Raw genomic sequence first — 143533 nt, forward strand, 5'->3', positions numbered from 1 at the left:
TCTGTGAGAGCCAGAAATCTTGCTTGTTTGTAGGTGACCAAATACTTATTTTCCACCATAATTTGCAAATAAATTCATTAAAAATCCTACATTGTGATTTTCTGGATTTTTTTTCCTCAGTTTGTCTGTCATAGTTGAAGTGTACCTATGATGAAAATGACAGGCCTCTCTCATCTTTTTAAGTGGGAGAACTTGCACAATTGGTGGCTGACTAAATACTTTTTTGCCCCACTGTATATGTAGGCAATCACACACCATTACACTCATAGAGGTTTTTGCTGTCTTAAATAATGGCTGTCAAAACTGACTTGACTGGTCAAAGACTTACACAGTACTTGTAGTTGATACATCTGCCACATTGACCTGTCCATTTTCAGTGCCAATGAGGCAAACTAAACACGTGTTAATCTGGGATTCACTCCTAGGTGTTGAATGTATGTCAAGCAATCAGTTCTCTGACATTGATTTTTTTCTCTGATTTCATCATGTGAAAACTCCCATGTGACATGCCCAATAGTAGCAATCTGCAGCAGTTCAAACCAATTAAGGAAGTGAAGACCGGCAATGTGATTGATCTCTATTAAACAAAGTACACAAACAGGACCATCATGCCCTGATTAGAACACGAATAACAGAGATTTAATTACATCAGCAAATATGAATGACAATAAATAGTATCTATCAGACGGGCAAAAGGGGTCAGTCTGAATGTGAAGCGGGCGGTTGACATCACTGGCGTAGGTTCTGTGAAGGGGTCAATAACTTCCAGGGCTACATAAGGCGACCACACAGAGGGACCCTACATTCTCTCTGAGGTGACGGTCACTCTTCTGCTTCATGCTACTCCAGACCAAGGTCAGTACTTTCCTTGTTCCTCTCTATTAGATCTGAGGAGCAATTGAAGGGGCTTCTAAGGCTGCATTCAGACAGGCAGCCCAGTTCTGGTATTATTTCCACTAATTTGTCTTTTGAAAAATCACATCAGACCTTTTCACATCAAGTCTTTTTCAGAGCTGATGTGATTGGTCAAGAAAGACCAATTAGTGGAAAACATATAGTATTTGGGCTGCCTGTCTAAACACAACCTAAGTGGTTGAGTCGCTGCTACTGCTAGGATTGTTAGTATATCACTGTTGTGTTTGTGCTCAGATCTGGAAAAATGTATCATGTACAGTATTATTGTTTAAATTATATTTTTTGGGTGGTCAGATTATGTGACTTGAAGACTAGACCTACTGTAGAACATTTGTCTTGTTAGTTCCAAACGATTGAAGTATTTTTCCAGGGTAACATCATGGCCTTTCTCATCAGTATGGGACAGATGCTACTGCTCACAACCATTCTCTTCCACCATACAGCATCCCTTCCTCTGTGGGAGAGGTAAGATTTTCTTGTCCACTCATTTATAGCTCACCTTGCCTGATCTGGATTTCAATACCTTTGGTCCCCTGCAAATACGTAATTTCATACATGTGTATATGTGCAGCCAGTGTTACTAGCTGGTGTGTGTTATTCCACAACTTAATATCATATCATGTCATTACCACAGTAACCAGGGGGATCTGGAGGGGATCATCAGGAGTGAGATCAGTCATTTAAACACCCAGTCCCTGTTCGCCAGGAACTATGTGGATGCCCTAGTTGAGGCAAGACTGAGGTAGGTTACACATCCATGCTCCTCTTAAAAAACTATTTATCTCACTATGGCGGCTTCATGTGTGACATATATAGTGACTTGCAAAAGTATTCATCCCCCTGTGCGTTTTTCCTATTGTTGTTGCATTACAACCTGTAATTTAAATGGATTTTAATTTTGATTTAATGTAATGGACATACACAAAATAGCCCAAATTGGTGAAGTGAAATGCAAAAAATGACTTCTTTCAAAAAATTTACAAAAATAAACAACTGAAAAGTGGTGCGTGCACATGTATTCAGCATTTCGATATGAAGCCCCTAAATAAGATCTGGTGCAACCAGTTACCTTCAGAAGTCACATAATTAGTTAAATATAGTCCACCTGTGTGCAATCTAAGTGTCTCATGATCTGTCACATGATCTCAGTATATAGACACCTGTTCTGAAAGGCCCAAGAGTCTTCAACGCCACTATGCAAGGGGCACACACCAAGCAAGCGGCACCATGAAGACCAAGGAGCTCTCCAAACAGGTCAGGGACAAAGTTGTGGAGAAGTACAGATCAGGGTAGGGTTATAAAAAAAATATCAAAAACTTTGAACATCCCACGGAGCACCATTAAATCCATTATTAAAAAATGTAAAAAGCATCACACCAAACCTGCCAAGAGACAGCCACCCACCAAAACTCACAGACCAGGCAATGAGGGCATTAAATAGAGAGGCAACAAAGACACCAAAGATAACCCTGAAGGAGCTGCAAAGCTCCATAGCGGAGATTGGAGTATCTGTCCATAGGACCAATTTAAGCCGTAAACTCAACAGAGCTGGGCTTTATGGAAGAGTGGGCGGGAAAAAAAGCCATTGCTTAAAGAAAACAATGAGCAAACACGTTTGGTGTTAGCCAAAAGGCATGTGGGAGACTCCCCAAACATATGGAAGAAGGAACTCTGGTCAGATGAGACATAAATGTTGCTTTTTGGCCATCAAGGAAAATGCTATGTCTGGCGCAAACCCAACACCTCTCATCACCCCGAGAATACCTTGTTTTTCATCGGCAGGGACTGGGAAACTGGTCAGAATTGAAGGAATGATGGATGGCGCTAAATATAGAGAAATTCTTGAGAGAAACCTGTTGTTTCAGTCTTCCAGAGAATTGAGACCACTTTCCAGCAGGACAATGACCCTAAGCATACTGCTAAAGCAACACACGAGGGGTTTAAGGGGAAACATTTAAATATCTTGGAATGGCCTAGTCAAAGCCCAGACCACAATCCAATTGAGAATCTGTGGTATAATATTGCTGTAAACCAGCGGAACCCATCCAACTTGAAGGCAGTTTTGCCTTGAAAAATGGGTGAAAATCCCAGTGGCTAGATTTACCAAACTTATAGCGATACCCCAAGAGACTTGCAGCTGTAATTGCTGCAAAAGGTGGCTCTACAAAGTATTGACTTAGGAGGTGAATAGTTATGTTTTTTTGTATTATTTCTTGTTTGTTTCACAATAAATCATATTTTGCATCTTCAAAGTGGTAGGCATGTTGTGTAAATCAAATGATACAAACCCCCCAAACAATCTATTTTAATTCCAGGTTGTAAGGCAACAAAATAGGAAAAATGTCAAGGGGGTGAATACTTTTACAAGCCACTGTAACTGCATTGGTTAAATATTCTAATGAGACCATATCGGCATGAGAAGCACTAGTACTAATGTTTCTACCACTTCATTGATCTGCCTACTATTCCAGTCAATCTAGAAGATCAGGCCCACAGACGAGACAGTTGGGGGACATTGAGTTCTCCAGCCGATACGCTGAGTACCTGAGGTCCAAAGCAAAGCACAGCTCAATCTGCGCCTTCCTCCAACGCATGCAGAGTGTTAAGAAAAGGTAATGTCACTCATAGAAATATAATTACTATCACGTAACATTGACTTGAATGTGGATGTCTGTTTTATACAGCTCTATTTTTTTTATGACATCACCAGGGTCATATCTCTCTTTCTCTCTCTCTCTCATTTTTACCTTTCTCTCGCTTGCTTTCTCATTTCTATTTATCTCGTTCTTTTTCTTTCTTTCTTTCTTTCTTCCTTTCTCTCTCTCTCGCTCTCTCTCGCTCTCTCTCTCTCTCTCTCTCTCTCTCTCTCTCTCTCTCTCTCTGTGTAACAGAACATGAACAGAGTAAACAAACATATTAATTTCCATATGTGTTGGTGTTTCCTGCTGTCCGTGTCAAAACTCATTGTAATTTCATATACTGTATCAATGTATCACACGCATGCTTGTCCACAGTGGGTTAGGAGCAGATACAGAGGTCAACCTGCTGTTAAAGCAGTACATGTGTCCCAATGTCTACCACTGAGCAGACTGAGTTATAACTGAGTTGTAACTGGAGGACAACAGGGATGGAAATGCGGGAAGCGACTGGCGTCTCTCCAACTGGACTACCATGGAAGACTGACTACCTAATGTTACAGTAGTAAACAATGGATTGTTTAGACATTTTAAGATACTATTCTATTAGATGTGATGTTTAATCAATCATGCAACTATATGCTATTTAGAGGTCTCAGGGTGTAATAAATATATTTTGTGAGTATGAATTAGGCTAATCTGTAGTTATTTATAAGTTGTCATAGTGATTTAGATATCTAGTTTCCCACCTGTATCACCAGTGTCTGTACCACTTTACAATAGCACAGTAACTTTCATGATTAAGCATTAACAAACTATTTATCAATATATATATATTTAAAAACATTTAGGAACATTACAAGTAATGAGCATTTATAAAATCTCAAGTAATGGCTAGTTTATTAACGTTATTATAAAGTGTTACCCAAGTATCTGCAGTGGTGTAAAGTACTTAAGTAAAAATACTTTCAAGTACTACTTAAGTCGTTTTTTGGGGTATCTGTACTTTACATTACTATTCATTTACTTTTTACTCCATACATTTTCCCTGACACCCAAAAGTACTTGTTACATTTTGAATGCTTAGCAGGACAGAAAAGGGTCCAATTCGCACACTCATCAAGAGAACATCCCTGGTCATCTACTGCCTCTGATCTGGCGGACTCACTAAACACAAATGCTTTTTTGGCTATCCGTAAACAAAACAAACAAGAAAATTGTGCTGTCTGGTTTGCTTGATGTAAGGAATTTTAAGTTATTCATACTTTTATTTTTTTTACTTTTGATACTTTAGTATATTTTAGCAATTACATTTTCTTTTGATACTTAAGTGTATTTAAAACCAAATACTTTTAGACTTTTACTCAAGTTGTATTTCACTGGGTGACTTTCACTTTTACTTGAGTCCTTTTCTATTAAGGTATCTTTACTTTTACTTAAGTTTGAGAATTGAGTACTTTTTCCACCACTGAGTATCTGTAGACTGGGTGTGTAAAATTATGCCTGATACTATATAAAGACTGTGATGGACTGATACCTCATACCATATAAAGACTGTCATGGAGTGATACCTGATACCAAAAAGACTGTCATGGACTGATACCTGATACTATATAAAGACTGTCATGGACTGATACCTGATACTATATAAAGACTGTCATGGACTAATACCTGATACTATATAAAGACTGTCATGGACTAACCCCTTTTCTTTGCACATTGATCTGATAACAAGTTCCCTGTAGTTTATCTATCTACAGCTATCCCGAGTTTTAACCAAGTTTTAACCCATCCAGAGTTGTAACCATGCCCGGCTTAGCTTTGATATTTGTCACTGACGACAACAGCACTCTGCATCATGGTGATGCAACACAACACTGGAACTCTTCCAAGTCAACAGCTAGCTTCCATTCTCCTCTGAGTACATTGACTTCAATACAAAACCTAGGAGGCTCATGGTTCTCAACCCCTTTCATAGACTTACACAGTAATTATGACAACTTCTAGAGGATGTCCTCCAACCTATCAGAGCTCTTGCAGCATGAACTGACATGTTGTCCATCCAATCAGAGGATCAGAGAATGAATCTAGTACTGAAAGCAAAAGCTTCAGTTAGCTAGCACTGCAGTGCATAAAATGTGGTGAGTAGTTGACTCGAAGAGAGAGAAAGACAATTTTATTTTTTATTTTATTTATTTCACCTTTATTTAACCAGGTAGGCAAGTTGAGAACAAGTTCTCATTTACAATTGCGACCTGGCCAAGATAAAGCAAAGCAGTTCGACAGATACAACGACACAGAGTTACACATGGAGTAAAACAAACATACAGTCAATAATACAGTATAAACAAGTCTATATACGATGTGAGCAAATGAGGTGAGAAGGGAGGTAAAGGCAAAATAAAGGCCATGGTGGCAAAGTAAATACAATATAGCAAGTAAAACACTGGAATGGTAGATTTGCAATGGAAGAATGTGCAAAGTAGAAATGAAAATAATGGGGTGCAAAGGAGCAAAATAAATAAATAAATTAAAATACAGTAGGGAAAGAGGTAGTTGTTTGGGCTAAATTATAGGTGGGCTATGTACAGGTGCAGTAATCTGTGAGCTGCTCTGACAGTTGGTGCTTAAAGCTAGTGAGGGAGATAAGTGTTTCCAGTTTCAGAGATTTTTGTAGTTCGTTCCAGTCATTGGCAGCAGAGAACTGGAAGGAGAGGCGGCCAAAGAAAGAATTGGTTTTGGGGGTGACTAGAGAGATATACCTGCTGGAGCGTGTGCTACAGGTGGGAGATGCTATGGTGACCAGCGAGCTGAGATAAGGGGGGACTTTACCTAGCAGGGTCTTGTAGGTGACATGGAGCCAGTGGGTTTGGCGAGTATGAAGCGAGGGCCAGCCAACGAGAGCGTACAGGTCGCAATGGTGGGTAGTATATGGGGCTTTGGTGACAAAACGGATTGCACTGTGATAGACTGCATCCAATTTGTTGAGTAGGGTATTGGAGGCTATTTTGTAAATGACATCGCCAAAGTCGAGGATTGGTAGGATGGTCAGTTTTACAAGGGTATGTTTGGCAGCATGAGTGAAGGATGCTTTGTTGCGAAATAGGAAGCCAATTCTAGATTTAACTTTGGATTGGAGATGTTTGATATGGGTCTGGAAGGAGAGTTTACAGTCTAACCAGACACCTAAGTATTTGTAGTTGTCCACGTATTCTAAGTCAGAGCCGTCCAGAGTAGTGATGTTGGACAGACGGGTAGGTGCAGGTAGAGATCGGTTGAAGAGCATGCATTTAGGTTTACTTGTATTTAGGAGCAATTGGAGGCCACGGAAGGAGAGTTGTATGGCATTGAAGCTTGCCTGGAGGGTTGTTAACGCAGTGTCCAAAGAAGGGCCAGAAGTATACAGAATGGTGTCGTCTGCGTAGAGGTGGATCAGAGACTCACCAGCAGCAAGAGCGACCTCATTGATGTATACAGAGAAGAGAGTCGGTCCAAGAATTGAACCCTGTGGCACCCCCATAGAGACTGCCAGAGGTCCGGACAGCAGACCCTCCGATTTGACACACTGAACTCTATCAGAGAAGTAGTTGGCGAACCAGGCGAGGCAATCATTTGAGAAACCAAGGCTGTCGAGTCTGCCGATGAGGATGTGGTGATTGACAGAGTCGAAAGCCTTGGCCAGATCAATGAATACGGCTGCACAGTAATGTTTCTTATCGATGGCGGTTAAGATATCGTTTAGGACCTTGTTGAAGAGTTTTGAACAAATTAATTTCTTCAAAAATTAAGGAGAAGCAAGAGAGAGATAGCTGCATTTGCTAGATAAGTGAAAGAAAACTATCTAGTTTTGCCTACTCAAACACCTGGCTCAAACAGAGGGATGCTATGTTAGCTAGCTGGCTATGATTATCCAACACAACACTGGAACTTTTCTAAGTACAGGGAAGCTTTTTACCTAGTATTGTGCGATGTAGGCTGTGTGTAGCAGTTATGATATGGTTTGGCATGGAAAGATTTTTTGGACCTGGTCACATACAGCTGATGTGTTGTGCATTGAACTCCACAAGTGAAAGGAAAAGGTAAGAGAGAGCATGTAGATGCAAGAAGGAATACAACGTAGCTGCTATGAACGTGAACTGTGTTTACGTATGATCAGGGGTGAATTTATTACGCCGATTCAATTGAAAAAGAAATGGAGATAAACATACTTGAATTTGTCCAATAGAAACTCTGGTTTGCAACTGTTGGACTAATTATTACACCCTAGATCAGCTAGATGCAGACAAGAGTGAGCAAGGCAGGATTGAATGTGTCACTGTCTGACCATGTGTTACTGTCCATCACCTGAAATGTATCTCTCGAGCTGTGTGCACCTACTGTGTAAACTTTCATTTATAGGCTGTAGCAACCTCATGATGGGTATTGGGAAAATTTGAGTATCATGTAGTAGCCTAAACCTGTCGCTGTTACATTGAAACAGGCGAATGGAATATTAATGACATCCAAAATGCTGTAATAGAAAAAAGGCCATGCTCTTGAGAAGAAAACAAATTGTCCTTCCTCATCTTAAACAGCACCGACCACCGCTGGTATAGGCATACAGGGTTTCTTTTTGCCACTATCTGGTCAGAGTCAGCCCACACACCTGGCCTACATAGCTACATAAAAGTACATAAAAACAAATCATGAAAATCATCATAGTATGACAGTGGCACTTGGTGGGTGGAGTTGAATAGTCTTGTGGTGTAGTCACAGATGAAACTAGGTTATATCCTATAGTATACGCCCTTGTGTTCCACCCATTCAAAGGTCCTCCAGCCTCTCTCATCGAAACGATGAAACAATCTTCTCCTAATCATTTCCTTATTAATGTCATGCCCTGATATGTTTCACCTGTCCTTGTGCTTGCCTCCACCCCCCTCCAGGTGTTGCAGATCTTCCCCACTTATCCCCTGGGTATTTATACCTGTGTTTTCAGTCAGTCTGTGCCAGTTCGTCTTGTTTGTTTAAGTCAACCAGCGGTTTTCTCAGCTCCTGGTTTTCCCCAGTCTCTATTTTTCCTCGTCCTCCTGGTTTTGACCTTTGCCTGTCCTGACTCTGAGCCCGCCTGCTTGACCACTCTGCCTGCCCCTGAGCCTGCCTGCCGTCCTGTACCTTTTCCGCTACTCTGGATTATCGACCCCTGCCTGCCTTCACCTGTCGTTTGCCTGCCCCTGTTGAAACCTGATAATGAATCTGATGTCGTTTTGAATTCTGCCTTACGGTGTTTGGCCCAAGTCTTAAATACATTTATGGATGTCATATGGATCTAATTCTCCCCAAATCATTAAAGTAGTGTCTGCAGTAGTTAACATTTATATTTGGATAGTCAGTAATATAGGCCTTTGTAACTCCTGATATTTGTTGTCCTCATGTGGATGGTTGTTGTACATTTACAGCATACAGTCATGAAGTTTGTTGCTACTGACCAAAGGCCACCACACATTCCTGTTTTCATTGTCATTCAGACCCGGTGGACTAGTAGTTCCATATTAGAAAATATGACAAATATATCAAATCATTTTTATATGGGATTAATCCTCCAAGTTTAGGGAGGTCATCATGCCTCACATGATTTCTTCTTACAGGTTATTCACTATACTTTACAACAGTTGTGTTCTATTCTCTGGACACTATAGCTTATAGGACAAAAAGGTCCATCCCTTTCCCCCATGCTGCCCTCAAAACAGATAATGTGCAATTTCTCATATAATGATCCGACAACCTCAAAAACAGATCCGCTTTCATGTAGGAGTGGCTCTTATTATTGTATGATTTCTCCACAACAGATTTGTATCTTTATGAGGGGGGAAAGTCCACCAGAGACATGCTCCTCTCCTCTGATCATAAAACAGCAGATAAGCCTTATAGTCACAAAGGTGGAGACTAAAGTCAGTCCTCTCTCCTCAGGCCATATAATCACTGCTTTATGCGGACAAGTACAAGTCGGTACAAAAGCCCTGCTATTCCTACCTTATTTCATTAGGATCGATCGGACAATTGAACAGGGCAATGGAGAAGAAATATCCACACTTTACTTTGAGGACCTTGTTGAGCTTTCTGCTTGTGTTTTTGCTTCACAGATCAACTGAAGCGCAACAGAGTAAGTATTTCTAAACTGAAATGATTATTGGACATTGACAGGGACACAGCTTCAGGGTCTGCAGCTTTTGGAATATGTTTCAGATTGGTTGTCCAATGACTTTTTTTACACTTCGAATTTGGAATTCTAATTCTGGAGTTGGAATGTGTCCCAAATAAAATATATCATTTTCTCAGTCCTTTAAATCACCAATGAAACTAAGGCTATGTATGTATTACCTGTATTTTCTTGTTATTTAATTACACAAACCGTAAGGCTATCTATCCACCTGGCACAAACTGGTTGTTTCAATGTAATTTGCCAGCTTATAGTGACGTGGAATCTACGTGGGAAATACATTGGATTTGAAAAAAGTTATCAACGTAAACTGTTGTTTTGAGGGTAAAATTTCAACCACAGGATTATGTCATCCCGGTAACAAATTTTCAACATAGACAAACCTTGTATAAAATATGTTGAATTTGTACATTTGAAACAACATCTGCTCTTCAATGTAATATCCACTGTAGTTGATATTACACTGACTACAACCAAAGTGGTATCATGAGAATGATTGTTGAGAAATCTTAACTTAATAGATTCACTGTTGCTATCAAAGTCATTCCAAAGGCTAGACTCAACAGAGGGACCGAGCTCCCTGCCATCCAGGACCTCTATACCAGGTGGTGTCAGAGGAAGGCCCAAGAAATGGTCAATTATAGTGGATTTATCAGTGGTGACAGTGTTTCCTAGCCACAGTGCAGTGGGCAGCTGGGAGGAGGTGCTCTTATTCTCCATGGACTTTACAGTGTCCCAGAACTTTTTTGAGTTTGTGCTACAGGATGCAGATTTCTGCTTGAAAAGCTAGCCTTAGCTTTCCTAACTGCCTGTGTATATTTGTTCCTAACTTCCCTGAAAAGTTGCATATCATGGGGGCTATTCGATGCTAATGCTTATTTAAGATGATGAGGAAGGCACTTTTAAAGAATAACCAGGCATCCTCTACTGACAGGATGAGGTCAATATCCTTCCAGGATACCCGGGCCAGGTCGAAGTGTTTTAGGGAGCATTTGACAGTGATGAGGGGTGGTTGTTTGACCGCAGACCCATTACGGATGCAGGCAATGAGGCAGTGATCGCTGAGATCTTGGTTGAAAACAGCAGAGGTGTATTTGGTGGGCGAGTTGGTTATTATGATATCTATGAGGGTGCCTGTGTTTACGAATTTGCGGTTGTACCTGGTGGGTTCATTGATAATTTGTGTGAGATTGAGGGCATCAAGCTTAGATTGTAGGATGGCCGGGGTGTTAAGCATGTCACAGTTGAGGTCACCTAGCAGCACGAGCTCTGAAGATAGATGGGGGCAATAAATTCATATATGGTGTCTAGGGCACAGCTGGGGGCAGTGGGTGGTCTATAGCAAGCGGCAACGGTGAGAGACTTGTTTCTGGAAAGATGGATTTTTAAAAGTAGAAGTCTGAATTGTGTGGTCACATACCTGGATAGTAAGACAGAACTATGCAGGCTTTCTCTGCAGTAGATTGCAACACCGCCCCCTTTGGCAGTTCTATCTATGTTATAGTTAGGGATGGAGATTTCAGAGTTTTTGGTGGACTTCCTAAGCCAGGATTCAGACACGGCTAGTACATCCGGGTTGGCAGAGTGTGCTAATGCAGTGAATAAAACAAACTTAGGGAGGAGGCTTCTAATGTTAACATGCATGAAACCAAGGCTTTTACGGTTACAGAAGTCAACAAATGAGAGCACCTGGTGAGTAGGAGTGGAGCTAGGCACTGCAAGGCCTGGATTAACCTCTACATCACCAGAGGAACAGAGGAGGAGTAGGATGAGGGTACGGCTAAAGGCTATCAGGACTGGTCGTCTAGTGCGTTCAGAGCAGGGAGTAAAAGGAGCAGGTTTCTGGGCGTGAGAGAGTAGATTCAAGGCATAATGTACAGACAGAGGTATGGTAGGATGTGAGTACATTGGAGGTAAACTTAGGCATTGAGTAATGATGAGAGAGATATTGTCTCTAGAGATGTTCAAACCAGGTGATGGCACCGCAAATGTGGGAGGTGGAACTAAATGGTAGGTTAAGGCATATTGAGCAGGGCTAGAGGCTCTACAGTGAAATAAAGCAATAATCACTAACCAGGACAGTAATGGACAAGGCATATTGATATTAGGGAAAGGCATGCGTAGCCGGGTGATCAATAGGGGTCCAGTGAGTGGTTGGGCTGGCTAGAGACACGGCGATTCAGACAGCTAGCAGGCCGGGGCTAGCAAGCTAGCAGAAGGGCCTTAGAGGGACGTCTTGACGGGGGAAAGTCTTTTTTAGCCTCCACGTGCGGTGACGTCGATAGACCAGTTATGGTGGATTAGTAGGGTTCCGAGTAGCAGAGGGGTCCAAGTCCAATTGGCAAAATAGGTATAATGGCCCAAGAAATTGGCCGATGGATCTATACAGCTAACAGTCCAATATGCTCTAGACAGCCAGAGGGCCGTGGCTAGGGGACGACGCGATGTAGAGGCCAGATGAGTACCCCCTCGAGCATACTACGTCATAGTCCAGTCGTGAAGGATCGGCAGGGTTCCGTGCCCCGTGCCGGCAGTAGAAGGTGTCCGGGTATTTTGGCCCACTAGTGGCTGATGGGCCTCTTTAGCTAGCCGGGAGAAAGGGCCTAGCATTGGCTAGCTCCAGGCTAATTGGTTCTTGTTCCGGGACCAACGTTAGCCAGTAGTCACTGAGATAGCAGCTAGCTAGCTGCGATGATCCAGGTGAAAATGTTCAGAGCTTGCGGTAGGATTCCGGGGATGTGGAGAGAAAATAGGTCCAGTATGCTCTGGTTTGAGTCACGTTGTACAAACTGGCGAGAGCTTTCCGAGCTAAAGGTTAGCTGATGACCGCTAGCAGTGGTTAGCTGACTACTAGCTAGTGAGCTGGCTAGCTTCGTTTGGGGGATTTCGGATTCGAGGTGAATAATACTTTAGATAAAAACAGATCCGCACCACATTGGGTGAGGCGGGTTGCAGGAGAGTGTTTTGAAGTTGAGGTTTAGAAAAAATATATAAAAAAGATATGCGAAGAAAAATATATAAAGGGATATATACACGGGACAGGACAAGACGAGGACAAAAGATGTCTGACTGCTACGCCATCTTGGATTCAGGATTTTTGCAATACATTAAATAGCCTTTTAACTTTTCTACAGGTTAACAAATTATATGTTGGATTCATGTCTCCATCTCAACCGTAATATAAGTTAAATACATAAAATAATAGGATTAAGCTAGTGGCCCAGATCTAACTATCCAAGCAATAGATAAATCTCCTTTAAATGTTGATTTTTGGTTGCGTTGTCAACCAAACACAATTCAATATTACTTTTGTTAGGCAGTAAATAGCCTAATGTTAAGGATATCTTGAAAACGAATGTAACAATATTTATTCAACCTTAAAATGAGTAACACATCCATGACCACATGTTGAGGTTACCCTAATGTAAGTATAAATGTCTTCCTATGTAATCATAGAAAGCATGCTTGTTCAGGGTCGCAGGTCTGTGGAAATCTTCACAATTGCTGTAATAATCTGCACAGAATCTCAAACAGCATTGATCACTTAAAGTATGTACTTTAATGTAACACATTAAGTTGTTTTATGAATAGAAAAGATCTGACATTGTACTACCATTTGGACTTTGTTGTGCTTTTAAATGGTTGAAAGTGCTGTGATAACACATTTAGAAGTCAACAAACTTCTGACTGTCTTTTTGAGTTGGTGAAAATAGGTTGGAATCTCATTCATCAACGTACTGTATCTACCAAATGACCCAATTCTCCATGTTTAAATGACGTGGTGTGCCCAGTGGGATAATATCCATAGAGTTCAAACACATTTAGCTTGAATGATACTTTCATTGAAAACAGACAATTATTTTACTTTATGTTACATAATTTGGGTATTGTTCAGTCATTGTTATACGTCTTTTCTCTCTTCCATTGCAGTATGCTCCATGCCTGGGGCAACGCCTCCCACTATTAGAGAGAACAACGTTGTTGGTGCTGTTGTGACCACAATCACCACAGAGGAAGGAGTGACCCTAACTATTGTCAGTAATCCTGCAGACTCTTTTGGTCTGAATGGCAATGATCTTACAGCGATAAAAGTTTTGGACTATGAGGTATGTTATCACTTTTTTAGCATTAATAGGTTTTCATCTTGGATCTAGATTAAGCTACGAAAGGCACATGTGTTGTTGGGTACACTTAATTCCCTTGGCTCTGCTGGTGCCTTTTCCACATTAATTAGCCCTTTTCTTGCAGTTGATTATGAATATAGTCAATTGTATAATGCAGATGAGAAGTTGGTGTAATTTTGTTTATTTCACAGACTAAAACATCTTTCACCATTGACCTTCTTTGTGAAAAAGGTGACCAATTTGTAAGTGCACTTTCTTATACTTTTAATGATCGATATGTTATGGGAGTGGCTAACCTATGGGCAAGCTGGACCAATAAATACATTATTTAGAAAAGTAATTACAATAAAAAGTAATGTCCATAATACATTGATTGACATTATAATCAAAATCATTTGGATTTGAGATTCATTCAGTCATAACTGGGGGTTTTGGCTACACACTTGTGTATGGTAATTTTATGGAATAGACATACAGACTGTACACTGTACATTTAGTTTACTATCAAAGTGTAAATGGAGAAATATTCCAAACTGCATTCCATGACATTTTCACGTGTAAATAGCACTTGATTTCTATTATACAGTATACCTGTAGGGCTCAAGGGACAACACTCCTTTAGAGCAAAATTACTTATAAAATATATATTCAAAGCTACTGTGACCCTTTTTGAGGTAAATCCCTTAAATATTGTTAGATTTATAACATATGGCATGCAATATTAAACTTAAGTTAAACCTAATTTTACTCATATACCTCTATGGAGTCAGTAATTCAGATGTGATCTTCATTCCAGCTCACTCTAATAGTAGTGGTACTTATTGAGAATGTGAATGACAACCCGCCAGTATTTGCAGAAAGCCAGTACACTCTCAATGTCGATGAGGTGAGTGCATATTTCTTTCTCGGTTAGTGTACTTCATTATCAGTCATAGGGAAGTTAAATCACGTTTTTAGCTAATCAGTCAAACAGTTAAGATAAACAGTTAAGCAGATAAACAGTTTAGCAGATAAACAGTTTAGCAGATAAACAGTTTAGCAGTTGGTATACTAGCCATGAGTACTTTACCATATTTCTAGAATCCTGTTAAGGTTTCATGTTAGAATGTCTGATTTAATTTACTCTATTCTATATATAAAACATATTTAAATGTTCTTTGGACCAGTTGTCACCTGTAGGCAAAAGTGTCGGTGCATTTGTAGCAACAGATGCAGATAAGGATCGACTCTATTACAGCCTAGTGCCAGATACAGTAAGTCCCCATCCTCATCCTGTCTAAATATGAGAGTGAATACTAAAATAAAATGCTCCTCCCAGCCATGCATAACTTATCGAAAAATAAAATAACATCTTATTAAATTCTCACAGGAGGGTTTTAAACTGCAAGAAAACAGCCCAAATATACTAGTGCAACATGTTCTTGACTATGACGCAGTGACAAGTGTGACACTTATATTATCTGCTCAGGTGAGTGCTTGTTCTGTTTTTATAGTTCTTGTAATGAAAGTGATTGATTGTTTGGGGCCGTGGAATAATAAACTGTATTGGTTGAAACCATCATCTATTTGACGGCATCCAAGCTTTAGATCTTCACCGAGTCCTTTTGTTGTGGTTTTTTTTAGGATACCCCCACATCCACACCACCTTCATTCACTGCCACAGCCACTATCCATGTCAACATCATGGACATTGACAACCGTCCACCATGGTTTCAGCCCTGCACAGAAACCATAGTTGACATGTCCAAAATCTGCCTCAGCTCTGGATATACAGGAACAGTCAACTTAACAGAGCAAGAGGTGCGTCCACCATCCTCTCCCCTCAAAAACAACAACGTTGTTATAATCTTATAATACATCTGACTAATATTCACAATCTACTCAGTACAGCTAGCCATCATTGTGTGTTTAGCTTAGCCCATGACATTATTGGATTTAAATAGTAGTGACAGTAGCCACATTAAGTAATGCAAAGTCTCATTTACGTCCCAGGTTGGTGCATTGCCATTGCTGCCAGGTCCGGTGCATGCCATTGATGGTGACAAAGGCTTAAATGTGCCGATAATGTACACATTTCCAACCGGTAAGCATCATGAATATTCAACATTTTACATGTAAATACTCTCAGAAATATCACGATCATTGATACTGACAGACTCGGCTATAATTCACAGAGCAACTATCTCACCTATAGGCCTGGCCAACAACACATTTCTTCTCCAATGAAAATACAACTACTAACAGGGCTCTCACGTTTCTTTTTTTCTCTTTTTAAGGGTCTGAATCTGACATTTTCCAGATCAATCAGATCACTGGGGACATCACCATGTTGAAGGCGGCAGATATAGCGGGTCCACTGACCTTAACAGTTTTGGTAATTCAAAGTTTCTCTGAATGAATCCATAATGTCCATATAGACCTCTGCCAACCATATAGTCTATACACACTTAGAAAAAAAGGTGACATCTAGAATTGAAAAGGGTTTTTCCGTTGTCGCCATAGGAGAACCTTTTGAAGAACTCCTTTTGGTTCCAGGTGGAACCCTTTTGGATTCCCTGTAGAACCCATTTCACAGAGGGTTCTACATGGAACCCAAAATAGTTTTACCTCAAACCAAAAAGGGCTCTCCTATGGGGACAGAAGCAGAACCCTTTTGGAACCCTTTTTTCCTAAGAGTGTGTAGTTAATAACCTCTTATTGCAATTAATATAATTATGCAGTTGACATCACAGGATTATGTTTTTGCGGCACAGATACAATCATTGATAGAAAATGTTAACGCGGTTTTTATTCTCAGGCTTTACAGACATCCAACGGTGACCAGTTCGCGACCACAACGGTCACTATCGTTGTTGTGAAAAAGAGTGTGAACCCACCGCAGTTTGAGAAGATGGAGTATGAGGGCTTCATCTCTGCAGACGCGGGCGTAGACAGCATGGTTCTGGAGAGCAAAGCCTCCAACAGGCCACTCAAGGTCCAGGCCAAGGACACAGACTATGCTGATGTAAGGTCTATGGGTCTATTCCCTTGTGTCGGTAGCAGTGAAAACATATCGCACATGTAAAGTACAGATCTCAGACAAAAGGTTGCAATTAATGTGTGACTTCGATATTTATTGGAGATATTTAATTTTTATAGAGACCTCAAATATGCTACAGATGATATTGATATTGATATTGATCACACTAACTCTAAATATGATCTTTAGTTAGCTTACATTTCCCATTTCAGGGACCTTATTTCATGGTACCCCTATCTAACATTATGGCTAACCAATCCTTCTCTACAGGGCATCAACCCTGATGTGAGATATGAGGTTCAGGGAAGCACTGAATTCTCCATTACCCCGCAAGGCTTCATCCTCATGACTAAAAACGTTATGCCAGGCACTGTTTCCATGAATGTGAGTGTGTTCTGTTCCCTTTAATCCAAAACAACAACCTACAAATAAACTAGAGTAAAGTCAACTGAAGGTGTTTGAGTAAGATGTTAGAAAAAACGATCTTGTACTTAGACTTTCAATGTTTAACTTTTTTATTGTTTGCTCAGTTGCATGCCATCGACTCATCCAATGCAGAATCAACTACAGCATCTCTCAAGGTGGAGGTCATGCCAGGTAAAACCCATTAATGTAGCTAATATACTTACATAGTTATAAATAACACTAGTTGCCTATCACCCTCCCTGCTCTCCATTAATTACACGCAAATCACGTGCTATTGCGCGCCCTATGTCATTCTCCATGCTATGGAGGGACAGAGATGGGGAGGGGATCCATGCTGAACAGCTGCTGACACTGCTCTCCTCCCAGGGATTACAACCATGGCCCCAACCACCACTGACATGGCCACCACTGTTATGGCCACCACTGACATGGCCACCACTGACATGGCCACCACTGTTATGGCCACCACTGACATGGCCACCACTGACATGGCTACTGCCACCCATGCCGCCATCAACTCCACAACAGGTACCCACATGGAAAAATACTACAGTTTACTATAGAATATTATAGTATTTACTATAGAATTCTCTAGTAAACTGTAGTAAATGATAGTATACTGTAGAATACTATACTCCACACTGTAGTATCCCTCGATCATGTCTAGTACTTACTTTAGTATCTTGTAGTATACTGTAGAATATTATACTACACATTGTAGTATCCCCCTTGATTGTGTAGCGCTTACTTTATAATTTAGTAGTATATTGGAGAATACGATAGTAAATGCTACAGTATTATCCAAATTTAAACACTGTAGTACTAAAGTGAAGTAAATAATGCAAAAACACTACAGTGTCTGCTAAAACACTATAGTTTTTAACTATAGTAATACTACAGCATTTAAATTGCATACACCCCACCCATTCCTATCCACCATATCCCAATTTCTGCTACCCATGAGTGATAGAGTATAGACCACACATTGTGTTCCCTACAGGTTACACTGAAACACCTCTGTCCATCATGCTCCAGATGTCAGACTGATATAAACTCAACCTCACATTCCACACAACATCAACATACCTCACTTATAAACACAACGTAACCCTGATTAACATGTGCCCTATCCCCAACCCTTACCCTAATCTGGGTTCGGATCCTCCCCCTCCCCTCCCACTTACTAAACATAACACTACTATTGGCATCTACAAACAGTTCTTTACACTTTTACCTTTCTAAACTTTGCTACTATTTTAACTCTTCTCCCACAAACTACTTTTAACTCATCTAGTTGGCACTCTTCTTTCCTTTATTAACAAAAATAAAGAAATATATAAAATATAAATACAATAGAAAATGTTTGAATTTAGATATGAATTCAAATGTTTTTTTTGCTAAAGGATATGCATTCAGTGGTCAGTTTAGTAGGTACACCTCCCTGTTCATTAAAATGGTTCACTCCTACAGACAGCGAGTCACATGGCAGACAGGCATCGAGGCATTCAGTTACTGATTGAAAGTTAGAATGGGAAAAACGAGTGACCTAAGCGACTTTGAGCTTGGAATAATCGTCAGTGCCAAGCACGCCAGTTCCAGTATCTAAGAAACGGCCGGCCTCCTGGGCTTTTCACACACAACAGTGTCTAGGGTTTACCGAGAATGGTGCGACAAACAAAAAACATCCAGTCAGCAGCAGTCCTGTGGGCGAAAAAACAGCTTGTTGATGAGAGGTCAAAGGAGAATGGCAAAAATTGTACAAGCTAACAGGCGGGTCACAAACTAGCAAATAGCGTCTCAGTACAACAGGGGTGTGCAGAACGGCATCTCGGGAATGCACAACTCGTCGGTCCTTGTCACTGATGGGCTATTGCAGCAGACAACCACACCGGGTTTCACTTCCATTAGCTAAAAACAAGAAGAAACGGCTCCAGTGGACACGCGATCACCAACACTGGACAACTGAAGAGCGGAAAAACTTTGCCTGGTCTGACAAATCCTGGTTCCTGTTGTGGCATGATTATGGCAGAGTCATAAGCCTATTCCTGATTGAAAATATTTGGCATTGGTCCTCAAAACCTCAAAAAGTTATACAGCTGTACCATCGAGAGCACTGGTTGCATCACCGCCTGGTATGGTAACTGCTTAACAGCTTCTACCACCAAGCCACAAGGCTGCTGAACAGCTAATCAAATGGCTACCCGGACGATTTGCATTGACCCCCCCTTTTTTTTTACACTGCTGCTACTCGTTCTTTATTATCTCTTATCTATGCATAGTCATTTTACTCCTACCTATATGTATATATTACCTTAATTACCTCGACTAACCTGTACCCCCGCACATTGACTCGTACTTGTACCCCCTGTATGCAGCCTCGCTAACCTTTATTTAACTAAGCAAGTCAGTTAAGAACAAATTCTTATTTACAATGACGTACTACACCGGCCAAACCCGGAAGACGCTGGGCCAATTGTGCATCGCCCTGTGGGACTGCCTGGAATCATACCAGGGTGTCTGTAATGACGCCTAGCTTTAGACCGCTGCGCCACTCGGGAGCCCTATTTATTGTTGCTCTTTTATTTTTTACTTCAGTTTATTTAGTAAATATTTTTCTTAACTCGTATTTTTCTTAAAACTGCATTGTTGGTTAACGGCTTGTAAGTAAGCATTTTATGGTAAGGTATTCGGCGCATGTGACAAAGAAAATGCTATTTTATTTTGATAGTCAGGATTTAACGTAAGAAGCATGAGTCCACGGCCCCACCCTGCCTGGTGTCAACGGTACAGGCTGGTGGCGGTGTTGTAATGGTGTGGGGAACATTTTCCTGGCACACGTTAGGTCCCTTGATACCATTTGAGTAACGATTCCATTTCAAGCTGTTCTGGAGGCAAAGGTGGGTCTGACCCAGAACTAAATTGGTGTACCTAATAAACTCCCCTCTACCCATGCAATGCACCCTTAATAACAAGCCTTGAGTTAAACACATCCTCCCTCCTTGCCCTCTGACTGTCTTGCCTCCCCCTCTCATCCCATGAAATGACATGGATAGAAAAGACTAAAATCTCTGAACTATCCAATCAGGCTCCAGTCCTTCTACCTACCTACAGGTTATAGAAAAGAGCAGAAGCTCTGAACTATCCGTTCAGACTCCTCCAGTCCTTCCTACCTACAGGTAATGGAAAATTGCTCTTTTTGTATTTGTCCAGTAGGTTTCCTCAAGGAGAAAGCCCCCACTTCTATGTCAAAGATAATCAAATAAAAACGCTGTAGTAAATACTCCAGAAATGTCCTCAAGAACACTACAGTAATTATTACAGTATACTACAATCATGTCTGCAAAAACACTACAGTAATTACTACAGTGAATACTATAGTATATAAATATAGCAATACTACAGTATTTATACCATAGTATACTATAGTATTTTTTCATGTGGGTATCCCCTAACCACCCTTCTTTTTCTCTCAGGAGACCAAACACAACCTCACTCTAATGCCTATTGCTGCTGCCTATGCTTCTTACACAAGGTCACACACAGTCCTTTCGCTTGGCTTGTCAACAAAATCCCAAAATCCATTCACTGATTGTAAAACCAATGTCTGAAGGTTGCAAACCTGCGCTTACCCAAGCTTGCTGAAATTGTACTCACACATAACGTTAGAGGTATTTCTTTGGACATTCCTGTGGTTATTGTTAAACCCCTTCCCTAATTCACCTTTTGTAAGTGTTTTAGGGGGGAGTGGGCCATAGAGATGCATATATACAATATTATACAATATTTTACCATATTTGATTAGTCTCTAGAAATAACGTTTTCCCCGACCAAGATGGCTGTCCTGTAGACATATTAGCTGGATGCCAATGTCCATTCTTGTGTTGTATTTATTTCTGTGAGGGGCGGCATGTTTTAAACATTGTGTTTGACCTTGGACCTGCAGAAGGGGTTCTTGGGGCCCCAGGTGGATATGGTCCTGGGGACATGGCTGCCCTGGGGGCAAGCCTGGCTGTGTTACTGGTGATCTCTATGGTCGTCATCGGCCTGCTCGTCTTCCGCATCCAGAAGGGCAAGACAGATTGGAGGAAGCTGTCAGAGGCCAACATCTTCCGTAGCTCTGTGAGTTCATTCTACACTGCAAGAAGAAATAGCAATGCAAAGCTTCTAAAAGCAACACTCAGGAAAAAAAATGCTATCTTGAACCTTAAAGGGTTATTCTACTGGCCCCATATGATAACCCTTTGGAGAACCCTTTTTGGGTCCAGGTAGAACCCTTTTGAGTTCCATGTAGAACCCTTACCACAGAGGGTTCTACATGGAAACTAAAAGGGTTCTATCTGGAAACAAAAATGATTCTACCTGGAAACAAAAAGGGCTATCCTATGTGGACAGCTTAAAACCATTTTGAAGTGTAGTAATCAATTGATGGCAAAAAAATATATATTTGTGTTAAAGATTTTTGTTCTGCCTCCCTAAATGCAGTCTGTTCTGACTGGTACATTGCTTGTTTACAGCTTGGGAAAGGTCCCGGCGAACTCAAGAATGGGGTGCAGTACACCAACGAGGGCTTCCAGAATGACGGAGACACTAGCAGTGTGGGATCCAAAGGCCCAGAGGAGATGGATGGGAAGCGGTCCATCGGGAATGGAGTGACCTCCAGAGCTGTGGAGGAGACTGTCATGAAGGTCTCGGCTCCCCTGTACTCCAACCTTCTGCTTGACACCAGCAGCCTGGCAGGGTCTGATAAGGCCGACAGCGAGAAGGAGGTGAAGCCCATTCTGACCAAGGAGAGGCGTGTGGAGGAGGGCTACAAGTCAGTCTGGTTCAAAGAGGACATCGACCCCAATGCCAAGGAGGAAGTGGTCATCATACCTGACAATGGGGAGCGGGAAGGTGACGACGATGATGATGATGATGATGAGGAAGAGGAGGGGTTTAGAGAGGAGGAAGAAGAATATGACAACTCGTCACCAAAGACCCCAAAGGTGTTGTTCTCTGATGCTGATATGGATGATGGCCGTGGAGTGAAGTTTGAGGATTCTGAGAAAGAAAAGATCCAGACGTCTGACCTGTGAGGAGTAGAGGGGTAGGCCTGCGCTGGATTTAGCTTGCCTTGTCTGTTTGGGTGGGTGAGCTTGTCTTTTTTCGTTCAGTTGTGCCGGGTAAGCTAAATATTGCGCAATTGGGGCCCCATCTATGATTGTTGTGTAAATTCCACACTAAATATCTGTGTGCGCCATTTCTGAAAATAATACGTACGTCTAAACCATATTGAGATTTCTAAACTTGGCACATGCCCTACAAACACATTTTTATCATTATAATTCAGACCTGTCGTTAAACTGTGCACACATGGACTAGCATTCTAACTCTGTCAGAAAAAGTCCTTTCATTCACCTTTTATAGTGACAATAACGCCCTTTATTTGCTGTATAATTTGGAACTATTGGAATTAGGCCACGTAGGTTTCTGAAAGAAAGAGTAATGGCAAATTTGATTACATTTTGTAGAGGTGTGTGCAGAGTGTTTTAGTTTTTTACAGTGACTTTTTCAAACTCAACATTCATGCTGCCTATAGTGAGTGCCAAGCACTTTATTGATTGTATATTCAAAACAATTTTACTTTGACAGTATGGGTATAGGCTACAGTATTGCTGTGCAATAGGAGCGTGACATCATAGCCTGTTTAAGCCTATACCAAGACAGGAGATAGAAACACAATCATCGATTGGTACACTAAATATTGAACAACAATTTGTCTTTTGTGTAAAACTGTGGGCTGTAGCATTTTACTTAAAACTACTGGCCTATTTACTGTGTTGGCAGACTGTTTTAATCTTTTGCAGTAACATTCTGTATTTAGCAAAGGACTGTGACAACTTCTGAACGAGAAATGATGGTAAATTGTTGTGGACCTGTCAGCAGAATGTCTGACCTCAACAATGTTTTACGTTGACTCTCCCCTCAACCTAATATGCTGGGCTGCCCGGGAAGGTGCAATGGTTATGAAAATAAAATAAATAGGAATAGATTCCTATGTCTAATCATTACTGGCCTGCTTGCAATGCAATACTTCAACCACTAGACAATGTGTGTGCGCGTGGTGTAAAGTTTGCATGGAGGGACATTCTCAAGTTAAATTTGGATATATGCCCAAAAACTGTTTCGGGGTATATTTTGTATGTACGCAACATTTATAAATGAGGCCTCTGAAGTGCTGTACTGTATGTGAAAGAAAGAAAGAAATGCTATTTTCTGCACCAGGATCCCACCTGTCTGAAGCATCACATCAACCTTTTACTGCAGTGGGCTAAATCAGGGTCACACAGAGTGTTTCTTGGTAGTCTTAAACAAATCTACTTTGAAACAAAGTATACACTTCACACACATGGTTATGGGCTTAAAAAAAGAAGACACCTTCATCATGTCAGATATTGAGTTAAAATGTATTCAATTTTGAGCATCCCAATATTACACTTTATATACATCACAGCAGATTGAAATATAACAAAACCGGTTGATGTAGAAACACTGGATTTTCAACAGGTTTTTTTAAATGATGTTTATTAATTATGACATTTTGAAAAATATTAAGAACATTTCACCCATGAGGCCACTAGAGGGCGATTTGGTCATTTGACTGCAGGAATGAGGTTTTAGACTACTATTTTATTGGACAACATGTTAGAACTTCTGCTGCTTTTTCATCAAACCTGGAAACATTTAATCCTGCCATACTTGCTCTCCATTATTAATCATGTGGAACTTTGACCCTAGTACACATCGGAGTCATGCTTCCTTGTTGCTTACCGAAACTCTGCTGTTCACTAATCAGTAACTCGCTTTATTGCTTGATACAGTACTATTAGAAAATGTGTTATCATACACAAAAACAAACAGAAAAAAAAACATTAAGTGCAATGTTTACTCATTTTGTTGTCCCGTTGTTCGGGTAAGATCATTCATGGCTTGAACTTAAGCTTCAATTTTCTTGTATCTTTGTAAATAATGGATGTTAAAAATAAAATTATTTATGTAATAATAAAGAACTCAAGTATGATTTGACAAACCAAATATCGAATGATCATGTCTCACATGAGTTTGATAATACAGACACCTGAATGTAAAAACGTGGCAGTACAGATGCTGATAGCAACAAGTCCACCATTGTTAGTGCTTGTTTATGATAAGGCCCTGGTTACCAGCAGTCTGGGGCTGTAAAGAGCAATAGACTGATGCAAACAAGTGCACTTTGTACTCTAATAAAATAATCATCCATGTACAATAATCCTAGATGTTCTATATTTATGAGAATGAGTACTTCTTAACCCATGACATACCAGGGGAGAACAGGTCCACTTGTCAATCCAATCCATCACAGGGACTGAATGAAAATGTTAGCTATTTGTCACTGCAGTATTTGTGTGGAATTACCAAAATAATGTTGTGCCTAACGACCCCACACGTGTTCATATATCAGCAATATCACTATTATCTAATGTCAAATTCCAAATCTGAATAGGAAGCAATATCCTCATAACATTGAATAATACACATGTATAAATGTACGCAGGAAGAAAAGCATGTAGACGGCATGCTGAGTCCATATAGATGGGGATGCGCTGAAGTGATTCCAAAGTCTAAGGAAAGCACATTCATTTCCTCATGGCAACAGCAAAGCTGTGATAAACATCGCTGTTGGTGCAACTTCACAACTACACCCAATCTGCTGCAAGTACTCTGAAATAACACCACATACACACAAATGCCAAATAACTGGGAGTTAAGAATTTATTTGATTCATTCATCTCTTTACACACAAAAATATCAAATAGAGGTCATGATTAAATAGGGAGATTAACCAGGGAAATGAACACAGGAAAATGCACCCACTTACTCATAAAACAAACAAGACTGAATGCTGTGAAAATTAGTTATGATACTTGTCTGCTTATCCTCCTTTTCAAGGACAAGTATAATTTTTACCAAGTTTGTTATTCTAAAATAATCATTTTAAATCTATGAACGCACGAGAGACTGAAAAATAGCTTCTATCTCAAGGGCATCCGACTGTTAAACAGCCATCACTAACACAGAGAGGCTGCTGCCAACATACAGACTTGAAATCATGTGTCACTCGTCACATTAATGATGACACTTTAATGATGTTTACCTATCTTGCATTACTCATCCCATTTGTATATACTGTATTTTATACCATCAGGTGTTTTAGCATTACACTCTTTTCAACATTATTTCACGATCTAGAAGGTTTGGATTAAATGCGGATGCAGAAGACACATTTCGGTTGAATGTATTCAGTTGTGCAACTGAAGAGGTATCCACTTTCCCTTCCTCTTATATTGCTTTGGCAAATCCCACCCTATCGTTGTCCCGGTCAAAGACTGTGTAGTAAGCTCCAATGAAGATATCTCCCAGGGTCCAGCCAGGGAAGCCTGAGGGGAAAAATCCTAAAAGGCAGACTTTCTTTCCCTTCGTAGTCCACTGTGCACACACACACACACACACACACACACACACACACACACACACACACACACACACACACACACACACAGGTAAGAAGGAGCACCAGTGACATCTACAGATACTGTATACTAACAAGGTTTCTATTCTAACAGCCTGGATAATGATGCTACATTATAACACTGTATACTGACAAGGTTTCTATTCTAACAGCCTGTATAATGATGCTACATTATTACACTGTATACTAACAAGGTTTCTATTCTAACAGCCTGTATAATGATGCTACATTTTACACTGTATATTTCCATGTGCCTTTTACTTTCCTAGACTCTGACTATGCTAACATTACATTGCAGTATCATATAATATACATGATATATATACAGTAAATATATAGTGCATTTAGTTCTTTACAAACTGCCTGATACGCTATATACTGTACATACCCTGAGAATATACTGTTCTCCGTTCAGAGGGTAGACCTTTCCACTGACAGTGAAGGAGACACTGGGGAGGGAGGACACTTTCTCACAGTCAACCGTGTACTGTGAAACAAGTAACAGATAGCGTTCATCAACAGTAAAACCACCATCTTACAGCTAACATGCTTTAATGTCAACAGAATCCCTAGAGAGTTGTGAAATGGCTATTCTAGGACCTATTTAGCTCCATGATTACAAATATATTCACCCTCTTTGGTTTGGTAGATACCAGGATATACTCGTCGGTTGGTATGCATTTTCTAAAGAAAAGGATTAGGGAGATATTGTAGAGAGAAGAGATAGAAAATAATAGGTGATTCTAGTTTCTGTCATCTGTCATGTTCTACCTTTCCACGGTTCCAGGGCACAGCTCCTACAGCCTTCTGCAGAGCACTGATCTCATCATAGGGACCTAGGATCAGGGAGGTGCCAGTGTCCACCATGGCCTCACAGCCACCTTTACACAGCTTGACATCCTCTCCAACGCTCAAACTGCCAAAGACACCCAAATATTTAGTTATAGAAATATACTGAACAAAAATATAAACCCAACATGCAACAATTTCAACAATTTTACTGAGTTACAATTCATAAAAGGAAATCAGTCAATTGAAATAAATGAATTAGGCCTTAATCTATGGATTTCACATGAAAGGGCATAGGCTCACCCACAGGAGAGCCAGGCGACATTATGAGGGAACATGGCTGGCAAGGAAGCCTGAGAGGCAGCCCCCCCAAAATGTTTGGGGCACACGGGGAGTGTGGCTGAGTCAGGTTGGAGACCTGAGCCAACTCCCCGTACTTACCGTGGCGAGCATGTGACTGGTCGGGCCCCGTGCAATGGGGTGATGCGCACTGTGTCGCCGGTACTATCACGCCCTGACCTTAGAGATCCTTTTTATGTCTTTATTTTGATTTGGTCAGGGCGAGAGTTGGGGTGGGCATTCTATGTTTTGTGTTTCTATGATTTTCTATGTTTTGGCAGGGTATGGTTCTCAATCAGGGACAGCTGTCTATCGTTGTCTCTGATTGGGAACCATACTTAGGTACCCTTTTTCCCACCTGTGTTTGTGGGAAGTTAACTTTGTTTGATGGCACATAGCCTGAAGCTTCACGGTTTGTTTTGTATTGTTTTGTCAGCGTCATTTCAAATTAAAGAGAAAACGTTGACTTACCACGCTGCACCTTGGTCCAGTTCCTTCAACAGCCGTGACAAATTGTGTATATAAACCTCATGTCTCTATCATAATACGTTGGATTTCTATTGGAGTTTTTACTCTTGTAGGATGGTCAAAATTAGGGAGTGTCACGGATCCCCCCGGTACTGATGCTCATTCTGTTCACCAGTTCCGGTGGTCTACATCACCGGCTTTCTAGGCTTCAAAATCTTTTCTCCAAAATCCTTTATATCAGCATGACAGGGAGACTAAATCTATGGAGGCCAGAGGAAAAAAAGGGTCAAAAATCTGGTAATAGCATCCAGCCTAGCTGACGCGATGCTATCTGAGAATGAAGGTTACCTGACAGGCTTTCCATTGAACTCGCCATCTTTCTTCTCATATCCGGAGAACATAAAACAATATAGAGGAGAAGATAGATATACATTTTGAGACATGACATGTAGTATTTTAATATTAGTATGTGCTGTTCATATTAATGAAAAGTTTCTTCTTTTTCGAAGACTTCTCACAAAAACAAGCGTACAGTGGTTCCTCCTTTAAAAGTTGCGTCATACTGCGGCACACCTTGCGGGCTGCCGCAGCATTCTGTGGCACGTCATTTAATTGTCAGCCATTTTTTTCTGTTAATGCAAGTTAGTGCTAGTTTGACCACTAGAGGGCATTTTTGAGAAGCATTCAATAGTCTTCCATATTGCAGGTACGTGGGACACCGGGGTTCAATTCCCCACCGTGAGGAAGGAGTAGGCTGTCCTTGTAAATAATCATTTGTTCTTAACTGATTTCATATGTTATTTTAAAGTTGTGATGTCTTCACTATTATTCTACAACGTAGAATAAATCAAATCAAATCAAATCTAATCAAATTTTATTTGTCACATACACATGGTTAGCAGATGTTAATGCGAGTGTAGCGATTCCAAAACTACTGTCTTATACACAGTGTAAGGGGATAAAGAATATGTACATAAGGATATATGAATGAGTGATGGTACAGAGCAGCATAGGCAGGATACAGTAGATGGTATCGAGTACAGTATATACATGAGGTGAGTATGTAAACAAAGTGGCATAGTTAAAGTGGCTAGTGATACATGTATTACATAAGGATGCAGTCGATGATATAGAGTACAGTATATACGTATGCATATGAGATGAATAATGTAGGGTAAGTAACATTATATAATGTAGCATTGTTTAAAGTGGCTAGTGATATATTTACATAATTTCCCATCAATTCCCATTATTAAAGTGGCTGGAGTTGAGTCAGTGTCAGTGTGTTGGCAGCAGCCACTCAATGTTAGTGGTGGCTGTTTAACAGTCTGATGGCTTTGAGATAGAAGCTGTTTTTCAGTCTCTCGGTCCCAGCTTTGATGCACCTGTACTGACCTCGCCTTCTGGATGATAGCGGGGTGAACAGGCAGTGGCTCGGGTGGTTGTTGTCCTTGATGATCTTTATGGCCTTCCTGTGACATCGGGTGGTGTAGGTGTCCTGGAGGGCAGGTAGTTTGCCCCCGGTGATGCGTTGTGCAGACCTCACTACCCTCTGGAGAGCCTTACGGTTTTGGGCGGAGCAGTTGCCGTACCAGGCGGTGATACAGCCCGCCAGGATGCTCTCGATTGTGCATCTGTAGAAGTTTGTGAGTGCTTTTGGTGACAAACCAAATTTCTTCAGCCTCCTGAGGTTGAAGAGGCGCTGCTGCGCCTTCTTCACGATGCTGTCTGTGTGAGTGGACCAATTCAGTTTGTCTGTGATGTGTATGCCGAGGAACTTAAAACTTGCTACCCTCTCCACTACTGTTCCATCGATGTGGATAGGGGGGTGTTCCCTCTGCTGTTTCCTGAAGTCCACAATCATCTCCTTAGTTTTGTTGACGTTGAGTGTGAGGTTATTTTCCTGACACGACACTCCGAGGGCCCTCACCTCCTCCCTGTAGGCCGTCTCGTCGTTGTTGGTAATCAAGCCTACCACTGTTGTGTCGTCCGCAAACTTGATGATTGAGTTGGAGGCGTGCGTGGCCACGCAGTCGTGGGTGAACAGGGAGTACAGGAGAGGGCTCCAACTAGCTAGCTACTTCCAGACACAAATGAGACCACTCTGACCATTTTACTCGCCCTAGCAGAGCTGGTTAGGCAGTTTTCGTGTTAACCAGAGCTTTGGTGACTGTAACTGTGTTGCTGGAAACAATTTAATTACGCTTTTTTTTGCCAACGTTTACTGACACCGGCCATATTCAATGGGTGTTGAGCACTAGTAAATTCATTATTCTGCGCTCTGGTACACTCAGACTAGAGTGCTCTGAAATTGGAGTAGATAGCCAGAGCGAATTTACGAAAGCACCCGAATGTCCATTGAGAACACACAACGACTATACCATTTAGCTAAGCTAAGAATGACAAGAATAATCAAGTCAATAAATGTTGGGTAGTTAGCCTATAGTTAATATACTGTCAAGTTTGATGTATAACTACTAACGTTAGGTAGATAGCTAACATACCGACTCAGCGGCTTGGGCATGCTTTTGGTGCACAGTCGGTAGCGCGCTGGACTTCGGGCAAGAAGGTTGAGGGTTCGAAACCTGCTCCCTGCTTGTTTCATTTGAAGTCGTACACAATTATCAGTTTATTATTTGGTTTATATTGCCCATTCATTGTCAGTTAGAGACACAGTAGTGCATTGGGACCCAAAGCATAATCAGTGCTTTAACTCCCCCTGGGTCGTTAGAGCAAATCTGGTCTGTGATAGGACGGGTGTTTTTCACACCTAGCTCGGATATTAGATTATTATTTAGTAAACGCTGAATAGTCTATTGTTCAGCTATTAGCCCCCCTCCCCACCTTGCAACAAACGGATGTCTTTGTCAAAAGCATAACTTTTATTTTCAATAAAAAAAATATTGTTCTGAAAGCAAAAACGAGGCTTCAAAGTTACAAAAAAATATATTTATGATTATTCTATATATATTTATATTAATATTTTGTAATGGAGCAAAACTTTATTCATTTTATTCCCCTAAAATATTTAGAGAACAAAAAATGCATTTGAAAACAAAACTCCAATTTAATTTAGCTATCAACCACCCTCCATTTTGACAATTGTTTTAGTGTCAGTTTGGCTACAACCAATACTGTTCAGCCTTTCTTTCCGACACAAAGGAAGTCATAGCGGACACCTACAAAGGACTGTGTGATGATGGCATCTCAGGTAAGCAGCACTGGGCGTTCTTCCGTGCAACTTTTACATAGCTAGTAGTTAGCTCCTACGATTCAGTGTCGGTTCATAACATTCTACTATATTACATGCATACCGTAGAATGATAAATCATGCAATTATTATTCTCAAGCTAACCAAAAGCATTTAGCTCCGAACACCTGTTCTCGCCATTTTCAGTTGAATTAATCTAACTTTCTTTCATGGCAACTCATAAGCAGGCCATGTCCTATTTGTTTCATAGTCGATATAGGAGGAGGATGTGCTCAAGTTCCTGGCAGCCGGGACCCACCTGGGAGGTACCAACATGGACTTCCAGATGGAGCACTACACGTACAAGAGAAAGAGTGATGGTGTGTACATCATCAACCTGAAGAAGACATGGGAGAACATATTTCATGACAGTGTAACGGTTAGCTTTTTTTTACAGAAGGATGAAAGAACACAATATGTCTGTCAGGGAATGCTATTCTGATATGTCAGATGAAGAGTTAGACCAGAAAGTCAGCGCCATTAAGAGAAGGATGCCCCATGCGGGCTTTAGAATGGTCAAAGGAATTCTCAGAGCAATGGGCCATCGTGTACAATGGAGAAGAGTTAGGGAGTCTCTGCAGAGTGTAGATGGTGCATGTATCATTGCCAGAATGACCAAGCTTCGTAATATTGCTCAGCAAAAATACTCTGTTTCTGCTCCCTTGTCTCTCGTCCACATTGATAAACATCATAAATTGATAAGGTACTAAGATGTATAATGTCTCCATCATTTCATTCTTACTTATTTGTAGACACATTTTCGCTGATGTATGAAATTGGAGTTCTTCATCAACTGGTAATACGTTAATAATGAAGCAAGTTAATGGGTTAAACATTTCACTTTAATTCCAATGCTTTTCTCAAGATACAACATTGTCATCTTTGGCGGTATAATGAACAACCACAATACCAGTCTGGTGTTCAGCTTTCTGTGCTGTATTGACGTATCCTGAAAATGACATCTGCTCCTTTAGATTGGACAGTCATATCTCAGTTATTGTTTTTGTATCTGAAAAAAATAAGCTGTTTTCTTTACTTTCAGAGTGCGAGTTGATCAAGGGGTCGAAAATGTAGACATTGCCAGATGTTCACTGTCCGAGGAACAGGCCGTGGAAGCTGTATTGCTGGCAAGTGTCCATAACCAGAGGTAATTAAACTGTTCCGTGTTCTTTTTCTCTCTTCCTCTCTGCCTGTCTTGTTGTACATAGAACCTGTCTCACATGCACAGTTTGGAGGAAGAAGGATACCTTGACCTGTCAAATTCTATCCACCTCTTCTGTGTGGGATATGTGTTCCTACCTCGTCTGCGGGCAGATCTGCAGTATTTCACAGAGTTGGAATAATCACCCTTTAAGTACAGAGGCGAACTTGACACCTCACAGGTGTGGCATATCGGAATGCTCCAAAGACGTGCACATTTTTGTTTTTGCCTTAGCACTACACAACTGATTCAAATGATCAAGTCATCATCAAGCTTCAAGTGGTATTTGTCTAATAATGACTATATTCTATTGTTTGTCCTCGTGTGTCTGTTTTTCAGCAAGTACTGTAGCCACTTAGTGTGGACACCAGGTACAATAACAGTCGCTCTCCTTCACTTCATCCCTCTCCCCCTTCTCCTAAATCCTCTAGGTTATATCAGCTGTTGGTAAACCCCTCCCGCATCTGAACTGGCTGACAGAGGGCATAGCGTGGTCATAGGTGAGAGGTTTCCTGGTCGGGTCAACAGGAAGTATTATTAAAGAGATGCTTTACATCGAAATACAGATAGAGATGTAGTAGTCCCAGAGTTGATCCAAGGTCAGTTTTGCATTTCACCTCCTGATGATTATGATGACTGACCGTGTTAGAATAAAAAAAACAAGCTTAATCATGCTCTCTCTCTATCCACCTCTCTCATCTGCAAGTATGTTTTGATGTGAGAGAGGAAGCCAGTCCCGTCATCACCACCTCAACTATTATTAAGATAACCTTCGGGCCGACTGGAAATCCAAGGCTGGTTAGGAGACACCACTAGAGACACTGTAATTGTGATGAACTGAGAGAATATTAGGGTAGCACTGTAATTGTGATGAACTGAGAGAATGTTAGGGTAGCACTGTAATTGTGATGAACTGAGAGAATGTTAGGGTAGCACTGTAATTGTGATGAACTGAGAGAATGTTAGGGTAGCACTGTAATTGTCATGAACTGAGAGAATATTAGGGTAGCAATGTAATTGTGATGAACTGAGAGAATATTAGGGTAGCACTGTAATTGTGATGAACTGAGAGAATATTAGGGTAGCACTGTAATTGTGATGAACTGAGAGAATATTAGGGTAGCACTGTAATTGTGATGAACTGAGAGAATATTAGGGTAGCACTGTAATTCATGAATCATACGCTGTCTGCCTCTGTTCTTACAGCTTTCCCTTTCTGTCTTCTACACCTCTCTCCCCACCTCGTCTTTCTTCCTCATTTTATAATGCACACCCATATGTGCATTGAAGTACAAATTGAACTTGTATTTCTAATATACTATTAGAATTATCATCATTATAATGCATGTATTATGTATTTATAACACCTGGATAATTGACTTCTTTCAATAAAGCGTTTCACATTCTCAACTGGTTGAAATTAGTATCTCATATCCTGTGACATCAGATGAAGGGAGTTAGATAGGCATGTTTTATTTTCTGTATATATGAATTACTAATCAGCCTTTACTTCAATCATGATTCTAGTCTATTGCATAGTTACAATGTGTAATCATTGATGTCCCAGGAGTAGGCGTGGTAAATACTCTTGAAGTTTATTAATTGTAATACATAGATACAGACACAACATCATTCAAAGAACGGCACACTGAGCGTACTGCAAGCTTTTATTTTCAAAGCCTTTTAGTTCTATTTAATTCAGCTCGTGTCATGCTAATTCACCCATTTGCTTCCCGCGGAAGCAATTTGGAAGACGACGACCACAAAATGTGGAATGTAAAGTTTCATGAGATTATTATTGGATGTATTAGTTTTACGAAATCTGACTTTAGGATATGATGTTAATGATAAACTCAGCAAAGTCCTCACTGTCAACTGTGTTTATATTCAACAAACTTAACATGTGTACATATTTGTATGAACATAAGATTCAACAACTGAGACATAAACTGAACAAGTGTCGCAGGCATGTGACTAACAGAAACACACGAGCAGCATGGCACCAGCCATACTGCACACCAGCAGTATGGCTGGTGTCATGCTGGAGGGTCATGTCAGGATGAGCCTGCAGGAAGGGTACCACATGAGGGAGAACGATGTCTTCCCTGTAATGCACAGCGTTGAGATTGCCTGCAATGACAAGCTCAGTCCGATGATGTTGTGACACACCACCCCAGACCATGACGGGCCCTCCACCTCCAAATCGATCCCGCTCCAGAGTACAGGCCTCGTTGTAACACTTCCTTCGATGATAAACGCAAATCCGACCATCACCCCTGGTGAGACAAAACCGCGACTCGTATGACAAAAGAGCACTTTTGCCAGTCCTGTCTGGTGCAGCGACGGTGGGTTTGTGCCCATAGGCGACGTTGTTGCTGGTGATATCTGGTGAGGACCTGCCTTACAACAGGCCTACGAGCCCTCAGTCCAGCCTCTCTCAGCCTATTGCGTACAGTCTGAGCACTGATGGAGGGATTGTGCGATCCTGGTGTAACTCGGGCAGTTGGTGCCATTCTGTACATGTCCCGCAAGTGTGATGTTTGGATGTACCGATCCTGTGCAGGTGTTGTTACACGTGGTCTGCCACTGTGAGGACAATCAGCTGTCCGTCCTGTCTCACTGTAGCGCTGTCTTAGGCATCTGACAGTACAGACATGGAAATGTATTGCCCTGGCCACATCTGCAGTCCTCATGCCATCTTGTAGCATGCCTAAGGCACGTTCACGCAGATGAACTGGGACCCTGGGCATCTTTCTTTCAGAGTCAGTAGAAAGGCCTCTTTAGTGTCCGAAGCTTTCATAACTGTGACCTTAATTGCCTACCGTCTGTAAGATGTTAGTGTCTTAACGACTGTTCCACAGGTGCATGTTCATTAATTGTTTATGGTTAATTGAACAGCATGGGAATCAGTGTTAAAACCCTTTACAATGAAGATCTGTGAAGTTATTTGGATTTTTACAAATTATCTTTGAAAGACAGGATCCTGAAAAAGGGACATTTCTTTTTTTGCTGAGTTTGTTGGAGATAGATCCCACTGAAGGATCCAAAACATGAAGAATCAGATTTGTCTCTGTGAAATGTATTTTATTACATAAAATATGGTCAAAAAGTTAATATTCAGTTAACTCATACCCAAATAATATTGTTGATTCATCCTATACATGTAATTGTGGCCAAAGCATAAGTTGAAGAAAAAAACACTTCAAAAACACCACCTAAAACTTCTCAAACAGACAGTTTATAAAAATGCTGACTATTTCCTCATAGAGGATGATATCATCCTCCTGAGGAGGACGAGCTGGCCAATCAGCGGTCTACTCGCATGAATTATTTTGATGACCATGTTACAAATGCACAGAGGCTTATAGGGCTTTCTCCTATAGAGCTCAATTTTTATGGAATGGTCTGCCTACTCATGTGAGAGACGCAGACTCAGTCTCAACGTTTAATTCTTTATTGAAGACTCATCTCTTCAGTAGGTCCTATGATTGAGTGTAGTCTGGTCCAGGAGTGTGAAGGTGAACGGAAAGGCACTGGAGGAACGAACTGCCCTTGCTGTCTCTGCCTGGCGGTTCCCCTCTCTCCACTGGGATTCTCTGCCTCTAACCCTATTACAGGTTCTGAGTCACTGGCTTACTGGTGCAATTCCATGCCGTCCCTAGGAGGGGTGCGTCACTTGAGTGGGTTGAGTCACTGACGTGATCTTCCTGTCTGGGTTGGTGCCCCCCCTTGGGTTGTGCCGTGGCGGAGATCTTTGTGGTCTATACTCGGCCTTGTCTCAGGATGGTAAGTTGGTGGTTGCAGATATCCCTCTAGTGGTGTGGGGGCTGTGCTTTGGCAAAGTGGGTGGGGTTATATCCGGCCTGTTTGGCCCTTTCTGGGGGTATCGTCGGATGGGGCCACAGTGTCTCCCGACCCCTCCTGTCTCAGCCTCCAGTATTTATGCTGCAGTGGTTTATGTGTCGGGGGGCTAGTGTCAGTCTAATATATCTGGAGTATTTCTCCTGTCTTATCCGGTGTCCTGTGTGAATTTAAGTATGCTCTCTCTAATTCTTTCTTTCTCTCTCTCGGAGGACCTGAGCTCTAGGACCATGCCTCAGTGCTACCTGGCCTGATGACTCCTTGCTGTCCCAAGTCCACCAGGCCGTGCTGCTGCTCCAGTTTCAACTGTTCTGCCTGCGGCTATGCAATCCTGACCTGTTCACCGGACGTGCTACCTGTCCAAGACCTGCTGTTTTCAACTCTCTAGAGACAGCAGGAGCAGTAGAGATACTCTGAATGATCGTCTATGAAAAGCCAACTGACATTTACTCCTGAGGTGCTGACCTGTTGCACCCTCGACAACCACTGTGATTATTATTTTCTGACCCTGCTGGTCATCTATGAACATTTGAACATCTTGGCCATGTTCTGTTATAATCTCCACCCGGCACAACCAGAAGAGGACTGGCCACCCCTCATAGCCTGATTCCTCTCTTGTTTTCTTCGTAGGTTCTGGCCTTTCTAGGGAGTTTTTCCTAGCCACCGTACTTCTACACCTGCATTGCTTTCTGTTTGGGGTTTTAGGCTAGGTTTCTGTACAGCACTTTGAGATATCAGCTGATATAAGAAGGGGGTTATAAATACATTTGATTTGATTTGATTTTAATTTGTGCAATTAAACTGAACGTCTTTACTTCAGATCAACACAAACTTACTCATCCAATTCTCACCTCCGTACATTCGAAATGTGCCTGACAAATTCTTAAAGCAACAGTATTCAATACTCAACTGAGGTATGAAACCATATTACTGAACACAGCATCCCCCCAACCCCACCCACTCTAGTTCACATGGTCATTAAGCCACGAGGGAGGAGCTATTACCCGTTGGGGTCTCCCAGTGTTCAGAGGTGCGGCTGATGACAGGGGAACTGCAGGCATTTGAGGTGGAAGGGCCCTGAACTTAACCTGGTGTAGGGTTGGAGGTGCAGGAGCCCCTTGATCTTACTCATGCCCATAGTGAGTTGTGGACAGACAGGTCAGGAAAGGATACCCCACAGGCAAATGGACCTTTCTGAGGCGATTTGCATGCCAGCGGAATCCATCAAGAAGTTTGAATGTTGCAAGCCCTAGCCATCGTTCCACTTTCAGGGGCTTGGACCAAAATGAGGAGAGCTTGTTCCGACAGTTGTCAGTCCTGATCTGCACGCAGTCCTGGGCCTTCAGGCTTAGTTGTTTCACTCTGTTTCACTCTGTTCTGACTTAGAATATGTAGACAACTACAAATACCTAGATGTCTGGATAGACTCTCCTTCCAGACTCACATTAACATCTCCAATCCAAAATTAATCCTAGAATCGGCTTCTTATTTCACAACAAAGCATCCTTCACCCCTGGCTCCAGGTCATCTATAAGTCTTTGCTAGGTAAAGCCCCGCCTTATCTCAGCACACTGGTCACCATAGCAGCACCCACACATAGCATGTGCTCCAGCAAGTGTATTTCACTGGTCAGCCGCAAAGCCAATTCCTCCTTTGGCTGCCTTTCCTTCCAGTTCTCTGCTGCCAATGACGAACTGGAACGAACTGCAAAAATCACTGAAGCTGGAGACATATCTCCCTCACTAGCTTTAAGCACCAGCTGTCAGAGCAGCTCACAGATCACTGCACCTGTACTTAGCCCATCTGTAAATAGCCCATCCAACTACCTCATCTCCATACTGTTATTTATTTTGCTCCTTTGCACTCCAGTATCTCTACTTGCACACTCATCTTCTGCACATTTATCGCTCCAGAGCTAAAAATGTTTTTGCCACTATGGCCTATTCATTGCCTTACCTCCCTTATCCTACCTCATTTGCACACACTGCATATAGACTTTTTTTTGTATTTATTTTTTGTATTATTGACTGTATGTTTGTTATTCCATATGTAACTCTGTGTTGTTGCTGCTAACTCTGTGTCGCACTGCTTTGCTTTATCTTGGCCAGGTTGCAGTTGCAAATGAGAACTTGTTCTCAACTAGCCGACCTAGTTAAATAATGGTGAAATATATATATTTTTTTATAGGCACAGAGCCACGTCAAAAAGTTATCTCTCAGCCAAGTTGGCTGGTATTCCTTCCTTCAGGATTCTGTTCAAGCTTTCCACCCCCCTGTTTGCTTGAGGGTGGTACACAGCCGTCCAGATGTGCTTGATGGATTGCTTTTCAAGGTACACAGACTATTATTATTCGAGACAAGCTGGGGACCATTGTCTGTCGTGATGGTGCTGGGCAACCCCCACTGACAGAACAGCTTATCCAGTGTTTGGATGATCATCTGTGAGGTAGTAGAGGACAACGGCACGGCTTCTGCCCATTTCGAATGCAAGTCATGAATGACCAGTAGAGCCATAGAGACTTATGTCCAGAGCCCTGTGTGGCCAGCAGTGCTGTGAGGGTTTGATCGTCTGTGTGGAGTTTGAATGTTCTGCCTTACAATTACAAGTGCCAGCGCTCGCACACCCACATGCAAGCCATGGCGTCCTACTCTACCACATAGTACTTTTGTTAAATCGGAGACAAGGCCCGTGAGGCAAAGGCCACTGGCTATTCCACGCCTCCATGCAGTTGAGACAAAACAGCTCCAAAGGCCACTGCCGAGGCATTACAGGGGACAATAATTTGTGTTGATGTGTCAAAGTGAGCCAGTGTTGGTGTTGATGTAAGCTGCACCTTGAGCTCCTGCACAGCATCCCGACAGTCCTAGCCGTTAAAGAGGAGCAGTTGTTCACAGTCCTGAGGTCCATGCAGATCCAAAGATTGCAATTCTTCTTGGGCACAACGACCAGGTTTGAGACCCATGGCGAGGCGTCAAGGAGGTTGTCAAGTCCCTTGTCAATGGGCTCCCGAAGTGTCAGCGGAACCCTCCACAATGACTGGATTACTGGCTTGACCTCTTTGTTGACTGTAGGTCGGTGGACAAAACCGCTGAGGTGACCTGGCCCCTCAAACAGTTGTGAGTACTCCATAGGTACTGGTGCAGGCAACGTAGACCTGGCTGGCCGGTGTGGTTTTGTTGTTGAAACAGACTGGCAGTGATTGAGATCGGTGTGTGGTTGTAGCTGTAGAGGGATACTGCTGGCCTCTGCAGTGGAACATGTGAGAATAATTAGTCATAAGTGGCTTTGTTCAAATGTGACATATTTTCTTCAGTGTCAGTCACCAGTGAGGTTTTAACACCCTCGATGTAGCAGTCACATTGCTTGGCCACAACTGAGTCATCATGTACAGAGTTAATGGAGACTGGTGAACTTCGACATCTGCATTGCTTGCTGTTTGGGGTTTTAGGCTGGGTTTCTCTGCTGCACTTTGTGATATCTGCTGATGTAAAAAGGGCTTTATGAATACATTTGATTGATTGTTGCCCCCCAGTGGTTTCGTGCACCTTTTGGACTGGTGGCTCAGCCAGTGTGTGAAGCCCTGCCCCTTGAGATGCGCTCGGTAGGTCAGTGAGAACAACTTCCATTTGTTTTCCAACAGTAAGTCTTTAACAAAAATGTCTCCCTCAGTGGAGAACATGACGTTGTTTTCAATGATCTGATCATATACAAATTTGTTTTCTAGTGGTCCCAATCTGCATGGTCCCACTAGGTACTGTGCTACGGACTCACCCAGCAGTTGGGCTCCTTGTCTGAAGAGAAAACAATGCATGATCACACTGCTTGAGCTACTGTAGTGTTCCTCGAGAGCTTGGGCAGCCGATGTAAACTTGTTCTCCACTGGCTGCAGAGTGGAGAAGACACATTGTCCCTCAGCGCCGAGGTAGCGGAGTAGAATCACCCGTTTGTGTGTGTTGGCAGCTCCATGCAGATTGATAGCTACCATATACAACTGAAAGGATTGAAACCAGTGATTCCATGGAACAGGTGGATCTCCAGGGACAGGGAGAAATAGAGATGGTGGAGGTAAGCTAAACTCAGCCATCCTTGTCACCAAATGTTACAAATGCACGATGGCTTATTGTGCAATTAAACTGAACGTCTTTACTTCAGATCAACATGTTAACAACTAGTACCAACTCACCCATCCTATCCTCACACCTCCCGTACATGCACAATTTGCCTGATACATTCTTAAAGCAAACAGTATTCAATACACAACTGAGCTACGACACAAATTACTGAACACAACAGACCGGTATACACCCATATTATTCTGTTGTTGGGATATGCGGATAAAATAAAATACACTGGTTGTAATAAATACACTAGTTAGCTGCACTAACCCGTCCATGTGGATGTTCCAGAGGTCCTTTGTGGTGACGTTGGCATAGTGGAAGTGCCCAGTGTAGTATGCAGGGTCAGTCCCACCCAGCAGTAGCTGTCCCCCTGGCTGGTTGGAGGAGATCCTGTCACAGAACAGTAGCGCCCATCAGAAGACAGCATCTGCAGTTCATTTCCAGTGGCACAAGTCGATTTCTAAAACTGCCATGTTAACTTACAGCTCATTCAGATCTCCCTTGGGAAAGAGTTCTTCTCAATGGGACTTTCTGGATAAATAGGTATAAAATACAATACTGATCTGCGTTCCACTTCACTATCGCCACTCACCTGTGGTTGAGGTAGAAGGAGAAAACATTCTCCGCCAACAGCTTCTTTTTCATTATGTTGTCAAAGACAGGGCTCATGGCATCATCTGTTGGGTAAGACATTCCCAGAACTCCATCGAACTTAGCACCAACGAAGTTCGCTCCATATATCTTGACGGCCTCACCAAACACCTGATCTTTTACGGATACACTTCCAATCTGACAGAAGAGCAAAGCAGATGATTTAAACCTATATAATCTGTCAGTGGCAGCCATTCATTTCTCCTCCTTTCCAAACTTACTGTGCACGTATCCTGGCTGAGGTACCCAGTTACACTTCCCAGTCCATAATGAATTGAAAACTTTCTTCCACCCTTGACATATGTGCTGGACTTGGTATCATTGTATTTCCGGTGAATCACTGCAATACAACGTTAAACATACATTATCAGTTTGATATGGTGTTTTCTGAACAAAAAACTAGCTAAGACAGGAAGTCACAATTCTCATGTTTATTCCTAGTATTGATATAAATGATGTCACTCAGACATGAAATCAGCCGTGGGTTTTAACTCTTAACTCTCTCTATCTTTATTTTTAAAATTTATATCCATTTACTTCAAATTTACACGGAGTGTGCAAAACATTAGAAACACCTTCCTATTATTGAGTTGCACCCCCTTTTGCCCTCAGAACAGCCTCAATTCATTGGGCTCTACAAGGTGCCGAAAGCGTTCCACAGGGATGCTGGCCCATGTTGACTCCAATGCTTGGCATAGTTATGTCAAGTTGGCTGGATGTCCTTTGGGTGGTGGACCATTCTTTATACACACAGGAAACTGTTGAGCATGAAAAACCCAGCAGCATTGCAGGTCTTGACACATTCAAACCGATGCGCCTGGCACCTACTACCATGCCCTGTTCAAAGGCACTTCAAATTTTGTCTTGCCCATTCACTATTTGAATGGCACACATACACAACCTATATCTAAATTTATCTCAAGGCTTTGAAAGTCCTTCTTTAGCCTGTCTCCTCCCCTTCATCTGCACTGATTGAAGTGGTTTTAAAATATGACATCAACAAGGGATCATAGTTTTCACCTGGATTCACCTGGTCAGTCTGCCATGGAAAGATCAGTGTTCTTAATGTTTTGTACACTCAGTGTATATTTCCATACGCCTTTAACTTTCCTATACTCTGGCTGTGCTAACATTACATTGCAGTAACATATGATATACATGATATTCCTACAGTAAAAATGTTTTGTACTTTAAGTGTATATGCTACAGGGAATAGTCTAGCCATGTGCACAGTGCATGATGAGAGACTTACAGCATGTGATGTCAGCGTCGGAGCACTTGGAAGAGGGCACCCAGAGATTGTTGGATCCAGTGTCAAAGGTCACCCTGAACATTTGAGGTGGGGTTCCTAAACTAATCTCTCCATAGAACTGAGCCTGAAGACACAATCACATCAACGATGAGGAAGATATATCAAAACCAATGCATAATGAGTAATGCAGAATGGGTGAAGTATGACTTGAGTTACTGTGCATAAGGCCACTAACTGTGCAAATGAAATAGGACTTTTATATGACTTATACTGTGCATAAGGCGGGCAGACCCTTACGTCAACATAGTTCCTCAGAGCCACTTTGCTGGACCCACTGGCGTCATCGTCGTCAAAGTTGTCGGAGTAGGAATCATGGAATAGACGACTGAAATCCCCCTCTGAGTCAGACATAGATTGTCTCAAGGAGTTACACTTTGTGAGGGGTATACTGGATAGCAAAATAAACAAAAAAGGTACACAGGACATAAGGATCTTCTCAGTGCCTCTGGGACCTTTGTCGAGCCTTCACTAAGTATGAACGAAAAAGGTCTCTAGACAGCAGCAATCTATTTTTATCACTACATAATTCATATAGAATTACTGCATAATTTAGGTAATGTCCAGTTGCAAACCACACATTAATGCAGTTAATAATGCAGTTAATAATGCCGTTTTATAAATGAACTAGAAATGCTATTAAAAACACATCTGCCGTGTATCATACCGTATGAGTGACTCGGACGTCCACGTACATGCTGCTAACACACAGAGATATAGAATCTTCATTTTGAGTCTTTCTTGTGGTTGTTGTCAATGCAAATTCTGATGGCTTCTCTACCACTGCTGTGGCGTTGGACAGTAGAGTAAGGATCCATACACTGGATATCATCTCTCCTGAGAGCAGTTTATACAAATCATTGTTTGCTTGTTTCTGTGTACTTGTCACTCCTGTCATCCAACACATTACCTACCTGAGGCTAATTCACAGGTTCAAATATTGGAGCTAAGATAATTCTTATTGATGTAGACTATGCCGGCGGCAGGCAGCCTAGCATTTAAGAGTGTTGGGACAGCAACCAAATGTTGCTGGTTCAAATCCCCAAGATGACTAGGTGAAAAATCTGTCAATGTGCCCTTGAGCAAGGCATTTAACCCTAATTCCTCCAGGGTCGCCATCAATAATTGACTGATCCCTCGCTGTGACCTCACTCTCAGAGGGTCTCTCAGGGGGAGTTGGGATATGCAAAAATCACGTTTCCAATTCACACATGTATATAAAACACACTTGTGTGAAACTGGACAAATATATGCACCCACCTAATTATTATCAGGCACCGCTCCACCTGAGGAAGAATGTGTGTCATTCAGAATGCATTTTGTGCTTCTGCTCTTGGAGTTTATTCAATATTTTGACTTCGTTGTGTAAATGAATATTGAAATATTATGTTAATCTTGATTGTTTAATTTGTCAAATCTGTTTAAGCAGTTGCTTCAATGATATACTGAAGGTGGCAGCTGTTGTATGAATGATGAATGATAAACGTGCCAGTGAAATATTTAAAACTGGAGCCAAAAAAAAAGCTTTGCAAAAAAAGGTTTATCTGAAAATCTAACAGAAAAATATCCCAAAATATGCAGTATCTTCTCCCCATCCATCTGCCATCAATCATGACATCGTGGTGACCCCCTCCATGTGATACAGGCCGTCGAAAAATTAGAAAACAAACAACAACACGAAGAGTTATCTATCTAAAACAGTGATGTATGGATAACCACTTCTCCAATATTTTTGGCTCTATAACAAAGAACAAACAATAAAAACATATACACGATTAAATATAAATATTAGAATCAACTATTAAAGACTACCATAACTCACTGGATTCTCCAATTACATTGAGTGAACTACAGGACAAAATACAAACCCTCCAACCCAAAAAGGCCTGTGGGGTTCATGGTATCCTAAATTAAATTATAAAATATACAGACCACAAATTCCAGTTGGCTATACTTAAACTCTTTAACATCATCCTCAGCTCTGGTATCTTATCCAATATTCGGAACCAAAGACTGATCACCCCAATCCACAAAAGTGGAGCCAAATTTGTCCCCAATAACTACCGAGGGTCAACAGCTACCTTGGGAAAATCATCTGCATTATCATTAACAGACTCGTACATTTCCTCAGTGAAAACAATGTACTAAGAATTTTTTTAATTGGCTTTTTACCAAATTACCGTACGACAGACCACGTAGTCACCCTGCACGCCCTATTTGACAAACAAACAAACCAAAACAGAGGCAAAGTCTTCTCATGCTTTGTTGATTTCAAAAGCTTTCGACTCAATTTGGCATGAGGGTCTGCTATATGGAAAGTGGTGTTGTGTGAAAAACATACAACATTATAAAATCCATGTACACAAACAACAAATGTGCGGTTAAAATTGACAAAAAAAACAAAAATGTATTTCCACAGGGCAGCTTAAGCCCCACCTTCTTCAACATATATATATCAAGGAATTGGCGAGGGCACTAGATCAGTCTGCAGCACCCGACCTCACCCTACTAGAATCTGAAATCAAATGTCTACTGTTTGCAGATGATCTGGTGCTTCTGTCCCCAACCAAGGAGGGCCTACAGCAGCACCTAAATATAAAGCACAGATTCTGTTAGACCTGGGCCCTGACAGTAAATCTCAGTAAGACAAAAATAATGGTGTTCCAAAAAAGGTCCAGTTGCCAGGACCACAAATATAAATTCCATCTAGACACCGTTGCCCTAGAGCACACAAAAAAACGATACATACCTCATGCTAAACATCAGTACCACAGGTAACTTCCACAAAGCTGTGAACAATCTGAGAGACAAAAGGAATATAAAGGAACATAAAAGGAACATAACATTTCACATACCAATTAGGATCTGGCTAAAAAAATACTTGAATCAGGTATCGCACCCATTGCCCTTTATGGTTGTGAGGTCTGGGGTCCGCTCACCAAACAAGAATTCACAAAATGGGACAAACACTAAATTGAGACTCTGCATGCAGAATTCTGCAAAAATATCCTCTGTGTACAACGTAAAACACCAAAATAATGCATGCAGAGCAGAATTAGGCCAATACCAGCTATCAAAATCCAGGAAAGAGCTGTTAAATTCTACAACCACCAAAAAGGAAGCAATTCCAAAACCTTCCATAACAAAGCCATCACCTACAGAGGTCCTGGGGCTCTGTTCACAAACACAAACAGACACCACAGAGCCCCAGGACAGCAACAGTTAGACCCAACCAAATCATGAGAAAACATTGATGATTACTAGACACATTGGAAAGTTTTACAAGAAAACTGAGAGAACTAGAATGCTATTTGGCCCTAAACAGAGAGTACACAGTAGCAGAATACCTGACCACTGACTGACCCAAAATTAAGCAAATCTTTGACTTGCTATTGAGAATGGCTGCCAAAGGCAGACCTGGCTCAAGAGAAGACAGGCTATGTGCACATTGCCCATAAAATGAGGTGGAAACTGAGATGCACTTCCTAACATCCTGACAAATTTATGACCATATTAGAGACTCATATTTCCCCATATTTCCCTCAGATTACATGGCTGGCTTTTTTTATGACGGATTTGGTGAAGTGGCTTCTTCCTTGCCTTTTTTCCTTGCCTTTCAGGTTATGTCGATATAGGACTCGGTTTAATGTGGATACAGATACTTTTCTACCTGTTTCCTCCAGGTCCTTTGCTGTTGTTCTGGGATTGATTTGCACTTTTCGCACCAAAGTATGTTCATCTCTAGGAGACATAACGTGCCTTCCTGAGCGGTATGACGGCTGCGTGGTCCCATGATGTTTATACTTGTGTACTATTGTTTGTACTGTTGAACGTGGTACCTTCAGGCATTTGGAAATTGCTCCCAAGGATGAACCAGACTTGTGGAGGTCTATAATTGTTTTTCTGAGGTCTTGGCTGATTTCTTTTGATTTTCCTATGATGTCAAGCAAAGAGGCACTGAGTTTCAAGGTAGGCCTTGAAATACATCCACAGGTACACCTCCAATTGACTCAAATTATGTAAATGAGCCTATCAGAAGCTTCTAAAGCCATGACATTTTCTGGAATTCTCCAAGCTGTTTAAAAGCACAGTCAACTTAAGAGTATGTAAACTTCTGACCCACTGTAATTGTGATACAGTGAATTACAAGTGAAATAATCTGTCTGTAAACAATTGTTGAAAAAACGACTTGTGCCATGCACAAAGTAGATGTCCTAACCGAAACTAAAGAAATTGTCCTAACCGAAACTAAAAAAATAGTGGAGTGGTTGAAAAACGAGTTTTAATGACTACAACCTAAGTGTATGTAAACTTCCGACTTTAACTGTATATGCTGTATTGGGTAAATAAATGACACAAACTCCAGTAGGCTAATCTTTCTGAGTGTGAACTGTATTATTGTAGGCCTAGTGTATTGTTTTATACTGTATTATATGGACTGGAATTACGCTCCTCGTTCAAACCATGATCAAGTTGGGAGAGAACATGCAATTCTGGTGCAGCACATGCGAATTTGATTTAAATTTTGAATTATAATAGGGCCTATTTCTATAATTAGTAGGCTTGCATATATATACACCTTTTACAATATTTCCCCTAATATTATAGCCTACGTCCTCTTTCTCTCTCCATTGTTGCTTCATTCGTTCCTCGCTTTCAACGGTTCAATTAAATACGTTTCGTTATCCTTATCATCACAATTCTAATGACATGCTTGCATAATATAAGACTAGAATTAGATGCAGACAGCTTCTACTTCTCTTCACGAAGATTGAATGGTTATGGGGTCTGAATAAATAAATGCTATATCCTACGGGCCATCTCGCGTTCGCACTTCTTTCAAACTACCCATGAGTTCTATTGGCTGCTTCATTTAACATTCAGCAAACATGAGCTTGCATCCCTCATTGAATAGTCTATTGGTATAATAAATGCACACAAAAAATGACCAGCAAGCTATTATAGTCTATCTTTTCTTGCATGGGACTCAAAGAGCTAAGGAGCTTTTTTTTAGGAGAAAGGCCAGCGGAGCACAGGTGGTGTGCGTATTGCGCAAGATACAGAGGCTATAAGTTAGAAGCTTATTATGCATAGCCCATCATTCATTAGCTAAATATAAGGCTAAATCGGCATTGAATGTATTTCCTGAAAGTGGTAGGCTTGGACATCTATATACAGTATATGCCTATATGCATCTTAAACGGGATAATCTATTTTGGATGATTGACCATACAGGGAGCAGAGAGAATTATTATTATTTTATTTTTTTTATTATTGGAGAAACACCAGTACACATACATACAATAACTATTTAAAAAAAACAGACTGTCACGCCTGCTCCCGCTCTCCCTCTCTGGCGCTCAAGGGCTGCCCTTCATCATGCACAAATGTCACCATCATTACGCGCAGGAAAGCTCATTGGACTCACCTGGACTACTTCCCGTTGTTGATTGCCTCGTGTATAACTGTCTGCTCCCACGTTTGTTCCCTGTGTCTGCATTAATGCTGTCATCTGTTTACGTCCAGGCGCTGTCCTGTCCTGTCCTGTCCGTCGCAATTAAATGTTCCCTCCATGTACCTGCTACCTGTCTCTACCAGCGTCGACCCTTACACAGACAATGATAACATGTGCTAAGGGGTACAACAAATTACAGATTATACAAAGAACTTAAAAGATGCACACATATTGACTGTTATAACAGCTTTCTTATTAAAATAATGTAGAATGGTCTTAATGTACTGCTCATTACTGAATTTACCACAATTAGATTTATGAGGTAAAATTGTTTTTCTTTATCCTTATTATAGTTAAGGAAATCGACCAGCACGTTCTCCCATAATAAGCAAAAGTCATCAACAATATTAACAATGATAAAACTATAATTATCTTGCCATAATTTCTTTACATGTGCCAAAATAAATGCAAAACTGTTTCTGGATGCTCAACACAAAAAGTACTGTTAATGTTAATGTCTTTTTTGAATTTCTTCAGGTAATGATTTGCAGGGTAATACTTATGGATCATTCTGAACGAGACCTCTTTAACCAAGCAGGTATTTGTTTGGTAATAACCATACATTTTTCCAACAGATATTATCAAATCAAAATCAAATCAAACTTTATTTGCCACATGCGTCGAATACAACAAGTGTAGACTTTACCGTGAAATGCTTACTGACGAGTCCTTAACCAACAGTACAGTTCAAGAAGAATAAATATTTACCAAGTAGGCTAAAATAAAAAGTAATAATAAAAAGTAAAACAATAAGAATAACAATAACGAGGCTATATACAGGGGGCACCGGTACTGAGTCAGTGTGCAGTCTCCGACAATTTTCTGGGCTTTCCTCTGACACCGCCTGTTATATAGGTCCTGGATGGCAGGAAGCTTGGCCCCAGTGATGTACTGGGCCGTTCCCACTACCCTCTGTAGCGCCTTACAGTCAGATAGCGAACAGTTAACGTACCAGGTGGTGATGCAACCGGTCAGGATGCTCTCGATGGTGCAGCTGTAGAACCTTTTGAAAATCTGGGGACCCATGCCAAATCTTTTCAGTCTCCTGAGGGGGAAAAGGTTTGGCATGCCCTCTTCACGACTGTCTTGGTATGTTTGGACAATCATAGTTCGTTGGTGATGTGGACACCAAGGAGCTTGAATCTCTCGACCCGCTCCACTACAGTCCCGTCGATGTTAATGGGGGCCTGTTCGGCCCACCTTTTCCTGTAGTCCACAATCAGCTCCTTTGTCTTGCTCACATTGAGGGAGAGGTTGTTGTCCTGGCACCACACTGCCAGTTCTCTGACCTCCTCCCAATAGGCCGTCTCATCATTGTCGGTGATCACTGTTGTGTCGCCAGCAAACTTAATGATGGTGTCGGAGTCGTGTTTGGCCACGCAGTTGTGGGTGAACAGGGAATACAGGAGGGGACCAAGTACACACCCCGGAGGGGCCCCAGTGTTAAGGATCAGCGTGGCAGACGTGTTGTAGCCGACTCTTACCACCTGGGGTTGGCCCGTCAGGAAATCCAGGATTCAGTTGCGGAGAGAGGTGTTTAGTCCCAGAGTCCTTAGCTTACTGATGAGCTTCGTGGGCACTATGGTGTTGAACACTGAGCTGTAGTCAATTAACAGCATTCTCACATAGGTGTTCCTTTTGAATAAGTGAGAAAGGGCAGTGTGGAGTGCAATTGAGATTGCGTCATCTGTGGATCTGTTGGGGCAGTATGCGAATTGGAGGGGGTCTAGGGTGTCTAGGAGGATGCTGTTGATGTGATCCATGACCAGCCTTTCAAAGCACTTCATGGCTACCGACATGAGTGCCACAGGGCGGTAATCATTTAGGCAGGTTACCTTCGCTTCCTTGGGCACAGGGACAATGGTGGTCTGCTTGAAACATGTAGGTATTACAGACTCAGTCAGGGAGAGGTTGAAAATGTCAGTGAAGACACTTGACAGTTGGTCCACACATGCTTTGAGTACCCATCCTGGTAATCCGTCTGGCCCAGCGGCTTTGTGAATGTTGACCTGTTTAAAGGTTTTGTTCACATCGGCTACCGAGAGCGTTATCACAGTCACCCAGAGCAGCTGGTGCTCACATGCATGCTTCAGTGTTGCTTGCCTCAAAGCGATCATAAAAGGCATTAAGCTTGTCTGGTAGGCTCATGTCACTGGGCAGCTCATGGCTGGGTTTCCCTTTGCAGTCTGTAATAGTTTTCAAGCCCTGTCACCTCCGACGAGTGTCAGAACAGGTTTAGGATTCAATCGTCATCCTGTATTGACACTTTGTTTGTTTGATGGTTCGTCTGAGGGCATAGCACGATTTCATATAAGTGTCCGGATTAGTCACCTGCACCTTGAAAGTGGCAGCTCTAGCCTTTAGCTTGATGCGGATGTTGCCTGTAATCCATGGCTTCTGGTTGGGATATGTACGAACAGTCACTGTGGGGACGACGTCATCAATGCACTTATTAATGAAGCCGATGACTGACGTGGTGTATTACTCAATGCCATTGGATGAATCCCGGAACATATTCCAGTCTGTGCTAGCAAAATAGTCCTGTAGTGTAGCATTATAGACAAATGTATTCCATTATAGACAAATGTATTCCAGTACACAGTGGAATAAGGATACAGATACAATAGATACAATAGATACAATATCAATATATACAATATCAGATACAATATCAATAAATACAATATCAATAGATACAATAGATACAATATCCCTTTGAAATAAAGCACTATGGATATGTTGTTCTGAGGGAGCAAAGAGAAACACACGTTTCCAATTGGAGAGTCAACTGGATTAAGCGAGGGTAGCTCAAGAAGGTGAGGTCTGGTTACAACTCTAAACAACATGAGAGTTCCAGATGGAATAGCATCGAAGACTATGGCGAACTCTCAACAGTAGGTATAACAGGGATTCTGTAACGAGATACAAAATTCCTCATAATTGAGTAACAGTCCTTCTGCATTAAACAGTTGACTGACCAGTAGGATATGATTATTGAACCAGTTCTTAAAAAATAAAGACTTGATTCTATACAAAATATCTTTACTGTTCCAAATGAAATACCTATGCGGGGAAAAAGTATGTTCATATATTAATGACCACGCTAAGAATACTTGTCTATGAAAAGCAGATCATTTTGTAGGAATCTTATCAATGTTATATATACAGTGCCTTGCGAAAGTATTCGGCCCCCTTGAACTTTGCGACCTTTTGCCACATTTCAGGCTTCAAACATAAAGATATAAAACTGTATTTTTTGTGAAGAATCAACAACAAGTGGGACACAATCATGAAGTGGAACAACATTTATTGGATATTTCAAACTTTTTTAACAAATCAAAAACTGAAAAATTGGGCGTGCAAAATTATTCAGCCCCCTTAAGTTAATACTTTGTAGCGCCACCTTTTGCTGCGATTACAGCTGTAAGTCGCTTGGGGTATGTCTCTATCAGTTTTGCACATCGAGAGACTGACATTTTTTCCCATTCCTCCTTGCAAAACAGCTCGAGCTCAGTGAGGTTGGATGGAGAGCATTTGTGAACAGCAGTTTTCAGTTCTTTCCACAGATTCTCGATTGGATTCAGGTCTGGACTTTGACTTGGCCATTCTAACACCTGGATATGTTTATTTTTGAACCATTCCATTGTAGATTTTGCTTTATGTTTTGGATCATTGTCTTGTTGGAAGACAAATCTCCGTTCCCGTCTCAGGTCTTTTGCAGACTCCATCAGGTTTTCTTCCAGAATGGTCCTGTATTTGGCTCCATCCATCTTCCCATCAATTTTAACCATCTTCCCTGTCCCTGCTGAAGAAAAGCAGGCCCAAACCATGATGCTGCCACCACCATGTTTGACAGTGGGGATGGTGTGTTCAGGGTGATGAGCTGTGTTGCTTTTACACCAAACATAACGTTTTGCATTGTTGCCAAAAAGTTCAATTTTGGTTTCATCTGACCAGAGCACCTTCTTCCACATGTTTGGTGTGTCTCCCAGGTGGCTTGTGGCAAACTTTAAACGACACTTTTTATGGATATCTTTAAGAAATGGCTTTCTTCTTGCCACTCTTCCATAAAGGCCAGATTTGTGCAATATACGACTGATTGTTGTCCTATGGACAGAGTCTCCCACCTCAGCTGTAGATCTCTGCAGTTCATCCAGAGTGATCATGGGCCTCTTGGCTGCATCTCTGATCAGTCTTCTCCTTGTATGAGCTGAAAGTTTAGAGGGACGGCCAGGTCTTGGTAGATTTGCAGTGGTCTGATACTCCTTCCATTTCAATATTATCGCTTGCACAGTGCTCCTTGGGATGTTTAAAGCTTGGGAAATCTTTTTGTATCCAAATCCAGCTTTAAACTTCTTCACAACAGTATCTCGGACCTGCCTGGTGTGTTCCTTGTTCTTCATGATGTTCTCTGCGCTTTTAACGGACCTCTGAGACTATCACAGTGCAGGTGCATTTATACGGAGACTTGATTACACACAGGTGGATTGTATTTATCATCATTAGTCATTTAGGTCAACATTGGATCATTCAGAGATCCTCACTGAACTTCTGGAGAGAGTTTGCTGCACTGAAAGTAAAGGGGCTGAATAATTTTGCACGCCCAATTTTTCAGTTTTTGATATGTTAAAAAAGTTTGAAATATCCAATAAATGTCATTCCACTTCATGATTGTGTCCCACTTGTTGTTGATTCTTCACAAACAAATACAGTTTTATATCTTTATGTTTGAAGCCTGAAATGTGGCAAAAGGTCGCAAAGTTCAAGGGGGCCGAATACTTTTGCAAGGCACTGTAGCTACAAAATAACATACATTTGAAGCCACCAAAACGGAAGAAGATATAATGAGGGATGAAATTCCAACTTTAAGTTGGATTCTTTAAGAAATGTTTAGCCCAATTTATCTTAAAAGTCTTATTCAATGTAGAAAATGTTTTAAAAAATTGATACCACTATTTTCATGTGTTCATAATGACATATTTCCTAATATTATGTGTACAATTTCTCCAGATGATGTTGAAAAGCATCTGGTCAACGAGAATCCAGATTTAGGCATCACATATAATTTAACAGTTACATTTCACATCATGCTGTTCATATGAATAATTTATGATAATTTACCGGTTTCTCGCAGTTATTTATATTCGGAAAAGGGAGTGGTTTTAGGTGATAAATCTTGGTAACTGGGTTCCTGCCCTTCAAACCTAATCGGGATTGCACACCATTAAAAACATCCATCTTGATAAAGCGGAAGAGAGTGAAAAAAATGAAAAAATAACCCAAACAATCTCATACTCCAAGTTTTTTTTATGAAAACAAAAGTAAAATGTCAATAGACTCGCGAATAGGCATTTGTGCACAATTGTCTTTTTGAATAGGCTATAATGACAAACTTCAGCATGTGAGGAACAAATAATGCAGAATAAGGAATCATTTGGAACAGTGCTTGGATCGCCTTTATATGCTGTATATCCCACATCAGATTGCCCTACCTTGTTTGCCTTGCTACAGTGTTTTTCCGTACTGAGAAAAAGATACTGAACCAATACTGCTATCTGCTGCACAGGAGTAGTAGGACACGCAAAACTACACAAGTTATCCCCTAAAAACGAATATTATTATAATCAAGGTCATATTTGTACTCCAAAATGAATATTAAGAAAAACTACAGCTTAACCTTATTGATAAGATTCTTAATATTTGATTGGACTTGTTATGGAAACCATATAGCCACAGCGGAAGCTATGATTATTATTAGCAACTATTTAAATATGTATTTTTATAAATGCATGACAACTTTCAACGTGAATAAAAGTCAAAGAGCTACACCTATAGAGCATATGTAGATTGAATATGATTGGAGATAAATATGAATAGTTATTTCCTCAATAAACAGACGATGGAGGGGTTGACTATTGACTCATGGAGGGACCGATGTTACTTTGTTGTAACTGAACCGGTTCAGTCTAGGCATCTTCTATGCTAATGCAAATGTTTGAACCTTAGTTTCCTTTCAAGATGGAATATAATACCTTACTGTAGTATTGGTTCATCCCATGTTTACACAACATATCCAGACTGCTGTTATACTGTTCTACTGTTCTACTGTTCTACTGTTCTCTTCTCTAATCCTGAGGTGGAGCCAAACATTCCAATGCTGTACGTGTTCCCTGACACACACACACACACACACACACACACACACACACACACACACACACACACACACACACACACACACACACACACACACACACACACACACACACAGTGTGGTGTCACCGTGTGTACATGAGGCGTGATAGTGTGTTGAGGAAATACATCAAAGCTCCCTATCATCTACAAGTTGTAACAACATGGAGGGAAGGGATGATTGGGATCAAGAAATAGACTGGACACATCATTGGATTTCACATTTCTGGAAACAAACGTGTCAATTATCATTGGAGAAAAGGTGAGTAAATCAATTTACCAGTGTGATATTTACACATTTAGAAGTAACCCACTCAATCACCATTACAGAAAAACAAATTGTAAACCATAATACACAGTTTATTGAGCTGTTTAATATTAGTAAAAAGCATCGGTAACATAATTTACTCAAACATTTTATTGTAAATGAAAGTGTGATACTGCATGACAATATTGAAGGCTACACCCTAACTGAGATGACCTTTCTTTGTTTAGCAATGAACTATGTGAAATGCATGTATTGGTCTAAGCAGAAGAATAGCTATTTATCTTCCACATGAGACCACTTCTTGATCAAACACTTTATACAGAATGTTTATGGGCCGATCCAGCCACTTTCAGGCTTTCAGGGCCAAGTGACTTCCTTCCCCTCATTTGTTATAATCCCTCCCTTTTGCTGGAGAACTGCATGGGTGAATGATAAAGTAATACAGTCTTCAAGTAGGCTACAGTAAAAAGGATACAAACTACGCTGGTACTGAAACAGTGAGTACTACTTTAGTTTTTACTTATACGTTTCCCTATATTGTAAGTAAACCCTGATTCTCTCAGAATACAGGTATCTATTAATACAAAATGTTTTTTGCTGTTGTATGGTTGTTGGTTGTGTTCATGTGAACAAAGACTCAAGCTCTTGTGATACAAGCTCTTGTGGTACTCTGTTTTTTAATTACCTTTTGTTCTAATGCTCAAATTCTGTGTGTTCGAACTAGCAGCTACTGTATAAAACACCTTGTATTGGGTTTTAGGGACAATGTCCATTGGGTGTGAATTTCTTTGTATTGACTGTTCCTTACCTTTGACACATTCCAATTGGAAAGCACCTGTATGAATGCATTTACGTCATGTAAAGCAAAGAAAAGTAATCCGCCGTGCTGTGGTCATTTAGAAAGGGATGTTATCAGAGAGTGCAGCACACCCTGTTTTAAGTTGCCTGTGTGGAGCTGTCAGCACTCAACCATGCAGTTGTTTAACAATGGTGGTGGCTAAGTACTCTCCTCTGTCATTGCAACCAAGTTTTTGGAAGCAGAGGCACAATATTTTGTGTGTAAGAAAGAATGGGTGTTGGCCACAACTTGAGTTTAAACCAGTGGTGTAAAGTACTTAAGTAAAAATACTTTCAAGTACTACTTAAGTTGTTCTTTAGGTATCTGTACTTTACTATACAAAAGTTTTACTTTTCCTCCACTACATTCCTGAAGTAAATAATGTACATTTTACTCCATACATTTTCTCTGACATCCAAAAGTACTCGTTACATGTTTAATGCTTAGCAGGACAGAAAATGGTCCAATTCACACACTTATCAAGAGAACATCCCTGGTCATCCCTGCTGCCTCTGATCTGGCGGACTCACTAAATATAATTGCTTAATTTGTAAATTATGTCTGAGTGTTGGAGTGTGCCCCTGACTATCCATAACTTTTTAAAAACAAGAAAATAATTTAATCTGGTTTGCTTAATATAAAGAATGTGAAATGATTTAGACTTTTAATATACTTAAGTATATTTAAAACCAAATACTTTTAGACTTTTACTCAAGTAGTATTTTGCTAGGTGACTTTCACTTTTACTTTAGTAATTTTCTAGTAAGTTATCTTTACTTTTACTCAAGTATGACAATTTGTTACTTTTTCCACCACTGGTTTAAGTTTCAACATCAAAGCTATGATCTCCAAACAGTTATCTGTTAACCTAACAAAAATGGTTTAAGGCAAAGAAAATGATTAGTGCTTTATCTTACCAGAGGAGACTGATGAGGATCAACAGTACAGTAACTGTGTTAAAGTAGAAGTTGGGGTCAATAAACACAGTAGCAACCTGAGCTATGAACTAATCAAATTGCTTTTCCTCATTGTCTGTGTTTTCTGTTTGCGCTCGATTCTAGGCCACCGCTACACCATGTTTGCTACAATCCCATTAGCTAAGAGCACCGTAACCCCTAACACTACAGCCAGCCACACTACCGCCGCTCCCGGGTTTATAGACCAACTACTGAACAAGATTCCCTGTGAGTAACCCCCTAAATCCCCCCGCCTCTCACTCTACCCCCCCTCCTCTGCCCCCCACCCCTCCTGAGTGGGCACCCCTATGCTGCCCCCCTTCTGTCCCACTTTCAACAGACATGGCAGGGGAGAGCTGCCTGCCCGGACACCTGTCTTCATGTGTCATATCTAATTCCACTCCCAACACACATTTCTTAGCTCTCCATTTTCACTTATTATACAAGTTTATATCTCCTGAATCTTGCTGACTGTGCTCTTGCTGCATGCTTCAGATGTGTGTCATAGTGAGACAAGTTGACTACACTGACTCTCTCAAGACTCGGCAGCTAGGGGCTGCTACTCTCACATAAATACAAGGCGTATGTCTTTTCGAATAGCTCTCCATTTCTACTTGTTACAAGTTCATCTCTCCTTAATCCTGCTGGCTGTGCTCTTGCCTCATGCTTCAGATGTGTGTCACAATGAGACAAACTGCTGTCTTTTTTTTTGTCTCACTCAGTGCCAAGATGGGCCATTTACACCATCTTTGCTGTCATTGTCTTGATGTTTTTGGTGTGTATTATATGCATCTGTGCGAAATGCTGCTGCAAGAGCAAGAAAAAGATCAAAAAGAAGCCGGACAATCAAATCAATCTACAAGGGGTGATTGGTTCCTCGACTACATCGCTAGTAAGTACTGGGAGTAGTAGTCGTCGTAGCTAGATCTTGGTGGGATAGCACAGAGCGTCTGCTCCATTCTATCCATTTATTTTTGTTTAGACTGGTTGCCATTGTGAAGAAGGAGTGAGGTAGAGGTGCAGCTTTAGCTCCTCATGTCTGTTAGGATGGGCCGCTGATTGAGGGATTGGTTGGCTGGCCGATGAATGTGATTGGCTGGTTCAAGGTATGACAGTGTTCTTGATGGGCAGGTCCAACATGGCTCGGATGATGCAGGCTACGGCTCAGCTAAAAACCGGGGGAGACTACTCTATTCTCTGGAATACAAGGCACAAGAGGTTAGAATGAACTTGATTAGTCTTTTGAACTTGTAACTTGATCAAAATACTGTAGCCACCACAAGCCATAGATCCAGAGTTCCCCTTTGATCACAGATTTAACAATATATTCATTATCACACATATAAAGATAAATGTCTTATTTTTCTAAATATCACTGAAGTAGAATTCAGTGTGTATTTATTTTTCTACCATACAGTGATATCGTGTTTTTCTGGAACCCTTATCTTCCCCTACTATCTTTGACTATGCTGCCATCTCTCATACCCTGCAGCTGACAGTGGGGCTGAAAGAGGCTGCAGCTCTGACAGCCATGGACCGGAGTGGCACCTCTGACCCCTATGTTAAAGTCTACATCACTCCCAACAAGTCAAAGACATTTGAGACTAAGGTCTACAGGAAAACCCTCAACCCTGTGTTCAATGAACACTTCACATTTAAGGTATTTGAAGGGTATTATACACATGTTATTATAGCAGTATTACCAGACAGTATACCAATTTGAGATGTTTTTAAACTGTTTTACATACCATACACAGTGTGAGTCTGTGTTTCTGCACCACTCTTGACTCGTGCCTGACTATCTTGTGTCCAGATTGACAAGGCTGAGCTCAATGAGTCCACCATAGTCATGAAAGTGTTCGACTTCGATAGATTCTCCAAACACGACATCATCGGGGAGCTGAGGCTGCAGCTCGGAATCATCGACTGGAACCATGTGATTGAAGAGTGGGAAGACCTGAGAGAACCCTCCAAGTTTGAGGTCAGGAGATTTACTTGATTTCTGGAACCAAATAGTGCAGGTCAAAAGTTTTTTTTCAAACAGCATTTGAATATCACAAAGTTGTTAAATCTAGCCATAGGCCTACTTTGCCTTGACATATATAGGCCCACATACTGAATTTCCACATGTGATTACAGGATGAAATTCTGGGGGAGATCTGCTTCTCGTTGCGCTATGTCCCCACCACTAACAAGCTGACTGTTGTCATCCTGGAAGCCAAGAACTTAAAGAGTATGGACAAAGGGGGCTCATCAGGTAGGTGGAAGCCTGGCTCTCTGAGAGGAAGACTGAGTGGTTGTTTTGCTGAAGAGGCTAGTTATGATTAGCCTGGAATCCAGACCTGTTTTGTGCTGACATTCCACTCCTTGTTCTCAGTCAGTGTCATGCAACAAACATGTAACACGGAGAAACAAAGAGTGGAATGTTACCACAAAACAGGTCTGGATTCCAGCCTAAGTTATTAATTAAACAAATAATATTCTGTTATTATTGAGGCCAGTTTCAATTATCACAAATAATAGGGCATTATTTGTGAGGCAGTGGATGCTCAAAATACTCTCTACTGTACTCATGAACACTGTAGATCCCTATGTAAAAGTGCAGCTTGCTCTGGACAAGAAGAAGTGGAAGAGAAAGAAGACATCTGTTAAAAAGTCCACACTGAATCCCTACTTCAACGAATCCTTTACGTTTGATGTGTCATTTGAACAAATTCAAGTAAGTATGATCTTATCTCAGAATATGGCTAAGATGAGGCCAGTTACAAGCTCAACAGCCTGCATGCTATGGAGCTCCAGAAAAGAGGCCATCTCTTTACATTATAATGTTATTTTGTTGGCAAAATAATTTAAACAAAAAGATTATGGGACTGACTGTTCTCTGCTGTCGCTCCCTCTAGAGGGTTCACCTGATGATTTCCGTGTGGGACCATGACAAGTTGAGCAGGAACGATGCCATAGGGAAGATTTTCCTGGGTTGTGATGCTGCAGGGAACCAGCTGAGGCACTGGGCAGACATGCTGTCCAATCCCCGTAGGCCTGTGGCTCAGTGGCACAACCTGCTTTCCAACGAACAAGTGGACTCCACCCTCGACCTCAAACACACAGTTAGGATCCCCTTCATCAATAAGAACTTTTGAGAAATCTTAGACTCGCTTGCCAGACTCATGGCACTCAAGTGGCTATGGGAAGAGGTTGGAGAAAATCCTCCTCAATGGCCCGACATAACCAGATTCCTCCTTCTACTTCACTAAGCTAATAGCAGCTTGGAGGCCCTAGCACTTTTAAACGCTGCAAAATACAGTGCCTTCAGAAAGTATTCACACCCCTTGACTTTTTATACATTTTGTTGTGTTACAGCCTGAATTTAAAATGGATTATATTGAGATTTTTACGTCACTGTCCTACACACAAGACCCTATAATATCCAAGTGGAATGATGTTTTTAGAAATATTTACAAAAAATATTTTTATGAAAAGCTGAAATGTTTTGAGTCAATAAGTATTGAACCCCTTTGTTATGGCGAGCCTAAATAAGTTCAGGAGTAAAAATGTGCTTAACAAGTCACATAATAAGTTGCATGGACTGTGCAATTATTGTGTTTAACATGATTTTTGAATGGCTACCTCATCTCTGTACCCCATACATACAATTATCTGTAAGTTCCCTCAGTCGATTAGTGAATTTCAAACACAGATTTAATCACAAAGACCAGGGAGGTTTTCCAATGCTTCTCAAAGAAGGGCACCTATTTGTAGATGAGTAAAAAATTTTTTTTTTAAATCAGACATTGAATATCCTTTTGAGCATGGTGAAATTACACTTTGGATGCTGTATTAATACACCCAGTCACTTCAAAGATACAGGCGTCCTTCCTAACTAAGGAAGAAAACTGCTCAGGGATTTCACCATGAGGCCAATGGTGATTTTAAAACAGTTACAGAGTTTAATGGCTGTGATAGGAGAAAACTGAGGATGGATCAACAACATTGTAGTTACTCCACAATACTAACCTTATTGACAGAGTGAAAAGAAGCAAACCTGTACAAAATAAGGCAATAAGGCACTAAAGTAAAACTGCAAAAAATGTGGCAAAGAAATTAACTGAATGTCCTGAATACAAAGCATTACGTTTTGGGGAAATCCAACATAACACATCACTGAGTACCACTCTTCATATTTTCAAGCATGGTGGTGGCTGCATCACGTTATTGGTATGCTTGTCATCGGCAAGGACTAGGGAGTTTTTTTGGGGATAAAAATAAATGGAATAGAGCTAAGCACAGGCAAAAGCCTAGACAGAAACCTGGTTCAGTCTGCTTTCCAACAGACACTGGGAGACAAATTCACCTTTCAGCAGGACAATAACTTAAAGCACAGTTGCTTACCAAGCCAACATTGAATGTTCCTGAGTGGTCTAGTTACAGTTTAGACTTAAATCAGGCTTGAAAATCTAAGTAATGGCTGTCTAGCAATGATCAACAACAAACTTGACAAAGCTTGAAACATTTTAAAAAGAATAATGTGCAAATATTGTACAATCCAGGTGTGAAAAGCTCTTAGAGATTTTCACAGAAAGACTCACATTTGTAATCTTAGCCAAATGTGATTATAACATGTATTGACTCGGGAGTGTGAATACTTATGTAAATGAAATATTTCTGCATTTCATTTTCAATACATTTGCTAAAAACATGTTTTCACTTTGTTATTTTGAGGTTTTTGTGTAGATGGTTGCAAAAGAAAATCTATGTAATCCATTTTGAATTCAGGCTGTAACACAACAAACTGTGGAATAAGTGAAGGGGTATGAATACTTTCTGAAGGCACTGTAAATGCTGCCATTTTTATAGACATTTCATGATAAACACATGATAATTTAGGAATAATAGAATTATAGAAGCTCAACTATTTTCTATGTAGTCCATTGTTTATTGGTTTTATCCTCAGTTTGAATAGCCTTACAGGCAAACTTGAACACTGCACATATGACTGGCATGTTCATAAAAAAGTAATTACAATTTGTCTCCGTTGTAGAACAACAAGTTATTCAACAAACACTGCCCCTATATGGAAATATTCTAAAACTCTTACTTGATGGTAATATGCAATAAATCCATGTATGGCTTCTAATTTCCCCAAAGCATCTGATTGAATGTGTCTGATTGAATCTCAGATGATGTGCCCTACCTTGAGTCAATTAACCTGAGTTCAGCAGCCTCCTCTCTCCCAGTTGACACAGGGTTGGTACAGTGGGAAATCAGGGAGCCACAGCAGTGTCAGCCTATAATACCTTTAGATTAACATGGATCCCTATGGGAGGGATAAAACAACAGAAGCAGAGCTTGGAGTCTGAGCCAGCGTTGTCAGCACCTACTGTGCACATGCTCATTACAGCTACCTAATTAGGAGCTATGTTTTGGACAGAGCACTGGAAGCACTGTGGCCACGACAAGACGGGATGTTGCTTACTGCTCTCACAGGTGGTCAGGTGTAACATATTGAATGGTATGAAATAAGTAAAGGAGTTTTTTCATGGCTTGAGTGCATGTTGTCAAACATACCCTTAATACAATAGTATTGCAACACATTTAGCAATATTGCAACAAATATGGAAGTTTGAGTATAACTTGGAAAGGTTTAGACTTTAAATCATGATACTTTGATTGAACTGGGTTCTAACCATGCTAGGTCAGTTATCATAGAGTGAAATTCAAAGAAGTGGCTATGCCTATAAGAGGAAATTAGAAGGATTCAAGGAAAATGTCTTCAATCTCCAATTAAATTGGGTTTTTATGGTTGTATTGGAAATTAAATGGACCTTCCCTCATTTCCAATTATAATTTTTCAATGGAAATCAATTAGATTTTCTCAGAATCCTCTTCATTTTTCCGGTGAATTGTTACTTCCTGGAAAGAGATGAATGGATGACCAGTGTGTGTGAGAGCAGAACTGCACGTGTTTCCAGAACATAAGGATCTGAGTGATGATCCAACAGCAGAGCCAAACCAAAGGTCATCGCTCACGCTGCTCTGTTTTTCGCCCACTCTGTCCTGTGACACAGGCTCTCCCGCTGGGTGACCTGGCCTGTGGTGAGCCTCCCAACGCTGGGCACAGTAACATCAAAGAGCCCCTGGGAACCATGGAATGTGCCTGTTCTGATCCTGACTACAGGCCTGATCAATAAACCATGGATAGCATACTCCCTGGTAGAGTTAGTGAGCCCACTCCCTGGTAGAGTTAGTAAGCACACTCCCTGGTAGAGTTAGTAAGCACACTCCATGGTAGAGTTAGTAAGCCCACTCCCTGGTAGAGTTAGTAAGCACACTCCATGGTACCAGACACATCACATGACACCAAGAGTCATTTAGCATGAGGCAAATGGGCAGAAAACAAGCAGATAATCTGTCAATGGGACTCCATCTAATTCATAATGTGGTTGTTAGTTCTCTCTAAGCATATTGTTTGAAGTGCTTCTGGAGTCATTGTTTGCGTAAAGACCCAAGCGTCACAAGCAGGTGTTGAATAATAGGTACAGAGGAGAGAGAAAGGCCTCGGAGAGGCAGGTGTCTTGGCAACAGGCAGGCAGGGCCTTCCCTTGCCGTCTCGCGGGGTTCTTATCGACACATATCTTGCACCTGAAAATTAAGAGCTCAGAAGCTTGAGGGGTTCTTTGAAATGTAAATGGCGCCCACCCACCTACAAATCTACCCCCCCCCCCCCCCCCCCCCACCCACCTACACACCTACCCACCCACTCTCTGGACGTTGTGTGTCTGTATATCCATGCATTTGTAAGTGTCCAACACTACACCAACACTTCATTCACACCGACACCACAAATGCCCTGGACATTTCACAATGGCACCTCAGTCATGATGTTTGTCAGTAAATGTTAAGTATGACACACTGCTGGACTGACTCCTCTGTCATCATGACTATGAGATATTCACCTTAAATTATAAACCTTTTGATGTTACCTATTGCATGATGCATATTAAATAGAAAGAGGCGTGTGCAGCTTACAATGCTGATATAGAAATTGCTATTGTAACGTTTTCAAGGACACAGTTACAACATCTGGCCTACTATCTCCCTATGAACCACCCTATCTAGTGAGTTCCCTATGTCCTCCATAGTCAGATGGGCTATGTCATTGAGATTCAACTATTCCTTCACTATGGGCCTATGTCATAGAGATAAAACTATTCTATCACTATGGGTCTATGTCACAGAGATAAAACTATTCTATCCATATGGGCCTATGTCATGGAGATAAAACTATTCCTTCACTATGGGCCTATGTCATAGATAAAACAACTATTCTATCACTATGGGCCTATGTCACAGAGATAAAACTATTCTATCCATATGGGCCTATGTCATGGAGATAAAACTATTCTATCACTATGGGTCTATGTCACAGAGATAAAACTATTCTATCCATATGGGTCTATGTCATGGAGATAAAACTATTCTATCCATATGGGTCTATGTCACAGAGATACAACTATTCTATCACTATGGGTCTATGTCACAGAGATAAAACTATTCTATCCATATGGGTCTATGTCATGGAGATACAACTATTCTATCACTATGGGCCTATGTCACAGAGATAAAACTATTCTATCTCTATGGGTCTATGTCACAGAGATAAAACTATTCTATCTCTATGGGTCTATGTCATAGAGAAAAAAGTATTCTATCACTATGGGTCTATGTCACAGAGATAAAAGTATTCTATCTCTATGGACTATGTGCTCAGCTGCTCTGTATGCAGCAGGGTGACATCATGTGACTAGCGTTTCCAGGATACCTGGAGTGCGGCTAAGCTGCCCAATTAAAGCTTGCCTTGAAAACCATTGCCTCATACAGTTTAAGTGATTGCTCTCGATGAGGGTTTGCTTCATGCAGATTGCAACCAGGGTATGACAAGAAGGATTATTTGTCAATTGAGAGACGACGAGAGAAAATCCAATAAAATCATAGGCTATCACTACACAAGGTGAGTGTTTAAACCTTTTTGAATGTGAATTAGGCATAAGCATCTTAGTATCCCAGATAGTTAGCCTACAAATGATTAAGGAACAATGTGGGATAATATGATGCTCTATGGTAATTTAATCTAATGATATAACCATTTGATTATTGAAGAATATAATAATTATATGAGCACACTCTATTGTTACACAACATTTAAGGTTGTTTTCTACTTTTTTTTTGTTATCTGAATTCTTTAAAAAAAAGTGTCATGGACTGTCAGTCCCTTGAATCGATTGCCCAGACGAATTTGAGAGTTGCATTTCTCCAGACCATTTTTACCAAACCATTGGGACTGGATCACTATCAGACCAAGATGTCAAGATTTATATTTTAATATTCCATCAAATCAATTGATGACATTTGATACGTCTAATGCAGGCAATATTTGTTCAATTTTGTTTTTTTGTATATTCAATACCATTTTTCCTTGACAGTTGTCAACACAGGGGCCACAACCGACCCAATTTACCGGGGGTGTATTTATTACGGAAACCGTTTACCGTTTAACAACCAAACGGAAGCAAACAGAGAAAATTGAACGAAATGGGGCGGGACCTATTTGATTTTGTCCAATAGGAACTCTCGTTGGCCTTTTCCTCTTGGAATGGACGGTTTTTGCAAAAAAAATAACAGACGAAACGTTTTGCAACAGAATCGGCATAATGATTACACCTCAGTAGAATTCCTAATCTCGTTATTGAGGTGATTTGTCTACGTGAGCTTCCGTACTGTTCATTCAGCTGAGAGCTGCAAAGAGCGAGTGGATGGGGGGTTTGTGCTATCTGGAATTTCTATCCATTTCATTCTTGTTGTATGGACATCTATGCAATAGTGTACTGTTTGTCTACATTATTTCGAATGGGCATTTATTGTGTGTGTGTCTTTTGCTGATTGGCAAGCATTCATTAAACAGCGACACTGCACCAACCTTTTCTGGCTAGCTAAATTTGCTAACAGTAGCTAGCTAACTAACGTTAGCAAGCTGTGTGCATACGGCATACCATAGCAGGCAGCAATATATAATGCAATACATTAATTTAGCAGAAATATGCTATGCTAAAAATGATTTGATTAGGCTCGGTTAGTCAATGCACGGCTTGGCACACGTCCACAGGAATCCTACCGCTAGCTGATTAACTGGCTGGTAAAAACAGCAGCGAGCCGATGGCCACCACCACAACATGAGTCAGATTAACGTTAGATGTCGGACTCTTTGAATGCTCTCTCTGCTGCTACTCCTCATCATTCATTTCAGTTCTCCGGCGGCAGAGGGAGATTCTCTACTATGACAATTGATATATTTAGTTACCTAGGCTGTGTTGATTGATGGTTACAGATTGTCAGTAGCCATTATCAACACAGATATCGGATAGCTTTGGAAAATGTTGAAACCCATGTTGATCATCAGAATCCTCAATTAATCTGTCTGTCTTGTTCATCAGGAGGCAGAAAATGGAAACCGTGGAAAAATGGAACAAATGCCTAATATCACCTAAATTGTTGGATAGAAAAGTATTTCCCAAACAAAATGGCAAGACAGGTACTTGTTCTTCATGGGTTGCACTTTTAGTAATGTACACATAAAACAATGTTGCTTAACAAGTCATCGTGTATGAATGAATGGTAAATGAAAATACAGAACTGAAAATATAAATGTTATTTCATTCACAGGCATGATTGTGAAGCATCTTCACAACACATTCAGACTTCAACATAGTTTGCAGATACAGTCCATCAGTCGCTCAGAATGTGCCACTGGTAAGAAAATATTTGTCCTGAAACCTAGTGCCCTTTTTTATTCTGGTAATATTTCAATGTTGACAATTTTTTTAAGCACTGCATCCTAAATGTTGGGGTTGGGTTTTTGATAATCTGTTTTGGCACTATGCATTAGCTACAGCATATACAGAGGGTCCATTCTTATCATAACTAATTACATTGTAACACAGGTAAATATTCACACTGCCTTTGTCAATCAGGGATATCTCAGTGTTAATGTTTAGCCCCTCAGCAAGCAACAATTGGTCTAATATGAAAGGCTCCATTTTCTAGTACAGGGTTTCCCCAAACTCGATCCTGGCCCCCTCCCCGGGTAAACAGTTTGGTTTTTGCCCGAGCGCTACACAGCTGCTTCAAATAATCAAAGCTTGATGATGAGTTGGTTATTTGAATCAGCTGTGCAGTGCTAGGGGGAAAACCAAAACGTTTACCTGGAGAGGGGACCAGGATCGAGTTTGGGAAACCCTGTACTAGTAGAACAGAAATGGCAACATTCACAGAGTGGTTGAGCTATTTATAAAACCACAGATGTGGCACTGTGACTATCCTTTTGCTTGTATGAGGCACTATGCTGTTGAGGCCTTTCTCGTAGTTTTAATTAAAATTGTAAATGAGAACTTGTTCTCAACTTGCCTACCTGGTTAAATAAAGGTGAAAAAAAAATACAAGTTCAAGAAACATTATAACAGCAAAGTTACAGAACTTGGCAAGGCCTAATCTCTGGATGTTTTCCTACCTGTATATGTAATTCAGGCTCCTGTCCAAATTTGATGATGAGTAGGAATGAGCACCACGAGCCTCGGCCTGTCCCTGTTGCCCTCACCCCCCAGCTTGTCCCAAGGGCCCACCGGCCCCTCTGCCTCTCAGTCTCCTCAGATAGCAATGGCCGCTTCAAAGCTCTGGAGACCCAAGAGTGGAAGAACAATCTCAAAGCCCAGGTATGTCTGTCTACTAGGCCTAAACTGGTGGGTTTCCCCATCAGTGACTACTGTTAGCTATGTGGGTGGCTGTAGTCCTTGCATTGTAACCAGGGGTTGGAACCAAAATTCTTTGCCCAGAACCACAATTTCTTTCTTTCCGTTCCACTGTTTCGACTAGCAAAATAAAGTTTTGAACCAGTTCGAACACCAAAAAAGAAACTGTTTATCGTTCCTTTTTGTTCCCTTTTAAACCACTGAAATCAAATTACTTCACCAATGAATAGAGCTGCTTGCTATGGAGCTGGCAAGCTATGTACGAACATGCATTGGACAGACAAGTTTAGCGAAGGGTATGACATGTGACTGACATTGGAATGTCTTTGAACTTCAGAGTTGGCTTAACTAACGTTGGACCAGAGCTAGCCATTGATTATGAGTTTTTTGAGAGCTAGACCAGAGCTAGCTAAAAAGCTAGCTATAGTGCAATTGGGAAGTATTCAGACCCCTTGACTTTTATCACATTTTGTTATGTTACAGCCTTATTCTAAAAATGTGTGAATTGTTTTTTCCCCTTATCAATCTATACACAATACCCCATAATGACAAAGCAAAATAGTTTTTTTATACATTTTTGCAAATTAATATAAACAATGAAAATAATATCACATTTACGTAAGTATTCAGACCCTTTAGTCAGTACTTTGTTGAAGCACCTTTGGCAGCGATTACAGCCTCGAGTCTTCTAGGGTATGACGCTGCAAGCTTCGCACACCTGTATTTGGTGAGTTACTTCCATTCTTCTCTGCAGATCCTCTTAAGCTCTGTCAGGTTAGATGGAGAGCGTCGCTGCACAGCTATTTTCAGTTCTCTAGAGATTTTGGATCAGGTTAATGTCCGGGCTCTGGCTGGGCCACTCAAAGACATTTAGAGACTTGTCCCGAAGCCACTCCAGCATTGTCTTGGCTGTGTGCTTAGGGTAGTTGTCCTGTTGGAAGGTGAACCTTCACCTCAGTCTGAGGTCCTGAGCACTCTGGGGCAGGTTTTCATCAAGGATCTCTCTGTGCTTTGCTCTGTTCATCTTTCCCTCGATCATGACTAGTCTCCCAGTTCCTGCCACTGAAAAACAACCCCACAGCATGATGCTGCCGACACCATGCTTCACTGTAGGGAGAGTGAAATGTTTCCTCCAGACGTGACGCTTGGCATTCAGGCCAAAGAGTTCCATCTTGGACCAGAGCATCTTGAGTCATTTCTTTGCCTTTTGACAAACTCCAAGAGGACTGTCCTGCCTTTTGCTGAGGAGTGGCTTCTGTCTGGCGACTCTACGATAAAGGCCTGATTGGTGGAGTGCTGCAGAGGTGGGAGAACCTTTTCAGAAGGACATCCATCTCCACAGAGTAACTCTAGAGCTCTGTCAGTGACCATCGGGTTGTTGGTCACCTCCCTGACCAAGGCCCTTCTCCCCCGATTGCTCAGTTTGGCGGCCAGCTCTAAGAAGAGTCTTGGTGGTTCCAAACTTCTTCCATGTAAGAATGATGGAGGCCACTGTGTTCTTGGGGACTTTCAATGCTGCAGACATGTTTTGGTAACTTCCCCAGATCTGTGCCTCGACACAATCCTGTCTCTGAGCTCTACGGACAATTCCTTTGACTTCATGGCTTGGTTTTTGCTCTGACATTCACTGTCAATTGATGGACCTTACATAGACAGGTGTGTGCCTTTCCAAATTATATCCAATCAATTGAATTTACCTCAGGTGGACTCCAAGTTGTAGAAACATCTCAAGGATGATCAGTAGAAACAGGATGGACCTGAGCTCAATTTTGAGTCTCATGGCAAAGGGTCTGAATACTTATGTAAATAAGTTATTTCTGTTTTATATTTGTAATCCATTTACAAAAATTTCCACAAACCTGTTTCCGCTTTGAATTTATGGTGTATTGTGTGTAGATTGAGGAGGAAAAACTATTATTTAATCAATTTTAGAGCAAGGCTGTAATGTAACAAGATGTAGAAAAAGTCAATGGGTCTGAATACTTCCCGACTGCACTGTACCAGAAATAAAATAAAATAACACGTCTTACACTTTCGTAGATAATAAATCCAATGTGAAACATGAAATCTATAGTGTCCTTAACTAGCATTAAAAAAGGTAATGCATTGTTCTCTACACTAAACAAAAATATAAATCCAACATGAAAAGTGTTGGTCCCATGTTTCATGGGCTGAAATAAAAGATCCCAGAACATTTCCATACACACAGTGCTTATTTCTCTCAAATTGTGTCCACAAATATCTTTACATCCATGTTCGTGAGCATTTCTCCATTGCCAAGGTAATCCATCCACCTGACAGGTGTGGCATATCAAGAAGCTGATTAAACAGCATGATCATTACGCAGGTGCACCTTGTGCTGGGGACAATAAAAGCCCACTCTAAAATGTGCTGTTTTGTCAGACAACACAATGCCACAAATGTCTCACGTTTTGAGGGAGTGTGTAATTGGGATGCTGACTGCAGGAATGTCCACCAGAGCTGTTGCCAGAGAATACAGTTTTAATTTCTCTACCATAATGTTGTTTTAGAGAGTTTGTCAGTACGTCCAACTGGCCTCACAACCCACGTGTAACCATGCCAGCCATGGACCTCCACATCAGGCTTCTTCACCTGCAGGATCGTCTGAAACCAGCCATCCGGACAGCTGATGAAACTGTGACCTGACTGCAGTTGGGTGTCGTAACCGACTTCAGTGGGCAAATGCTCACCTTCGATGGCCACTGGCACACTAAAGAAGTGTGCTCCTCACAGATAAATTCTGGTTTCAACTGTACTGGGAAGATGGCAGACAGCGTCTATATAGCATTGTGTTGGCGAGCGGTTGGCTGATAACAACGTAGTGAACAGAGTGCCCCATGGTGGCAGAGTGCCTGTATTCCAGCCATGTGAAATCCTTAGATCAGGGCCTAATGCATTTATTTAAATTGACTGATTTCGTTATGTACTGTAACTCAGTAAAATCTTTGAAATGGTTGCGTTTTATGTTTTTGTTCAGTGTAAAATCTCTCCCTAATTTCTGAATGACGCCTGTAACATCAGTAGCTACAATAGACTATGCTTCGGGGAAGGGTCAGATACCCTACACATGCACACACACTGGCAAAGATTTCCAGCTGGCAGGCAGACACTGGAATTAGTTTCTGACTTGACAGGGAGGGCTTTGCATAGGCACTTTTTTTTTTTTTTTTGTGGGACTGGGAATAAATGTCCAGAATGTTAAATAACGTTAACCGGTTCCCATGCTTTTTAAAAATAATGGCTCTGTTCCAGAACAATGTAGATCACATTTGTTGTCAGTTCTGGTTCTGTTCCTCTAAAATAAATTACCTTTTCGTTTCCAACCCCTCATTGTTACTAGTATTTTAATGTATTGCTGACATCCCAAAATGAATTTCTTTGAAAAAATCTGTGTCCTATCTTTTGGTATGGTGCCCTACTTCAGTATGCTTTGTGTGTGTGTGTGTTTGATGTTGTTTGTGTCTCACTTCAGATGGAGCAGGCCCACTGTGCAGGAGCAGCCAGCAGCACAGGCTCCCTGGAGAGGGCCTCATTGTTTTGTGCCTCTGGTTCCACCACAGCCTCCAGCTCTGGCCTATCCAGCCCTGTGGAGAACCTCACCAAGAGCAAGTCCTCCAGCCGCTTCTCCCTATTTTCCCCTCCCTGGAACAGTAGCTCAGAGTCCGATTCCAACCCCCCCTCCCGCTCCGGCTCCAAGAAGCTGCGTAACTACAGCATGAGAGCTGCCACAGGTCCGGCCGGGGTGGGGTCAGTGGGCAGGGCGGGTCCACCAGACACCCCAGACACGCCCAAACTGAACGTCCCGGAACACTTCCAGTACTCTGAGCCCGTCATCTCCAAGGTCACGGACTACATCTTCGTGGGCAACCTGAACGCAGCGTACAACGGGCGCACGCTGTGTCGCAACAACATTGACAGCATCATCGACATGAGCAGCATGCCAGGGGACTCCGGCCCAAGTCTCAGCCTTATCCCCTGCACCTGCTCCCGAGGAGCCCGCCACAGCTGGTCCCGCCTCAAGGTGGACATCTGTGATGTCCCAGACGCACTGGGCGAGGGAAGCCCCGCCCTGAAGCAGCACTGCTTCGAGGACATCAACGAGTGCATCGAGGCTTCCACGGAAAAAAGGAAACGAGTGCTGGTCCACTGCCGTGACGGGTACTCCCTGGCTCCGACCTGTATCATCCAGTACCTCATGGTGAAGCAGAATATGCGGCTGATCTCGGCCTACGAGCTGCTGAGGGCCAAGTACCCCGTTAACATCAGGGAGTGTCACCAGAATGTGCTGGTGAGCCTGGAGAGAGCTCTGCGGCCTGGAGGCAACGTGGACCCAGAGTGCTTCAAGCAGGCTATCTCAAGGAAAGTGGCCTGGACCTGACCTGGCTCCTCCCCCTCCACTCCCCTTTCCCTGTAGTTTGGCCCTCTTTATTTTTCTAATCTAACCGTGGCATTCAATGGATATTTTTCTATGGACAATTTTTGAAAGGCAGCTTTACTTTCTGTCATAGTCAACTGGATATGGAGATGTTGCCACTAACAGTGAGCTTCAAAAGTATTGGGACAGTGACACAGTTTTTTAATGTTTTGGCTCTACTTTTGGATTTGAAATGATACGATGACTGAGGTTAAAGTGCAGACTGTCAGCTTTCATTTTAGGGTGTTTTCATCCATATCTGGTGAACCATTGTAGAAGTGTTTAGAAACCATATTCTATTCTTATTTGCAATAAAAGTGACACTACACATTATTTACCATTCATTTCTATTGAGCACAAAATAATCTGAAACACCACCAAAGCAAATGCCTCTAACAAGTTTGTAGAGTCTCACAAGCTTGATGTAATCTTTGCGTGCTAGGAATATGGGACCAAATACTAAACTTTTGACCAGTTTAATGCAAATATAAGTGAATTTGTCCCAATACTTTTAGTACAGCACTTTTTGCACATGCCTTCTTAACGGTTCACCAGATATGGATGAAAATACCCTCAAATGAAAGCTGACAGTCTGAACTTTAACCTCCATCGTCTCATTTCAAATCCAAAGTGCTGGAGTACAGAGCCAAAACCACGACAAATGTCAGTCCCAATACTTTTGAAGCTCAATGTACTTGCAACACATCAAAATTCTTGTGAAAATGTAAATGCAAGTTGATGTATTTGTCCTCTTCTGAGCCTGTGAATTTGACTTTGTGATGTTTCTCCATAAGCGATTAGATGTTTTACTCTTTACATCTGCTAGATATGGAAACTGTTTCATTCTAGACAGTGACTTCAGGCTGAATAAGCCCTGTGCTACCTTGGTTTTATTGTGGTTGTGTTTTTATTTCAGGGGAATTTGAATGGGAGTTCTCAGGAGAACTAATGATGATGTCATTCCAATATAGCTGCAAACACTGCTGATCTAATCTGAAAGCTCTGTGTGAATAATGGAGGATGCCACTGCTCTCCTGGATCTACATCGGCCAACCACAGGAGCAGATCATTACTGTACTATATCAGCGACATGCAGGGGACTTTGCACATAGATTCCGATTTGTTGTTGTTGTAAATCCCTCCCTCACACCTCAATTGGTCTGTGACCCTCCTGCCACAGACAGACATAACAATGTGGTAGCCTCCTCAAGACATTTTCCATCATGGTTCAGAAGACCAGGTGGAAGACAATGATTTATCATAGATCATCCTCTATGAGGAAAACTAACTTACATGACGTTCCCTATCACTTTAACTCACCGTTGTAAACATTTGCTGTGCTACTTCTTGGAAACTGTGGCTTTGTAATTTCAGCTGTTGTGTATGCAATGAAAATGGATGGTCAGTATCTATCTCTCTGGAATGTCAGTATTAGTATATTAAAAATCAGACTGAATGGTGATTCAGTGTTGTACTACGGGAAATTCTATTGCACTACCTAAAAAGGTTCTCCAGGAATGCACAGTTTGATGGGTATTAGAAAGCTGACATGAATCTAAACACCAGTTAACTTTTTTATTGTCATTGTTCTGTGGTATGGAAATGTATTTTTACAATGATTGTTTTGAAGACTTTGTGCTCTAGTGTTCGATTCAGTTAATTTGGTCCCAATATTTTTCCCTTAAAGGGACAGTTTGTTCAAAAGTAATATTTCAATTATTTGACTTATCTTGGAAGTAATAGACCAGTAGTGACTACGTCTAGGATTAGGGTTTCATTATTTGACTTATCTTGGAGGTAGTCATAGACCAGTAGTGACTACGTCTAGGATTAGGGTTTCATTATTTTGCTTCAGCCACAACAGGCTAAATGTTAGCATTCTCTACCTCAACACAAGGGTTGAATGTTGCCCATCTTTAGAACTGTCTGAATTGCAAAATCAACTCAAATTAACATAACATTGGAAAGCAAAACTTTATATCCAGGGAGTTGTGTAGAGGCTCATATGATTTATAAAATAGTTACATTTCTGTAAAAAAATATAAAAAAAGATGGCTTGCTAAAGTAACTTATCATATTCATAAAATGCCACTGATCCAATGTTATTGTAGTATGATTATGATCATAAACCACTTTTATCTGACAGACTTAATATTAGAAATGCTTATTTTTGTCAGCAGTGGTTGTAGTACATGTTTGTTGTTCTGTGACCAGTATGGGTGGAATGGAAGCTTCAGTACATGAGTATGGTGCCTTTGCTTGAATTTGTCTTGTGCGACTGTACAGTGACACTTGCACACTTTGTATGCAGTTGTTGGGCGTTGATAAACATTTTTCTACTTTAAAATGTTGCCTATTGATGCTGTCAATGTTTTTAATTGGAATACACGACGTAAGGATCTTATGAAAGAATACAGTTATGTGAATTGGTTATTGCTGTAACATGTTTTGGTGGTCAGTGAGTGCACAGTCTTATGTACTATGCGAAATGTGGCTGTGACCATTCATCCATGATGTGATCAGGGTTACAGAATGACCCTAACTTTCCCAAAATTCCCAGGTGTTCCAGAAATCCTTTTTGGAGGATTCAGGATTTTCTGTGTATTTCCACCTGATTCCTGGAATCTACCAACTGGGATTTCTGGAAAACCTGGGAGTTTTTAAACCCTAGATGTGATGATTCAACATTTTGTGCACTTCTGCACGCCATACAATTTAGGCCATAGACGGATGTTTTAACATTTTCATGGTGAATATACTATATTTAAAAATAAACGGTTATAGAAGGTTTATTTGACCCTTGTGATGGTGTCTTTGGGTCGTCTCTCAACTTTGGCTTTAAAACGTGTTCTCAGGTGAGCTGTATGATGGCCCAGAATGTTTTGACTGAACTGTGTATGAAACCAGAATATGTGAAGCTACGCATTTCCTGTCGAGTTTTTGGTAGGTGTACATATTAAAAAAGACGTTACATCATTGCCATATGTATATTGTTTGACCGGATTATTCTGTATAGAAACGTAAACAAAGTTGAGTCTTTGTGTTCTCAGGGTTCTATTCATTAGTGTATACCATAAAAATATGTTTCTTATCAGCTCAGGTTCAGGTAGTCCATCCCCATTTCTGTCCGTTTTCTTCCATTTAATGTCTAGTGAATTTACACGAGGCTAATCTTGGATTCCCCACATCAATATCAGTCGTGATGTGAACAAGTGCACTCGGGGAGGGCGGAAAGGGTAGAGAATCATAGGAAAATGGGGGCTTCAAGGTTTGAGGTCGAGCATCAGGAAACTATTATTCTGCTCTCTGAAGAGGAGACACATACACACAAAATACCCTATGCAGAATAAGGAGCCAGGCTCCAGTTTTAAAATAATCAGCTTTAAACACACATTCGTGAAGAAATTACATCTTGACGACATCAGACATTCCTGCAGAGGGTGGGGGGGGGCTTTCTGACCCTGACCCCATCACAGTATTATTAGCCTTATTCCACACACAGAGCTAACACACTGCTGCTGTGGCCTGTCTGTCACCAGCCTCCATGACTTCTATGACCTGCACGACTTCAGCTTTCCCTTCCTTTATTCCATCGCCCTGCCCCTCTTCTGGCTCTCACTGGTCCTTAAGTACTACATATCCCCACAGTTTGCCTCTCTCCTCCCCTCCCATCTCCCCCATTCCCAGGCCGCTGTATTCACTTACCCACCTGTCCAACCCATTAGTGATGTGACGTCTGCATTAGAGCCTTTTTCATGCGATCGGGCATTTGATATCATTCCAACCCTTTGCCCATTGTAACACAGTGTTAGATTTAATGTAGTCTGGCTGTCTGGAAGAAACAGCTCTTCAGCTAACGTCATACTATGAATCATACCATACTGTATATGGCACTAAATTAAACATTCATATTCAGTGGCAGATATTACATATCATATTATTACTAAAACAAACATTCTTCTGTTTAGTATAAACACTTTTTCTCAGTGCTATGGTGACCGCCACCTCAACCTGATATGTTCTGGAAGAAATGCCAAAGCATGATGCTGGTATATATTGATTCTCCTCTAACACATCACCATTAACTGCTCACTGATTCTCTAAAGTAGCTTGCGCTGTGCTGTTGTTACTTCTGGTTAATTATACAAGTCCATTGGTCATTTTATGTACAGCTTCCTGAATAGTCTTCACTGTGCAGCCAAAACAAATTCCCTGGACCATTCTCACACCTGCTGCCTCCTTTACTTTCATCACTGAGCATTCCCTCGTTCTTTTCTTCAGCCTGCTCAAACTGGTGGTGGTGGTATCACACTGCCACTTCTCTGTAGAACTCTTTCTGAATGGTCATCTCCCTATCAAACGCACTAACAACCCTAGCCCTGTCTCTCAGTTCTTCACTCTTTCTGAAGCTAAAGTGGCAATCCGACTCACAGCAGTAAACCAAGCTACCCACAACTCATCAGACCACCACTTTCTTCTGTACTAAATAAGGCTGTTGTCTAAAGGAATTATCACATAACAATCACAATATCATCAGAGTAAGGTTATTTATAACGGAGGAGGTGGGAGTCAGATATAGTATTTCAGGTGCTTGCCTATTGGTCTGAGGATGAATCTACTTCCATAAACAGAAAGATGGGATTTCCTTGGCCATTGGGAATTGCAATATATACCATCTTATGATTCCATCTGCTGCTGTAGCCACTAGCCGGTCTCACCCAAAATCTGTCGCGCTCCTCTTCCTGCTCAGCTCCTAGGTGAGGACTGCTCTTCTTTCAGCCGGCTCTAGCTTGACTGCTCTGTGCTACTGGTGAATTGTTTGGATTTATTCAGTGGTCCATCTAGTTTCAAATGACTTTGTGCCGGTTTATGTATGGGTTCTATTTGAAGGATTTGGGACTTATTGCTTCTTTGTTTGGATGTGGTGGTTTCTGTGGTGGGTGTTGCCTATTAAAGCATTTTTCCTGGTTTTATGCAGTTTCAATGAGATATTGTCAATCCGTTTTTTTTTTTTTTACCTTTATTTAACCAGGCAAGTCAGTTAAGAACAAATTCTTATTTTCAATGACGGCCTGGGAACAGTGGGTTAACTGCCTGTTCAGGGGCAGAACGACAGATTTGTACCTTGTCAGCTTGGGGGTTTGAACTCGCAACCTTCCGGTTACTAGTCCAACGCTCTAACCACTAGGCTACGCTGCCGCCCCCGTTGATGATTAGTGTAGGTTTTTATGGAAGTACAATGCAAACATTTGTGAAGGAGACATTATCCAGCACTTTCTACATTATACAAGGACAATGTAGGTTGTTCTAGACCTAGATGCTGTTTATGTGGGCTGTTTGAAATTACTAGACACCTTTAACTGATGGATGTGAAATGCGATACCCCCAGTGTTTATCTTGGTGTCAACGCAAACAATTTTTCACTATATAACACAGATGAGGATTTGGCTGGAATATAATCTCAAACCCGGAGGATGTTATGTTGGTTGTGGAGATGGGAAGGCAGGTTGCCGAATTGGATCATAAAGTAGATCATAGAGTGTTATACCAGGCTATCACTGAGGTAATATCAAGGGTAATGTGATGAAGTGATTGTCAGGGTTTCTAAACGTGTCTTTCTTTGTAGTCCTACATTTTATATCAATGTTTAATGAAGTGTGGCATTACACATCACATTTTAGATCAGAATTTAACACCCACAGTGTTAAATGTTACACTTATAAATGATATGTGACCCACCAAAATAGTGTAAAACTAACACTTGGTTCCCTAACACCATTTATTAGAGTTGATGCTGTTATACTTTCTCCGTGTTAGGGAATTACACATGTAGTGTTACAGTATTTGGGGGAGGGGGTTGTTTTAACACTGTAGGGTGTAATGCCATGTTTGCATATTTTCCAGCATGCCTTTCAAATCAAATGTATTTATAAAGCCCTTCTTACATCAGCTGATATCTCAAAGTGCTGTACAGAAACCCAGCCTAAAACCCCAAACAGAAAGCAATGCAGGTGTAGAAGCACGGGGGCTAGGAAAAACTCCCTAGAAAGGCCAGATCCTAGGAAGAAACCTAGAGAGGAACCAGGCTATGAGGGGTGGCCAGTCCTCTTCTGGCTGTGCCGGGTGGAGATTAAAACATAACATGGCCAAGATGTTCAAATGTTCATAGATGACCAGCAGGGTCAAATAATAATAATCACATTGGTTGTCGAGGGTGCAACAGGTCAGCACCTCAGGAGTAAATGTCAGCTGGCTTTTCATAGCCGATCATTCAGAGTATCTCTACCGCTCCTGCTGTCTCTAGAGAGTTGAAAACAGCAGGTCTTGGACAGGTAGCACGTCCGGTGAACAGGTCAGGGTTCCATAGCCGCAGGCAGAACAGTTGAAACTGGAGCAGCAGCACGGCCAGGTGGACTGGGGACAGCAAGGAGTCATCAGGCCAGGTAGTCCTGGGGCATGGTCCTAGGGCTCAGGTCCTCCGAGAGAGAGAAAGAAAGAAATAATTAGAGAGAGCATACTTAAATTCACACAGGACACCGGGTAAGACAGGAGAAATATTCCAGATATAACAGACTGACCCTAGCCCCCCGACACATAAACTATTGATTTCAATTTAATGTAAGCGATACCTACCCATGACTGTATTTGTAAGTGACAGATTCATGGTAGTTGCATTCAATAACTTTTAGCCCTGAAATGACCTCCTAAGTGAATGTGTTTACATTTAAAGTAAAGCCTTTATGACCATATATTATACATTTTGTAAGGCCTTTAGTTATGGCCTAGTTATCCTCGACATTGTGGTATGAAAATGCTTGCACATCAGTCACAATACACTGCTTTGTGAAGTGATTAGTAATTCCTATCGGAATCCAGCCAGATGGAGGAAATCCAACAATTTGAATATTTTATCACTCACAACCTGCAATGTAAGTCATTTATCTTTGATATAGTTTAAGATAAATCAATCAATGTGCATGCAGACACAGATATTAAAACAAACTTTTGCTAACAATCAATCTGGAACAAAGCTTGTTAGGAAATATGATAATGAATACCCCTCCCACTTGCTTTTCAATCAGAGAATTAACAGAAATGTCACTAGCAAACATAGTCATGGGTGGTACCTCTAAAATACACTTGAAATGCACCCTGGGAAACACATATGCAAATAAGACTTTACACCCTGCCTACAGTGTTAAAACAACACCCAAAAACCAGTTACTGTAACACCATAAGTGCTAATTCCCTAACGCTGAGAAAGCATCAACTGTAATAAAGTGTTAATTTAAATTGGAATTTGCAATACCCATAGTGTTAGGGACCCTAAACTCTTGAGGTGTTAGTTTATCAACACTTTGAAAAGTGTTAGTTTAACACTATTTTGGTAGGCCACGTATAATGACTAAGAAGGTGCTCAATTTAACACTGTGTTAAACACACACAATTTAACACAGTGTCCATGGTGCTATCTGCCAAAGATAAAGATTCAAAGCCACATCTCATTCTTTATGAAAGCACTGGGATTATCAATTTACAATACATTTTTTACAAGAGATATAGGTTCAAAAGATTTATCCAGAAGCTTTTATTTTGGTGTTTGACAGGTCTTCTAACCATAAAAGGGCAATCTGTGATTGGTACATCCATTTTTTTTACTTTTAAATTAAAGATATATAGCTGTTTTTTAATTTGAAAGTGATTACATTTCTCCAGCCCCATCCCACCGCTGTTTACCAAAACAGTGTTAGGGTGGCCACTTTATTAATGTTTGAATCCCCGATTGCCCCTTTAAACAGTCAAAGCTCTATTGAAGTGCTGGATCAAGTGGACTTTTCCAGGCAGATGAGCCCTTATTTCAGATGTGATGGTGTAACATCTCTGCCATCTCAGGGATATTCTAGAGGGTAGGCTGGGCATCAACAGAGGTGGTATCAGGTTGTTGATAATCTCCCAGCCTTCCATTATGGAGCTACTCAAGGAGAACAGCTGGCCTTCATATTCTTAGACTCATTTAGACCCTGCTGCTTTTCCAGGGCCAAATGGCCCTCACTTGTGTTGGGAGGCTATAGTGTTTCCTCTCAGCCCTCACGTGTGTTGGTAGGCTATAGTGTTCCCCCTCAGTGGAACAATTATGCATGACTGCCCTATATAAGGAACTTCCATGGTGATTAAACTCAGCATGACTTCTGATTGATCCTCCTTGAGAGATTCCTGGAGAGATTCATTGGTACATCTGTTTAGATTAGGTGAACAAAATAGTATCTAATTATATCCACCTAAATTCCATCAATGTTCGTCTGAAAAAGAAATAGAAAATACATCAACGAATTGATAGTTTGATAATCAACATACTCAACATTAGAACATGTCAACAGTTCTGACATTTGACCATTGTAGTTGCAGTATACATCACATACATTTACATAGTTGTGAATTGTGTTCTTATTCTTTGCCACTGTAAAACAAAGCCATGCAGTTGATAACAGAAAGTACACAGAAAAATAAATATGTTTTCCACTTGCAATTTGTAAACAGGACAAATTTTTGCAGCCTTAAGAAAATATTTAACTGACATGACAGGCGATTGGCAATGCAGTAAATGTATTTCTTTTAATTAGTTTGAAATTTATATGAAATAATGACCTCTTTTTTCACAGAGTGTGAAATCAAACAAACGCCAAGATGTCGGAGTGAGTCATTTATACATTGATCACATCTCATATTTTTGGATGTCGATGTGTAATACATGAAAATGAACATGATATTTTCTCTCACCTTTTCATCATTTTATCTCTTCAGGAAAAAGATGTCTTCGAGTCGGAGGCATTACCTGAAGGTAAACACTTTCAAATATCGGATCTTAATTTGATACTTGTCAACAACTATCAATACAAGGAGAATAGAGGGGAACACAAGTATACAATATCTCAAGGTTCATGTTTTACACGAAATGTCCTAATTCTGTTATAGCTGGGCTTTTCACACGTGTAACCTGCATGCCTCATTGTCTCCCAGAGCTTGATGCTCTCCATTGCTAAAGGCTTACTGGAAGACGAGGCAAAGGAGAACGAGCAAGAGAGAATAAGATGGATGGCGGAGAACTGCCCTCCCCTGTCCCTGCCAGGGGGTACTCAACAGTTACAGGTAAACCAAACAAACAATCAATCAAAGCATTACTACATAATCCCACAATGTAAAGTGGTAGTTCACTCAACAATCAACATTTGGTCAAACCCCAAATCAATGTAAAATATATGCCTTCATATATATGATGATTACATCATTATTTACTGTATTCAAATGTATTGAATAAAGTGTTCACTATTGTTATTATGATTATTGTTATGAATAGTAGTAGTAGTACTAGTTGTAGTAGTCATAGTAACAGTAGCAGTAGTAGTAGCACTAATATAAGTAGCAGAAGTACTGCAGTAGTAGTAGCAGTAGTAGTAGTAGTAGTAGTAGTAGTAGTAGTAATAGTAGTAGTACCAGCAGCAGCAGTAGTAGCAGAAGCAGTAGTAGTAGTAGTAGCAGTAGTAGCAGCAGTAGTAACAGTAGTAGTAGAAGTAGTAGCAGCAGTAATACTAGCAGTAGTAGCAATAGTAGTTGCAATAGTAGTAGCAGCAGTAGTAGTGATGGTAGTATATATTTGTTTTATTGGTATAATGATGATGATGATTATTATTATTAATGCTTGATTTTTATTGATATCACCTCAGGAGTTCTTGAAAGAGCTGCATCATAAGATTGACGTGATAGATGAGGAGAGATATGACCTGGAGAGCAAAGTGAACAAAGCCACTAAGGAGGTATACTGTATTCACTTTACCTCACACCAACTGAAACTTGGAATGCATTCCATGAGTAATTATGTGGTGCCAGTTAGATCAATGTTGTTGTTCTCCTCTTCTTCCATTGGTCAGATTGAAGATTTGAACATTAAAGTTATTGACTTGAAGGGCAAGTTCAAGAAGCCAACTTTGAGGAAAGTGCGTATGTCTGCTGATGCTATGCTCCAGGCTCTGCTGGGCTCCAAGCACAAGGTGTCCATGGATCTGAGATCCAACCTGAAACAAGTGAAGAAGGAGGTCAAAGAGGAGGTGGGTAACTGTTCAGTAAAATAGAATATTGTAGAGATGTCACCTTGGGTAATCTCTCGTGGATAGATGCACATAACATAGATGGTGGTAGTATCTGGTGACAGACTGTGCGATGCGACGACTAACAACTTTGTTGCAAGACTCAGATTTTTCATCACTGATCATTTGAATAAATCCCAATTTCGCAGGTGCTCGCATATTTCAAATTTCAGAAGGGGAGGGGACATTTGGCCCATAGACTTGTACAAAACTGGCTGAGAGTTTCTGTTTAGAGGGGTAGAGACTTCACGAGTCTCCTTAGTACAAAGTACATTTTATAACACGTCTCCCCCCAGGACTTAATCCAGCATCAATTTCACAAGATTTGTTCTGTCCGAGATTAGCCATTGGCAGACATTGTTATTGTCCAACCTGAGGCCTTGTTAATCTACTCTAAGAGGTGAAATGAATTCACACATAGATAAGCAGAGCGCACCCATGTTATAAGGCTGTTCGAGTTGATGTTATTTTCATAGCTTTGGGTTCTTGGGTCATCTACAGTTATACAACTTCTGCCAAACAACTGCTCCACTCCGACATGACGACATGTTGTTTGGCTTCAGCACTCAAATATCTCAAGGTTATAATTTACTGAATTTTTAACCCTGAACCTTTGACTATGTTGCTATTGCAGGATAAGGAACTGCGTAATGTTGGAGACTGGCGTCAGAACATTGAAGACAAGTCCGGAATGGACGGGAGGAAGAAGATGTTTGAGTCCGAGGTTTAATTTAGTCTATCATTTCCCTGTATAGATCCCGCTAAGCAACACAAAACTCTCTCTTTTTTGAACATTTCTCTTATTGAGCACTATGGTATCATTTGAACCAGTGTATGTGTGTAAAACTAAAGGACAATTAAATGTTTCGAGTGGAGCAGTAACGTGCGTTAATAAATGCTTTTCAGATTGTCACAATTTCTTGTACCTGTGTGATCAGATCTATGTTTTGTCTCTGTCTTGTCGAAATGTACCTCTAGTCTAGAACATGTGTTATGTTTGTTAGTTCAAATATATATGACAAACATATTTTCTGCCAGTTTTTATCTTCTTTTGTTTTTCCTGATGTATCAATAGACACAATTTCCTTATTTTAACGATTGTCGTCTTCTTCTGATGAGGAGTAAGAGAGGTCGGACCAATTTGCAGCGTGGTAAGTGTCCATTTTAATAAGACAAACTGAACACTACAAAAGTACAAAGTAACAAAGTGAAACAAACGAAACGGTCCTGTGTGGTAACAAACACTAACACGGAAAATAATCACCCACCACTCAAAAGTGAAACCAGGCTACCTAAATATGGTTCTCAATCAGGGGCAGCTGTTTATCGTTGTCCCTGATTGAGAACCATATTTAGGTAGCCTGGTTTCACTTTTGAGTGGTGGGTGATTATTTTCCGTGTTAGTGTTTGTTACCACACAGGACCGTTTCGTTTGTTTCACTTTGTTACTTTGTACTTTTGTAGTGTTCAGTTTGTCTTATTAAAATGGACACTTACCACGCTGCAAATTGGTCCGACCTCTCTTACTCCTCATAAGAAGAAGACGACGATTGTTACAGAATCACCCACCACCAAAGGACCAAGCAGCGTGGTAAGGAGCAGCACTATCTGGAGGAGGTTACAACATGGGACGAAATAGAAAGGAGGTCGGTCGACTCAGGGATAGTGCCGGAGCCCGGCTGGGATTCTCTGGAACAATGTGAGGAGGGATACAGGAGAATGGAGTTGGCATGGGGGTCAAGGAAGCCCGAGAGGCAGCCCCAAAAAACAGGGAGTGTGGCTAAGTCAGTTAGGAGACCTGCGCCAACTCCTCGTGCTTACCGTGGAGAGAGGTGGACCGGGCAGGCACCGTGTTATGCCGTGAGGCGCACGGTGTCCCCGGTGCGCAGGCATAGCCCTGTGCGGTACATAGCAGCGCCTCGTATTGGCCGGACTAGAGTGGGCATCGAGCCAGGTGCCATGAAGCCGGCTCAGCGCATCTGGTCTCCAGTGCGTCTCCTTGGGCCGGGGTACATGGCACCTGCCCTTCGCATGGTGTCCCCGGTTCGCTAGCACAGCCCAGTGCGGGCTATTCCACCTTGCCGCATTGGCCTGGCTACGGGGCGCATTCAGCCAGGTAGGGTTGGGCAGGCTCGGTGCTCGAGAGCTCCAGTGCGCCTTCACGGTCCAGTCTATCCGGTGCCATCTCCACGCACCAGCCCTCCGGTGGCAGCCCCCCACACCAGGCTGTCTCTCCGTCTCCTCCCTACAGGTGCTCCCGCCTGTCCAGTGCTGCCAGAGTCTTCCTCATGCCCAGCGCTGCCAGAGTCTCCCGTCTGTCCTGAGCTGCCAGAACCATCCGTCTGTCCTGAGCTGCCAGAGTCGCCCGTCTGTCCTCAGCTGCCAGAGTCGCCCATCAGTCAGGAGTTGCCAGAGTCGCCCGTCAGTCAGGAGCTGCCAGAGCCGTCCGTCAGCCAGGAGCTGCCAGAGTCGCCCGTCAGTCAGGAGCTGCCCTAGTCGCCCGTCAGTCAGGAGCTGCCAGAGCCGCCCGTCAGTCAGGAGCTGCCAGAGCCGTCCGTCAGTCAGGAGCTGCCCTAGTCGCCCGTCAGTCAGGAGCTGCCAGAGCCGCCCGTCAGTCAGGAGCTGTCAGAGCCGCCCGTCAGTCAGGAGCTGCCAGAGCCGCCCGTCAGTCAGGAGCTGCCAGAGCCGTCCGTCAGTCAGGAGCTGCCAGAGCCGTCCGTCAGCCAGGAGCTGCCAGAGGCGGACAAGGACTATGGTGGAGTGGAGGACTATGGTGGAGTCCACGTCCCGTGCCAGAGCCGCCACCGAGACCCTCCCCAATAGGTTCAGGTTTTGCGGCCGGAGTCCGCACCTTTGGGGGGGGGGGGGGGGGGGGGGAGGGTACTGTCACGTTCTGACCTTAGTTCTTTTGTTATGTCTTGGTTTTAGTATGGTCAGGGCGTGAGTTAGGTGGGTTGTCTATGTTCGTTTTTTTATGATTTGCTATTTCTGTGTTTGGCCTGGTATGGTTCTCAATCAGAGGCAGCTGTCAATCGTTGTCCCTGATTGAGGACCATATTTAGGGAGCCTGTTTTCTATTGTGTTTCGTGGGTGATTGTTTTCTGTTGTGTGTCTGCACCAACAAGAACTGTTTTCGGTCGTTTCTCTTTGTTATTTTTGTTATTTCCGTGTTCATTTTAATAAATATGGACACATACCACGCTGCACCTTGGTCCTCACCTTCTTCCACCAACAACGGCCATTGCACTTACAGTACATGTAAGCCTGACTAGACTGTGCAGTATGATAGGCACAGTGGTATCACGTGATATGGAGTGAAGTGCCACCAATGTCTATCACTCTAGAATCATATTCACAAGTCCTCTAGAGGAATTGCCAGCCAGTGATTTACAACCTGACTGACAGATATAATGCGACCTGACCACATTAAATCTTCAGTAATAGCACATTCTGACCTTACCCACTGGGCATGGACGTCAATTCAACGTCTATTCCACGTTGGTTCAACGTAATTTCATTGAAACATTGTTGATTCAGCCAGTGTGTGCCCAGTGGGTAGAGGTTTGGCTAATTGTATGTTCTGGTTTGCAAGAGGTACAGTATCAGTTGATAGTAAACAGTATTTAAGAAACAAGCAGAGCACTATTGGTTGTTGCCTGGGTAACCACTTATTAGATATAAAGAGATGTTGTCAGGTGGTGCAGCTGTGGAGGGTGGGAGTGAAGAAGAGAAGAACTCTTCTTGGGAAGTGGGGTAAGTGAGGCGAGCCGCAAGGCAGGCCTACTGCCTGGCCATGGCTCTGTTAATTGATTAAATATGTGAGAACTGATTACAAATGTTAGTAATTAGGTAGCATTGATGGATGGTTTCAAGTAGCACTCAAGATGTTTCCAGTTTCATTCTTTCATCCACAGTGAAAAGTTGAGTTAGTAGAGAAAAAGATATCCATGAACCATCCTTGTCCATCTTACTTGTCTTTCAGTGGGAGATCTGACAGTGACAGAACTGTCATCAGGTCCTTTGGGCGCCTCAGAAGCCACGGACATAAATCTCAGACACATGATGCCTCCGAGGTACTACCAGTTCAATAGTTTGCCATCCTTTTACGATAAACATCATGGGTGCCAGTTGCATGTCTGGCCTTCTGAAAATGTGTGAATTATAGCATTCTCTATTACTGTTGGTGTGAGTGGCCTTTAAAGTTCTGAGTACTGGCCATGCATGCTCCTTATGGGTGATGGCATATGCTAAATAAAAGATGATGAAATAAGAACAACCATCTTGAAGGACGTGTTATTTATACTAGAGCCGCTGGGGGAGGGGAGGGAACAGGGAAACACCGTACTGTATTTCATGACCTTGTCAGCCCATTGGTTTGGTCTGTAATCCGCTTCCATAAAGAGAAATGGAGGATTATAGTGAGGGATCAGAAAATGCAATATATACCTTCTTAACACTTGAGCTGCCTGCGATCAGTCAGTCAGTTGGGGATCTCTTAACAAGCCTGTGCTGCTCTCTTTAGTCCCGAGGTGAGAACCAACGTTTACAGTATGTCTGTCTGTCCTGTACTTCTAACTAGTTAGACACTATTTGAAGGAGAGAAGATTTATTAAGATTTTACTCAGGTTTTAGTTTTTGGAGAAACTACATTTTTTCTAGCTATGATATACAGAAGCAGTGCGGTCTTTGCGCTAACTTATTCATGAGAAATTGCAGAATTATAGTGATATGCCTATTTAATGTCAATACTTGGCTGTTGGTTGAGGAAAAGAAGATAGTTTTATAAAGATTTCAGCATGTGAAATGCATTTTAGTATTTGTATTGCACTGTAGCTAATCATTCATTTGTATTTGGTTGGTATTGTTGGCTCTAGTCCAAGAGTGTTAAATGTCTTTCCTGTAGTCATAAACTGATGTGTTTGGATTGTTGCTTTATGTAGTAATGCTCTTTTTATATGACATCTTATCCTTATTCAAATATATTTAATGTCTGTCACTAATGTTTAAATGACTGAAATTATATATCATTTTAAAAATATTAACACCAAAGTTTAAAAAATCATAACTGAATTACTTGGTTTATTTCAATACATTTTATTGATATTTTACTTGTTTAGTACAGTATTTCATGATTTATTTTGTCGGTGTATCTTAATTTGTAAACTTTCAATAGTAGTATTTGCATAAGAAAATGTTCTCAGGTACAAGTAGTGTTTTGAATATGTTTAGTGAGCATCTGTGCGGTGGTAAATGATAGATCTAAATGGACTCATGATGTGACATGCAGAAGGGTACACCACCACAAGACATAAATCTGAAAGCGATCGTCAAATGTTTTCCTTCCTCTCAACACCATATTTTAAACATACCTACACAGCCTGTTACAACGTTATAGACATCTCTGATACATCACCTAATTGGCAATCTGGACAAATATATATATATATATATATATATATATATATATATATATATATATACAGTACCAGTGAAGAGTTCGGACACACCTATAAATTCAAGTGTTTTTATTTATTTTGACTATTTACATTGTATAATAATATTGAAGACATCAAAACTATGAAATAACACATAAACACATATGGAATCATGTAGTAACCAAAAAAGTGTTTAACATATCAAAATGTATGTTATATTTTGGATTCTTCAAAGTAGCCACCCTTTGCCTTGATGACAGATTTGCACACTCTTGGCATTCTCTCAACCAGCTTCACCTGGAATGCTTTTCCAACAGTCTTGAAGGAGTTCCCACATGCTGAGCACTTGTTGTCAGCTTATCCTTCACTCTGCGGTCCAGCTCATCCCAAACCATCTCAATTAGGTTGAGGTGGGGTGACTGTGGAGGCCAGGTCATCTAATGCAGCACTCCATCACTCTCATTCTTGGCCAAATAGCCCTTACACAGCCTGGATGTGTGTTGGGTCATTGTCCTGTTGAAAACAAATGATAGTCCCACCACTGCAGAATGCCGTGGTAGCCATGCTGGTTAAGTGTGCCTTGAATTCTAAATAAGTGTCACCAGCAAAGCACACCCACAACATCACACCTCTTCCTCCATGCTTCACAGTGGGAACCACACATGATCATCCGTTCACCTACTCTGCGTCTCACAAAGACACGGCGGTTGCAGGCAAAAATCTCAAATTTGGACTCCTCAGACCAAAGGACAGATTTCCACCAGTCTAATGGCCATTGCTCGTGTTTCTTGGCCCAAGCAAGTCTCTTCTTATTATTGGTGTCCTTTAGTAGTGGTTTCTTTGCAGCAATTTGACCATGAATGCCTGATTCACACAGTCTCCTTTGAACAGTTGATGTTGAGATGTGTCTGTTACTTGAACTCTGTGAAGCATTTATTTGGGATGCAATCTGAAGTGCAGTTAACTCTCATGAACGTATCCTCTGCAGTAGAGGTAACTCTGGGTCTTCCTTTCCTGTGGCGGTCCTCATGAGAGCTAGTTTCCTCATAGAGCTTGATGGTTTTTGAAACTGCACTTGAAGAAACGTTCAAAGTTCTTGAAATGTTCAGTATTGACTGACCTTAATGTCTTAAAGTAATGATGGACTGTCGTTTCTCTTTGCTTATTTGAGCTGTTCTTGCCATAATATGGACTTGGTGTTTTACCAAATAGGCTATATCACCTATACCTATTCACAACACAACTGTTTGGTTCAAATGCATTAAGAAGGAAATAAATTCCACAATTTAACTTTCAACTAGGCACACCTGTTAATTGAAATGCATACCAGGTGACTGACTACCTCATGAAGCTGGTTGAGAGAATGCCAAGAGTATGCAAAGCTGTCATCAAGGCAAAGCGTGGCTTCTTTGAAGAATCTCAAATATGAAATATATTTTGATTTGTTGAACACATTTTTTTTGAAGAATCTCAAATATAAAATATATTTTCATTTGTTTAACACTTTTTTCGTTACTGTATGATTCCATATGTGTTATTTCATAGCTTTGATGTCTTCACTACTATTCTACAGTGTAGAAAATAGTAACAATTATTTGTACTATTTTCTACATCTACAATACATACATACATACATACATACATACATACACTATTGTTCTAAGGTTTGGGGTCACTTAGAAATGTCCTTGTTTTTGAAAGAAAATATGTGTACTACTCCCTTCACAGAACAGCGCAAACTGGCTCTGAGCAGAATGGAAAGTGCACCGGAGCCTCCCACTCCTCTTTCTATTCTGGTTAGAGCCAGTTTGCGCTGTTCTGTGAAGGGAGTAGTACACAGTGTTGTACGAGATCTTCAGCTTCTTGGCAATTTCTCACATGGAATAGCCTTCATTTCTCAGAACAAGAATAGACTGACGAGTTTCAGAAGAAAGTGCTTTGTTTCTGGCCATTTTGAGCCTGTAATCGAACCCACAAATGCCGATTCTCCAGATACTCAACTAGTATAAAGAAGGCCAGTTTGATTGCTTCTTTAATCAGAACAACAGATTTCAGCTGTGCTAACATAATTGCAAAAGGGTTTTCCAATGATCAATTATCATTTTAAAATGATAAACTTGGATTAGCTAACACAATGTGCCATTTGAACCCAGGAGTGATGGTTGCTGATAATGGGCCTCTGTATGCCTATGTAGATATTCCATAAAAAATCTGCCATTTCCAGCTACAATAGTCATTTACAACATTATCAATGTCTACACAGTATTTCAGATTAATTTGATATTATTTTAATGGAAATTTGATTTTCTTTCAAAAACAAGGACATTTCCAAGTGACCCCAAACTTTTGAACGGTGGTGTATATTCAGTGTAGTTAATCATGGAGAATGGAGACAGTTGATGAGTACAATGAACCGACCTGATGGAGCAGCAGCAGTTATTTTTGAGACAAGGCCTAATGTCTTGGTCATCTAAGGGATGTTCTGGAAGGCAATGGCAGGGCTGGTGGCAGGGCTGGCACCACCAGCTGCGGTGTTGGGTTACTGTGACCTCTCGGAGACAAGCCTACAATAACACAGAGCCATTTTAGACAAGATCTGGGCCCAATTTAGATCTCCTCAACACAAGATAACTTCCCCATCTCCAGGGAAACGATACTCAGAGCCCAGACCAAAGATTTGGAGTCGACTGAGTTTAAGGAATTTGGAATGTATTCTTATCACTTGTCTCAATTACAAGAGCAAGTAAGAAGACCGTTGTAAATCATAGCTGCATGCCATGGCCCCCGTTGGAAGTAGGGCAGAACAGGGATAATTGTAAAAAGGGACAGATTCAATAACACAAATTCGAAATAGCCTAGAGTACTCTTATTCAATGTGCTTAAAAAATATATACTTTTTCAGATTTTGATTTTGACTACTTTTTTGTATTGACTGGTCTAGCATTCTCAATGTACCTTATCCTATATAATACTATCAGTAATCTTACTGGTGTAGTTTTGTAATTGGTATAGTTGAGGATATACCAGTATTGTTGGTAAAGTGTTAGCTGTTATGAGTACATAATTCATGATTACTATTGTTTTGCATTTCTAGGAAGTGACGACACAAAACAGCCAAGATGGCTGAGTAAGTATAGGCCAATACATTGTCTACATGGTGTGTTTCAAGTGTTTAGGTAGTTGTACTTAACCTGACTTTCTTTCCTTGGTCCAATAGCAAGAAAGGCAACGTGTCCTCAAGCCGTAAGCACACTCTGAAGGTAAGGAATCCCACACAGCCATTCCTTTAATGTTTTACGTAGAATAAAACATTTAATAATGTATACAAATCACAATATAACATACTTTTAAAAAGTAGTAAAACAAAGGGAGATATAGGTCAATTATCTGTCAACTGTCATAATTTGTCTCCAGAGTTGTATGCTGGCACTTGCTAAGGATTGGCTTGAAGCTGAAGCATTAGAGAAAGTTAAAGAGAGGGAGAGATACATGGAAGAGAACTGCCCTCCTCTGGAGATGTCCCACTCCAAGGACGATTTGATGGTATGATATTCAGATATTCAAAGACAGACATTATGAAAACATATCATACCTGCTTGATACAGTGTGTTGTATGAATTGTGCTTCTATCCGGTTCAGCAGTACTAAGTTCAAGCATAAAAATAGGTATTATATGAAGACAGTTACATTTTCCTTTGTTGCATTCTTTCATTAGGAGCTTTGCAAAAAGATGTACGACAAAATTAATGTGATTGATGAGGAGAGATACAACTTAGAATATAAAGTGATCATGGTTTGCAATGAGGTAAGCATCTGTCTTGTCTGTTCATTTTTTTATGTTTCAATATAAATATACAGTGCCTTCAGAAAGACTTATTCCACATTTTGTTGTGTTACAGCTTGAATTCAAAATGGTTTAAATAGATTTTGATTCTCACCCATCTACACACACAATACCTCACAATGACAAATTGAAAACATGTTTTTAGACATTTTTTCAAATGTATTGAAAATGAATTACAGAGACATCTCTGAGTAAAATCACATTTGGCTGTGATGACAGCTGTGAGTGTTTCTGGGTAATTCTCTAAGAGCTTTCCACACCTGGATTGTGAAACATTTGCCTATTATTCTTTTCAAAACTCTTCATTCTCTGTCAAATTGGTTGATCATTGCTAGACAACCATTTTCAGGTCTTGCCATTGATTTTAATGTAGATTTAAGTCTAAACTGTAACTCGACCACTCAGTAATATTCACTGTCTTCTTGGTAAGCAACTCCAGTAATGATTTGGCTTTGTGTTTTAGGTTATTGTCCTGCTGAAAGGTGAATCAATCTCACAGTGTCTGGTGGAAAGCACACTGAACCAGATTTTCCTCTAGGTTTTTGCCTGTGCTTAGCTCCATTTCGTTCCATTTTTATCCTGAAAATTTGCCCAGTCCTTGCATTGGAAAACCTCCCTGGACTTTGTGGCTGAATCTGTGTTTGAAATTCACTGCTCGACAGAGGGACCTTACAGATAATCGTATGTGTGGGCTATAGAGATGAGGTAGTCATTCACAAATCATATTAAACACTATTACTGCACACAGAGTGAGTCCATGCAACTTATTATGTGACTTGTTAAGTCTTGCCGTAACCAAGGGCTTGAATACTTATTGACTCAAGACATTTTAGCTTTTCATTTTCTAATTGACTTGAAAAAATTTCGAAAAATAATTCCACTTTGAAATGATGGGGTATGGTGTGTAGAAACACATTTATGAATGTTAAATTCAGGCTGTAAAAAAATAACATTTTGAAAAAGTCAAGGGGTGTGAATACTTTCTGAAGGCACTGTATGTACAATATATATATATATATAAATATAACAGTATTGTTGGTATATATGGAATATGATAAATATATTTTATATATATACAGTTCCTCTGTTGAGCCCACCTGAATCACTGATTTTCCTGTTCCAAAATTACACCCACTAGGTTTTAGACCTAAACATCAAAATAGTTGACCTGAGGGGAAAGTTCAAGAAGCCAGCTCTGAAGAAAGTGCGTATGTCTGCTGACGCTATGCTCCAGGCTCTGCTGGGCTCCAAGCACAAGGTGACCATGGATCTGAGATCCAACCTGAAACAAGTGAAGAAAGATGAGAAGAAAGAGGTGGGTCCATTAGGTTGGATATCGCATCGGGAGACATTGTCAATGTTGAACGAACTTTAGGCCTTGATATTCTACACTTCATTGTCTTCTCACCCTTTCTACCATCACAGGATAAGGAATTGCGTGACGTTGGTGACTGGCGTAAGAACATTGATGACAAGGCCGGTATGGATGGCAGGAAGAAGATGTTTCAGGGAGATAATTAGATCATTGGGCTGTGTTTGTGTGATGTGACTGACTACTGTCCTGTAATGTCTTACTGTCAACCACATACTGATTGATACTCATTACAACCAGTATTGTAACTATATGACATATCTTTGTTTCTTTTGAAGACACAAAATAAATAGAAGGAAACAGAAACAGAGAGTAAGAAAGTCTAAGGAAGATGTGTGTAATGGTCTGTATGTTGGTTTAATGCTTTACTCCCTGTAGTAGAGTAGCCTACTGTACAGTGACAAACTTTTCAAATAAATTGTCTTAAGGAAATTATTCAAAATTTCTATTATTTCTATTTTGTCATTCTGATACACTAAGAGAACTAAAATGCTAAATCTTGCAACCACTAAATAGAGTTTCAATAGAGTGGTTCCCTGCTAATGTTCTAGACTGGAGTGCCGAGTTGCCCATATCTCTTTCTTTTCAAAAGTCACATATGCAGATCACTCCTATAGTTAAAGATACGTTATAAAGGTTTTCATTCATTTCAGACAGTAGTTTTGAAAGTAGTGCTCAAAAGTCCAAACGGGCTCCTGAAAATTGTGCACAATTGTGTGCAACGTCACCCATTTTGTATGATACGTTACATCCTCCAAATTAAAAATAAGAATACTTTTAAAATCCTGTTCAATCTCTTTAATACTCGTCTCCGATTTTCTAGTCTAATTTGTGCAGCATGTACAGTAACACGTTTCTAGAGGCTTTGAAATCAATGCTTTCTGTCATGTTGTACCACGTTATCTGGAACATTATTCAGTTATTGTTGGATAAAGAAAACTTTATGTTAAGTAAAATCATGAGACTTGTTTTATAGATTTTATTCATTCAACAGTTCAGGCTAATATGAGAAAAAAAAACCTGTCAACAATTGGGCTCAGCAATGTTTTCTGCAGTCTTTTTGAGGTCTTTGTCATTGTCACTGAAATTAAGGTGAGTTACTTCATTATTTTGCATTTTTCCCTTTTGTAGTACAAAGTAAAAGCAAGTATATTATTTCATTGTTCACTCTTACAATTGAAACAAATTGACTAAGCAATTTTATGTTTTCAAAATTGTAGTTAAATGTTTCCTGTCTACAATTTGCATTTACTGTAATTTATTACTTTCCTACTCTCAACAGATAAATACTCACTTAAACATCAGATGGAATCTTATTGACGCTTCAGTGGTAAGTGTCTTTACAGTGCACTTGGAAAGTAATCAGACCCCTTGACTTTTTCCATATTTTGTTATGTTACAGCCTTATTCTAAAATGGATGAAATTTATTTTTTCCCTCATCAATCTACACACAATACCCCATTATGACAAATCTACCAAATAAAAAAAACAGAAATACCTTATTTACATAAGTATTCAAACCCTTAGTTATGAGATTCAAAATCTATCCCAGGTTCATCCTGTTTCCTTTGATTGGATATGATTTGGAAAGGCACACTCCTGTCTATATAAGGTCCCACAGATGACAGTCAATGTCAGAGCAAAAACCAAGCCATGAGGTCGAAGGAATTGACCATAGAGCTCGAGACAGGATTGTGTCGAGGCACAGATCCGGGGAACAGCACCAAAAAATGTTTGCACCATTGAAGGTCCCGAAGAACACAGTCGCCTCCATCATTCTTAAATGGAAGAAGTTTGAATCCACCAAGACTCTTTCTAGAGCTGGCTGCGCAGCCAAACTAAGCAATCGGGGGGAGAAGGGCCTTGGTCAGGGAGGACCAAGAACCTGATGGTCACTCTGACAGACTCCAGAATTCCTCTGTGTAGATGGGAGAGCCTTCTAGAAAGACAACCATCTCTACAGCACTCCACCATCAGGCCTTTATGGTAGAGTGGCCAGACGGGAGCCACTCTTCAGTAAGAGGCACATGACAGCCCGATTGGAGGTTGCCAAACGGCTCCTAAAGGACTCTCAGACCATGAGAAACAAGATTCTCTGGTCTGATGAAACAGAGATTGAACTCTTTGGCCTGAATGCCAAGCGTCACGTCTGGACGAAACCTAGCACTATCCCTACAGTGAAGCATGGTGGTGGCAGCATCATGCTGTGGGGATGTTTTTCAGCGGCAGGGACTGGGAGACTAGTCAGGATCGAGGGAAAGATGAGCAAAGTAGAGAGAGATCCTTGATGAAAACCTGCTTCAGAGCGCTCAGGACCTCAGACTGGGGTGAAGGTTCACCTTCCAACAAGAAAACGACTAAGCACACAGCCAAGATAACGCAGGATTGGCTTCGGGACAAGTCTCTGAATGTCCTTGAGTGGCCCAGCCAGAGCCTGGACTTGAACCCGATCTAACATCTCTGGAGAGACCTGAAAATAGCTGGTCAGCAACCCATCCAAACTGACAGAGCTTGAGAGGATCTGCAGAGAAGAATGGGAGAAACTCCCCAAATACAGGTGCCAAGCTTGTAGCGTCAAACCCAAGAAGACTCAAGGCTGTAATCGCTGCCAAATGTGCTTCAACAAAGTACTGAGTAAAGGGTCTGAATACTTATGTAAATAAGATATTTCTAATTATTTTTTGCAAACATTTGCAAACATTTCAAAAAAATTGTTTTCGCTTTGTCATTATAGGGTAATGTGTGTAGATTGATGAGGGGAAAAAAACGATTTAACAATTTTAGAATAAGGCTATAAGGTAACAATGTGGAAAAAGTCAAGGGCTCTGAATACTTTCCGAATGTACTGTATATTGAGGATTTGTATTTATTCTTCTAGTAGCACAGTTTACATGAATATTATATTCTGACTAATGTAACAAGTTATTTTAAGACACAGTGGCCGTGAAAGGGGGTGTTGGGATATGCAAAAAACCAGCAGCGGGATATGAGAATGAAAAACCCAGCAGCATTGCAGTTCTTGACACAAACCGGTCTGCCTGGCACCTACTAACATACCTCTTTCTAAGGCACTTAAATATTTTGTCTTGCCGATTCACCCTCTGAATGGCACACATACACAATCCATGTCTCAATTGTCTCAAGGCTTAAAAATGTTTATTTAACCTGTCTCCTCCCCTTCTTCTACACTGATTGAAGTTGATTTAACAAGTGACATCAATAAGAGATCATAGCTTTCACCTTGATTCACCTGGTCAGTCTGTGTCATGGAAATAGCAAGTGTCCTTAATGTTTTGTACACTATAGGACAAATATAAGCACCCACCAAATTATTCTTATTATATAGAAAGCATTTTGTCCAGATGTCTCCGCGGGTAATAAAGGAATCTGCAGAGGATCTAGCTAGTTTCAGTTTAGTTTCAAGTTTTATTAGTCGTATGTAAAGAACACGTAGTATACAAAGTCCAACAAAATGCTTACTTGCAGGTTCCTTCTCAACATTGCAAAACAATAAGAAATAATAAAAGATAAGAACATAAAGTAAATGGCATTTGACCATACATATATTACATGAAGGCACAATTTATAGTCCAATATGTACACGTGTATCAGGGAGGATGGGGGGGGGGGGGCAATCTCTGGTGGTCACACACTTAGTAAACACCTACTGGGTTATGTACCTTAAGTGTGGTTCCCAGTCCTGGAAAGAAAAGTGACTGGAGACCAATATCTCCTCCATCCTGTCTGGGCAAATTCCAGGAAAGGTCCATTGTGAAGAGCTTCTACCTACAGTAGTTGCTCTTCAGGAATGCAAAAGCCAGTATGCATACTTGGCTAACCACAGCACAACAAATGAGCTGGTCAGAGTCACACACACCTGGCTTACAGAGACAGACTTAAAGCAAACCACGGTGGTTCAGGTTCTGGTGGCTGACATGTCACAAGCTTTTGATCGTGTCAACCATGCTAAACTCCTCCAGAATCTGGCCAGTCTGGGTCTGTGTCCAAGGCTACTCACCTGGCCTCACAGCTACACAACAGGGAGAACACAGAGGGGGATGGCACATGAAATGTACAGCTCATGGACAGAGGTAACATCTGGGGTCCCACAGGGTGGGGTTGTCTCGTCTTACCTCTTTCTGCTCCACATGTGCACTCGGAGAGTCATCTTTGATTTGTCCTGTTCTTTAAGGCTAGAAAACATTGAAAATGACACCTCAATGGAAGAGGAGTTGAAGTAACTGGATGAATGGGCGGAAGACAACAACATACTTCTGTCCAACTAATTTGTTTCTCTAGAAATCCCCACCAGCAGGCTCCAATGAACCACCTGGGTAGACAGGCTGTTCCAGTTGGAACAAAATACCTTGGCTTCCACTTGGACAACCAACTCAGTGGTAACCAACATATTGACCAGGCAGTGAAAAGGGCTTCAAAGCATCTACCCTTCCTGACTGTGATGGCAAGAAACAGTCTTCACACTGAGGACCTTGTGGAAATCTACACCACAGTGATCCCACCACGCCTTGAGTATGTCAGTATGTTGCTGGTGGGTGGCACAAAGAAGCAGCAAGCTGCACTGGACAGGGTACAGAAAAGGACAAGCAAGATAATAACAAAGAATAGAGACATCCCACTGACTCTTCACCCTTTTGCAGGAGAACTTTCCTGTAATGCAGGAAATGTAAAACTTCTAGTGTATTTGAGGTTTAAAAAGGCTTGTAATTCCCACTTGGAAATTTCAGACTTGATTTTCCCTTACGAAAAATGCATCAACCCCTACAAATATGTCCATTAATTATAATACACACAATACTACATATTTCCTGTTGCTTGCTGCAAGATTATTTTCCTGCTGTAGCAAACTGCCTCAAATTAAGATCCTACATCTCTACATAATCTCCTGCCACAGAGAAGGGTAGACAGTACTTGCAGAGTCCTCCGAAACCAGAACTAATTGTCCAGCATCAACGCAAGGACAAATAGGCTGAATAATTCTGCTGTACAGTCTTGGTCTTCACTGTACGTTTGTAACTCATCTTGCAATTGACAGGCGGTTACATAAATAAGCAATACAACTACAATAACAATCTTGAAGGGTTGCTTATGTATATGAAGGCAGCAGGGAGGTTGGGTTGTGACTAGAGTTACAGCAGCTTGCTGAACCATTGGTCTGGAGCGGGACTTCAATCCAATTCCATAAAGAGAAATGCAGAGTTTTTCTGACCTGTCACAGTATCCCATTAAAACCTTCATAACATTTCAGTTGCCTGTCACAGTCCCAGACGTGTGTACTGCTCGATCGCCAGCTTTCTCTAACAGGTCTATCCTGACTCTCTATCTGCTCCCTGTTTTCAGCTTGGTTAAGAATCACAGGATTTCAGCAACTCCACTGGTTTTGCTGTTCTGGATTAGCACTCCTCCTTCGGTTTGGAAACCCTGCAATCAGCTGCACACGTGAGATCAGACCAGGTGTCTCTCTGTGTGCAAAAGCACTGTTTAAATCGGTTTAGATAAAGCTTTGGTGATAAAGAAACTAGTGATAAACCTTTAATGTTGGGGGGGGGGGGTATAGTCCTGTCAAAACACCCATATTATAGAGCATTGTTCAACGGTTGGGTCTAATCCTGAATGCTGATTGGTTAAAAGCGCAAACACCGGCTTCTCGAGCATTATCACTTATTTAACAACTTTGCTCACATGTCTTTTAGTCATAAAATTATCATAAAATAAATCTCACAAGAAATAAGAATGTGCAGGGTTAACATGTTTATCTTATTTAATACGTTTGTTTGAGTTCAATATAGTCTGGAATGTAGCGTTAAATATATCTAATTGTGTAACTGACGTGACCGAATCAGACCGTGGCAAATTCTGGCGATCGCTGTTCAATGAGGTGTAGCAAATTCTTGGGAACATTGCCAGCTACTTGATATTTTTAAACCATACTCCTACATGAGAAATTAATTTAGAAAGCTATACTCACTCGCCAGTCTCCTTTGACGTCAGTGGACATACATTTAATTTGATTTTGTCAGTTGTCATGTATTTATGTCATGTGCATCATGCCAAAGTACATTTGGTTTTGTTTACAAATGTAATGATTTTTTTGTAAGTTTATAATTACTAGCATTTCCAATTTGATTGTTGTTGGATCTTCAAAGAGTAGTTTGAAATCGTTTTAATTTGGAATGCGAATATGTCTTGGGTCGTCACATACATCACAGATAATCACCTCTGTCCTTCAAGACCACATCCTCAGTCACTGGCAGATGCTTACAAATATTGTAAAGTACATGTAGCATGTTTCATCATTTTGTCCAATCATTATTTTTTAGGGGGCGAAGGCTGCGTGGTTGTAAATCTATTGATTATTCTGTATGTTGGGGATGAAGCTCCTTCAAATCGTTGTCCTTGGCTGTCTCAGTGGTGTACTGTGCTACAGTACGGTTTGGAGGCACATGAGAAAGTGTTAGGTTATAATTGACCTGCTGATGACAACTGACAGTATCAGAAGAGAATCCCAAGAAGACAGCTGGCTCCTTCCTTAGACACAATTTTAGATATGAGCTCCTTTCCCTGAACACAGCAGGGAAATAACTATCCTAACCCTCTTGCGTGAAACTAGCGTCAGTGTGCTGCTAACAGTGCTGTCCCTGTCCTCTTTCTGGGCTTGAACTACTGGCCCTCTGGTCGCAAACACACGTGACCGCCAAAACTAGTTGTGCTGTAGAAAAGGATCCAATTTGATAGCACCATTGGCGACATTTCAAGCTAGCTGTGGAGTGAGTTTACGGCACATTCTTAACTGTTACATGAGGGAGCACAATGTTACCTCTCATTCATCGAAGTCAATTCTGTTTGGTAAAGTATTGCTATTGGTATTCAAATGCTATTCAAATGAAAAAAAAAGTTGGGGTTAGGGTTAGGGTTAGGGTTAGGGTTGAGTTTATTACATTGTTGTATTGTCGTTTCTTTCCAAAAGGGTCTGAAGCAAACAAGAGGCCAAGATGTCTGAGTAAGTTCCAATATGTTCTTATGATATCAATGACTATATTTGTCTGCCCTGTGTGAATAATATTAACTTCACTACTATATTGGTGTTCATCAATGGAATAGCCTCCCATTAGGGGCAAGTGGGGTAAGATGGGATATTTTATATATGCTCAATGTGGGAAAATAAATATAACATTCACTCTATGATGTATACTTCATGATCTTGGACATCCATGTATACAGTATCAATAAATTGCCTTTTTTTTATTAATGGTTGGAAACTCATCTTTACCTCTCCAGTGCCCCATGTCCCATTTAAAAAAAATCAGAAATGTAAACATTTCTATGAAATTCACACATCTTTTGATCAACTCTTTTAGGAAAATAATGGCATCGAGTCACAAGCATCATCTGAAGGTAATTTGTCACGAGTAAAATTTAATTCAATTTTTTGTAATTAAACTTTATCTTGAGCACAATATGTTATAATGTTACATTATAATGAAAGTCTTTGTGCGTTGTGATGTGTATTCCACTGTTAACCTTCATCCAGTTGTGCCACTATTCCTGCTTCTCTCTCCTTCTCCAGAGCTTGATGCTCCAGATTGCTAAGGGCTTGCTAGATGCAGAAGCCATAGAGGCAGTGGAATATATATATTTTTTACATGGATGAGAACTGCGCTGCATTGGACATGCCTGGGTCATTGGCAGAACTGCAGGTACAGTATCAAATGCTTAAACTACATTTTCAATCGACACTGTTAGGAAATTCCCTTTCGTTGCGCCACAGTGCAGGTGGGTTGTTTTTATTACATTCAGTTCTTCATTTCAATCTTTAGTTGTTCAAGGTTCATTTTTGTTAATAACCTCCTGCAGGAAGTGTGCAAGACAATTCATCACCAGATTGATAAAGTGGATGAGGAGAGATACGACCTGGCAGACAAAGGGGGCAAGTGTGACAAAGAGGTACAGAAACCAAAGTTAATCTGTCAAATGAAATCCTATTGTAGCCATTTGAGGTTGATTATGTTTGTTGATTTTCTCTCTTGTTAAGAGTGCAGATCTAGTCTTTTTACTGACTTCCTCTCTTCACAGATTGAGGATTTGAGGATTAAAGTGATTGAGTTCCAAGGCTTGTCTGCTGACTCCATGCTCCAGGCACTGCTGGGCTCCAAGCACAAGGTGTCTATGGATTTCAGAGCCAACCTGAAAGAAGTGAAGAAGGAAGTCAAAGAGGAGGTGGGTATTTGTGTGGAAATCTACAAAGCAGAGAATTGGTATAATACTATGGAAGGATATCAGTGAATACCCATGGGAAGATGTAAAATGTTTTGAGTTGGGGGGGGTCACCTTTATAATAAAGCGTTGCCTGTCTCTATCATTGAATTTGCGTATAGTGGTGCAGAAGACAGAAGCAGAAGACATTCTATAATTTAGCAAAAAGCATTTCATGCAATTCTACATAATTTTACATGAAGGGAGACATTTTCAAAATATTTTTTAATACCAAACAAATAACACATAATGACAGGGTCCTCTGACTCTGAAATAACCGTAACTACAGGGTACTCTGACCCTGAAACAACTGTAATGACAGGGTACTCTGACCCTGAAACAACCGTAATGACAGGGTACTCTGACCCTGAAACAACCGTAATGACAGGGTACTCTGACCCTGAAAAACTGAGATCAATAGAAAAAACTTAGTCTTGAATGCAACCAATAGCCTAGGCCAAGTATTCCCAAACTGGGGTACGCAAAACGCCGTCGAGGGTAGGTCAAATAAAACATTTAAAAATATATATATATATATTTTTCCCCTCACATTTTCAAAAAGTCCATTTATATTTTCCAACGTGGCTATACATTTGGGTGAGGTTTTTTTCTCGCCTGAGTAGCCTTGTTTCACTGGCAAAAATTAAATGAAACCATCTAGTGTTCAGAGTAATAACAACACAATGTCAAATACAGGTAGCCTAGTCAAATAATTAATCACATTAACCGTTAATTCCACTAACGGTCCGTATGTAGTCAAATGTAGCTGCTGCTCATTTTCGTTGGCTCGAAAATTGATAAATGGTTAAAAAAAGTAAGGCCTGTGTCCATAGAGACAAATACCAGCTCTACTGGTAGTACTGCTACAACCAGCAGTACTACACCTACACCTGTCGATGACACAAGTTGTTCAATTCATCTGATGCTAGCATCAGTAATTCTACATTTGTTGTTAGCCCAGCTAACATGGACACTGACAGTTGTGAATCTGATGCAGCCGAAGAGCTACTGCCCCCTTACCTGGAAAAGCACCGAACAACAGACAGGGACGTTGGACCATCGAAGAGGATCAAATATGATGAGAACTACATTGATTTGGGGTTCACTTATATTGGGAGTAGTGCCTTTCCTCAGCCACAGTGTGTTATATGTGCAAAAGTACTATCTCACAACTTGATGAATCCTTCACTCTTGTGCAGACATTTAGAAACAAAACAGGCCAATTTGAAAAATAAGCCACAGGAGTGGCGAGAATTAAGACGACTTTCGAGTAGTAAGGCATGTATAAAAGCAATAGTTCCATTAATAAGAACAGGCTAGAAGTGTCTTATATGATGAGCTACCGAGTGACAAGAACAGGCAAGCCCCATGCTATTGTGGAGGACTTAATTCTTCCTGCTGCCACGGATATGGCTGGGACAACGCTGGGGGAAAAGGCCAAAAAAACTATACAGACAATGTCTTCATCAAACAACACTGTTTCACGACGCATCAGTGACATGGCAGGAGATGTTTTGAAACAATTACTGCTTCGCATACAAGCCAATGAATTCTGTGCGTTACAGCCGGAGGAGTCAACAGACGTGGCGGGCCTGGCACAGCTCCTGATAAATATCAGTTACGTTTATGGGGGCCATTAAGGAAGACATCCTCTTCTGGAAACCAGGACAACAGGAGAGGATATTTTTAAAGTACTGGACAGCTTTGTGATATCAAATGGACTTTGGTGGTCAAGATGTGTTGGTATCTGTACTGATTGGTGCAAGAGCCATGACAGGGAGACATAGTGGAGTGGTAATGTGAGTGCAAGCAGTTGCTCCTGACCCCACTTGGGTACACTGCACTTGGGTATTTTCTGCACTATGCAATGATATGGGCAGCGACCAAGTAACGCTTTTGCAACATACAAAAGTGCGCGGGTTATCAAAGGGCAAAGTGCTGACACGTTTCTTGAATTGAGAGACAATCTTAAAATTTTCATTTGTCTGACCGCTTGCATGGTGACGAGTTTCTCACATGACTGGCCTATCTGGGTGATGTTGTTTCTCACCTGAATGATCTGAATTCTAGGATTACTGGGACTCTCCGCAACTATATTCAATGTACGGGACAAAATTGAGGCTAAGATTAAGAAGTTGGAGCTCTTCTCTGTCTGCATTAACAAGGACAACACACAGGTCTCTCCATCATTGTATGTTTTTTGTGTGTGCAAATGAACTCAAGCTTACGGACAATGTCAAATGTGATATAGCGAAGCACCTGAGTGAGTTGGGTGCGCAATTACTCAGGTACTTTCTCGAAACGGATGACACAAACAACTGGATTCGTTGTCCCTTTCTTGCCCTCCAGTCCACTTACTGATATCTGAACAAGAGGGTCTCATCGAAATTGCAACAAGCGGTTCTGTGAAAATGTAATTTAATCAGAAGCCACTGCCAGATTTCTGGATTGGGCTGCGCTCAGAGTATCCAGCCTTGGCAAATCGCTCTGTTAAGACACTGATGCCCTTTGCAACCACGTACCTATGTGAGAGTGGATTCTCGGCCCTCACTAGTATGACAACTAAATACAGGCACAGACTGTGTGTGGAAAAAGACTGAGACTCTCTCCAATACAACCCAACATTGCAGAGTTATGTGCATCCTTTCAAGCATACCCTTCTCATTAACCTGTAGTGAGTTATTCACCATTTTGTTGATGAACAAATAAGGTTTTATATGTAAGATGGCTAAATAAAGAGCAAAATTATTGATTATTATTATATTGTTATTTGTTATATTGTGACAAATGTTTAATAATATTGTATAGTGTGTGTGGCAGGCTTACAACGATGCCAAAAAACGGCATTTGAGAGTGCGCAAACCCTGGTGCTAGAGGGGGTACGCAGCTGGAGGTTGAATGTTTAAAGGGGTACGGGACTATAAAAAGTCTCTCAGTCCCTGCCGCTTAAAAATATCCCCACAGCAGGATTCTGCCACCACCATGCTTCACTGTAGAGTTGGTGCCAGATTTACTCCAAACGTGACGCTTGGCATTCAGGCCAAAGAGTTCAATCTTGGTTTCTTCTGACCAGAGAATCTTGTTTCTCATGTTTCGAGAGTCTTTAGGTGCCTTTTGGCAAACTTCAAGTGGTGTGAAAAGTGCCTTTTACTGAAGAGTGGCTTCCGTCTGGCCACTCTACAATAAAGGCCTGATTGGTGGAGTGCTGCAGAGATGGTTGTCCTTCTGGAAGGTTCTCCCATCTCCACAGAGGAACTCTAGAGCTCTGTCAGAGAGACCATCTGGTTTTTGGTCACCTTCTTGACCAAAGCTCTTCTCCCCTGATTGCTCAGTTTGGCCGGGCAACCAGCTCAACAAAGAGTCTTGGTGGTTACGAATTTCTTCCATTTAAGAATGATGGAGGCCACTGTGTTCTTGGGGACCTTCAATGCTGCAGAAATTTTTTGGTACCCTTCCCCAGATCTGTGCCTGGACACAATCCTGTCTTGGAGCTCTATGGACAATTCCTTCGACCTCATGGCTTGGTTTTTGCTCTGACATTCATTGTCAACTGATGGACCTTTTATAGACAGGTGTGCCTTTCCAAATCATGTCCAATCAATTGAATTTACCACAGGTGGACTCCAATCAAGTTGTTGCAACATCTCAAGGATGATCAATGGAAACAGGATGCACCTGAGCCCAATTTTGAGACTCATAGCAAAGGGTCTGAATACTTGTTTTATACATTTAAAAAGATAAAAAAAATCTGTTTTTGCTTTGTCATTATGGGGTATTGTGTGTAGATTGCTAAGGATTTTATTTTGTTTCATCTATTTTAGAATAAGGCTGTAATGTAACAAAATGTGGAAGAAGTCAAAGGGTCTGAATACTTTCCAAAGGCACTGTATGTGTGCTCAGCGGTGATGGCAGATGCACTCTTGCCAATAACCTATCCCTCAAAGATACTTTGTAAAACAATGCTGTTCGCTCAATATTGGGAGTTGATCAAATATCAGTAGTGGAAAAAGTACCCAATTGTCAAATTTGAGTAAAAGTAAAGATACCTTAATAGAAAATGACTCAAGTAAAAGTGAAAGTCACCCAGTAAAATTCTACTTGAGTAAAAGTCTAAAAGTATTTGGTTTAAAATATACTTAAGTATCAAAAGTAAAAATCTAAGTATGAATAATTAAAAGTTCCTCATATATTTACAAAATAAACGGCAAAGTGTTCTTGTTTTTTTAAATTTACGGATATCCTGGGGCACACTCCAACACTCAGACATATTTTACAAATGAAGCATTTATGTTTAGTGAGTCCGACAGATCAGAGGCAGTAGGGATAACCAGGGATGTTCTCTTAATAAGTGTGTGAATTGAAACATTTTCTGTCCTGCTAAGCATTCCAAATGTAACGAGTACTTTTGGGTGTCAGCGAAAATGTATGGAGTAAAAAGTACATTATTTTCTTCAGGAATGTAGTGAAGTAAAAGTTGTCAAAAATATAGATAGTGGAGTAATGAACAGAAACCCCCCAAAACTACTTAGGTAGTTCTTTAAAGTATTTCTAAGGGTTTTAGGCTGGGTTTCTGTACAGCACTTTGAGATATCAGCTGATGTAAGAAGGGCTTTATAAATACATTTTGATAAATTTGATACTTCACGAGGCTATGTATCAGTGCCTACATACAGTCGTGGCCATAAGTTTTGAGAAAGACACCAATATTAATTTCCACAAAGTTTGCTGCTTCAGTGTCTTTAGATATTTTTGTCTGAAGTGCAATTACAAGCATTTCATACGTGTTAAAGGCTTTTATTGACAATTACATGAAGTTGATGCAAAGAGTCAATATTTGCAGTGTTGACCTTTCTTCTTCAAGACCTCTGCAATCCGCCCTGGCATGCTGTCAATTAACTTCTGGCCACATCCTGACTGGTGGCAGCCCATTCTTGCATAATCAATGCTTGGAGTTTGTCAGAATTTGTGGGTTTTTGTTTGTCCACCTGCCTCGAGGGTTGACCACAAGTTCTCAATGGGATTAAGGTCTGGGGAGTTTCCTGGCCATGGACCCTAAATATCGATGTTTTGTTCCCCGAGCCACTTAGTTATCACTTTTGCCTTACAGCATGGTGCTCCATCATGCTGGAAAAGGCATTGTTCGTTACCAAACTGTTCCTGGATGGTTGTGAGAAGTTGCTCTCGGAGGATGTGTTGGTACCGTTCTTTATTCATGGCTGTGTTCTTAGGCAAAATTGTTTAGTGAGCCCACTCCCTAGGCTGAGAAGCAACCCCACACACGAATGGTCTCAGGATACTTTACTGTTGGCATGACACAGGACTGATGGTAGTGCTCACCTTGTCTTCTCCGGACAAGCTTTTTTTTCGGATGCCTCAAACAATCGGAAATTGGGATTCATCAGAGAAAATGACTTTACCCCAGTCCTCAGCAGTCCAATCCCTGTACCTTTTGCAGAATATCAGTCTGTCCCTGATGTTTTTCCTGGAGAGAAGGGGCTTCTTTGCTGCCCTTCTAGACACCAGGCCATCCTCCAAAAGTCTTTGCCTCACTGCGTGCAGATGCACTCACACCTGCCTGCTGCCATTCCTGAGCAAGCTCTGTACTGGTGGTGCCCCGATCCCGCAGCTGAATCAACTTTAGAAGACGGTCCTGGCGCTTTCTGTACTTTCTTGGGCACCCTGAAGCCTTCTTCAAAACAATTGAACTGCTCTCCTTGAAGTTCTTGATGATCCGATAAATGTTTGATTTAGGTGCAATCATACTGGCAGCAATATCCTTGCCTGTGAAGCCCTTTTTGTGCAATGTAATGATGACGGCACTTGTTTCCTTGCAGGTAACCATGGTTGACAGAGGAAGAACAATGATTCCAAGCACCACCCTCCGTTTTAAGCTTCCAGTCTGTTATTCGAACTCAATCAGCACTCACACCTGTGTTAACGAGAGAATCACTGACATGATGTCAGATGGTCCTTTTGTTGCAGGGCTGAAATGCAGTGGAAATGTTTTTGGGGGATTCAGTTCATTTGCATGGCAAAGAGGGACTTTGCAATTAATTGCAATTCATCTGATCACTCTTCATAACATTCTAGAGTATATCCATATTGACTAATATCACTATGAAAACCCGTAAAGCTAAAATTTTAAATAACCTAAACAAAGAGCTTAGATTCTCTATTGACCTGATCTCTCTGCTGTAACACCCACTCTACCCTTACAGGACAAAGAGGCAGTTGGTGACTGGCTTAAGAACATTGATGACAAGGCAGGCATGGACGGCAGAAAGAAGATGTTTGAGGCAGCATAATATCTGTGGCACGACACAGTCCCATTTCACCTGCCTTTCTCTATGTCCTAATAATAAGTCAGTTGTTGTCAGCCATGGCTGTATTTTGTATTTAGATGTTAGATATATAAAGTAGTTTTGTGGTTAAGTCAGATATGGATTTGTATGACCATGTTGTCGACTAAGATCATTTCCCTTTTCACAGCAACTTGAACATATTTTGAAGAACACTTGCTGTATGAAGAAATGTACTTAAGTATATATGACTGAACATTAAATAAATATTTGAACCTTTACAACTGGAATAGCATTTTTATTTTGCTTGCATGTCTTTTAGGGTTTTGTGATGAATAAAAAGAGAACACGACTTATGCAGTTACCTACTTGATTTGAGTATGAGTAGAACACTATTCAATGTTCAATAGCAGATGGCAATTAGAAGCTAGTTGTAAAAAAGAAATGTAACGACTGAAGGACTTTAATCTTAGGACATCATTTCTTAGAACATGTCACACAAACCAAAAGGTGCATGCTCTGTGCATGTTCTCTCTCCCTCTCTCTTTTTCTCTCTGCCGAATCCTGCTGTAATTATGACTCCTAGAATTGGTAGCATCTCTTTATTGTTTGGCCATCTTGTGCATGGAAACTGATACAAACATATTTAGGCTAGGATTTAATCAATTGTAGAGTTAATCAATTGTTCAATACTAATACTAATACAAAAATATAAGCAGTAATTTTATATGAAAAATGAAGAATGAATATAGTGTAACATGTTATAACAACTTTCATGACTATGCATTAATAAACTATTTATAATCTATTAGTAAATAAGTATTTCATTATTTGTAAACATTTATAAACATGTATACGAGAAACTATTACATTTCATAAGCATTAGAAACATGTATTTTAACTTTGGCCTATAATGGCTAATTCGTTAATTACCGAATATTGGATTGTTAGTATTTCTCACACAAAAATCAGCATGCATAGTGTGTTGACCAGGGTAGTTGAGTATTCATGATGTTTTCTTGTATTCATGATGAAAAAGCTATGTTTTCTTGTATTCATGATGAAAAAGCTATGTTTTCTTGTATTCATGATGAAAAACCAATGTTTTCTTGTGTCTTATGACACCATAGGTTGGTGTTGTATCTTGTGACATCTCCGCTGTAGCGAGAGCAAGACAGCGGTGGACTAGCATGGATATGACGCCCTCTACTGCCTCACCGTAGCACACACAACTGCAGGTATGGGAGAAATAAGAAACCTGTTGGCTGGCCATGGTAATCAATTCAGATATGGATCATCTGTATAATAGATCTTTGCGTTTTTGCCTACTACAGCTTTGATGTGATTTACTGACAAGTGCTTTGATTTTATTGTCAATCACAGTGTAGAACACAATCTGGGTAGATGAAAAATTGAGAAATCTGGATAGATATATATATTGAATGGAAAAAGGATATTAGGTGAGTGATGTAAGGATTGTTTTTGGATCACGGTGCTTTATCAGATATAAAAGAAATGGTTGTAGTTGTGATTGTATTGTTAAAGCCTATTGGAGAAATAACTCTGTGTGAACAATGCATGACAATATCTTCTATAACTGATCAACCAGAGGATGCATGATTCCCATGTCTGTATCTTCTATAACTGATCAACCAGAGGATGCATGATTCCCATGTCTGTATCTTCTATAACTGATCAACCAGAGGATGCATGATTCACATGTCTGTATCTTCTTCTTCTTGCACATTTGCAAAACCGTTTCCTTTACTTTCAAGGTGACACTTTTCACTGGGTATCATATTTAACAATCTGTGTCTTTAAAGGACAAATTAGATGATGCTTACAATATGTCCTCTGTGGTTCATTTGGTACTGCTTGGTGCTTGCAATGCCAGGATTTTGGGTTCGTTTCCCACGTGGGACCTGTGCGAAAAAATATTAAAATATAGGTACTCACTACTAAGTTACTCTGGATAAAAGCGTCTGCTAAATAACTAAACTGTAATACAGAGCCACAGAAATATTTGCCACCACAAATTCCCCCAAAAGATTCCTAGGAGGGGCCATTACATTTTAGCAGATGGCTGGTGGATATAGAACTAGGCTAATTCTGGTGCCAAATGACCTAAATACAAAGTCAGGATGGAGGATAGTCAAAGCAGGGCCGGCTCCAGGCATAAGCAACATAAGCGGTCGCTTAGGGCCCCCAACAAATTATTATGATTTATTTATGACATTTTGGGGGGGAATACAGTCGGATCTCAACTTACTATTTCAGAGTGAGAATAGTTGAATACCCCAGGTGCAATTTCGAAATGTGGTTGTGTGTCAGCAGTTTTTCTCTTGTTATGTCAGTCAATGACAGTCACTCAATTAGCCATGTCAGCTAACACTTTTTTTATTGGTAGTTAGTCTAGCCAGCTATCTAAACTTGTAGAAAGCATGGCTGAATACCGACCGTGCACGCAGGGCTCGTGCCCAGGGTACCTGACCTCCAGAGGGGCCTCCATTGATTTTGTTAGTCATTCTCACTCATATCATATTAACACGGCATAAGTCCTTACACAATGTGTATAATTGCAGAAAATTTGCTTTAAAACTGCAAAAAAAAGTAGCTCCATCCATGGCAAAATAGGTAGATTGTGGGAAATTTGTTGTAAAACTAAAAAAATTAAAAAATGATTTCTGTCCCATGTCACAATTCATAGGATTGCAGTAAACTTGCTTTAAAACGGCAACATTTTCTCTATGCCCCATGGCAAAATGTGTAGAATTGCAGTGACTCCTAGTGACTCCTGCGATGCAGTGCCTTAGACCACTGCGCCACCCAGGAGGCCCTACTATTTCCTTTTTTTATTTGGCAAATTGCTCTTACTTTTAAACTCTGCATTGTTGGGAAAAGGGCTCTTAAGTAAGCATTTCACCTGTTGTATTCGGTGCAAGTGACAAATTAAATGTGATTTGATTTTGATTGTTTTCAATTAAAATTGTCAGTGTATTCCAAACTCATAGTATGGAAATATGTATAAAACAAAGGAAAATACACTGGGCCTTTAAAACAAGCATTTTTTTCTCCACCGTCAAGAGCGGTGCCTCTCAAATGTTTTGCCGTGATGTGGGGGGCCCCCCTACCAAATCTTGCTTAGGGCCCCCAAAAGGCTGGAGCCAGCCCTAGGTCAAAGTATGGGATCAGACCCCTATTTTTATTTTTTATTTAACCCTTATTTTACCGGGTAAGTTCCTACCATAAGATGCTTTATTTCCAATGCTTATTATATCTGGCCCTGTAGTGTAGGGCTACTTTGACCACATTCACTTATCATTCATCGATTAAGACTTGATCACAACAAGAAACTATAGAGGGGATGACATTGTGACAAGCAGTTGCACTTTGCTTGTTATTATTTAAGTTACAGCAAGATGTGGAAATATTATTGATACTTTAGTTATCTGGTTTGGAAATATGGAGCCTATATTTAGATAACGGGGCATGTTACAGGGCATGTATATGTTACAGGGCAGTATATCAGGCTGACAGGGGGCCGGCAGCATCACTGACCACTACCATAAAGACTGACCTACTGGAGTAAACATTACCATGTTGAGGGAGGGATAAACCACTGGTGTCCACCCATCAGTATTTAATACTGTGTACTCCCTCATTTAATCTGCTATTGGCTTGCCATCCTCTCCCTCTCCATCTCTCACAGCTGCTCTTCATTTTTCATCATTATTTTTCTCACAGGTGAGGATAATAGTGGGATCTTATAGTTCTCCAGCATGCATAATGTGCTCCTGTCTCTTGACTGCTTTGAACTGTATGTAGGGTTGCAGCTGTTGGTTTCTGCACATTGACAGATCATACGATCACCGTAGTAACATGGTCCTGTATGGCTCAGTTGGTTGAGGACAGTGCTTGTAACACCAGGGTTGTGGATTCTATCCCTATGGCCACCCACATGGTAAATGTATGCATGTGTGCTGGCTAAATAGTTTTGGGATATAAGGGGGAAACAAATACAGGTCTGTATTCTCACCTTTCTTTTTTTAAGCGATAGACGTTATTTTCAATGATTCATTATGTGCACATGATTGACAGATATTAAGGAATTTGAATGTTTTAATTGAATGAATTGAATTGCTGAATTGTTTTGTGTCACCAGATGTGAATCTAGCTATTCAGGAAGTAGAGCTAGCTCAACAGTTTGAGCCTTCTTGGTCACTAGAAATATTATACTTCGTAGGCTGATTGCATGTATCAGCCCAACATGATGCTCAAGGGGACCTTGTTACCTGGATGTTTTTGTTCTGCTCTGTGTGTGCAATCGTATGCCATTTGTTCCTGAACAGGTGGTGTTCTAGATGTCTGGAATCTACAGAAATTAAAAATAAATAACCATCAGAATATGAAACCTTTTGTGTTTCATGAATGAATAAAACATTTTACATGATTTATTTGCAAGATTTGAACATTCATGAGTAAAAAAAAGTGAATATATCACTGTTTAAAGTGATAGTTCACTTTTTGGAAATATTAGCGTATTTTCGACTTTAGGGTGTTTCCTCCAAACTGTATTTTAATTGGTTGGCTAGTTATTGGTTTCCTTCAAACTGTATTTCAATTGGTTAACTAGTTATTGGTTTCCTTCAAACTGTATTTCAATTGGTTAGCTAGTTATTGGTTTCCTACGAACTGTATTTAAATTGGTTAGCTAGTATTTAACTTGGTTAGCTAGCTAGTTATTTTGAAATAGTTTGGAGAAAACAACAACAACTTAAGGAAATTGGAAGAAAAGCTACAATTTACATTATACAACATTATAAAGAGTGACTCATTGTTTTAACAAATTAGTAAAATTGTAGTTGTAGTTATATTCAAATGTAGGTCAGCAGCTCAATAATTAAGTAGATCAAAGTTTAGCATGCCAAATACCAGTTTAGATTTGTCGTCCTCAGGGAAATAAGAAACTATCATTCAGAATGTATATATGTTTTGGCATCTGAATAAGTTGAAACACTATCTGTTTAAGCATAAAATTGTTCCAAGTGGCAAGCAGCAATATGATACATGTTTGTGAATACTTCATATCTGCATGCTTATATCTGCAATGTGAAACTAGTTGAAAGGTGTTCTATTGCCAATATCTAGCTGCCATAATAATATGCTAAAATCGCAGGTTGTCCAAATGTCCTGCATCAGCATAAAGATAAAAATAAGTACATGCCCAGTGAAGTGAGCCAGGGTAGACTCCTACTTGCTTAGTAATTAAAGTGATCTCTATATCTTATGTGTGCTACTGTTATTTTGTGGATTCATTTTGGCATTATGACTGCTCTTCTGAGTCTATCACAGTACAACATATACATTTATAACAACACTTGTTCTGTCAAAGTTTTGAATCTTTTAATTTCTGTCTTATACAAGGTGTGAAAAAATAAACAAGCAAGATGTCAGAGTAAGTATAATATTACATTAGTCTCAATAACATCTGAGAGGTGACTGATTGTCTGAGTGCATCGCAAACATCTCATGTATCTACTTCTTCCTCTCACAGGAAAAAGATGAATTCGAGCCGCAGGGGTCATCTGAAGGTAAACATACTGATTTAACCCAATTTCAGCTTCCAGTATGAAAAACTGTTTTGTTCTTACTCTCCTTTGATTGAACATTTACAGTACCCGTCAAAAGTTTGGACACACCTACTCATTCAAGGGTTTTTCTTTATTTTTACTATTTTCTACATTGACGAATAATAGTGAAGATTTCAAAACTATGAAATAACACATATGGAATCATGTAGTAACCAAAAAAAGTGTTAAACAAATCAAAATATATTTTATATATTCAACGTAGCCACCCTTTGCCTTGATGACAGTGTTTTGCACACTATTAGCATTCTCTCAACCAGCTTCATGAGGAATGATTTTCCAACAGTCTTGAAGGAGTTCCCACATATCCTGAGCACTTTTTGGCTGCTTTTCCTTCACTCTGCAGTCCAACTCATCCCAAACCATCTCAATTGGGTTGAGGTCTGTTGATTGTGGAGGCCAGGTCATCTGATGCAGCACTCCCTCACTCTCTTTCTTGGTCAAATAGCCCTTACACAGCCTGGAGGTGTGTTGGGTCATTGTCCTGTTGAAAACAAATGATAGTCCCTCTAAGGGCAAACCAGATGGGATGGCGTATCACTGGAGAATGCTATGGTAGCAATGCTGGTTAAGTGTGCCTTGGATTCTAAATAAATCACAGACAGTGTTACCAGCAAAGCACCCTCACACCATCACACCACCTCCTCCATGCTTTACGTTGGGAACCACACATGATCATCCGTTCACCTACTCTAAGTCTCACAAAGCCACAGCAGTTGGAACCGAAAATCTCAAATTTGGACTCATCAGACCAAAGGACAGATTTCCACCAGTCTAATGTCCATTGCTCATGTTTCTTGGCCCAAGCAAGTCTCTTCTTCTTATTGGTGTCCTTTAGTAGTGTTTTCTTTGCAGCAATTCAACCATGAAGGCCTGATTTACGCAGTCTTCTCTGAACAGTTGATGTTGAGATGTGTCTGTTACTTTGTTAAGCATTTATTTGGAAAGCAATTTCTGAGGATGGTAACTCTAATGAACTTATCCTCTGCAGCAGAGGTAACTCTGGTTCCTACTTTCCAGTGGCGGTCCTCACGAGAGCCTGTTTCATCATAGCGCTTGATGATTTTCGCGACTGCACTTGAAGAAACTTTCAAATTTCTTTACATTTTCTGCATTGACTGACCGTCATGTCTTAAAGTAATGATGGACTGTCATTTCTCTTTGCTTATTTGAGCTGTTCTTTCCATAATATGGACAAGGTATTTTATCAAACAGGGCTGTCTTTATCCAATGTATATCACCCCTACCTTGTTACAACACAACTGACTGGCTGAAACGCATTAAGAAGGAAATAAATTCTACAAATGACCTTTTAACTAGGCACACCTGTTAATTTAAATGCCTTCCAGGTCACCTTCCACCTCATGAAGCTGGTTGAGAGAATGCCAAGAGTGTGCAAAGCTGTCATCAAGGCAAAGGGTGGCTACTTTGAAGCATCTCAAATATAAAATATATTTTGGTGTGTTTAATGCTTTTTTGGTTACTACATGATTCCATATGTGTTATTTCATAGTTTTAATGCTTTCACTACTATTGTACAATGTATAAATAAATGTACAGTACATTTGAGAGTGCCTGAAATTGATGCTAGGCCTAACTTTGCACTGGTGAGTCCTACATGTTTCTGTGTAGTCGTGTTAGCTGCTCTGACACCCTTTCTCCCCCTTACATCCAGAGCTTGATGCTTGCGATTGCCAAAGACCTCCTGGAGAAAGAAGCAGCAGACTTGATAACGGAAAAGGCAGCTTTTATAGCAGAAAACTGCCCTGCTCCGGTATTGTCTGGGGGTCTTCCTGAGCTGCAGGTATTTTACCATTCTAACCAGTTCATTCTCATTTAGTCTGCTTTGAATGCCTGACATACAATAATTCATACAACCATACAATTGGTACCACAAAAATCGTAACCTATTTATCTTTCATGTTACATATTTGATTTTGAGATATGTGTTAAGGCTGCATTTGGATTTATTTGATTTGCATAGAAATGAAAATTAATTGAATGAGATTGATCTGTGCCAAAAGCTGAAGACACCATTAAGATACACTGTGTTTCTCATACAAATGATCTGTGATATGTTTGTGTGTCAACAGGAAATGCTTAAAAAGTTGGCCCAGACCATTGACAAGGTTGATGAGGAAAGATATGACGCCGAGGCAAAAGTGAAGAAGACAGACAAAGAGGTACAGTACGTTGCATTCCATATTGTCCTCATCCTGGAAACATATAGCGCTGGTCTTGACTATGTGTTGACTCACCCTCTTCACAGATCGAGGACCTGAAGATGAAAGTGGTTGAGATCCAGGGCATAAAGAAGCCAGCTCTGAAGAAAGTGCGCATGTCTGCTGATGCTATGCTTGCAGCTCTGCTGGGCACCAAGCACAAGGCTTCCATGGATTTCAGAGCCAACTTGAAAGAAGTGAAGAAGGAGGTCAAAGAGGAGGTGGGTATTTGTGGGGAGAATTACGAAGCAGAGAATCACAGTACTTTAGGAGTTGGCGGCAGTTGTCCCAAATGTGCTCAGAACTTTGAGGAAATGATCAGTTACATGAATTTCATATTACATCCTCAAACACTAAGAATGTCACATCGTACATTTTATGTCATGCAGGAGGAAGTCGGTGACTGGCGTAAGAACGTTGATGAACAGGCTGGCATGGACGGCAGGAAGAAGAAGTTTGAGACCGCATAAATTACTGAATTTGTTTTTTAATACATCTTTTAGGTTGTTTTGTTATACCGTCACAGAGTTAGAGTCATTTTGTCAATCTATTTAACTTAAACGTATGTCTTATGTCAATAGTAAAAAGCTATTGAAGAAAACGTATTTTACCTATGTCCAACATTCATGCCAAAGCTCAGTAATTAAATAAATGCTTTGAAGAAGACAGTCTTTTTTTGTTACTTTTGACATGTATATTTCTTCAATACAGTGGAGGCTGCTGAGGGGAGGACGGCTCATAATAATAGTTGGAACAGAGCAAATGGAAGGGCATCAAACACATGGAAACCATATGTGTGTTGTATTTGATACCATTCCACCCACTCCGCTCCAGTCATTACTACGAGTCTGTGCTTTCCAACCTCCTGTGCTTGAACATTGTTATGCATGTTTATTTCTTTATTACTAATTTGGCACTGAAATAGTGGGGCATCCATAACTAGGGCTTTTCCAAATATTAATGGGTTGCACTTATGTCACTTATGTGCACCTACCAGACAGCTGTGTCAAGGTTCTCTATTCCCGCCCCCAAGGAAATATCGACCTATCAGGAACATTGAAAATCACAACCTGGCATAAGATACTACTGGTGTAAAAAGACGCCTAAGCAGAGTCCACACTTCCGGTTTCCAGGAGAAACTGAAGTTAGGTTGAAAACACTGTATCCCTAAAAAAACGGTAACATTTGCTTTTTGCAACCCCACAGTGAATTAATCTAATATATTTGTTGTAAGAATATATGATTATATTTCCTACAAACATTTCATCATAAATGTCAATGTCATTAGAGTATAATGTGTCATGCGAAATAACTTGATGAAAACACAATTTAATTAAAACTCAATAACGATTGGCTTGATTTAGTTACACATTTTAGATGTGTATTAATCATTTAAAAAATGTTTTATATTTAATTAAACCTTTCATATTTGAATAAAGAATATAATAAACCATTTACAAGAATATAGTTATGATATAATTAGTAATATAATATATAAATAAATAAATATCCTCTCTCCATCACTCTCTATCGCTCTCTCTCGCTCTCTTTCAATCTCTCGCTCCTTCTCCCCATCTCACCTTTGAGCAAAAGAGGGCTATTTGCTTGCCCACTTTTTTCTCAGGAATTTGTCATTATTTGTAGATATTCAATTTACAGTGTATTGCCATGCAATTGAAGTTGGATTGTGGAACTCTAGTCCTGCAAATGGTGAGTAACACTTTTTTCTACTTTAAAAAAATACTTAACAAAATGGATTCCAGAAGTCAAAAATGGTTCTGACAATAATGACAGACACAGAAATGGTTCACTTAAATGCAATTGTTAGCATGGTTCCCTTGTTAAAGTTCACGACCCCTTTCCCTTTTTTATTTTACAGGTGCAATCTGCAATTGGTACTTCCATTTTTTTACTTAAAAATTATTGCTATATACACATTGATTGTTGAAGAACTTTTTGTCAAAACAGTAGCTGGGAAGTCACTTTTTATTGTTTGAACTGCAGACTGACCCTTTAACAATAGCCTTCTTATTATTGAAAATGGAATTATCATCAATCAACCAAAAGTGGTTCAAGAATATATCAACGTTGACCCTTGCTTACCCGGATTTATCTATCCATGTTGTCCGTGCTTAACTGGGATGGCTTTGTCAAACCTTTCCAACGTCGTTGGAATGGAAGCCATGTGGCAGCTCAGGTTTTGGGAGACACCTTGCAGAAAGGGAAATTTATGATGTGAGTTGGAGGAAAGGGTTGGTGGTATTTCAGGAGCCCACAGTTCCATTGGCCTAAGGAGTCTCCACCACCACAAGGAGGTCTCTGGGTTTCTGCTGATTCATCACTAGTCTACATATATATATACCCTGTTGGATTTGTTCTTTGCCTGTGACTTACCAGTTTCTCCCCTTCTTCACCAAGTGTGTCCTGTCCTCCTCATCTCATAGGTGAGAACCTCTCTTATCTTTCGATCACACAGGATCTGTCTTACTGATAAATAAGGTTGGATGTGACTTATTGATAAATGAAGGAATATAGTCTCAACGTGGGGGGGGTAGTTTTACCTGTTAATTAAGTCTTACACAGTGCACATTTATAGACGTTGATGTAAAGGTGATTTCATGGCTACATTTACACAGATATTATTTTTTTTTTTTTATTATTTCACCTTTATTTAACCAGGTAGGCTAGTTGAGAACAAGTTCTCATTTACAACTGCGACCTGACCAAGATAAAGCATAGCAGTGTGAACAGACAGCAACACAGAGTTACACATGGAGTAAACAATAAACAAGTCAATAACACAGTAGAAAAAAATTGAAAAAAAATACCCATTAACAGGTAGCACCTGGAAATGATCGCACTAAGTGACACCTGTCACAAGTTCACTACATTTGAATACAGGTGAATACATTGAGATAAATATATCAGGGTGGATACTATGAAAGACTATTGAGCCTGTCTAGACAGAATGATGTGGCCGACGGGCCTCTGTGTTAGACAGTGTGACCCTGTGTGGAAGGCGGGGGGGACTCCTGCTCAAGGGCTATACTCTAGCATGGAAGGCGGTTGAAGACATTAACTTAGCTATACCCATACCAAAAGCAAGTTGTTTTTTGTGGTATTTAAGGCATTACTTTTTTTTGTGATGTATGTTGCTCAAATATTCAATGTGTATAACTGTCAAGGATAGCGAAATGGGATTTGTGATGGAGATCTAGAATTTTGATTATACTGTAACTCGATGTGATAACTAGGTTACAGCAGACAGTGTTTACTGAATGGGGCTTCTAGGCCCTTGGTTGGTGGTCCGTTCCTCTTGGGCTACAGCTAACATTTGGTAACCTACAGAATAGTTTCAGATCCACTGGTCAGTTGATAGACATGGCATAACAGTTGAGCGTTGCAAGCACCATGCTCTATCAGGCATTTGAAAGTAACAGTTTAATACATATTTTGATTATCATGTATGTTCCTAGTTGAACAGATTGGAAAAGGATGTGTTGGCAAGAGTTTTTATTGTCAATTTCTCTGTTTGCTGAAGTATACTCAAAATAGTAGCATTTATTTGATCATTTGAATATGAATGAATTTGAACGTTGAACTGCATGTATCATTGACTTTAAACTAGAGAAAACAGAGAAGTTGTTAAAAACATCATTCCTATTCTTAACATTGCTATTCATTGATGCGGTGTGGTTTAACAACAGTGTCTTACAACATTTGAGCCATACTGTATTGCTTAAAATAATAATCAATGATTCGATTGAGGGGCTTTTCATGACAGAAAGTGTGCCCCCCAAAATGCAGTAGGAAAAGTGAAAGAGATGTAATGACGGGGTTCACTGAGAACGCAGGTTGTAGTGATTTGAGTGATACCAAGATGTTCTCAGGGTGGAGCAAGACGATGATGCCTGCAGAAGATTTGTGTGCTAATGACATCAATAAAGTAACAGCCCATGAATGTCAGGGGTGACTCTTGTCTCCAGCTGTCCAAATTTAGCCTGATCAAAATTGTTCCAACAAGTTTTAATAGTCAAATGGATCAGATTTCCCCTCCCTTCCTTGAAGTGTCCAAATTGCTCCATTAGCAGCCAGTGTTCATTAATCATTCTTGAGCTGGATACACAAGCCTGTTCTAATTTTAGGCTTATGAGGCAAATAGCACCCTAATGCTAAAAACATTTATCTTCCTCATTGTCTTGTTGTTACAGGGTCTGAAGCACACATCCCTCCATCATGTCTGAGTAAGTATCCATTACCTTGATGTTTGCCACATGTTATTCTTTTCACAGGATTTTAGATAGCGTTGCAAATATGCGGTAGCTTTCCAAAAATTCTCCAGTTTTCCAGAAATCCTGTTTGGAAGACTCCCGTAATCAGGAGTGAATAAGCAGGAATCTGGAATCCTCCAACCAGAATTTCGGAAAAACCTGGGAATCTTCGGAAAGTTACAGATTTTTGCATCCCTAGTCTTAGACAAACATAGTGTTAGAAAGTAGGGATTTTTTTTTAATACCAAATCAGAATAAATAAACAAACAGACAAAGAAACATACAAACAAAAAACAAGCAGCCAACCCTAACCCTAACATCAAACAATTGCTAGTATGCCTAAACCGTACTCTAACATGGGTAAATATACACACATACAGTACCTTCAGAAAGTATTCAGACCCCTTGACTTTTTCCACATTTTGTTACATTAAAGCCGTATTCTAAAATGGATTTAAAAATAAAAAATCATCAGCAATCTACACAATATACCACATAATGACAAGGCATACCAGGTTTTTAGAATTTTTTGCAAATATATTAATATATATATATATATATATATATAAAAATAACTTATTTACATAAGTATCTAGACCCTTCCCTATGCTCAGGTGCATCCCGTTTCCATTGATCATCCTTGAGATGCTGCTACAACTTGATTGGAGTCCACCTGTGGTAAATTCAATTGATTGGGCATGATGTGGAAAGGTACACACCTGTCTATGTAAGGTCCCACAGTTGACAATGCATGTCAGAGCAAAAACCAAGCCATGAGGTTGAAGGAATTGTCCATAGAGCTCCAAGACAGGATTGTGTCGAGGGACAGATCTGGAGAAGGGTACCAAAACATTTTTGCAGCATTGAAAGTCCCCAAGAACACAGTGGCCTCCATCATTCTGAAATGGAAGAAGTTTGGATCCACCAAGACTCTTCGTTGAGCTTGCTGCCCGGCCAAACTGAGCAATCGGGTGAGAAGGGCCTTGGTCAGGGAGGTGACCTAGAACCTGATGGTCACTCTGACAGAGCTCTAGAGTTCCTCTGTGGAGATGGGAGAACCTTCCAGAAGGACAACTGCCTCTGCAGCCCTCCACCAATCAGGCCTTTACGGGAGAGTGTGCCAAGACGAAAGCCACTCCTCAGTAAAAGGCACATGACCCCGCGGCTTTGATTTGCCAAAAGGCACCTAAAGACTCTCATACCATCAGAAACTAGATTCTCTGAACGCTTTGGCCTGAATGCCAAGCGTCACGTCTGGAGGAAACCTGGCAGAAACAGGTCTGCCAAGCTTGTAGCATCATACCCAAGAAGACTCGATACTGTAATCGCTGCCAAAGGTGTTTCAACAAAGTACTGAGTAAAGGGTCAAAATACTATAAATGTTATATTTCCATTTCTTTATTTGTAATACATTTGTAAAATTTTCTAAAAACCTGTTTTTGCTTTGTCACTATGGGTTATTGTGTGTAGATTGATGAGGGAAAAAAACAATTGAATACATTTTAGAATAAAGCTGTAACATACGAAAATGGGAAAAAAGTAAAGGGGTCTGAATACTTTACGAAGGCAATAATATGTAAATAATGTATGAAATAAATTACATAGAAATTGAGCAGGATGCTTACACTGAGCACAAATATAAATGCAACATTTAAAGTGTTTTTCCCATGTTTCAGGAGCTGAAATGATCCCTGAAATGTTCCATACACTCAAAACCTTTATTTCTCTCAAGTATTGTGCACTCATTTCTGTATTCCTAGTCATGTGAAATTCATAGATTAGGGCCTAATTAATTTATATGAACTGTAACTCAGTAAAATCGTTTAAATTGTTGCATGTTGCATTTCTATTTCAATTCAGTATACATTTTGCAATGATACCATATTGCTCATGGCCATCATAAAAACTATTGGGTTTGAGTCTTTCACAACAACGTGAGAAAAGTAAATTAGATATTTTTTGACCTTCCCAATCTATTCAGCATGCTTTAGAATATCACTGATACAAGCCTTGGTCAACATATTGACCAGTCATGTCTCTTCAGCATATTGATCAGTCATGTCTCTTTAGCATATTGATCAGTCATGTCTCTTCAGCATATTGACCAGTCATGTCCCTTCAGCATATTGATCAGTCATGTCTCTTCAGCATATTGATCAGTCATGTCCCTTCAGCATATTGACCAGTCATGTATATAACAATCCAGTATGTCAAACTCACCTTTCTTCACAGGAAAAGGATGACCTCGAGCCGCAAGCATCATCTAAAGGTAAATCAACACAGTTCAATGTGACAACATTCTATGTATTCTTATGCTTGGCAAATTAGGTGCAAACTGCATTTTGTCAATGGGTTTCCTATATGAGCAGTATATGACTCTGTGTATGCCAATGTGCATTTCTATCTTTTTGACCTCCACTAAGCACACCAGCGTGTCCTGAATGTACACCAAGCCAGGTACTGGACTAGGTTTGGCCTCACTGTGTTTCCTTTTCCTCCAGAGCTTGTGTCTCTCGATTGCGGCTACTTTTCTGGCAGCAGAGAAAAAGGAGTCCATGCAAGAGAAAGAAGATTTCATGGCTCAGATCCCCATCATGGATTTGTCTGGAAATCAAGCGGCGCTGGTAGTACCATACTGTTTATTGATTTGAGTTTGTCGTAATGAGGTGGGATTCGTAGATGTATACACACTCCATTGTCTTCCTTTTGTGGTTGCTAATGTCTTATTTTAATTCCACAGCGGGGGATATAATTTCACACAGACGTCTTGGCAAAGCCTTCATCAGTATGTCAAATGAAAGGTTACCACCTCTCCCTCTCTAGATAGCTGTTGCCTGTAGAAAGTGGTTAATTCCACCCTCTTTAGCTACTGGTGCCATACTGATGCCTCTCATACAAATGATCTGTAGTGTGTTGATGTGCACACAGGAAATGATTAAAAAAAGTTGGCCCAGACCATTGACAAGGTTGATGAGGAAAGATATGACGCCGAGGCAAAAGTGAAGAAGACAGACAAAGAGGTACAGTACTTTGCATTCCATATTGTCCTCATCCTGGAAACATATAGCGCTGGTCTTGACTATGTGTTGACTCACCCTCTTCACAGATCGAGGACCTGAAGATGAAAGTGGTTGAGATCCAGGGCATAAAGAAGCCAGCTCTGAAGAAAGTGCGTATGTCTGCTGATGCTATGCTTGCAGCTCTGCTGGGCACCAAGCACAAGGCTTCCATGGATTTCAGAGCCAACTTGAAAGAAGTGAAGAAGGAGGTCAAAGAGGAGGTGGGTATTTGTGTGGAGAATTACGAAGCAGAGAATCACAGTACTTTGCGAGTTGGCAACCTTTTCCCCACATGTATTCAGGGCTTTGATGAAAGGATCAATTACATTTATTTCATATTATATCCTCAAACACTGAGAATGTCACATCGTACATTTTATGTCATGCAGGAGGAAGTCGGTGACTGGCGTAAGAACGTTGATGAACAGGCTGGCATGGACGGCAGGAAGAAGAAGTTTGAGACCGCATAAATTACCAAATTAGTTTGGGTGTTCAAAACTACGGAGGATACAGAGTGATTGATCTATCTTTTATGTTATTTTGTTGTGCTGTTACAGAGTTGGATATGGAAGACCTAAGGTCGAGATTTGAGGCAAAGACATGTTTATCTTACAGCATAAGATAAGCCCTTATACTAACTGTAAACTGTAATTGAATTGTAACTTATTTTCCAAATATACAGGCTTACTGGAAATATATACAACTGCCAAACTGCAGTAATTCAATAAATGTTGGCAACATGGTGGAAACATGAACATGAACATGGTGGAAACATGAACATGAACATGGTGGAAACATGAACATGAACATGGTGGAAACATGAACATGAACATGGTGGAAACATGAACATGAACATGGTGGAAACATGAACATGAACATGGTGGAAACATGAACATGAACATAGTGGAAACATGAACATGAACATGGTGGAAACATGAACATGAACATAGTGGAAACATGAACATGAACATGGTGGAAACATGAACATGGTGGAAACATGAACATGAACATAGTGGAAACATGAACATGAACATGGTGGAAACATGAACATGAACATGGTGGAAACATGAACATGGTGGAAACATGAACATGAACATGGTGGAAACATGAAACATGGAAATGGTATCAATTTTATGATTCTGTGTTGTGGTAAATTATTTTACTCCTTTCAGATTTGGTCCCTCCATGCTTTTGGATGTAAGGTATTCTGGAGTATGGTTGGAAAAAAGTTGGCTTTCTGAAAAATCATCTTATTTGCTTCTTATTCTGGGAATCTTCCAACCGGGATTTCTGGAAAACCTGGTAATTTTGGGAAAGTTACTGGAATTTTGTAACACAAATTCTGGAGACACCTAGAACATCTGGGGTGGAGGTTATTTATTAAATACATCTATTAGGTTATCTATTAAACCACAAGATGTCAGTATAGTAGACTACCTTTAATTTCTGCTGATTCTTCCTCTCTCTCTCAGTCACTCTGCCCAACTCTCAATTTAATACAATCCCCTTTCTCTGAAAGTATAGCAATGGAAAAATGGGGGAAGTTGGTGAGTTTTGAACAAACAATGGCAATCTGCACTGTTCCCCAAATGTAGCCAAGCAGAATCATGAGTAGAGTAGCATTTCACTTACTACGTGTTATTTACTAGTTTGTTTAACTCCATTTGTCATGTGTTGGCCTGATTAAGCACTCAACATATTATCAATATGGCCTAACATATAATTCACAGTTGCTGTGCTTTTAGGTTTGAAGGAAACATGATGGAATTGAGGTTTATTGTGTTTTGTCTTTAAGATAATAAATCAATTTCTGATTTCAATACAATTTAAATTTCTGAGTGCTTTACTGATTCGATAAAATAACCACTTTTAAAACTGTATTAGGATTTTCAAGAACTTGTTTTTCTAGAATTGATAATATGATTCACTTGTTGAGTTATATTACTATGATTCACTTGTTGAAGTAGACTCCCACTTCAATTAATTTAGATTTTAGAAATACAGTATCATATTTTTTATATTCACTCTTATCTATAAATACTTTCCCTATCCCTCCCATACTGAACTGTAATTCTATACTCACTGCTCAGAGCAACATATGTCTTGAAAGACATCTTGAAGGAAAGAACATTTATGAGGTGAACAGGGCTGGGCATAGTGTATTTCAGGAGCTCGATGTTCCATTGGTCTGACATGGAAACTACTTCCATAAAGAGGACCCAGTGTTTCTGCTGATGCATCATCCGACACCATATATACCGTTTTCATGTTTCACCGCATGTCGCTTGTCAGTGTGCTAGTCTTCCATTCTTCCTCCTGGTGTGTTCTGCCCTCCTCCTCCTCCTCTTCCTCTCATAGGTGAGAATCTCTCTTTTCCTGTCTCTCTATCAAACTCTCTGATTGTGTTGCATCACTGGGATTAAAATCACAAGGAATAGAAATAGACTAAAGGGCCTCCCAACCAATGGCAATCTTAACAATCCAACACACTCACTGCACATGGGTGTATTTCTGTTTACCACTTTATGGATCATTACCAAATGGAGCATATGGAACAGATATAATCACCTGGCAAAACAGGTGAGGTAAATAAGTCAGACTTTCTTTCTTTTTGTAAAACTTTGACTAGGGTTCTGGTTAGGGGTTACACTCTAGCAGTCAAAGCTGGTAAAGACACAACATAAATACAGACCTCTGAGTTATTGAGTTTCAGATAAAGATCTCAGGCACAGAATGTTCTGTGTGAGATTCATTGATTACATTTAGATGATTGTTAATTCAATATAAAATGGTAAGTTCATAGTGTTATACACTGTGATGGAGAATATGATAGCTGGGAAAGTTTTTCGTTTTCCATTCAAAAAATGTGGTGCATGTTTATTTGAGGTGGTGGATGGAGTAACAGCTTTGTAATACTGTGTAATAGACAGCATGCTAAATGCCATGTTAATTGTCATGTATAGGTCAACAAAAATAAAAAGTGGAGTTTTGCGATAGATCTTAGCTTGCTAAATTGTGTAGTTGACATGATGATTTGAAATTAAATCATTAATTTGATTAGATTATGAATGACTGGGAAAGTAACGCTTTTTTGATGTTTTCAGTTATCAATAACTTTTAACTGAGACTTACTTGGGGAAGAAAATAGCAAACCATTATATCCATTGATGAGTGTGAGGACCTTGATTCAACACAATCACATCTGTCTACAGAATGAAGAAGATGCTGTTGATTGATGTATTTAGGAAGGGTTTTCTGATATACAGCACCGCAGCAGGTTAATTAATCGAGACTTGCGTCTCTGAAGGCAGCAGCAGTTCAAGTTTATTAGGGTTTCACATTCTAACAACCATTAAACAAGTCAGACAACTGACTCTAGCAGTCCAGATATAGCTTTCTCGGAATTGCCTCAGACTCTAGCTCTGAAAATGTATCATATTTCCCCTAAGAACCTAGTTTGGCCAAGTGTTCCCCAATCTTCAGCTCAATATCAGAATATGATCTTTAGACGAGACATGTCTCTCGCTTTTGCACCTATTGCACCTATTGCACCCTACTGATATTCTAAATGTTTATTTTTTAATCATAAGTATCAAGCACGCGCTCCAGCAGGTGTATCTCACTGATCATCCCTAAAGCCAACACCTCATTTGGCCGCCTTTCGTTCCAGTTCTCTGCTGCCTGTGACTGGAACGAATTGCAAAAATCGCTGAAGTTGGAGACTTTTGTCTCCCTCACCAACTTCAAACATCTGCTATCTGAGCAGCAAACCGATCGCTGCAGCTGTACATAGTCTATCGGTAAATAGCCCACCCAATTTTACCTACCTCATCCCCATACTGTTTATATTTATTTACTTTTCTGCTCTTTTGCACACCAATATCTCTACCTGTACATGACCATCTGATCATTTATCACTCCAGTGTTAATCTGCATTCGCCTACCTCCTCATGCCTTTTGCACACAATGTATATAGACTCTTTTTTTCTACTGTGTTATTGACTTGTTAATTGTTTACTCCATGTGTAACTCTGTGTTGTCTGTTCACACTGCTATGCTTTATCTTGGCCAGGTCGCAGTTGCAAATGAGAACTTGTTCTCAACTAGCCTACCTGGTTAAATAAAGGTGAAATAAAAAAAATACAAAATAAAAAAAGCAAGTTTTCTCTGTTGTGCTTCCATTCAGGGTGTGAAACACAACAACAGCCAAGATGTCAGAGTAAGTCTTGAAATTTGTCTAACATTCACTAAAAGTGTAATTCCAGACTTCCAGCCTGACACAAAACATGTCCAATCCACCCTTATGTTCTCTCAGCAATGCACATAACTGTTATATCCCTAACAACATGTCAAATCCATGTTTTTTTCACAGTAAAAAGATGACATCGAGCCGCAGGCATCATCTGAAGGTGAACCAAGACAATGAATTATGGTCCATTGGATGAAACAAGTATTTCACACCAATGTCCAGTACTTGACTGAATTAGTTTGGGCATAAATTAGACTGGTTTTATAAATTTCAACCTCTTTAATCCTTTAGGTAATCTTTTGTGCCCCAATACTACATAGTAGACTGGGTTTGTCTTTACTATGTTTCTTTGTCCTACAGAGCTTAGTGCTCCAGATTGCGTTTGAGCTTATTGAAGTGGAGAAAAAGGAGGCTGTGCAGGAGAAAGCCAATTTCATGGCTGAGCTCCCCGCCCTGGATTTGTCTGGAGATCAAACGGCGCTGGTGGTACGATACAACGCTAATAATTAATTCATTTACACAAACTTCACGCATCTGGAGACCTACATTTCCCTCACTAACTTTAAACATCAGCTATCTGAGCAGCTAACCGATCGCTGCAGGATCGCTGCAGCTGTACATAGTCCATCTGTAAATAGCCCACCCAATCTACCTACCTCATATTGTTTTTCTTCACTTTGCTGCTCTTTTGCACACCAGTATCACTACTTACACACCGTCATCTGATCATCATCATCTGCTCATCTATCACTCCAGTGTTAATCTGCTAAATTGTAATTACTTTGCTTCTATGGCCTATTTATTGCCTTACCTCCTCACGCCATTTGCACACACTGTATATAGACTTTCTTTTTTTCTATTGTGTTATTGACTGTACACTTGTTTACTCCATGTGTAACTCTGGGTTGTTGTTCGTGTCGCACTGCTTTGCTTTATCTTGGCCAGGTCGCAGTTGTAAATGAGAACTTGTTCTCAACTAGCCTACCTAGTTAAATAAAGGTTCAATAAAATAATAAAAAAACATCTACTCCAATGTATTTAGGCCTCACATTGGTGGTTCTTGTAATAAGCCGTGTGGATTTGCCTACAAAGTACACAGACTCTAAATAACTGTTGCCTAAAGAGACTGATTCCTTCAGGAGAGAAGAGTTTCTCATAGGGGTGGCAGGGTAGCCTAGTGGTTAGAGCGTTGGACTAGTTACCTGAAGGTTGCAAGTTCAAACCCCCGATCTGTCATTCTGCCCCTGAACAGGCAATTAACCCACTGTTCCTAGACCGTCATTGTAAATAAGAATTTGTTCTTAACTGACTTGCCTAGTTAAATAAATAAAAGAGAGTTACCCTGATGAAGACAGCTTGGCTGTCAAAACAGTGGTAATTGCATCTGAGCTCCTAGAGTGTGCGACTCTCTTTTATCTTTAAGTTTTCCACTCCGCTAGCCAGCACCTCGTCTTAATAGGTGTGCGTTTCTTTTTCTTCTAAATAAATACAAATTACCTGACTGATTTCATGTGTTTGTGTACCAACAGGAAATGCTCAAAAAGTTAGCCCAATCCATCGACAAGGTTGATGAGGAAAGATATGACGCAGAGTCCAAGGTGACGAAGGCAGACAAGGAGGTATTTTCTATTCCATCTTGTCCTCATCATGAAACAAACACATACCCATAGAATTTAAAATTGAAACACAACAAACACACAACCCTGGATTGAACAACCAATTATTATTTGCTATGTAACCAACCTCCTATTTAATCCAGATTAACAAATTGTTATCAGATGTATACCGTAGTTTGTAAAAAAAAAAACGTCTTACCCAAATTTCCTTGACTAACCGGTGCCCCCACACACTGACTCTGTGCCGGTACTCCCTGTATATAGCCTCGCTACTGTTATTTTATTGTTACTCTTTAATTATTATTATTATTATTATTATTAAAAAAAACTACAGTTTATTTGAGTAAATACTTTCTTAACACTTTTATTCTTAAAACTGCATTGTTGGTTAAGGGCTTGTAAGTAAGCATTTCACTTTAAGGTCTACACCTGTTGTATTTGGTGCATGTGACAAATCAAATTCGATTTTTGACACGGCAAATTTTATCTTCCTCCTGACTTGCTCACTTCACAGATTGAGGACTTGAGAATGAAAGTGGTTGAGATCCAGGGCATGAAGAAGCCAGCTCTGAAGAAAGTGCGTATGTCTGCTGATGCTATGCTTCAGGCTCTGCTGGGCACCAAGCACAAGGCTTCCATGGATTTCAGAGCCAACTTGAAAGAAGTGAAGAAGGAAGTCAAAGAGGAGGTGGGTATTTGTGTGGAAACCTACAAAGCAGAGAATCACAGTACCCGAGTATTGTGTCCCAAATGTGTTCTGAGCTTTGTGGAAAAAGGATCAGTTATTTCATATTTTATCCTCTATTTGTGACATCATAAACTTTCTGTCATGCAGGCAGCGGATGCAGTTGGTGACTGGCGCAAGAACGTTGATGAACAGGCTGGCATGGATGGCAGGAAGAAGAAGTTTCAGGGTTAAACACATTCAGTTTTCAGTCAGAGCCGACTTTTGTGTTTTGTCGTATTGTGGTACAGAGACGGATTTATATGACCTTGTTGTTAGGTATCCCTGCAGGAAGAGGATCTTTGATTTTAAAATGCTATTATTTTTTGATACTGTAGGTTCAAATATGTATTTGACACTATGGTTTTGGATATCTCTCTCTCCCCTCTCCCCCACTCTCTCTCTCTTTTTCTCTCGCTGTCTCTCTTTCTTTCTATTTACCTTTTCAGTGTAATTTGCAAATGTTTTTGGCTATTGTATAGTGAGATGGAAAGGGTAAATATTTGTAGCTTCACCCACTCTTAACATCACACAGCTTCCCATCTGCATCTGTAACATTCACTAAAAGGAGTATATTCACTAACAGAAAAATAAAAATAAAAACAATTGTAAAAAGCGTGTGATTGTTTTTGTAGTGTTTTCCTACAAGATCATTGCCAGTTAGGCCCAAATTGTCACTGGGCGTGCTTCTGCCAGCAAAAACATTACACTCAAAGAATGCGTGCATATTTGCCCAGATGAGCCCTTAGATCACAATATCTTTGAGTCTGTAAGGTTCTGTAATTGATCCAGCAGCCTTGCTGTAGGATGTTGTTTGTGTTATGCCAAGCTTGCATTTAGATCTGGAAATTGGACCTGTGCAATGAATAGATCCAACCCAATGCATATAACTAACATTTACAGGATTCCATGGATCTAGATCTATTTTTGTTATTTATATTTAGAATTTAAAATTGAAACACAACAAACACACAACCCTGGATTGAACAACCAATTATGATTTGCTAAGTAACCAACCTCCTATTTAATCCAGATTAACAAATTGTTATCAGATGTATACCGTTTGTAAAAAAACATCTTCTTAACATCTGTTTTAGCTAATGGAAAGGCATTGGGAAATGGTCATGTGATATTAGTGTACCATATTTGTTAACACATGAATGCCCTTCAAAAAATAATAATAATAATAATAATATTAATAATGATGATGATAATAACGGATTTCATATATATAGTAATTTTCCAGATGCTCCACCAGAGGCCTCCACATGTTGAAATATTAGGAAGTTTGGGCTGCCATTGTCTTTTTACCTTTATTTTAGCAGGGAGTCTTATTGAGACCGAGTGTCACGCCCTGACCTTAGAGCGTTTTATGTCTCTATTTTGGTTCGGTCAGGATGTGATTTGGGGTGGGCATTCTATGATCCTTTTTCTATGTTTTTGTATTTCTTTGTTTTGGCCGGGTATGGTTCTCGATCAGGGACAGCTGTCTATTGTTGTCTCTGATTGGGAACCATACTTAGGTAGCTTTTTTCCACAGGGTTTTTGCGGGTAGTTAATTTCTGTTTAGTGTTTTGCACCTTTCTGGACTGTTTTGGTTATTGCCTTTGTTATTTTGTTATAGTGTTCTGTTTTAATAAAGAAAGCATGAACACTTACAACGCTGCACTTTGGCCCGATGAGTCCTCTTCTTCAGAAGACGAATACCGTTACAGAACTACCCACCACAAATGGACCAAGCAGCGTGGTAAAGTGGAGCAGAGGGTTCAGGACTCCTGGACTTGGGAGGAGATATTGGACGGACAGGGGCCCTTCAGTCCGGAGATTCCAGAGGCGCCCTTCAGTCCGGAGCTTCCAGAGGCGCCCTTCAGTCCGGAGCTTCCAGAGGCGCCCTTCAGTCCGGAGCTTCCAGAGGCGCCCTTCAGTCCGGAGCTCTCTACGAGGGTGCCCAACCCGGGCCCGCAACGAGGGTCCCCAGTCCGGGGCCCGCTACGAGGGTCCCCAGTCCGGGGCCCGCTACGAGGGTCCCCAGTCCGGGGCCCGCTACGAGGGTCCCCAGTCCGGGGCCAGCTACGAGGGTCCCCAGTCCGGGGCCCGCTACGAGGGTCCCCAGTCCGGGGCCCGCTACGAGGGTCCCCAGTCCGGGGCCAGCTACGAGGGTCCCCAGTCCGGGGTCGGTGGTGAGGGTCCCCGCTCTAGAGGCGCCACCTAAGTGGGCCAAGCCAGAGGTGGAGCGGGGTCTACGTCCCTCACCAGAGCCGCCACCGCGGAGAAATGCCCACCCAGACCCTCCCCTATAGGTTCAGGTTTTGCGGCCGGAGTCCGCACCTTTAGGGGGGGGGGGGGGGGGGGGGGTACTGTCACGCCCTGACCTTAGAGCTTTTTATGTCTCTATTTTGGTTTGGTCAGGGTGTGATTTGGGTGGGCATTCTATGTTCCTTTTTCTATGTTTTTGTATTTCTTTGTTTTGGCCGGGTATGGTTCTCAATCAGGGACAGCTGTCTATCGTTGTCTCTGATTGGGAACCAGACTTGGGTAGATTTTTCCCACAGGGTTTTTGTGGGGAGTTAATTTCTGTTTAGTGTTTTGCACCTTTCAGGACTGTTTTGGTTATTCCATTTGTTATTTTGTTATAGTGTTCTGTTTTAATAAAGAAAGCATGAACACTTACAACGCTGCGCTTTGGTCCGATGATTCCTCTTCTTCAGACGACGAATACCGTTACACCAAGGTTTGTTTTGACAAGACCAGCAGCAATTCCACATTGAAAGTTATACAAAAATAAAATTATAGAAAAACAATCCTCTGTGAAGAGGTCCTATTCCAACAATGTGAACTGCCGAAAGGCATCAATGCATCCAACTGAAGGGTATTCTGAAGATTGTTCCATAAGTGAGGTACGATTAAAACTAAAAGATGCTTCAACTACATCTGTATTGACGGAAGGATTTCAAGAGTTAGCTATCCAAGTATGGTTTCCCGTAAATATAACCAGAGTATGTCAAAATAGATACATGTATTAAGACATTAGTGGATAAACATATGCAGTAAGCTATTTACCCATGAACATTATCAGTTAAACACGGATTTACTCAGATGTGCCCATCCTAGAACCAAACCAACCATTCATGCTCAATATCTGAACTGTGAAGGTATGTTAAATGCTTAGCCTTAGACTGTTCAGAGTATCGATATCAAACCTCCACGCAGCCAGCTCCTCCCACTGGCATAGTGATACCAAAGCATTCCGTCTATGGTCATGAAGGCCTGCCTGTATTTAACGGCTCTCCAGCAGTAAGACCTGGGCTGGGCATCTTAGGTTACCTCCAAGGAGCTCAAATGCAGGGCTGAGACTGGAGGACTGGCTTAGTATATCCCTGACCCTGCTTCCGAATGCAAGGAGATGCCACAGTGCTATATTTGGATCATCTGACTTTACCAACTTTAATATTATTACACTTATCAAGATAACACCCCTGGTCATCCCTACTGCTTCTGATCTAACTGACTCACTGAACACATGCTTTGTTTGTAAATGGCAGTGTTGGAACGTGCCCCTGGCTATGTGTAAATTTAAAAAACAAGAAAATGGTGCTGTCTGGTTTACTTAATATAAGGAATTAGAAATTATTTATACTTCTATTTGTGATACTTAAATATATTTTAGCAGTTATGTTTACTTTTGATGATTAAGTATGCTTAAAACCAAATACTTTTCGACACTTACTCAATTATGATAGGTCGGGTTCTTTTTCCACCACTGTTCAGGAGACTCCTTGGAGGAGATTTACTGTCAGTGATTTCCTGGGGAAGAGATGCAGTCTGCTGGACCTGGTTTAATGTGGCCTTGGTTCAACTCTAGTGGGGATGCGTTGATCATCATTTGGCTGCTGATCCTCTGTCTCCACTTCCAAATGGAGGATGTTTTTCTTATTACTTGAGAGGGGCAAAATGAGAAATTTAGTGAAGAACTGTTTTTTTAAAACTTGTATTTAATCAGGCGAGTCAGTTAAAAACAAATTCTTATTTACAATGACGGCCTGGTTGTTATTGAGACAGTTAGGACCTTTTTAATGTTACAATTTTGTTGTTGTTCAGACAATTAGGACCCTTTAATGTTACAACTTGGTTGTTGTTCAGACAGTTAGGACTCTGTCAATGTTACGACCTGGTTGTTATTCAGATAGTTAGGACTCTGTCAATGTTACGATCTGGTTGTTATTCAGATAATTAGGACTCTGTCAATGTTACGACCTGGTTGTTATTCAGATAGTTAGGACTCTGTCAATGTTACAACCTGGTTGTTATTCAGATAGTTAGGACCCTGTCAATGTTACGACCTGGTTGTTATTCAGATAGTTAGGACATTTTCAATGTTACGACCTGGTTGTTATTCAGATAGTTAGGACCCTGTCAATGTTACGACCTGGTTGTTATTCAGATAGTTAGGACTCTGTCAATGTTACGATCTGGTTGTTATTCAGATAATTAGGACTCTGTCAATGTTACGACCTGGTTGTTATTCAGATAGTTAGGACTCTGTCAATGTTACGACCTGGTTGTTATTCAGATAGTTAGGACCCTGTCAATGTTACGACCTGGTTGTTATTCAGATAGTTAGGACTCTGTCAATGTTACGACCTGGTTGTTATTCAGATAGTTAGGACTCTGTCAATGTTACAACCTGGTTGTTATTCAGATAGTTAGGACCCTGTCAATGTTACGACCTGGTTGTTATTCAGATAGTTAGGACCCTGTCAATGTTACAACCTGGTTGTTATTCAGATAGTTAGGACCTTTTCAATGTTACGACCTGGTTGTTATTCAGATAGTTAGGACATTTTCAATGTTACGACCTAGTTGTTATTCAGATAGTTAGGACCCTGTCAATGTTACGACCTGGTTGTTATTCAGATAGTTAGGACCTTTTCAATGTTACGACCTGGTTGTTATTCAGATAGTTAGGACTCTGTCAATGTTACGGCCTAGTTGTTATTCAGATAGTTAGGACTCTGTCAATGTTACGATCTGGTTGTTATTCAGATAATTAGGACTCTGTCAATGTTACGACCTGGTTGTTATTCAGATAGTTAGGACCTTTTCAATGTTACGACCTGGTTGTTATTCAGATAGTTAGGACATTTTCAATGTTACGACCTAGTTGTTATTCAGATAGTTAGGACCCTGTCAATGTTACGACCTGGTTGTTATTCAGATAGTTAGGACTCTGTCAATGTTACAACCTGGTTGTTATTCAGATAGTTAGGACCCTGTCAATGTTACGACCTGGTTGTTATTCAGATAGTTAGGACCCTGTCAATGTTACGACCTGGTTGTTATTCAGATAGTTAGGACATTTTCAATGTTACGACCTGGTTGTTATTCAGATAGTTAGGACCCTGTCAATGTTACGACCTGGTTGTTATTCAGATAGTTAGGACTCTGTCAATGTTACGATCTGGTTGTTATTCAGATAATTAGGACTCTGTCAATGTTACGACCTGGTTGTTATTCAGATAGTTAGGACTCTGTCAATGTTACGACCTGGTTGTTATTCAGATAGTTAGGACCCTGTCAATGTTACGACCTGGTTGTTATTCAGATAGTTAGGACTCTGTCAATGTTACGACCTGGTTGTTATTCAGATAGTTAGGACTCTGTCAATGTTACAACCTGGTTGTTATTCAGATAGTTAGGACCCTGTCAATGTTACGACCTGGTTGTTATTCAGATAGTTAGGACCCTGTCAATGTTACAACCTGGTTGTTATTCAGATAGTTAGGACCTTTTCAATGTTACGACCTGGTTGTTATTCAGATAGTTAGGACATTTTCAATGTTACGACCTAGTTGTTATTCAGATAGTTAGGACCCTGTCAATGTTACGACCTGGTTGTTATTCAGATAGTTAGGACCTTTTCAATGTTACGACCTGGTTGTTATTCAGATAGTTAGGACTCTGTCAATGTTACGGCCTAGTTGTTATTCAGATAGTTAGGACTCTGTCAATGTTACGATCTGGTTGTTATTCAGATAATTAGGACTCTGTCAATGTTACGACCTGGTTGTTATTCAGATAGTTAGGACCTTTTCAATGTTACGACCTGGTTGTTATTCAGATAGTTAGGACATTTTCAATGTTACGACCTAGTTGTTATTCAGATAGTTAGGACCCTGTCAATGTTACGACCTGGTTGTTATTCAGATAGTTAGGACTCTGTCAATGTTACGACCTGGTTGTTATTCAGATAGTTAGGACCCTGTCAATGTTACGACCTGGTTGTTATTCAGATAGTTAGGACCCTGTCAATGTTACGACCTGGTTGTTATTCAGATAGTTAGGACCCTGTCAATGTTACGACCTGGTTGTTATTCAGATAGTTAGGACCCTGTCAATGTTACGACCTGGTTGTTATTCAGATAGTTAGGACCCTGTCAATGTTACGACCTGGTTGTTATTCAGATAGTTAGGACCCTGTCAATGTTACGACCTGGTTGTTATTCAGGTAGTTAGGACCTTGTCAATGTTACAACCTGGTTGTTATTCAGGTATGTTAGGACTCTGTCAATGTTACGACTTGGTTGTAGGACAGATACCGTGCGGAAATAAGACATGACATTGATAGATGAAAAATGCTCACATTTGGTAGTCATATCGCCTCTACTGGCATACCCAGTCTGCAGCCAAGCATGTGTTGATATTCTGTCAGTAATATCATGACTTGCAGTGGGTTCCGTCTTATTTCAAACCCATGAGCATGTGAGAGAACACACTGCTGGTGGACCGTCAGCCCTAGAAACAGAGCCAGCATTCACAAGGTAGCATTTATCAGCTGGCTAGAGATACGGAATCAAGTCAACATATGGAAAAAATCTACTTCAGCTAAGTCCCCTTCTGTTTTCCTTATGATCATCATGGCCCTTATTTCACCGACCTGAACCTGCTTCTGACTGAAGCAAAGCCCAAAAAACAGACACCACTGGCGGCTTGCACAGTAAAGTTGGCAGAGATTTGAGTTGACCTTGTGTCCGTTTCCTGTCTCTTTATCCAGAAAGAACTGAAATGTCTCTATAATACCAACAGTTGACAGAGCCAACAGGGCCTTTGTGATCACCCAATGATACCCTCTGACATTCAGTCACTGTTTTATCACCTTCACTGCTGTACCAAGCTCACAGTACAGTGAGAGAATAGGAAGGGTTACACTGTACCCCAAATCCAGGTTAACCATAACAGGGTCACCATTACCAGAGCCACCAATGACGCATGTTAACTACGACTGTATCAGCAATTGAGACATTTTCTGGATTGCCTTGCTGCCATGGATCGGTGCCAAATGCCCCCAGGACACAGGCGGCTCATAGCAGGGATATGAGGTCATACTGCTGCCAGCCTGCTCTAATGACCCATAGTAACCCAGTCAAGACTCTTCCTGTTTGATGTTGAGCCTTTCGCTTCGGCCTGTGGAATGTTCCAGGTCCTGAGAACATTGGGCTATGGCTATCATAAATGGCATCCTGTCAAAAGTAGTGCAATATATAGGGAATAAGGAGCCATTTTGGACACAGCCCAGGTCTCTAGGGTTATAGAAGCCTCTGTTCCCATAGAAAAGCCAGGGCCTCTGCCTGCTGCAGACTAGGAAGAATGTGCGCCCCATGGAGGATTGAATGTGAGACATACTGACCCTGGTGGCATTAGGAATTAGAATGGGAATGTAGTCTCAAAGCCCCATGCACTTTGTGAATATCTGGTTGATCACAGTTTTTTCCCCTGATGACGAATGACCACACATGTAACAGCCCAACTGGATACGATAAGGAATATGTACTTGTACTACCAAACTAGGCCCCAAATACAGGCCTTCAGACAGACATTATTAACATGAATTTAAAAACAAGAGATGTGTCAATTACAGTCATTTGGTTTGCTGTGGTTAATTTGCCCCAATCACTCCATAGATTTCCGAGTTTTGCCTATAGTTTTAGTACAGTAATTTACCTCACTTCACCAGTGCCAGGAATGGTCAGCAGAGGGCATGTTTGCTCTGTTTAACTTAAACTTGTTTGGGTATCTAGCTGCTATGTTAGCTAGTACTATTGACTGAAGCTGTGCTGTTATTAAACAGCTGATCATGCAAAAAAATAGCCGTTTGACCATAGGCTTTAATTCTGAGGTACATGAACACACATTACTTATATAAATAAACAAGGCACAAAATATCTCACGGATCAAAGAGCAATCCACCTTTTGAAAGAGGTTAATCAAAAGTATTCAGTCAATAGTGAAGAAATACATTTAACTGGTGTTTCCTGGTATTTTCTTTGTCTTTCCCTATGGTCGGTAGAATAATCAGCCATGCCATCCTTACCCTCCCTGGTTAGTCTCATTGTAGAAAAGGCCATGCCTGTGCACGTGACTTTCCCCACAGTTCCGTTCTTTAAAAAAAAATATTATTACATTTCAAATTACAGTATAATAACAAAAAAACCATAGGACATGACTACATGTATATTTTCTCTGAAGAAACATAAAATAACATTTAAGTAAAAAAAATAAATAATCATTACACATGAATTGAGTTTCAAAAGTACCTAAAATAAAATATATATAATAAGGTCAGGGGTTACAGTTGTAACTATGATGGGGTTATAAGAATACAGTGTTTTTTTGTTTTTAACTACTGCTAGAGATCTTATTAAATATTGGAATTCAAGTAAAAATATATTGCATTTGGGGACAGATTTCAAATATTTGTTTTTGTGTATATACATTTACCAGAGAGAATTCTGAAATTAAAGACAAATTCAGTAGTTTTGTTTTCATTTGAATAATAACATTTTACATATTTCATTGAAAGTACATAGGTCTTATTTATGAAATAAAAAATGTAAATACTTAACTCGGTCCAAAATAACTCCTAAAAAATGTACATTATAGTTTCACCTTCTTTATCACAGATATGTCCTCTAAGTCCATTAATTTAGATGAATTTATTGCAAGGGTTTATTTTGTGCAAGATTTTAAACTTAATTTATTTTACTTTATTTCATATACAAAATTTGTGAGGGAGCAACCAAACTTTCTTCCATTCAATTTCAGTAATATATACATTCCAGAATAATTTCCCTCTAGGAGAGATCTTGTTCTTGGAGTTAAAAAGTTATCTAAAGGGGCCTCCCGAGTGGCGCAGCAGTCAGCATAATAAAATAATACAATAATAAGTTCAACATTTTTACATTAAAATAAACAAAATATTTTGCCCCTCCTCAACTATCCATCACATCCTCCTGGTTTCCATCAATCCCATGGCCGAATGCACATTTAGACTCTGACCCCTCCCACTCCAGGTCAGAGACTGGCTATCATTGTTGGCAGATGAAGACGCAAATTCAGCTGCAGATCAAGTTGTCATTGTGTTTACTAGGAAGATTGTGCGTCCATTCCTATGTATCACACAAAAATCACTTTCTAATAGAAGCAGATGTGTCCGTGTGTATGGTGGTAACAGACAATTGTCTAGTAAATGGGCCTCAACATTACGTTCTGACAGGACAACACTGAATTGATTTTACTGAATCAGCATAAGTTACTAGTGGGTGAGGGCATTCACAGCCGACCGCTCAGACAGGTGAGGGCATTCACAGCCGACCGCTCAGACGGGTGAGGGAATACCAGCCAACCATTTTTACATTAATGTCACAACGTCCTTAAATATTGCTCCCCATTAGTCTCATAAACGTAACACAAGCTGAGCCGCATAAGTGACCCAGGTTGTAAAGTAATTTAAGGTCATTATGTGTCCACCCCGCTCAGGTCATCGTAAAGGTTCAGTGTGCTGTTAGATTTAATGCCTGCTCAAAATCTCATTACGTTTTTTCTCTATTTGTGTTGCGTCCAAGTCCCCATATGTTTTCATTTTGTGCAGACTGTAACCTACTGTACATGCAAGGTATAGCTTCTGCTTCCCTTGACTTGGCAGGATAATAGCTGCTTGAATATCAGTGTAACTCTGTATGTACACACGCACGCACAGACACACGTCAGACCTGGATTGATGAAGATTTATTTCTCATTCAATTCCATCCTGCATCTGATGTACTGTAATCTGTGTTTCCATGGCCAGAGAGTTAAGTGTGTCACTTCTAAAGTGAACAACACATCTGGTAGTTTAGCGGTTAAGTGTGTTAGGCAAGTAACTGAAAGGTTGCTGGTTTGAATCTTTGACCTGACTAGGTAAAACATTTGTCGATGTGCCCTTGAACAAGGCACTTAATCCTAAATGCTCTGGATAAGAGTGTCTGCTAAAATGTTTGTGTGTTTTTTTGTCATTCAGTAAGGGAGAGATTTAAGTTCTCTGTTTCAAAACGGTCCTGTCCTCTGGCTCTCTACTCTACCCCTGTTTGAGTAAGTACAGTCAGGTATCTGGATGTCAAATGTCTCAAACAAAAATGTTCAATAAATGGAGATTAAAAAAGAAAAGAAACATCTGGCGCCACAAAACAAATATTCAAGTCTATAAATATGTTGGCCGCGATTATTCAGGGGGCCACAAAAGGCAAATAAATGTTTGAGTGGATTGCAGGAGGCCGAGGCATTGGAGTTTTGGAGAGGAATGCATTCATCATCATCTCCAGGGGTCAATAATAGAGTTGTGGGAACTCAAAGAACCAATAAGCAGGTCTTAGTTAGCCAGGCCACTGCTGCAATGGAGAGATGAGGATACCTGATAATGGAATAATGAGACATTTTATATTTTATACTGTCCCTTCCACACACTTTCCTCACAGTTTATTTACAAATAAGAAGGGGGAAGGACAGTAAATCTATTCTGGAAAAAAGTGAGTGGAGTGGTGGTATACAGAAGATTGCCCTATTTGGTAACAAGCCAAGTCCATATTATGGCAAGAACAGCGCAAATAAGCAAAGAGAAACAATAGTCCATTATTACTTTAGGACATGAAGGTCAGCCAATAAGGAACATTGCAAGAACTGCTCCCTCAAGAACTGCTCCCTCACAAATGTTGTATATCAAATAAAGTAAAATGATGTGATTATTGTATTATTTTATTATGCTGACTGCTGCGCCACTCAGGAGGCCCCTTTAGATAACTTTTTAACTCCAAGAAAAATATCTCTCTTAGAGGGAAATTATTCTGGAATGCATATATTGCTGAAATTAAACGAAAGAAAGTTTGGTTGCTTCCTCACAAATTTTGTATATCAAATAAAGTAAAATAAATTCAGTTTAAAATCTTGCACAAAATATACCCTTGCAATAAATTCATCTAAATTCATGGACTTAGAGGAGGACATATCTGTGATAAAGAAGGCGAAACTACAATGCACATTTTTTACGAGTTATTTTTTTCAGCAAGAATGCCACCTGGTGATAGATTATGACAGTAATGTTGGTCTGGGGGAGTGCTGTGGTGTTGGGGTCAATTCCAATCAGAAAGTACATTTAAATTCCAATACCATCACACCTCCTCCATGATTCACGGTGAGAACCTCACATGCAGAGTTAATCCGTTCACCTACTCTGCGTCTCACAAAGACATGGCTGTTTGAACCAAAAATCGCAAATTTGGACTCATCAGACCAAAGGACAGATTTCCACCGGTCTAATGTCCATTGCTTGTATTTCTTGGCAAAAGCAAGTCTCTTCTTATTATTGGTGTCCTTTAGTAGTAGTTTCTTTGCAGCAAATTGACCATGAACGCCTGATTCATGCAGTCTCCTCTGAACAGTTGATGTTGAGATGTGCAGTTAATTGCAGATTTCTGAGGCTGGTAACTCTAATGAACTTATCCTCTGCAGCAGAGGCAACTTTGGGTCTTTCTTTCCTGTGGCGGTCCTCATAAGGAAATGTTCCTGATCATGTCCTAAAGTAATGATGGACTATTGTTTCTCTTTGCTTATTTGCGCTGTTCTTGCCATAGTATGGACTTGACTTGTTACCAAAAAGGACAATTTTCTGTATACCACCCCTACCTTGTCACAACACAACTGATTGGCTACAACGCATTAAAAGAAGGAAAGAAATTCCACAAATGAACTTTTAACAAGGCACACCTGTTAATTGAAATGCATTCCAGGTGACTGCCTCATGAAGCTGGTTGAGAGAATACCAAGAGTGTGCAAAGCTGTCATCAAGGCAAAGGTTGGGTACTTTGAGAATATCAAATATAAAATAGATTTAGATTTGTTTAACACTTTTTTTGGTTACTACAGTATGTGATTCCATGTGTTATTTCATAGTTTTGATGACTTCACAATTATTCTACAATATGGAAAATAGTAAAAATAAAGAAAAACCTTTTAATGAGTAGGTGTGTCCAAACTTTTGACTGGTACTGTATGTAAAGTGGACTACTGCCACTGCTATGTGGACACACAGTCCATACACGAGAAAGGAAAACTATCATTTATCTGCCTGTGCCATATTGTAGAGTACAGAACTCTCATCTCACTTTTGCAAGATCTCTTTTGAACACCACACTTTTATTAATTCTTTGCCTCCTCAGTCACAATGGTGACTGTATGTAATGTATGTGATATCAACAGAAAGGTATCTTTTCTGGGTGATTTAAATATTGACTGGCTTTCATCAAGCTCCCCACTTAAGAAAAAACTGTAACCAGTGCCTGCAACCTGGTTCAGGTTGTCAGTCAACCTACCAGGATAGTTACAAACTGTACAGGAATGAAATCATCAACATGTATTGATCACATTTTTACTAATGCTGCAGAAATTAGCTTGAAAGCAGTATCCAGATTCTTCGGATGTATTGATCACAATCTAGTGGCCATATCAAGGAAAACTAATGTTCCAATGGCTGGGCCTAATATAGCGTATAAGAGGTCATACAATACGTTTTGTAGTGATTCCTACGTTGTAGATGTAAAGAATATTTCTTGGTCCATGGTGTGTAATGAGGAACAAACAGATGCTGCACTTGAAATAGCTTATTCCAGTTACTAATAAGCATGCACCCATAAAGAAAATTACTGTAAAAACAGAATAGATAAATGGTATGTTTGAGAGGGATGAGGCAAAACAAAAGGCAAATAAGTCTGGCTGCACAACCGATTGGCAAAGTATTGCAAATTGAGAAAACATGTGACAAAGCTAAATAAAAAGAAGAAGAAACTACAATATGAAACAAAGATAAATGACATAGAGAATGATAGGAAAAAGCTTTGGAAAAAAGGCAAACTCAGCTCCATCATTCATTGAATCAAAACCAACTGATTTTTCTAACTACTTCAATTATTTTTTCATTGGCAAGATTAGCAAATTTAGGCATGACATGCCAGCAACAAATGCTGACACTACACATCCGAGTATATCTGAACAAATTATGAACAAATGTATTGTTGTCCATCAACAATGACAAGTCACCGAGGTCTGACAATTTGAATGGAAATTTACTGAGGATAATAGCAGACGATATTGCCACTCCTATTTGCCATATTTTCAATTTAAGCCTACTAGAAAGTGTGTGCCCCCAGACTTGAAGCGAAGCGAAAATCATTCCACTACCTAAGAGTAGTAAAAACCCCTTTCTTAGCTCAAATAACTGACTAATCAGCCTGTTACCAACATCTGGAAAATATAGTACTTTACCAGATTCAATGCTATTTCACAGTAAACAAATTGACAACAAACTTTCAGCATGCTTATAGGGAAGGACATTCACCAAGCACAGCACTTACATAAATGACTGATGATTGGCTGAGAGAAAATTTATGATAAAAAGATTGAAAGGGGCTGCTTTGTTAGACTTCAGTGCGGCTTTTAACATTATCATAGTCTGCTGCTGGAAAAACTTGTGTGTTATGGCTTTAGACCCCTGCTATATTGTGGATACATATTTACCCGTCTAATAGAAAACAGAGGGTGTTCTTTAATGGAAGCCTCTCCAACATAATCCAGGTAGAATCAGGAATTCCCCAGGGCAGCTGTCTAGGCCCCTTATCTTTACTAATGACATGCCACTGGCTTTGAGTGAAGCCACAAACAGGGCAGCACGGCTGGCCCTTGGATGTACACAGAGAGCTAATATTAATAATATACATGTCAATCTCTCCTGGCTCAAAGTGGAGGAGAGATTGACTTCATCACTACTTGTGTTTATGAGAGGTATTGACATGTTGAATGCACCCAGCTGTCTGTTTGACCTACTGGCGCACAGCTTGGACACCCATGCATACCCCACAAGACATGCCACAAGAGGTCTCTTCACAGTCCCCAAGTCCAGAACAGTCCATGGAAGGCGCACAGTACTACATTGAGCCATGACTAAATGGAACTCTGTTCCACATCAAGTAACTGATGCAAGCAGTAAAATTAGATTTACAAACCAGATAGAAATACAACTTACAGAACAGCAGGGACTGTGAAGCAACGCAAACATAGGCTTAGACACATGCATACACACACATGATAACATACACACTATACACACACGTACACATGGATATTCTACTGTAGATTTGTGGTAGTGGTGGAGTAGGGACCTGAGGGCACACTGTGTGTTGTGAAATCTGTGAATGTATTGTAATGCTTTTAAAATTCTATGAACTGCCTTAATATTGCTGGACCCTAGTGACTTTTGTCCTCTGTTTTGTTTTTCATTATCAATTTTAGATGACGCACCTTCCAGGGTTACAGTCTGCAGTAGTAGAGTTGAGATGAATAATAGAGCCTCGCTATTGGGTAAAAGTGCTGGGATATATAGGTACGCCCTATTATTCAACTCTACTACAGACCCTGTAATCATGATCTGAGTCACACTGTCTGTCTACACGCTGAGTCACACTGTCTGTCTATGCATAGTCATTTTACCCCTACCTACTGTACATGTACATATTACCTCAATTACCTCGACTAACCTGTACCCCTGCACATTGACTCGGTACATATTAAATATTATCCTTAGCTCTTATTTTTCTTAAAACTGCATTGTTGGTTAAGGCTTCACTGTTGTATTCGGCACATGATTTGATACACACTCGTATTCCGGAAGTTCATTTTTACTCAGGCTCCACTTTCTATACAGATTCTTCCTCTTTTCATGTCTGATCTTCTGTTGATGTCAAAGTTTTGAGCTAAATTGAGGATTTAGTACTTAAATCATTGAGCAAGAGTTTAATCTCAAAACCCCCATGGATGTCTCAATCAGGCCTCATTGATACTCTGCGATGTAGCCTCTCTCTCTTTCCTACAGTTTCTCAAGCATGACGTAACACATTAAGAAACAGTAGCTTAATCTAAACCTACTGTGACATAACAAATCATTACTTCATATCCCACCAACGTGGAGGCGGGAAGTCAGGTGACATGACAGGTGTTTATCCTGTCAGCAATCAGTGTCACCTCTTCTCCTGTTATCCAACTCAATCGGAATGCACCCAGGAACACTCTCTTCCTGTTCCTCTGAAACACAATTAAACATTTGATCTCAATACAGTTTTCTGTTCCCAAAACTAGAATATTTTACAAACAGAGTAGGCAAAGTTTTG

The 143533-nt window shown here is 40.5% G+C and overlaps 9 protein-coding genes, 1 long non-coding RNA gene, 1 other non-coding gene and 2 pseudogenes across 17 annotated transcripts; 12 read left to right on the forward strand and 1 right to left on the reverse strand.

The window, feature by feature from the left end:
* Nucleotides 1-3386: 3386 nt before the first annotated feature.
* Nucleotides 3387-4529, forward strand: LOC149983921 (uncharacterized). Its single transcript, XR_016495532.1, has 2 exons — nt 3387-3527; nt 3930-4529. It is a non-coding gene; the product is annotated as an uncharacterized LOC149983921 (long non-coding RNA).
* A 4914-nt stretch (nt 4530-9443) lies between these two features.
* cdhr5b (cadherin related family member 5b) lies at nt 9444-24365 on the forward strand. Of its 2 annotated transcripts, XM_021598852.3 has the most exons (15): nt 9444-9693; nt 13681-13856; nt 14066-14116; nt 14671-14760; nt 15041-15127; nt 15244-15342; nt 15498-15674; nt 15867-15957; nt 16151-16248; nt 16672-16878; nt 17164-17277; nt 17424-17490; nt 17686-17847; nt 21263-21438; nt 21834-24365. In XM_021598852.3, the coding sequence occupies exons 1-15, from the start codon at nt 9603-9605 to the stop codon at nt 22392-22394; spliced, it is 2247 nt and encodes a 748-aa protein (XP_021454527.3). In that variant the 5' UTR covers nt 9444-9602; the 3' UTR covers nt 22395-24365. The 2 variants fall into 2 exon arrangements, with proteins under 2 accessions (XP_021454527.3, XP_021454528.3); XM_021598853.3 differs by lacking the exon at nt 17686-17847.
* Nucleotides 20502-20555, forward strand: LOC118945896 (U7 small nuclear RNA). Its single transcript, XR_005041051.1, has one exon. It is a non-coding gene; the product is annotated as a U7 small nuclear RNA (small nuclear RNA).
* Nucleotides 24366-25534: 1169 nt separating the features above from the next.
* Nucleotides 25535-42279, reverse strand: LOC110521353 (cathepsin D). Its single transcript, XM_090231214.1, has 8 exons — nt 42094-42279; nt 41797-41920; nt 40766-40884; nt 40486-40682; nt 40161-40283; nt 26639-26783; nt 26256-26354; nt 25535-25824 (listed from the first exon to the last, which is right to left on the reverse strand). The coding sequence occupies exons 1-8, from the start codon at nt 42205-42207 to the stop codon at nt 25678-25680; spliced, it is 1068 nt and encodes a 355-aa protein (XP_090087340.1). The 5' UTR covers nt 42208-42279; the 3' UTR covers nt 25535-25677.
* LOC149983922 (uncharacterized) lies at nt 31226-32257 on the forward strand (annotated as a pseudogene).
* Nucleotides 42280-53488: 11209 nt separating the features above from the next.
* Nucleotides 53489-60766, forward strand: LOC110521354 (synaptotagmin-1). Of its 2 annotated transcripts, none has more exons than XM_021598855.3 (9): nt 53489-53822; nt 55728-55850; nt 56345-56514; nt 56754-56840; nt 57115-57282; nt 57436-57603; nt 57762-57879; nt 58208-58341; nt 58523-60766. In XM_021598855.3, exons 2-9 carry the CDS (start codon nt 55742-55744, stop codon nt 58760-58762), a joined length of 1194 nt encoding a protein of 397 aa, XP_021454530.1. In that variant the 5' UTR covers nt 53489-53822; nt 55728-55741; the 3' UTR covers nt 58763-60766. The 2 variants fall into 2 exon arrangements, with proteins under 2 accessions (XP_021454530.1, XP_090087341.1); XM_090231215.1 differs by lacking the exon at nt 53489-53822 and adding an exon at nt 54173-54325.
* A 3446-nt stretch (nt 60767-64212) lies between these two features.
* LOC110521355 (uncharacterized) lies at nt 64213-73844 on the forward strand. Its single transcript, XM_021598858.3, has 5 exons — nt 64213-64439; nt 65111-65208; nt 65340-65426; nt 66201-66385; nt 69915-73844. The coding sequence occupies exons 2-5, from the start codon at nt 65121-65123 to the stop codon at nt 70818-70820; spliced, it is 1266 nt and encodes a 421-aa protein (XP_021454533.1). The 5' UTR covers nt 64213-64439; nt 65111-65120; the 3' UTR covers nt 70821-73844.
* A 1395-nt stretch (nt 73845-75239) lies between these two features.
* LOC110521357 (troponin I, fast skeletal muscle) lies at nt 75240-81914 on the forward strand. The gene is made up of 7 exons (XM_021598861.3): nt 75240-75613; nt 79517-79549; nt 79659-79695; nt 79875-80003; nt 80579-80668; nt 80783-80959; nt 81633-81914. The coding sequence occupies exons 2-7, from the start codon at nt 79542-79544 to the stop codon at nt 81726-81728; spliced, it is 537 nt and encodes a 178-aa protein (XP_021454536.2). The 5' UTR covers nt 75240-75613; nt 79517-79541; the 3' UTR covers nt 81729-81914.
* Nucleotides 81915-85266: 3352 nt separating this feature from the next.
* Nucleotides 85267-92084, forward strand: LOC110521356 (troponin I, fast skeletal muscle). Of its 2 annotated transcripts, none has more exons than XM_021598859.3 (7): nt 85267-85527; nt 89528-89560; nt 89651-89693; nt 89848-89976; nt 90149-90238; nt 91416-91592; nt 91703-92084. In XM_021598859.3, exons 2-7 carry the CDS (start codon nt 89553-89555, stop codon nt 91796-91798), a joined length of 543 nt encoding a protein of 180 aa, XP_021454534.1. In that variant the 5' UTR covers nt 85267-85527; nt 89528-89552; the 3' UTR covers nt 91799-92084. The 2 variants fall into 2 exon arrangements, with proteins under 2 accessions (XP_021454534.1, XP_021454535.1); XM_021598860.3 differs by having other exon boundaries at nt 85421-85546.
* A 773-nt stretch (nt 92085-92857) lies between these two features.
* On the forward strand, nt 92858-106354 carry LOC110521360 (troponin I, fast skeletal muscle-like; annotated as a pseudogene). Its single transcript, XR_016495121.1, has 7 exons — nt 92858-92979; nt 98636-98668; nt 99027-99063; nt 99236-99365; nt 99523-99612; nt 99742-99885; nt 106140-106354. The product of XR_016495121.1 is annotated as a troponin I, fast skeletal muscle-like (transcript).
* A 3371-nt stretch (nt 106355-109725) lies between these two features.
* On the forward strand, nt 109726-114754 carry LOC110521358 (troponin I, fast skeletal muscle). Of its 2 annotated transcripts, none has more exons than XM_021598862.3 (7): nt 109726-109964; nt 111645-111675; nt 111775-111811; nt 113544-113672; nt 113962-114051; nt 114138-114311; nt 114480-114754. In XM_021598862.3, exons 2-7 carry the CDS (start codon nt 111668-111670, stop codon nt 114558-114560), a joined length of 519 nt encoding a protein of 172 aa, XP_021454537.2. In that variant the 5' UTR covers nt 109726-109964; nt 111645-111667; the 3' UTR covers nt 114561-114754. The 2 variants fall into 2 exon arrangements, with proteins under 2 accessions (XP_021454537.2, XP_036825409.2); XM_036969514.2 differs by lacking the exon at nt 109726-109964 and adding an exon at nt 109967-110181.
* A 5831-nt stretch (nt 114755-120585) lies between these two features.
* LOC110521361 (troponin I, fast skeletal muscle) lies at nt 120586-123245 on the forward strand. The gene is given in 5 exon segments (XM_090231217.1): nt 120586-120630; nt 120863-120998; nt 121290-121381; nt 121468-121641; nt 121810-123245. Coding segments are annotated over 5 exon segments (513 nt in total). The 5' UTR covers nt 120586-120600; the 3' UTR covers nt 121891-123245.
* A 263-nt stretch (nt 123246-123508) lies between these two features.
* Nucleotides 123509-128624, forward strand: LOC110521359 (troponin I, fast skeletal muscle). 2 transcript variants are annotated; one of them, XM_090231216.1, is made up of 8 exons: nt 123659-123778; nt 125091-125220; nt 125607-125639; nt 125793-125829; nt 126030-126155; nt 127199-127288; nt 127800-127973; nt 128121-128624. In XM_090231216.1, the coding sequence occupies exons 3-8, from the start codon at nt 125632-125634 to the stop codon at nt 128202-128204; spliced, it is 519 nt and encodes a 172-aa protein (XP_090087342.1). In that variant the 5' UTR covers nt 123659-123778; nt 125091-125220; nt 125607-125631; the 3' UTR covers nt 128205-128624. The 2 variants fall into 2 exon arrangements, with proteins under 2 accessions (XP_021454538.1, XP_090087342.1); XM_021598863.3 differs by lacking the exon at nt 125091-125220 and having other exon boundaries at nt 123509-123778.
* Nucleotides 128625-143533: the final 14909 nt, after the last annotated feature.

Source organism: Oncorhynchus mykiss, chromosome 4, assembly GCF_057628025.1.
Source record: "Oncorhynchus mykiss isolate SJ-2025 chromosome 4, ASM5762802v1, whole genome shotgun sequence".
Lineage (NCBI taxonomy): Eukaryota > Metazoa > Chordata > Actinopteri > Salmoniformes > Salmonidae > Oncorhynchus > Oncorhynchus mykiss.

Coding starts and splice junctions, on each gene's coding strand:
- LOC110521359 (XM_021598863.3), top strand. Junction 125,830..126,029: donor GCCGCAGGCATCATCTGAAG/GTGAACCAAGAC, acceptor TTTGTCCTACAG/AGCTTAGTGCTCCAGATTGC. Junction 126,156..127,198: donor GAGATCAAACGGCGCTGGTG/GTACGATACAAC, acceptor GTGTACCAACAG/GAAATGCTCAAAAAGTTAGC.
- LOC110521358 (XM_021598862.3), top strand. Junction 111,812..113,543: donor GCCGCAGGGGTCATCTGAAG/GTAAACATACTG, acceptor CCTTACATCCAG/AGCTTGATGCTTGCGATTGC. Junction 113,673..113,961: donor GGGGTCTTCCTGAGCTGCAG/GTATTTTACCAT, acceptor GTGTGTCAACAG/GAAATGCTTAAAAAGTTGGC.
- LOC110521355 (XM_021598858.3), top strand. CDS start 65,121: ATGGAAACCGTGGAAAAATGGAACAAATGCCTAATATCACCTAAATTG. Junction 65,427..66,200: donor TCGCTCAGAATGTGCCACTG/GTAAGAAAATAT, acceptor TATGTAATTCAG/GCTCCTGTCCAAATTTGATG. Junction 66,386..69,914: donor AGAACAATCTCAAAGCCCAG/GTATGTCTGTCT, acceptor GTCTCACTTCAG/ATGGAGCAGGCCCACTGTGC.
- cdhr5b (XM_021598852.3), top strand. CDS start 9,603: ATGGAGAAGAAATATCCACACTTTACTTTGAGGACCTTGTTGAGCTTT. Junction 14,117..14,670: donor GTGAAAAAGGTGACCAATTT/GTAAGTGCACTT, acceptor TCTTCATTCCAG/CTCACTCTAATAGTAGTGGT. Junction 17,848..21,262: donor CGCCATCAACTCCACAACAG/GTACCCACATGG, acceptor TTGGACCTGCAG/AAGGGGTTCTTGGGGCCCCA.
- LOC110521353 (XM_090231214.1), bottom strand. CDS start 42,207: ATGTCTGACTCAGAGGGGGATTTCAGTCGTCTATTCCATGATTCCTAC. Junction 40,683..40,765: donor TCAGCCAGGATACGTGCACA/GTAAGTTTGGAA, acceptor CTCTTCTGTCAG/ATTGGAAGTGTATCCGTAAA. Junction 40,284..40,485: donor TCCTTCTACCTCAACCACAG/GTGAGTGGCGAT, acceptor GTTCTGTGACAG/GATCTCCTCCAACCAGCCAG.
- LOC110521356 (XM_021598859.3), top strand. Junction 89,694..89,847: donor GCCGTAAGCACACTCTGAAG/GTAAGGAATCCC, acceptor ATTTGTCTCCAG/AGTTGTATGCTGGCACTTGC. Junction 90,239..91,415: donor TGATCATGGTTTGCAATGAG/GTAAGCATCTGT, acceptor TACACCCACTAG/GTTTTAGACCTAAACATCAA.
- LOC110521357 (XM_021598861.3), top strand. Junction 80,004..80,578: donor GGGGTACTCAACAGTTACAG/GTAAACCAAACA, acceptor ATATCACCTCAG/GAGTTCTTGAAAGAGCTGCA. Junction 80,669..80,782: donor TGAACAAAGCCACTAAGGAG/GTATACTGTATT, acceptor TCCATTGGTCAG/ATTGAAGATTTGAACATTAA.
- LOC110521354 (XM_021598855.3), top strand. CDS start 55,742: ATGTTTGCTACAATCCCATTAGCTAAGAGCACCGTAACCCCTAACACT. Junction 57,604..57,761: donor GAGAACCCTCCAAGTTTGAG/GTCAGGAGATTT, acceptor ATGTGATTACAG/GATGAAATTCTGGGGGAGAT. Junction 57,880..58,207: donor GGACAAAGGGGGCTCATCAG/GTAGGTGGAAGC, acceptor TGAACACTGTAG/ATCCCTATGTAAAAGTGCAG.